Source organism: Carcharhinus amblyrhynchos, chromosome 9, assembly GCF_965287045.1.
Source record: "Carcharhinus amblyrhynchos chromosome 9, sCarAmb.v2.hapA, whole genome shotgun sequence".
In the NCBI taxonomy this organism is placed as follows: Eukaryota; Metazoa; Chordata; class Chondrichthyes; order Carcharhiniformes; family Carcharhinidae; genus Carcharhinus; species Carcharhinus amblyrhynchos.
In genome coordinates this window covers 2,330,445-2,468,278 of record NC_137332.1, presented here as the reverse complement: position 1 = coordinate 2,468,278, position 137,834 = coordinate 2,330,445, and the positions used below count along the sequence as shown (strand labels likewise).

The window sequence follows — 137,834 nt, the reverse complement described above, 5'->3', positions numbered from 1 at the left end:
GTGGGTGTCAATGGATACTATTCGGATTGGCGGATGGTGACTAGTGGAGCGCCCCAGGGATCGGTGCTGGGGCCTCAGCTATTTACCATTTATATAGATGATCTGGAGGAGGGAGCCGAGTGTAAGGTGTCGAAATTTGCTGATGACACAAAGATAAGTGGAACAGCAAATTGTGCGGAGGGTGTGGAAAGTCTGCAGAGGGATCTAGATAGGCTGGGCGAGTGGGCAAGGACCTGGCAGATGGAATACAATGTTGGCAAGTGTGAGATTATCCACTTTGGTAGGAGTAATAGGAGGAAGGACTACTACTTACTATCCCCTGGTCCGGATGGGATTCCCCTGGTCCGGATGGGATCTACCCTAGGATTCTCTGGGAGGCTAGAGAGGTGATTGCAGAGCCTCTAGCTCAGATCTTCAGGTCGTCATTGGTCTCTGGTGTAGTCCCGGAGGATTGGAGGATAGCGAATGTTGTCCCATTGTTTAAGAAGGGGAACAGAGACTTTGCCGGGAATTATAGACCGGTGAGTCTTACTTCTGTTGTGGGCAAGGTTTTAGAAAAAATTATTAGGGATAGGATTTATAGTTATTTGGAGTGTAATGAATTGATTAGAAATAGTCAGCATGGTTTTGTAGCGGGTAGGTCGTGCCTTACTAACCTTATTGAGTTTTTTGAGAAGGTGACCAAGGAGGTGGATGGGGGCAAGGCAGTTGACGTGGTATACATGGATTTTAGTAAGGCGTTCGATAAGGTTCACCATGGTAGGCTTCTGCAGAAAATGCAGATGTATGGGATTGTGGGTAATCTAGGAAGTTGGATCAGGAATTGGCTATCAGATAGGAGACAGAGGGTGGTGGTGGATGGTAAATATTCATCATGGAGTACAGTTACGAGTGGTGTGCCTCAGGGATCTGTTTTGGGGCCACTGTTGTTTGTAATTTTTATTAATGATCTGGATGAGGGTATAGTTGGGTGGATTAGTAAATTTGCTGATGACACCAAAATTGGAGGTGTGGTAGATTGTGAGGAAGGGTGTCATAGTCTGCAGGGAGACTTAGATAGGTTGCAGAGCTGGGCCGAGAGGTGGCGGATGGAATTTAATGCGGAGAAGTGTGAGGTAATTCACTTTGGTAGGAGCAACAGATGTGTCGAGTATAGGGCTAACGGGAGGACTTTGAATAGTGTGGATGAACAGAGGGATCTAGGTGTGTGTGTACATAGATCCCTGAAAGTTGGGAATCAAGTAGATAAGGTTGTTAAGAAGGCGTACGGTGTCTTGGCGTTTATTGGTAGGGGGATTGAATTTAGGAGTCGCAGTGTAATGTTGCAACTGTACACTACTCTAGTGCGGCCGCACTTGGAGTACTGTGTGCAGTTCTGGTCCCCGCATTACAAGAAGGATGTGGAGGCGTTGGAGAGGGTGCAGAGGAGGTTTACTAGGATGTTGCCTGGTATGGTGGGGAGGTCCTATGAGGAGAGACTGAGGGATTTAGGGTTGTTTTCGTTGGAAAGAAGGCGGCTAAGAGGGGATCTTATTGAAACATATAAGATGATTAGAGGTTTAGATAGGGTGGATAGTGATAGCCTTTTTCCTCGGATGGAGAAAGCTAGCACGAGGGGGCATGGCTTTAAATTAAGGGGGGGTAGCTACAGGACGGATGTCAGGGGTAGGTTCTTTACCCAGAGGGTGGTGAGGGATTGGAATGCCCTGCCTGCTGCGGTTGTAAATGCGTCTAGTTTGGGGGCGTTTAAGAGATCTCTGGATAGGTTTATGGACGAAAAGGGATTGGTATAGGCTAGTGGGTCATTGTTTTTGTAACTGGTCGGCGCAACATCGTGGGCCGAAGGGCCTGTTCTGCGCTGTAATGTTCTATGTTCTATGTTCTATGTACTTACAGGGCGGAAAGCTGCAGCATGCTACGGTGCAGAGGGACCTGGGGGTCCTTGTGCATGAGTCGCAAAAACCCAGCCTACAGGTGCAGCAGGTGGTCAGGAAGGCAAATGGGATGCTGGCCTTCTTAGCGAGGGGGATTGAATATAAAAGTAGGGAGGTCTTGCTGCAACTGTACAGGGCACTGGTGAGGCTGCAGCTGGAGTATTGTGTGCAGTTTTGGTCGCTGCACTTGCGCAAGGATATTTTGGCCTTGGAGGGAGTGCAGAGGAGGTTCACTAGGCTGATACCAGAGTTGAGGGGGGTTGAGCTATGAGGAGAGGCTGAATAGACTGGGCTTGTACTCGTTAGAGTTTAGAAGGATGAGGGGGGATCTCATTGAGACGTATAAGATGATGAAAGGGATGGATAGGGTAGAGGTGGAGAGGTTCGTCCCGCTCGGAAAGGACAGCAGGACTAGAGGGCACAGCCTCAATTTAAGGGGGGGGGCAGTTTAGAACAGAGTTGAGGAGGAACTTCTTCACTCAAAGGGTGGTGAATCTCTGGAATTCTCTGCCCGTTGAAGTGGTGGAAGCTGCCTCGCTAAATATATTTAAGACGCGGGTTGATAGGTTTTTGGTAGGCAAGGGGATTAAGGGTTATGGGGAGAAAGTGGGAAAGTGGAACTGAGCCACTTCAGATCAGCCATGATCTTATTGAATGGCGGGGCAGGCTCGAAGGGCTAGATGGCCTACTCCTGCTCCTATTTCTTATGTTCTTATAGGGGTTTAAATTTCAGTTTAGAGTCATAAGCACAAACACTAGGCTGACAGTAGCACTGGAAAGAATACAGTATAGATTTGACATAATAATTCTAGAAAGGTTACAGAAACATGGACTGTATTCCCCAGAATTTAGAAAATTAAGTGTTAGAACATAGAACATAGAACATTACAGCGCAGTACAGGCCCTTCGGCCCTCGATGTTGCGCCGACCAGTGGAACCAATCTAATGACCCTCTAACCTAAACTATTCCAATGTTATCCATATGCCTATCCACTGACCATTTGAACGCCCTTAAAGTTGGCGAGTTCACAACTGCTGCAGGCAGGGCATTCCATGACCTTACTACCCTCTGAGTAAAGAACCTACCTCTGACATCCGTCCTATAATTACCACCCCTTAATTTAAAGCTATGTCCCCTCATGTTAGCCATCACCATCCGCGGTAAGAGGCTCTCACTGTCCACCCTATCCAACCCATTGATCATCTAGTATGCCTCAATCAGGTCACCTCGTAACCTTCTTCTCTCCAATGAAAATAACCTCAAGTCCCTCAGCCTTTCCTCATAAGACCTTCCCACCATACCAGGCAACATCCTTGTAAACCTCCTCTGCACCCTTTCCAATGCCTCCACATCTTTCTTATAATGCGGCGACCAGAACTGTACGCAATACTCCAAGTACGGCCGCACCAGAGTTTTGTACATTTGTAACATGACCTCACGGCTCCGAAATTCAATCCCTCTACCAATAAAAGCTAACACACCGTACGCTTTCTTAACAACCTTATCAACCTGGGTGCCAACATTCAGGGAGCTATGCACATGTACCCCGAGGTCCCTCTGTTCGTCCACACTACTAAGAGTCCTTCCATTAGCCCTGTATTCTGTACTCCTGTTATTCTTACCAAAGTGAATCACCTCACACTTTTCCGTATTAAACTCCATCTGCCACCCCTCGGCCCAGCTCTGCAGCTTATCTATGTCCCTCTGCAAACTGTAACATCCATCCTCACTGTCTACAACTCCTCCGACCTTGGTGTCGTCAGCAAATTTAATCCATCCTTCTACACCCTCATCTAGGTCATTTATAAAAATGACAAACAGCAGTGGCCCCAAAACAGATCCCTGAGGTACACCACTTGTAACTGAACTCCAGGTTGAATATTTCCCATCAACCACCACCCTCTGTCTTCTATCAGCTAGCCAATTCCTGATCCAAACTGCTAACTCACCCTCAATCCCATGCATCTGCATTTTCTGCAATAGCCTACCATGGGGAACCTTATCAAATGCTTTGCTAAAATCCACATACACCACGTCAACTGCCTTACCCTTATCTACCTTATTTGGTTGAAGTTTCTAAGATAATAAGGGGAACAGATAGGTCAATACAGACAAACTCTATTTGATCAATGGAGCATCTAGGACAGAGTTTTGGGGGAAATTCCCCCAGCCCGCTGCGCTGCTATGGCCGAGAGAGTGCCACACTGTCAGAGGGTCAGTGCTGAGGGAGTGCTACACTGTTGGAGCGCATGTCTTTCAAAACTAAACACTGAATTTAGAAATTCCAAGATAATCTTGTTACCTTTACATAATCGTGGATGCTTAAGATTTGTCATGTGACTTTTCTTTTTATCTTGTAAACTTTTATTGTAGCTCAGAAAATGAAATAGTTGAAAGTATGCATTCCCAGAATACCTGGTTTAATGTGTCACATTATGATCTCACTATTTGCTTTATAGTTTCTGCTGGATGTGAGAGATTAATATAAGGATAGCAAGAGTTTTTATAAATATATAAAAAGGAAGAGGCTGGCTAGGGTGAACGTTGGTCCCTTAGCGGATGAGAAAGGGGACCTAGTGGTAGGGGATGGGGATATGGCTAAGGTCTTGAATAACTTTTTTGTTTCTGTCTTCACAGAGGAGGACGTGAATAATTTGCCGGGTGTTAGCGATGGAAAGGTGGTAGGACTGGAGGGTCTTAATGACATTACTGTTACTAGAGAGGTGGTGCGCGACAGACTGGAGGGGCTGATTGTGGACAAGTCCCCAGGACCGGATGGAATGCATCCGAGGGTTCTGAAAGAAATGGCGGAGGTGATAGTGGATGCCTTGGTGGTTATTTTCCAGACGTCGCTGGATTCCGGGGAAGTGCCGGAGGATTGGAAAACGGCTAATGTTACGCCGTTGTTTAAGAAGGGTGCCAGGCAAAAGGCGGGGAATTACAGGCCGGTTAGTTTAACGTCTGTGGTAGGTAAAATGTTAGAATCCGTCATTAAGGAGGAAATTGCGAGGCATCTTGAAGGGAATTGCTTGATAGGGCAGACGCAACACGGTTTCATTAAAGGGAAGTCGTGTCTGACAAATTTACTGGAGTTCTATGAGGATGTGTCTAGGGCGGTGGATAGAGGAGAGCCGGTGGATGTGGTCTTTCTGGATTTTCAGAAGGCGTTTGATAAGGTACCTCACAAGAGGTTACTGCAGAAGGTCAGAGGACATGGAGTTGGGGGTAGGGTGTTAGCGTGGATAGAGGATTGGTTGTCAAATAGGAGGCAGAGAGTGGGGGTCAATGGGTGCTATTCGGATTGGCGGTTGGTGACTAGTGGGGTGCCCCAGGGGTCGGTGCTGGGGCCTCAGCTATTTACCATTTATATAGATGATCTGGAGGAGGGAACCGAGTGTAGGGTGTCGAAATTTGCTGATGACACCAAGATTGGGGGAAAGGCAAATTGTGCGGAGGGTGTGGAGAGTCTGCAGAAGGATCTAGATAGGCTGGGCGAATGGGCCAGGAAATGGCAAATGGAATTTAATGTTGGCAAGTGTGAGGTGGTCCACTTTGGTAGGAAGAATGGTAGGAAGGACTATTACTTACGGGGCGAAAAACTGCAGCAGGCGACGGTGCAGAGGGACCTCGGGGTCCTTGTGCATGAGTCGCAAAAACCCAGCCTGCAGGTGCAGCAGGTGGTCAGGAAGGCGAATGGGATGCTGGCCTTCATAGCGAGGGGGATTGAATATAAAAGTAGGGAGGTCTTGCTGCAGCTGTATAGGGCATTGGTGAGGCCGCAGCTGGAGTACTGTGTGCAGTTTTGGGCGCCGCACCTGCGCAAGGATATTTTGGCCTTGGAGGGAGTGCAGAGGAGGTTTACTAGGCTGATACCAGAGTTGAGGGGGTTGAGCTATGAGGAGAGGCTGAATAAACTAGGCTTGTACTCGTTAGAGTTTAGAAGAATGAGGGGAGATCTCATTGAGACGTATAAGATGATGAATGGGATGGATAGGATAGAGGTGGAAAGACTCTTCCCGCTCAAAAAAGACAGTAGGACTAGGGGGCACAGCCTCAAGATAAAGGGGGGGGCGGTTCAGAACGGAGTTGAGGAGGAACTTCTTCACTCAAAGGGTGGTGAATCTCTGGAATTCTCTGCCCGTTGAAGTGGTGGAGGCTGCCTCGCTAAATATTTTTAAGAAGCGGGTTGATGGGTTTTTGATAAGAGAGGGGATTAAGGGTTATGGGGAGAGGGCGGGAAAGTGGAACTGAGCCACGACAGATCAGCCATGATCTTATTGAATGGCGGGGCAGGCTCGAAGGGCCAGATGGCCTACTCCTGCTCCTATTTCTTATGTTCTTATGTTCTTATGTTCTTATTTGTACCTAATGATTTTTTGATGAGATCAGTTCCACACTTAATGATAAAACACATTGACTATCTGGAAGTTGTGTCGGAACTCTCATTTCCAAAGTTCTTGTTGAACACTTGTCATGTCAAAATGAATCAGCAATGACTGTGTATGACTAGAGAACAATGACAATCCTGAGCATTGTTTGACAATTTGTAGAGTCAGCACTGAAAGGATTGATGGAAGTTACCCCAATACCCAGAGAAATACAGAGTAATGTTGTTTATTATCCTGTATATCCACTACTTAAAAAGTTTTTAAAGTTTATTTATTAGTGTCACTTGTAGCTTTCATTAGCACTGCAATGAGGTTACTGTGAAAATCCCCTAGTTGCCACATTCCGGCGCCTGTTTGCGTACATTGAGGGAGAATTTAGCACGGCCAATCCATCTAACCAGCACATCTTTCAGACTGTGGGAGGAAACTGGAGAACCTGGAGGAAACACACACAGACATGGGGAGAACGTGCAAACTCCACACAGACAGTGACCCAAGCCAGGAATTGAACCTGGGTCCCTGGTGCTGTGAGGCAGCAGTGCTAACCACTGTGCCGTTCCGCTGTGCCACCGTGCTAAAAAGATAGAGTGTGTCAAAGGTTTCATCAAAAAAATTAAAGGATTGAGCCGTAAACCATAAGTTCAGTCATCAGTGTCAAGTGTTCTTGCACAGCCCACCTGCTCTCACAGACTGACAGGAGAAGTTATCACTCTACCTTTTTGAAGAGAAGGTGTTCTCTAACTAATATTTCTCCCTCAATCAGTATCATCCAAAAAATGGAAAATCTAATTATTATCAATTTGTGATTGTTGGGATCTTGCTATGTAAAACTTGGTTGTCCCATTTTCTCTACATGACAATAGTAGCTACAATTAAAAAACAGGATGTTAAGCATTGTGGGACATCACAAGTGGTTAAAAAGTTGCTGTGTAAATACAAGTTCTTTCCTTTCCTCAATCATCACTTCGCTGAATAATTTAGCTGTATGCAATGTGATCCTAAGGTGCCTGTAAGGGAAAGTGTGTAACTTACTCTCCTGATTTTGTGTGGATGCTTTCTCCATATCATCCCCGCTTGCCATCACATCCTCCTCCTCAGTACTGGAATCACTGGGTTCTGGCTCCGAATTACAACCGTGTTCCTCTTTAATGGCATCTGCAATTTTCTCTTGAACAGACTTACACTCTGAAATTCTGAGTGGCAGAGGGGCTGGGAGGAGGGGAAATGTCATTCACAAATGGAGCATTACCCAATCCGAGATGACAATCAGAGTGGTGGACAGTGAAGGTGGGAGTGAAAAACACAAATGGAATCACAAAAACAATACAAAGATGGAGATTAGAAACAGCAGCAAATACTTAGTGTGTTTTTACAGCAGTTTTAACAAGAATATGGGATCTTTCACCTGTACATCATCAAACAATGTCACATCGCTCAAATTAACACAAAAACTTTCATTTATATTGCACCTTGAACATATTTAAACGTTGCAAGGCATTTTGCAAGAGTGTTATCAAACTGGAGCTACATATGGAGACATTAGGACAGGTGACCAAAAGATTGATTAATGATGTAGGTTTTAAGGAGCATCTTAAAGAACAAGCTAAAGGTGGAGAGTCTCAGGACACTGAAGTGATACATGACAACACTTTAACACCTCAGTAAATATTGGCCATGCATCATCCAGCATAACACATGCAGCAATAACGCAGATTGGCACAGATTAATACACTGCTCATTTCCTCAATCTCCCAACGTGTGTGGATAAAGGGTCAGTTACTTTTGCTGCAAGTTAGAATAATGGGTTCAAACAGCACAGGAGGAGACCATTCGGTCCATCATGCCCATGCCTGCTCTTTACTATCCTGCTGTTTCCCGAAGCCCAGCAATTATTTTTTGCTTTTCAACTATTTCCCCAATTTCCTTTTGAAAGTTATTATTGAATCTGCTTCCACTGTCCTTTCAGGCAGCACATTCCAGATCACAACAACTCACTGTGTCAAATAAATTCCCCTCATCTCCCCCTCTGGTTCTTTTCCCGATTCTCTTCAATCTGTGTTCCTTTGGTTACCCACCCTCCTGTCACTGGAAACAATTTCTCCTGATTTACTCCATCAAAACTCTTCCTGATTTTGAACACCTCGATTAAATCTCCTCTTAACCTTTTCTGCTCCAAGGAGAACAATCCCAGCTTCTCCAGTCTCTCCACATTCACTGAAGTCCCTCATCCCTGGGAACATTCTAGTAAATCTCCTCCACACTCTTTCCAAGGCCCTGACATCCTTCCTAAAGTGTGGAGCCCAGAATTGGACTCAATAATCTGTATGATGACTCATAATTGTTTAGGAATAACCTTCCCATTATCCACATCCTGACAGTGGAGTCTGGAATCAATGCAAATGATTATCCACCTACCTGACCCACACTGTCCTCATTTAATTTTCAAGTGTTCTACTGTCACTCATTGCCTGGTTAATGTTGAAAGACTATTTTTCATTCATTCACAGAATGTGGGCGTCACCAGTTAGGTCAACATTTATTGCCCATCTCTGATTTACCCTTGAGAAGTTGCTGGTGAGCTGCCTTCTTGAAGCATTAGAGTCCGTGGTGTGTAGGTACATCTACAGTGCAGTTAGGGAGGAAATTCTAATGAAGGAACGGCGATATATTTCCAAGTCAGAATGGTGAGTAACTTGGAGGGGAACTTACAGGTGTTGGTGTTCCCATGTGTCTGCTATCCTTGTATTTCTAGGTGGATTTGAGAGGTGCTGCCAAAGGAATCTTGGTGAGTTGCTTCAGTGCTCCAATTTCAGCGAGGCTCCCACAGGAATCAGTATCATCACCACAGCAGGAGACCCCTTATCTGGAGTGTTCAATTCTGGGAATCGCAGCTCAGGAAGGATACTCATCTTGGGTGAGTGCAGTGTTGATTCATGAGAATGATACCAGGGATAAAAGGATGACACTTTGAGGACAGGTTGTATTGACTAAGATCGCCATCTCCAAAATGTAGAAGATTAAGGGGTGATGTAATTAAGGTGCTTAGAACAATTAAAGGTGAGGTAGAGAGAATCTATTTCCTCTGGTAGGGAGAGATTAGAACAAGAGGCAGACCCTTCAAATGAGAGCAGGCTGTTCAGGAGGCAGGTCAGTGAATAATTCTTTACCCAAAGGGCAGTGGGAATCTGGCAGTCTCTTCCTCACAGGCCGATACATGCAGGTGCTTTCAAACAGACTGACAGATGTTTATGGGTAAGGTTTTTGAGGGATCTGGAGCAAAGGCAACTCAATGAACTTCAGGTATGCATCAGCTATGATCTAATTGAACAGTATAGCAGATGAGGGGCTGAATGGTCTCCTCTTCTGATTGTTCTTAGAAATGAGGCAGGGGAGAATGCCCTCAAGCTTGAAGGAATATTTCACATCAAAAGTATTTTTCAAACCCTTTTGTTTTTCAGTTCTGTTATTTGTATGTTGTGCCTTTATCACACGAGTACTTTATGTCACTCAGTACTGAGCATTTGCATATTAAAAAGGCTGTAACTTCATTCATATCTACCCAGAGTTTACATTTATTGCTGCATCAGAAATAACCAAAGTACAATGAACCTTGAATAAGACAATAAGTGAACAATAATAACTGTCTAAATATCTGCACAACCACACACACACATACACACAGTGCAGAACCACCTCTATCCATTCCAATTATCTGTCAATTCTACCCCAAGGTCATGTTTTGTGTGAGACTTTGCCTCATTTTGTCATTAGCTTTTTCTATTTTTTCCATTTCCCAAGTCGAATATGCTGCAGTCCCCAGTCTGTGAAAGACCAGAATCTGGAAACTCTTCATTTGTTTTGTATTTATCCATTCTCAGGATGTGGGTATCGCTGATAAAGCTGGTATCTATTGCCCACTCCCCCCACAACCCCAGCCCCTCATGTCACTCCACGTTGCCCAATGAGAAGAAGAAGAAGGGGTGAGGGGGTGGGAATCTCCAATGGAAATTTCCCGTTAATCCAACAGAGCAGATACTGGAGGTTCAACTGCATAATCACTTGATGGGTGACAGTATCCTCTTTAACACTTATTACATAAATGCAAAAAAATTAAAACACAAGGGAATCAATACACCACAAACTGGATTGATGAGAAGCAAAACATATCAAGAGGATATGATAAACAAATGGCACAATGCACCTGCTTTGGATACAGTCTCTTATAATTCAAAGTAAATGTAAAATGTAGCTGTGGTTATCTTATAGAAATGGGACAGGCCACCTGTTACAGTTACAGTGCCAGACTACAGTCTCTGCTGAAATCTTCAACCACACCCAAACATTGAGAAGCTGCTATAATCAGCCCCCCATCCAGCCTCTCCCATACTGCGGGACATGTGAGTTATCACTGCTGAACCCCAGACTGATCCTACTGGTTTCCTCCGGTTTCCTCCCACACCCCAAAGATGTGCTCTTAGGCGGATTGGTGTAACAAATTGTCCCTAAATTATTCTCCCCTTAATCAGGTTTCCAATGGGGGTACCATAAGCATAGACATGGGTCAAGGGTGGAGGAGGAAAAACACATTGTTAAGATGGCGGCGCGGGCTCGTTGGGCCGAAGGGCCTGTTTCCCGTGCTGTGTTGTTCTTTGTTTTAAAAGATTCATTCTTTTAACCCCAAGCGGGATGTTCCCTCCTCTGCTGTTTAACTCTTTGGAACCTGGCTGAGCTCTCCCAGCGCTGTCTCAGCTAAGCTGAAGGGTTTTGGATTGGGGGTAATGATTTGGACATCATACAACATCTTTCATCCAGCAAAGACATGCCAAAGCAGAGGGCTTGGGGTGAATTTGAGCAAGATAAAAGACAAATCAGTCCCTCTGCCTGAAAATGAGCTCAAACACACTCAGAAGATCCTAGAAGGAAATGCAGCAAGACAGGGTATTTAGAGATAGGTCAAAGCATAGCATTAAAATCTGGAGAGGGTAGGAGGAGGAGAGAAAGTGATTGAAGAAAGAATTAGGAGAAAGAATGGAATTCAAGCAATAGAAGCAGGAGTGGCCACCAGGCCGATCCCTGCCATTCAATAAAATCATGGCTGTTCTATACCGGCCTCAACTCCTTCTCTGTGCCATTTCTCCATAGCCCTCTATTCCTCAAACAATCAAATATTTATCCACCTCCACTTTAAATACTTCTAATGTCCCAGCCTCCATCACCCTTTGGGGCAGAGAATTCCAGAGATTCACCACCCTGTGAAAGAAGAAATTTCTACATGCCTCAGTTTTAAATGACCGGCCCTTTATCCTGTTGTGATGCTCCCTTGTTCCAGACTCTCCCACCAGTGATAACATCTCACCTTCTACCCTGTCGAACCCTCTCAGGATCTTAAATGTTTGAATAAGGTCACCCCTTCCTCTTCTAAACTCCAAGGAATACAGGGCCAGACAGCACTGTGAGAGCTCAGCAAGGTTCCAAAGAGTTAAACAGCAGAGGGAAGAACATTCCACTTGAGGTTAATGAATGAATCTTTAGAGCAGGAACAATCTGGGCCTGTATACCTTGGAGTTTAGAAGAGCGAGGGGTGACCTTATTCGAACAAGAGACAGTGAGAGAGGGGATGAGAGGAGAGAGAGGAAGAGAGAAAGGGAGGGAGAGGTGAGAGAGAGACAGAAAGATAGAGAGGGAGAGTGGGTAAGAGAGAGGGAATGAAAGAGGAGACAGAGGGTGTGAGAGGGAGAGAAGGAAAGGAGAAGGGGAGAAAGAGGAACTAGGGAGAGCAAAGAGATCAACAACAGAGGGAGGAGGGAAAAAGAAAGGAATGATGAGGGAGGGAGGGTAAGAGAGAGGGAGAAACACACTGAAGAACTAGAGAAGGTGGAAGAAGGATGGACGCAAGAGGAAGTGAGAAAGGAGAGAGCTGAAGGAGAGAGGGTGCGAAAAGTGGAAAAAAGAGACAAGGGAGGGAGGGGGCGAGATGAGGGACAGGGCGGAGATGGCGGGGGGGGGAGAGGGGGAGATAGGGGAGTGAGAGAACATAGAACACTATAGCACAAACAGGCCCTTTGGCCCACAAGTTGCACCGATCATATCTATACCTCCCAAGTCATAGAACTATCTATAACCCCCAATCCCATCACATCCCATATACTCATCCAGAAGTCTTTTAAAAGACCCCAGCGAGTTCGTCTCCACCACCACCGACGGCAGCCGATTCCACTCACTCACCACCCTCTGAGTGAAAAACTTATCCCTAACATCTCCTCTGTACTTGCTTCCCAGCACCTTAAACCTGTGCCCTCTCGTAGCAACCATTTCAGCCCTGGGAAATAGCCTCCGAGAATCCACCCTATGTATTCCTCTCAACATCTTATAAACCTTTTATCAGGTCGTCTCTCAACCTTCGTCTCTCCAGGGAGAAGAGACCTAGCTCCCTCAACCTATCTTCATAAGGCATGCATCCCAATCCAGGCAGCATCCTTGTAAATCTCCTCTGCACCCTCTCAATAGCTTCCACATCCTTCCTGTAGTGAGGCGACCAGAACTGCACACAGTACTCCAAGTGGGGTCTGACAAGGGTCTTATAAAGTTGCAGCATTACCCCCGACTCCTAAACTCAATCCCTCGATTAATGAAGGCCAGTACACCATACGCCTTCTTGACCACATCCTCCACCTGCGAGGCCAATTTAAGAGTCCTACGGACCCAGACCCCAAGATCCATCTGCTCTTCCGCACAGCGAAGACTCCTAACCCTTGATATTGTACTCCTGTATCCTATTGGTCCTGCCAAAATGGACCACTACACATTTATCCGGGTTGAAGTCCATCTGCCACTTCTCCGCCCAGTCTTGCATCCTATCTATGTCATGCTGCAACTTCTGACATCCCTCCAGACTATCCACAACACCACCAACCTTTGTATCGTCAGCGAACTTACTAACCCATCCCTCCACTTCCTCATCCAGGTCATTTATGAAAATGACAAACAGCAAGGGTCCTAGAACAGATCCCTGGGGCACTCCACTGGTGACCGACCTCCATGCAGAAAAAGACCCATCCACAACCGCAGTCTGCCTTCTGCAGGTAAGCCAGTTCTGGGTCCACAAGGCCTAAGCTCCTTGGATCCCATGCCCTCTCACCTTCTCAAGAAGTCTTGCATGGGGGACCTTATCAAACGCCTTGCTGAAATCCATACAAACTATATCCACTGCTCTTCCTTCGTCAATGTGTTCAGTCACATTCTCAAAGAACTCAACTAGGCTCGTAAGGCACGACCTGCCCTTGAAAAAGCCGTGCTGACTATTTCTGATCATTCTAAACTTCTCTAAATGCTCATAAAGCTTGTCCCTCAGCATCCTCTCCACCAACTTACCAACCACTGAGGTCAGACTCACCGGTCCGTAATTTCCCAGGCTATCCCTGTTCCCTTTTGTTGAAAATAGGAACCATATCCGCAATCCTCCGGAACCTCTCCCGTCTCCGTTGACGACGCAAAGATCATCGCCAGGGGCTCTGCAATCATTTCCCTCACCTCCCACAGTAACCTGGGGTACATCCCATCTGGTCCTGGCGACTTATCTATCTTAATAGAGTTTAAAAGTTCCAACACATCCTCTTTCTTAACATCCACATACTCAATCTTTTCAGACTGCTGCAAACCTGTAGGGCAACCTCCCAGATCACTTTCCACCGTAAATACCGAGGCAAAGTACTCATTAAGCACCTCTGCCATCAGTTCCACACAGACTTTTCCCCCTTCACCTTTTATAGGTCCTGTCCCTTCACTTCTCATCCTTTTACTCTTCACATATTTGTAGAATGCCTTGGGATTCTTCTTAATCTTACCTGCCAAGGCCTTCTCATGTCTGCTTCTGGCTCTCCTAATTTCCTTTTTAAGCTCCTTTCTACAAGCATTATATTCCTCTAGATCCTTACCATCTCCTAGCTCTCTGAACCTTTTATACACCTTTCATTTCTTCCTGACTAGGTTCACCACAATCTTCGTGCACCATGGCTCCCGCGACCTACCAAAACCTCCTTGTCTCATTGGAATGTTGTTGTGCAGAGCTCCAGTCAAACATTCCTTGAAAATCTGCCACCTTCCTTCAGTACTTTTCTCCAAGAACGCCTCCTTCCAGTTTATTCGTCCAATTGTCTGCCTGATGTCTTCATATTTCCCCTTACTCCAGGCAAACACCTTCCCAGCCTGTCTGATCCTATCTCTTTCCAATGCTATCGTGAAGGAGATAGAATTATGATCTCCATCCCACTGAGATCTGTCACCTGTCCTGGTTCATTAGCCAGCACCAAGTCAAGTACAGCCTCTCCTCTCGTAGGCTTATCCACGTGCTGTGTCAGGAAACCCTCCTGAACACACCTAACAAACTCCTCCCCATCCAAACCCCTTACCGTAGGGATATTCCAGTCGATGTTTAGGAAATTAACGTCTCCCATCACGACAATTCTGTTATTACTACATCTCTCTAGGATCTGTTTCCCTATCTGCACCTCAACTTCCCTGTCAGTATTGGACGGCCTATAGAAAACACCCAGCAAAGTTATCGACCCTCTGTTGTTCCTAACTGCCACCCACAGAGACTCCATAGACAGTCCCTCCATGGCATCCACCTTCTCTGCAGGCATGACACTGTCCCTGATCAACAGTGCCACTCTGCCACCTCTTTTGCCCCCCTCCCTGTCCTTCCTGAAGCATCTGAATCCCGGCACCTGAAGTACCCAGTCCTGTCCCTGAGACATCCAAGTCTCTGTAACGGCCACCACATCACATTCCCAAGCAGCAATCCACGCCCTAAGCTCATCTACTTTGTTCACTACACTCCTGGCGTTAAAATAGACACACCTCAGACCCTCGGTCTGGGCACTTCCCTTATCCATCACCTGTCTAACCTCCCTCTCATATTGTCTACAGTCCTTCTCTGCCTGGGAGCTAACGTCCTCACTCTCAGACTCCTCATCTCTATTCCCTCCCCCCAACCTTTCTAGTTTAAAGTCCCCCCAGTAGCCCTAGCCAACCTTCCCGCCAAGATATTGGTTCCCCTGGGATTCAAGTGCCACCCGTCTTTACTGGACAGGTCACACCTGCCCCTAAAGAGGTCCCAATGATCCAGGAACCGGAATCCCTGCCCCTCCAGTCCCTCAGCCACGCATTCACCCTCCACCTCATTCCATTCCTGCTCTCACTCTCTCGTGGCTCAGGCAGCAATCCTGAGATTACTACCTTCGCATTCCTCTTTCTCAGCTGTCTACCTAATTCCCTATAATCCCTTTTCACGACCGCTTCCCTCTTCCTGCCTTTGTCAGCGGTACCTATATCAACCACAACTTCCGGCTCCTCACCCTCCCCTTTCAGGATGTCTGGGACATCCATTGAATGTCGCCGCATTTGCACAAGGATATTTTGGCCTTGGAGGGAGTGCAGAGGAGGTTCACTAGGCTAATACCGGAGATGAGGGGGTTAGACTATGAAGAGTGACTAAATAGACTGGGCTTGTACTCGTTGGAGTTTAGGAGGATGAGGGGGGATCTTATAGAGACATATAAGATAATGAAAGGGATGGATAGGGTAGAGGTAGAGAGATTCTTCCCGCTCAGAAAGGACAGCAGGACTAGAGGGCACAGCCTCAAGATAAGGGGGGTGCAGTTTAGAACAGAGTTGAGGAGGAACTTCTTCACTCAAAGGGTGGTGAATCTCTGGAATTCTCTGCCCGTTGAAGTGGTGGAAGCTGCCTCGCTAAATATATTTAAGACGCGGGTAGATAGGTTTCTGGTAGACAAGGGAATTAAGGGTTATGGGGAGAAGCGGGAAAGTGGAACTGAGCCACTTCAGATCAGCCATGATCTTATTGAATGGCAGGGCAGGCTCGAAGGGCTAGATAGCCTGCTCCTGCTCCTACTTCTTATGTTCTTATGTTCTTATTATTATAACAATCAGTGTTAGTTCCACGTCACCATTAAGAAGGTATAGATTTTATTAATGAATTCAAATTCCACCAGCTGCTGCACTGGGATTTGAACCCATAGCCCTCAGCATTAGCCTGAGCCTCAGGATTCACCCAGACATTACCACCATGCCACCTACTCTGCATCATCACCAAATACAAATTGATATCTTCCTCTGGATTTCAAGGTAAGTGGAGGTATAGACAGGAGGCAGATAGGGATTGGCTAAGACAGTTCTCATCTCCATGTTACAAAAAGCAGCAATGAGGCAATGAAGAAGATACAAGAAAAATTCACAAGCCTGATTGTAGGACTGAAAGAAAGGAACACCAGGATGTGCTGATGGGATGAAATGGAGATGGATGGGGGGAAGGCTCAGATAGGTCAAATAGCCTATTTCTGTGTGATATTAACTGAATACTGATGCACTTTCTATGAGATTCACCACAGCTGTTTTCACAAACACTCACAAAAATGTTGATCACATTTAGCTCAAATCTCTGCAAACCCAGTGGATCTGTTTTCTGTTAAAGCACACACAGGGAAGACTAAACACTCCGTGCACCACAGTTTTAATTGACATATTGTAACTGCATCTCTTCAGAGCTGTTTTTTTCTGTTGTGGAAATGCAGCCAAGGTCAACACTGCAACTAAAAGGGAGCTGAGACAGTACATGCATGAAGGAAGGCAGCACGCGGGAGTCTGCTTTTACTCACCAACAGATCTCCCAAGCACAGAGAGCTCCGCAGCACAAAGGTTCACCTCACTACCCCTCAACGCTACGTCTTTGGAATGTATGTCGTGAATGTCCACAGTTATTAAAGGTTTTCCACCTGTTTCTACAGCTTCTTTGTTACTGTTCTCTGGATTACCATTCACCTGCGCTCTGGATTCAATCTCTTCCTCGCTTCCAGCTTTTTCTACAGAATCCCTATCAACTCTCTCTGGACATTGATCCTCTCCCACCAAAGACCGGATGATTTGCTCCTCGGCATCTTCTGCTTTCTCCAGCAAGACCCCTCCTTCTGCTACTTCTTCATCCTCCCGCCCTTCATTATTTACAGCCGTCACCTCACAGCCATCCTGTTTGGGTATTTCTGGGGCTACTCCCAGTTTTATGACAGTTGTGGGGTCTCCGTCATCTTCAACAAGGATGAACTTTTGCTCCTCTTCATCATCAGTGACATCCTGCTCCAGTCTTTCACCATCAGAGTTTTCACTGCTTCTTGGGGAGTAAGATGAACTTTGGAACGATGTTGGTGATCGTGGCAATCCCTCTGTAAAACATTGCACATCATTTAATGCTTTAAAGACAACAACTTTGATTTAAACAGTCCCTTTGACATAGTGTAACATATCAGTATGTTTCACACAAACAGACATCAGATGGAATTTGACATGAATCCGCTAAAAGGCGGATCATTGAAAAGGGTTCATTCGAGAGGGAGGTTTCAAGAAGCATCTTCAGAAACATAGCAAACAGGGGCAGGAAAAGGCCATTTGTCCCCTCGAACCTGCTCCACCATTCAATTACCTTATATCTGAACTTCTACCTCATCACCTTTTTCCTGTTGTTTTCCAATATTGCTATACTGTTTGCTATCTAGAAATCTATTGATCTTTATTTTGAACACAGTGACTGTAGAGGCAGCTGAGGACTTCACTGGTGCATTCTGGGAGAAGCTGGACCAGCAACATCTATCAAGAAGTGGAAAGCAGAAGATCTGGTGTCAAGGAGCAGTAAGCCTGAAACACTACATTAGTGTCTCCCTCCCTCCTTCCTTCAACCAAAAAGAATCCATTGTGAGAAGGTAAAAGTGAAGGTAAGAGTTTTATACATTTTTTCAAATAATTTAATTGGTGCTCAAAATGTCGGTCAGTGGGGTTAAGTATCGTATTTGAGATGTGGGCGATCCCTGATGCTTCCAGCCTCTTGGACAACTATGTCTGCAGGAAGTGCATCCAATTGCAGCTCCTTACAGACCGCATGGATAGGTTGGAGCAGCAGCTGGAAGCACTGAGGAGCATGAAGAAGGCAGAAAGTGTCACAGACAGGAGCTTTCGAGACGTGGTCACACCGAAGGTGCAGGCTGATAGATGGGTGACCGCCAGAAGGGACAGGCAGTCAGTGCAGGAATCCCCTGTGGTCATCCCTCTCTCTAACAAGTATACAGTTTTGGATACTGTTGGAGGAGATGGGCTATCAAGGGATACCAGCTGCAGCTGGCTCAGTTGTTAAGTAGGGAGGGAGAAAGGGGACTACAGCAGTAGTTATAGGTGACTTTATAGTTAGGGGTGCAGATAGGCGTTTCCGTGGATATGAAAGAGATTCCAGGATGGTACGTTGCCTCCCTGGTGCCAGGATCCAGGATGTTCCTGAATGGACAGAAAGCATTCTGAAGGGCAAGGGTGAACAGCCAGAGGTCATGGTATATATTGGTACTAATGATATAGGTAGGAAGAGTGATGAGGCAGTTTAGGGAGTTAGGTAGAAAGCTAAAAAGCCTCTAGGGTTGTAATCTCAGGATTATTCCCTGTGCCACGTGCTAATGAGGCTAGGAATAGGAAGATAGTGCAGCTCAACACATGGCTAAACAGTTGGTGTACAAGGGAGGGTTTCAGATATCTGGACCTTTGGGGTCTCTTCTGAGGCAGATGGGACCTGTACAAGAAGGACGGGTCGCATCTAAACTGGAGGGGTACAAATATTCTGGCCGAGAGGTTTGCTAGTGTCACACGGGAGGATTTAAACTAGTTTGGCAGGGGGCTGGGAACCAAAGCAAAGGTGAATTAGCTGAAGGAGAACCAGAGCGTAGGGCCAGTAAGACTCAGAGAAAAAGTAGGCAGGGTGGGGTTGCTAATCAGAGAGGGTCTGGTGGACTGAAGTGCATTTGTTTCAATGTGAGAAGTGTAACAGGTAAAGCAGATGAACTTAGAGCTTGGATTAGTACTAGAGCTACAATGTTGTTGCCATTACAGAGATTTGGTTAAGGGAAGGACAGGATAGGCAGCTTAACATTCCAGGACACAGATGTTTCAGGCAGGATAAGAATATAAGAACATAAGAACTAGGAGCAGGAGTAGGCCATCTAGCCCCTCGAGCCTGCTCCGCCATTCAATAAGATCATGGCTGATCTTTTTGTGGATTCAGCTCCACTTACCCGCCCGCTCACCATAACCCTTAATTCCTTTATTGTTCAAAAATTTATCTATCCTTGCCTTAAAAACATTCAATGAGGGAGTCTCAACAAATTTACGGGGCAGGGAATTCCATAGATTCACAACCCTTTGTGTGAAGAAGTTCCTCCTCAACTCAGTCCTAAATCTGTTCCCCCTTATTTTGAAGCTATGCCCCCTAATTCTAGTTTCACCCGCCAGTGGAAACAACTTCCCTGCTTCTATCTTATTTATTCCCTTCATAATCTTAGATGCTTCTATAAGACCTCCTATCATTCTTCTGAATTCCAATGAGTAAAGCCCCAGTCTACTCAGTCTCTCCTCATAATCCAACCCTCTCAAATTGACGAAGGAGCAGCACTCCGAAAGCTAGTGGCTTTTTCTACCAAATAAATCTGTTGGACTTTAATCTGGTGTTGTGTGACTTCTTACTGTGTTTACCCCAGTCCAACACCGGCATCTCCACATCATGACCCCTTCAGTGCCAGTATATCTTTTCTCAAATAAGGAAACCAAAACTGTGCACAGTACTCCAGGTGTAGCCTCACCAGCACCTTAGACAGCTGCAACATAACCTCACTGTTTTTAAACTCCATCCCTCTAGCAATGAAGGACAAAATTTCCCTTCATGAATCCATGCTGCGTCTGCTTGATCGAATCATTCTTTTCCAGGTGTTCTGCTATTTCTTCTTTAATGATGGACTCCAGCGTTTTCCCAACTACGGGCGTTAAGCTAACTGGCCTGTAGTTACCCACCTTTTGTCTATTTCCTTTTTTAAACAGCGGCGTAACAATAGCTGTTTTCCAATCAGCCAGCACTTCCCCAGAGTCCAGCGAATTTTGATAAATAACTACTAATGCATCTGCTATTACTTCTGCCATTTCTTTTAGTACCCCGGATGCATTCCATCCGGGCCTGGGGACTTGTCTACCTTCAGTCCCTGAACAGAGACTGATAGCCAAGTTCCGCACACACAAGGACGGCCTCAACAGGGATCTTGGGTTCATGTTACAATATCTGTAATCCCATGACTTGCCTGGACTCGCATAATCTCACTAACTGTTTTGTCTGGAGACAATACACACCTCTTTAACCTGTGCTTAACACTCTCTCCATTCACACTGTCTGTATCTTTAAGACTTGCTTAGCTGTAAAGACTCGCATTCCAATCATTATTCTGTAAATTACGTATGTGTCTTTATATGCCCTGTTTGTGATTAGAACTCCCACTCACCTGACAAAAGGGCAGCCAGCACTTCAAAAGCTAGTGGCTTTTGCTCCCAAATAAACCTGTTGGACTTTAACCTGTTGTTGTAAGACTTCTTACAGGGGAGGTCCCAGAGGAATGGAGAATAGCCAATGCTGTTCCTTTGTTTAAGAAGGGTGCAGCCAGTGAACCTTACGTCAAAGGTAGGGAAATTATTAGAGAGGATTCTTTGAGACGGGATTTATTCCCACTTGGAAACAAGTGGACGTATTAGTGAGAGGTAACATGGTTTTGTGAACAGGACGTCATGTCTCATGAAATTGATCTAGTTTTTTGAGGAAGTGATGAAGATGATTGATGAGGGTAGGGCAGTGGATGCTGTCTACATGGACTTCAGTAAGGCCTTTGACAAGGTCCCTCATGGCAGACTGGTGCAGAAGGTGAAGTCGCATGGGATCAGAGATGAGCTGGCAAAGTGGATACAAAACTGGCTCGGTCAAAGAAGACAGAGGGTAGCACTGGAAGGGTGCATTTCTGAATGGAGGGCCGTGACAAGTGACGCTCCTCAGTGAGCAGTGCTGGGACCTTTGCTGTTTGTAATATATACAAATGCTTTGGAGGAAAATGTAACTAGATTGATTAGTAAGTTTGTGGGCAACACAAAGGTTTGTGGATTTGTGGAAAGCGATGAGGACCATCAGAGGATACAGCAGGATATAGATCAGTGAGACTTGGGGGAGACTTAGGCGGAGAGATGGCAGGTGGAATTTAGACATAGAACATAGAACAGTACAGACCTTCGGCCCTCAATGTTGTGCCAAGCAATGTCCAAACCCAAGATCAAACTATCTCATTCCCTATCATTCTGGTATGCTCCATGTGCCTATCCAATAACCGCTTGAAAGTTCCTAAAGTGTCCGACTCCATTATCACAGCAGGCAGTGTATTCCACACCCCAACCACTCTCAGTGAAGAATCTACCTCAGACATCCCTCCTATATCTCCCACCATGAACCTTATAGTTATGCCCCCTAGTAACAGTTACATCCACCCGAGGAAATAGTCTCTGCACGTCCACTCTATCCCCTCATCGTCTTATAAACCTCTATTAAGTCACCTCTCATCCTCCTCCACTCTAAAGAGAAAAACCCCAGGACCCTCAACCTTTCCTCATAAGACCTACCCTCCAAACCAGGCAGCATCCTGGTGAATCTCCTCTGCACTCTCTCCAATGCTTCCACATCCTTCTTATAGTGAGGTGACTAGAACTGAACACAATATTCCAAATGTGGGCTCACCAATGTCCAGTATAGTTGCAACATAACCCCATGGCTCTTAAACTCAAACCCCCTGTTAATAAACTCTAACACACTATAAGCCTTCTTCATGTCTCTATCCACTCGAGTGGCAACGTTCAGAGATCTGTGGATATGAACCCCAAGATCTCTCTGTTCCTCCACATTCCTCAGAACCCTGTCGTTGATCCTGTAATTCGCATTCAAGTTTGCCCTACCAAAATGAATCACCTCACACTTATCAGGGTTAAACTCTATCTGCCACTTTTCGGCCCAGCTCTGCATCCTATTAATGTCTCTTTGCAGCCTGCAAGAGCCCTCCAACTCATCCACTACTCCACCAATTTTGGTGTCGTCAGCAAATTTACTAACCCACCCTTCAGCCCCCTCTTCTAAGTCATTGATAAAAATCACAAATAGCAGAGGACCCAGCACTGATCCCTGTGGTACACCGCTGGTAACTGGCCTCCAGTCTGAAAATTTTCCCTCCACCACCCCTCTCTGTCTTCTATGAGACAGCCAGTTACTTATCCAATCGGCCAAATTTTCTTCTATCTAACACCTCCTTTCTTCATGAGCCGACCATGGGGAACCTTATCAAACGCCTTACTAAAATCCATGTATACGATATCAACTGCTCTACCTTCGTCCACAGACTCAGTTACCTCCAAAAAGAATTCAATCAAATTTGTGAGGCAGGACTTACCTCTCACGAAACCATGCTGACTATCCGGTTTAATCCAGACAAATGTGAGCCAATACATTTTGGAGGGTCACATACGGATAGAAGATATACAGTAAATGGCAGAACCCTTAGGAGTATTGATAGGCAGAGGGATCTGGATGTACAGATACACAGGTCACTGAAGGTGGCAATGCAGATGGAGAAGGTAGTCAAGAAAGCATACGGCTACACAAGAGGGTACACAAAAGATTTACCAGGATGTTGCCTGGTATGGAGGGCATTGGCTATGAGAAGAGGTTGGAGAAACTTGGTTTGTTCTCACTGGAGTGACGGAGGTTGAGGGGTGACCTGATAGAAGTCTACAAGATCATGAGAGGCATGGACAGAGTGGATTGTCAGAAGCTTTTTTCCAGATGGAAGAGTCAATTACTGGGGGGCAGAGGTTTAAGGTGCAAAGTGCAAGGTTTAAAGGAGATGTACAAGGCAGATTTTTTACACAGAGAATAGTGGGTGCTTGGAACTCGTTGCTGAGGGAGGTAGTGGAAGTAGATACGATGGTGACTTTTAAGGGGCATCTTGACATGTACATGAACAGGATGGGAATAGAGGGATACGGTCTCCAGAAGGACAGGGGATTTTAGTTAAGTCGGGCAGAATGGCTGGTTTGGGCTTGGAGGGTCAAAGGCTTCCTGTGCTGTAATTTTCTTTGTTCTTTGAGTGAACGTCCACAGGCCCTGAGGTTCTGAACTCCACAGGTTCACTCTTCATTCAGTGAAAAGATTCCTCCTTACTTTAATCCTAAATGGCCATCTCCTTATTCTCAGACTGCACCCCCTGGATCTGGACCCCGCCAGGGGAACCATCCTTTTTGCAAGGACCCTATAATGCCCCATAAGAATAATGCAAGCTTCAATGCGATCATCTCTTTTTTTTAAACTCTAGAGAATACAGGCTGAGTTTTGACAATCTCTCCTCATAGAACATAGAACATTACAGCGCAGAACAGGCCCTTCGGCCCACGATGTTGCACCGACCAGTTAAAAAACAATGACCCACTAATCTAAACCAATCCCTTTCCATCCATAAACTTATCCACGGATCTCTTAAACGCCCCCAAACTAGGCGCATTTACAACTGCAGCAGGCAGGGCATTCCAATCCCTCACCACCCTCTGGGTAAAGAACTTACCCCTGACATCTGTCCTATAACTACCCCCCCTTAATTTAAAGCCATGCCCCCTCGTGCTAGCTTTCTCCATCCGAGGAAAAAGGCTATCACTATCCACCCTATCTAAACCTCTAATCATCTTATATGTTTCAATAAGATCCCCTCTTAGCCGCCTTCTTTCTAGCGAAAACAACCCCAAATCCCTCAGTCTCTCCTCATAGGACCTCCCCTCCATACCAGGCAACATCCTGGTAAACCTCCTCTGCACCCTCTCCAAAGCCTCCACATCCTTCCTGTAATGTGGGAACCAGAACTGCACACAATACTCCAAGTGCGGCCGCACCAGAGTTGTGTACAGTTGCAACATGACGCTGTGACTCCTAACAATCCTACATTCACAGCCATCAGTCTGGTGAACCTTCAGTGCACTCCCTCTACGTCAAGAATGTACTTCCTTAGGTAGCCATGTGGAGATGCTGGCATTGACTAGGGTGGGCACAGTAAAAAGTCTCACAAAACCAGGTTAAAGTCCAACCGGTTTATTTGAAATCACGAGCTTTCAGAGCACTGCTATTTCATTTATTCATCTGATGCAGGAGCAGTGCTCCAAAAGTTCGTGATTCCAAATAAACTTTTGGACTTTAACCTGGCATTGAGAGAGTTCTTACTGTGCCCTTCCTTAGGTAAGGAGATTAAAACGTACACAATATTCCAGGTAAAATCTCACTCAGTATATCTCACAGGAGATCGTCACTGACTTCAGGAAGTGTAAAGGAGAACATGGCCCTACCTACGTCAATAGGGATGAAGTAGAAAGGGTCAGGAGCTTCAAGTTTTTATGCGTCCAGATCACCAACAACCTGTCCTGGTCCCCCCATGCCGACACTATAGTTTAGAAAGCCCACCAACACCTCTACTATCTCAGAAGACTAAGAAGATTTGGCATGTCAACTACGATTCTCACCAACTTTTACAGACCACTGTAGAAAGCATTCTTTCTAGTTGTATCAGAGCTTGGTATGGCTCCTGCTCTGCCCAAGACCACAAGAAACAACAAAGGGTCGTGAATGAAGCCCAATCACTCACTCAAATCAGTCTCCCATCCATTGACTCTGTCTACACTTCCCACTGCCTCTCTACGAATGGTATACTTTGTCTGTATAGCATGCAAGAAACAATACTTTTCACTGGCTCCCAATACAGGTGACAATAATAAATTGAAGACCTGATCTCTATATAAATGCAGCAAGATGTCATTACTCCTGAGGTCAAATCCTTTGTAATAGTGACCAAGATAGCATTTGCCTTCCTAATTGCTTACTTTAGGTGAGTGATGAATAAGGACACATAGCTTTGGACATCAACCCTTCCTAACTTCTCTGTATTACTGATTTTTCGACCAGCTAACTTCATATTAGACTCATTGTCATAGAGCCCGAGTCATACTGTTCCACATTATATTCCATCTTGCATGTTCTTCCTCAATCACAAGACTGACTAAATCCCCTGGAAGCCCCTTTGCATTGTCCTCACAACTCAGGTTCCATTCTAGTTTTATGTCATCAGCAAATTGGAAATGTGACATTAGTTCCCATATCTGAATCACTGATGTAGACTGTGAGCAGCTGGGACCCAAGTACTGACCCTTGCAGTAGCCCACTAGGCAGAGCCTGCCAACCTGAGATTTTTTCTTTATCCTTTCATGGGATTTGGGTTGTGAGCATTGCTGGCTATGTCACCATACAATTCCCATCATTAATTGCCCTTCAACGCTATTAGGAAGGTCCAGGGTTTTAATCCAATAACAGTGAAAGAACTGTGAAGGACCATAACATACAGGAGCAGAGTTCAACTATTTGGCCCATTGAATCTGCTCCCCCAATCGATCATGGCTGATATTTTCTCCCCATTTAGAGGTAAACTTGTAGATGTTGGTTCTGCCCTTGTCCTTCTAGATGATAGAAGTCATGGTTTAGAAAATATTGCCAAAAAGCCTTGCTGAGTTCCTGCAGTGCATCTGGTAGATGGTATGCACAGCTGCCACTGTGCATTGGTGGTGGTCCTATCAAGTGTGCTGCTTTGTCCTGGATGGTGCACAGCTTTTTCGGTGAATATACGAGTGAAGCGTATTACATCACGCCTTGTAGGTGAGAGAGATGGTGGCACAGTGGTTAGCCACAGCTACCTCACAGCACCAGGTTTGATTCCCGGCTTGGGTCACTGTCACTATGGAGTTTGCACATTCTCCCCATGTCTGCTTGGATTTCCTTTGGGTGCTCCAGTTTCCTCCAACTGTCTGAAAGTCATGCTGATTGAGTGCATTGACCCAAAAGGGTGCCAGAGTGTGGCAACGGGAGGAAATTCACAGTAACTTCATTGCAGTGTTAATGTAAGTCTTCCTTGTAACTAATAAATAAACTTTAGTTTAGATTGTGACAAGCTTTGGAGAGTCAGGAGATGAGTTACTCACTGCAAAATTCCCAGTCTCTGATCTGCTTGCCGCTGCTAGGTTACAATCTGAGCAGTACAGGAAAACAGAAACCTTGCTTACCTTCACTTTCACTAGCTGAAGAGTTGCTGCTTTCTTCCTCGCTCGTTGATCCCTCATCCAGAAAATCCGATTTCTCGCTCTGCTTTTCATCATCTGAGCTCCATCTCTTTTCCGCTTTCGTAGGTGGCTTTATCCCATTCTGGAACCTTCCCTCACTCTGTTTTACTGCCTTCTCACTCATCTTGTCTTCCTCTTCTTCAAAATCATCATCGTACTCTGATAAACGGATTGAGATTTACAATTGTGAGTTTGCAGTGGAAGTTTGACACAAAAATCTTTCAAAGTTTACTCTGTAAAACACAGGGTCTACTGAAATCTCAGGAGTGGGCGATATTAATCTGAGATTTCAGAATTGTGTTGGTATTATTGAAAAGAGAGATGTGTTGCTGAAGTTTTCCATCTTGTGCTCATTAGGCCAAACACAAGAATTCCAAATTTCAAACAATTGTTTCAGTTTATACAATTTATTCAGGAGAAAAAGGTGCTATTAATTGACAAATTGAATTTGATTGGCCAAGGTTTTACCATGGAGAAAGCAATGGGGGATTACAGGCTCCTACAGCTCCCAGATAATTCAAAAATGGTGCAAGGCTTGAACATATTCCTCTTGTTTGCTGAGAGTGGGTCTCTGCGTATGAATGTGTGTTGCTTCCAGCAAAAGTATACAAGCCATGTTACAAACTGGACTGTTGATCTCAAATTGGTTGTTAGTGTAGCTATTAGCATAGTCAGGATTGTTTAACAAGTGCTGCCCAATCACAGAATCACATCCAACAGTAGACATGTAGGTTGGTTGAATATGGTGCATGCTGGGCTATTGCAAACAACCAAAGAAATATGTTTGGTTTGATCAGCCAATCACTGGGACATGTGGCCAAATTAAGATTACCACTTGTACTTGATGCTGTAGCTGTACAGGACCTTAGTTAGGCCTCATTTAGAATATTGTGTCCAATTCTGGTTCCCATACTACCATAAGGATATGGATGCTTTGGGGAGGGTACAAAAGAGGTTTACCAGGATAATGCCTGGTCTGGAGGGTAATAGCTATAAGGAGAGGTAATAGCTATAAACACAGTTTGTTCTCATTGGAACGACGGAGGTTGAGGGGTGACCTGTAGAGGTTTACGAGGTTATGAGTGACATGGTCAGAGTGGATAGTCAGAAGCTTTTTCCTAGAGTAGAAAAGTCAAGTACTAGAGGACATGGGTTTAAGATGTGTGGGGAAAAGTTTAGAGGAGATATGCGAGGCAAATGTTTTTACACACAGGGCAGTGAATGTCTGGAATGCGCTGCCTGGGGTGGTGATGAGAGCAGATATGATAGCGGCATATAAGGGACAACTCCATGAAAACATGAATAGGATGGGAATGGAAGGATACAGATTCTGTAAGTGCATACGGTTTTAGTTTAGACAGGCATCATGATCGGCATAGGCTTGGAGGGCCAAAGGGCCTATATCTGTGCTGTACTGTTCTTTGTTCTTTGGCTCAGTCTTTCAGTGTATCTTTACATTCTCTTCCCTCTCATGCGACTATAGAATGGTCTCCTTCTATGCTAATATATGTTAAAGCATCCAAGCTATTTAATTCAATCATTTCCTGCAATAGCATGCTCTACATTCCAACCACTTCCTGATTAAAGAAATGTCTTTTTATTTCGCTATTGGATTTATTATATTTACGTCGCCTCGTTTTGAATTCTCTAAGTGGAAACATTTCCTCCTTATCTACCCTGTCAAACCCATTCATAATTTTAATGATCTTTATCAGGTCTCTGTTACTTCTCTTCTTTTCAACTGAATAAATCTAACCTGTTTAATTTTTCTTGATGCCTTCATTCAAAATAAAGTACAGGACACCATACAAAAAGAGGCACAGACCACCAAAGCAAGGAAGTTATGTTAAACTCACTTTAATTTACTGCTGTGGCCCTCAGTTATGAGAAGAGTGAAGAATCAGGGATTCTTAAGAGTTAAGAGGCGACTTGGTTGTAACTGCCTGGATGTAGAGAGGATGTTTCCTCTTGTCAGAGGATCTCAAACTAGGGGTCACTGTTTAAAAATAAGGCTTCATTTATTTAAGAATTTCTTTCTTTCAGAGGGTCGAGAGTCTTTGGAACTTACCTCCTCAAAGGACAGTGGAAGCAGAGTTTTTCAATATTTTTAAGGCAGAGCGAGATAGATTCTTGATCAGTGAAAGGTTATCAGGGTAGATGAGAATGTGGGCTTGAGATTACAATCAAATCTTATTGAATGGCAAAGCAGACTCGAGGGGCCAAATGGCCTACTCCTGTCCTAATTTGTATATTCGTATGATCTGAAATGTGCTGCCTGAACTTAAAAAGGGAATTGGAGAAAGACTGAAAAGGGATAGGACTGTGAGAAAAGAGTACTGAAGTGGAATTAATTAGATACGGAGTTGAGGAGGAACTTCTTCACTCAAAGGGTGGTGAATCTCTGGAATTCTCTGCCCGTGGAAGTGGTGGAGGCTACCTTGCTGAGTATATTTAAGTCACGGGTAGATAGGTTTTTGGTAGGCAAGGGGATTAAGGGTTACGGGGAGAAAGCGGGTAAGTGGAACTGAGCCACTTCAGATCAGCCGTGATCTTACTGAATGGCGGGGCAGGCTCAAAGGGCTAGATGGCCTACTCCTGCTCCTATTTCTTATGTTCTTAGATACCTCTTTCAAAGAGCCAGTACAGACACGATGGATAGAATGGTCTCCTTCTATGCTAATGTAATCTTGTCATTTGATAAAATCGATGAGAATTCTGTGCATGGATTCCTGCAACCAGAATTGCAAGACGCAACTCACAGTATAACTAAAGATTAGGTGGGGTGGAGCCTTGTACCCAGCAATCCCAGACCAGGAGGTTGAATGCAGCTATGGAGATTCAAACCCAAGCCTGCAGTTCCAGCCTGGGCCTTGACACTGAGAAAGCTCTTGGGCTTTGACAGCTCAGATGCTATGAGTGGTTCTGAATGGCCCACGGCCCCAGAAATCTGCAGATCAGTTTGGGATTAGTTACTAACCCCACATTAATGGGATCAAACCTTTGCTTCAGTGGTGGCTATTTCCACTTCAGAGTCAGAAGGTACAGAATTCTGTTCCCACCTCGACAATTCCAGCGAACGCAGACCGAATGCTCCGGCTCAGAATTCTGGAACGTCCTGTGTGGAAGTGAGTCCAGACTATGTGAGTGTCTAGGCTGTCTGTGGTCCCATTACATTGTTAGTTTCACAGTAAAAAGTCTGACAACACCAGGTTTTAGTCCAACCTATTTATTTGATAATATACTCACAAGCTTTCGAGGGACACCCTCTTCGTCAGGTGAATGGACGAAGAGGGTGTCCCTCGAAAGCTTGTGAGTATATTATCAAATAAATAGGTTGGACTAAAACCTGGTGTTGTCAGACTTTTTACTGTGTTTACGCCAGTCCAACGCCGGCATACCCACATCATTGTTAGTTTCAACAGCTTTGCGCTAAGCATAGGCTGTGTTGTGCAACTGGGACAAATGTAAGATTGCCTCCCCAGGTAAGTGACAGATGGAATGTGTAAAATTCACTCCTCCTTGTCTCTGATGTTCTGGAAGGAATTTACCTGATTGGATGTGTTTACAGTAATAAAATCTAATCATAGAGTTTAGAAAACAAAGGAACCAAAGCAACAGAAGGGTTAGAAGAAATTGGGAAGAGTTTACTGTCTTCAAGTTGTTAATCTGATGTTATTTGCATGAATTGGTGATGGCCAGTGATTCAGCAGTTGTAAACATTGTGTACAGTGGCTAAGCAGAGAATCAGTACAAGAGTTGTGAGTGAAGCACTGTACATTCTCATGGTAGAATTGTAATTTGAGATATTTAAGTTCACATACTCGATTTTGAGTTGTAGTTTCTTAATAAAGACCTGAGCATGCATTGTTGCAACTGAAACCAAAAGAAAAGATGCTGGAAAATCTCAGCAGCTCTGGCAGCATCTGTAAGAAGAAAAGGTGTTATAACTGAATCTGTGTAAACTCTGATGTTTGAAGTAACAAGATAAAAAAGAACAAGACAACTGCCCAACACCTGGGATCAGGTCCGATGGGTGTGGGTGACCCTTGCCTCATCATTTGGAGTTTGTAAAACCCTCCCACCGTCTTGGGCTAATGTAAAAACGGTCCTGACTGTAGAAAGATAATTTACACGACAGGATGTCAGTGTTAATCAGTTTGATAATCCTTCCACTAACTCACTATTCATCACTGTGCAAAAACACAAAGAACCAACCCTCCTTGGAACCTCTGCCTTGAGCCTCGGTTGCTGGTGAACTTTCTCCCTCATCTTCATGCATTTTCTCTGCTATGTTAACTTTCTCCTCCTCAGCTGAAGAATCTGCTGACATCGCTCCTTCCAGACTGGGGACCTTTCTCCTGTTCATGACTGCTAATTTTTGCTTGTCTTTCGTCAACTCCAGCTTCCCTTTCTCTACTTCCTTCACCACTTCTTCCTTCATCCTTTTGGGAGGTGGTGTGGGTTTCTTATCCAAACCCATGGCGATAATACATCTGGAAAGGAGACATTGGACAGAACAGATTGAGGTCATTATCTGGTAATCAAAAAGATTTTTTTTGGAATGGGGCGTGTGGGTGATAAGCTCTGGATGTCCACTCTCCTGTTTGTGAAAATTGCTTCATGAGGTCACTCCTGAACTGGTCTGGCTCTGATTTTAAGATTATGTCTTCTTGTTCTGGGCTCCCCCAACCAGAGAATACTGTCTAATAATGGTGGAATAGCCTGGCGTGGCTGAATGTTGTACATTCTCTCTAATTGGGGGAGTCTATGTCATAGCCTTTTAATTTAATGGGGTTGGCTAGTTATACACAAAATGGCTGCTGCTGCCATATACAAAATGGCTGCCATGTGCGCTTGCTGCATAACAGTGACTATATTTCTAATTGATCCTTTGCACAGAAAGCATTTTTGATTCTATTTCTGAACGACTTAATACAAGATCTATCCCATGGCCTTCCCCTCCTATCAGTGCACCAGGGCTGGAGAAAATGATGTTGTCAAATCATTAACCCAATGGGATCTCCCGTACCTGTAGCAAGGAGATGCCCCATCCACATCCAGGAAAGCAAAGTAAGCTTGTTTGCCGCCAAGCCGGGACCCCCTGCGGTGTTTATACTCGCAGCAGGAACTCAGTCGATTAACCTGAATGCCGTTGAGGAAGAAGGTGAGGCTGAAGGGAAAACCCAAGTGTCGCCGAGACACAAACTGGAATTTCTCTGGAAAACCAGTGGAGAGAAGGACCAAGAGGAAAAACGGAAACAGCTTTTAAAACATTTACACAGCAGTCATCTAACAGAACATCTAACAGAGCTAACAAGTGACTCAGAGGAACGGGAAGGAGAAGGCCATTCAGCCCCTTTGGTCTGCTCCAGAAGACTGGTATTGGGTTCAAATTATTAACTCTGTTTCTCTCTCCACAGACACTGCCAGACATGCTGGATTTATCCAGCATCTTTTGATCTTTTTACAGATCTCCAGCATCCACAATATTTTTGTTTTGACTCCCAGGAAACCAATCCTGCTGCTGTGAGAGTCAAGGATAAGAAGGCACCATGTTAAATTCGAGCCAGGCTGTTCAGGGATGATGATGGTGTCAGGAACAACTCCTCCACTCAAATGATAGTGGAATCTGGAACTCTCCCCCCAGAAAGTTGCTGATGCTGGGAATCTACCCAAGCTTTGAGGACAGAGGTGGATTTGTTGGGTAAGGAATACAGAACGCAAGTGGATAAATGGCAATGAGGTACAAATTAACCATAATCTGATTGAATTGTGGAACAGACTCGAGGGGCTGAATGGCCTCCTCCTGTTCCTCATTAACTCAGTCTCGTGAGTAGCAAGGAGAATGGTGCTGTGTCACTGACCCGAAGTGATCATTCTATTGCAAATCAACACAAGTCTCAGAAGCAGAATTGTAAAAATAGACCCAAGTATTTGTCTAACTGGATTCTTAGAATCAGAGAATCTAACAACACAGAGGAGGCCATTTAACCCATCGTGTTATGTCAGTTCATTGGAAGAGCTATCCAATTAGTTCCACTACTCTGGTTCTTTTCCTGATTCTCTTCAATCTGTGTCCCTCTGGTTACCCATTCTCCTGTCACTGCAAACACTTTCTTCCTATTTACTCCATCAAAACTCTTCCTGATTTTGAACACCCCAATTAAATCTCCCTGTGTCCTTATCCCTATAAGTTAAGAAAATACTTATCTCTTAATCAATAAAGCAGATTATTGGGTCCTTTATCATCTTTGTGCGTGTGGGAGCTTGCTGAGTGCAAATTGCCTGTTATAATTTCTAACAACAGAAATGCTTACATTTCCAATGTACTTCATTGGCTGTGCAGTGATTTCAGACATCTTGAGATGTGACAGGTGCTATGGAAATGCAAATCTTTCTTTCTCCCCCTTCTCATCCCTAAGGAGAACAATCCCAGCTTCTCCAGTCTCTCCTGCAACTGATACTCCTCATTCCTGGTAGCAGTCTGGTAAATCTCCTCTGTTCCCTCTCCGAGGATGTGACATCCTAATCTCTGATTTTGCTCTTTTCCAACCTTCAACCGTGAGAAGAAGGAATTCAAATGGATGTAATGTGAGAATTTTTTTTCTAATTTCCTGTTGGTGCCCACCTGCTTCCAGAAGCTTCCCTTTGTACACACAGAGGTTCTCTCCACCACAGTGTTGCTGGTGAACTTTGACCTCGTCTCTGACCTCTGCCTGGTCATATGAGAGATGCAGGCGTTTTCCACGGTAGACCATCGTGACCAGAACATTGCTGTGCGTGACGGATCGATGTGACTTCCGAGTTTCCTGCAACAACAACAGCTTACATTTATATAGCCGAATGAAGATGAGTTAGAGATGGGAAAGGACTCATGGTTTTAATTTAATCATCAACCACAGCAAGCGGACTCTCCTAACTACAGCTGGATCAGAGAAAATACCAATGAAGCTGCCCGATTGTCATAAAACTCAACTGGTTCAGTAATGTCCTTTAGGATATTAAATCACTGTGCAACAGCCTGAGGTTGTGAAAGGAGCACTATGGTTTCAAATCTTCCTTGTACTTTTCTTCCACATAACCAACTTCACAGAGTCCATTTGGCCCATCTGAAAACAAATATTTTTCAGTGGGGGAGGAGGACGTCTTGATAATAATGAACCTGATCGTGTCTTTAAGATTATGAAGAGTTTCTTCTCTGCATCAGTTAAAAGTAGGGAAAATTTTGACTTGCAGTTGGGACTAAAACTGGGGACAATAACAACAAAGTAGTCACTAATAATCCAACCAGAAGTTCATGAGAAACTTCTTTACCCACGGAGAGCGGGGAGAATGTGGGACTCGCTCCCACGGGGAGTGGGGAGAGTGTGGGACTCGCTCCCACGGGGACTGGGGGAGAATGTGGGACTCGCTCCCACGGGGAGTGGGGAGAGTGTGGGACTCGCTCCCACGGGGACTGGGGGAGAATGTGGGACTCGCTCCCACGGGGAGTGGGGAGAGTGTGGGACTCGCTCCCACGGGGACTGGGGGAGAATGTGGGACTCGCTCCCATGGGGACTGGGGGAGAATGTGGGACTCGCTCCCACTGGGAGTGGGGAGAGTGTGGGACTCGCTCTTACTCGATGTGGTTGAGGTGAATAGTATCAATACATTTAAGGGGGAAGCTGGATAAACACATGAAGGAGAGAGTTATAAAAGATGTTTATATATGAAAGGAAGAGGGCTAGGAAGAGGTTTATGTGGAGCAGTTGGGCCGAATGGCTTGTTTCTATGCTCAGTATTCTGATTCCCTCCTTACCTTTGGCGGCAGCACAGCAGGGCCATTGGGGGCTGTGGTTGGTCGCAGTCTCCTGCCCCTCATGGATCTGTTCTTCTGTCGTTTCCGTGGTGGTGGTGGGACTGGAGTCACGTAGTTATTGATCACTGGCAGACGGTAGGGAGACATTCCAGTGGGAAAATCCAACGTGTGCCAGTTCCTGATGGAATCTCGGTCCAGCTACCAGAAGAAGAAACTCATTCAGCAAGGAAGCATTCTTCATTCAAACCAGTTGATCATTCCATGATTTTATTTCTCAGCACTGAATCCACTAAACTCGAAAATGGAGTAACCGGGATGAAGAAGCTAGTTACAGAATGTAGGAGTCCATCAATAAACTAGTGAAAATGTGCAGGCATAAGGCAGATACAGATTAACACAGAACAATGAATTGACAGGTCACAGAGTCTCAGAATTGTTGCCAAACTTGGGACTTGATGGTTAGGGGCTGAATAGACTGGGACTTTTTTCTCTGGAGCGTAGGAGGCTGAGGGGTGACCTTATAGAGGTCTTTAAAATAATGAGGGGCACAGATTACCTAGATAGTCAATATCTTTTCCCAAAGGGGATTCTAAAATAGAGGGCATAGATTTAAGGTGAGAGGGGAGAGATACAACAGTGTCCAGAGGGGCAATTCTTTTACACAGATGGTGGTGAGTGCCTGGAACAAGGTGCCAGAGATAGTAGTAGAAGTGGATAGAATTTTATTTTTTAAAAAGCATTTAGACAGCTTATTGGGTAAGATGGGTATAGAGGGATATGGGCCAAATGTTGGCATTTGGGATTAGTTTAATGATTAAAAACTGGGCGGCATGGACAAGTTGAGTCAAAAGGGCCTGTTTCCATGCTGTAAACCTCTATGACTATGACTCTGTGAGAACAAGTTTTTCCTCAAGTTGCCTTTGCTACTTTTGCCAATTATTTTAAATCTGTGTTCTCTTGCTTTCAATCCATTGGCTTGGGTCACTGTGTGGAGTCTGCACGTTCTCCTCGTGTCTGCATCGGTTTCCTTCAGGTGCTTTGGTTCCCTTCCACAGTTCAAAGGATGTGCTGGTTAGGTGCATTGGCCATGCTAAATTCTCCCTCAGTCAACCTGAACAGGTGCCAGTGTGTGGCAACTACAGGATGTTCACAGTAACATAAGAAATAGGAGCAGGAGTAGGCCATCTAGCTCTTCGAGCCTGCCCCGCCATTCAATAAGATCATGGCTGATCTGTCGTGGCTCAGTTCCACTTTCCCGCCCTCTCCCCATAACCCTTAATCCCCTCTCCTATCAAGAACCCATCAACCCGCTTCTTAAAAATATTTAGCGAGGCAGCCTCCACCACTTCAACGGGCAGAGAATTCCAGAGATTCACCACCTTTTGAGTGAAGAAGTTCCTCCTCAACTCCGTTCTAAACCGCCTCCCCTTTATCTTGAGGCTGTGCCCCCTAGTCCTACTGTCTTTTTTGAGCGGGAAGAGTCTCTCCACCTCTATCCTATCCATCCCATTCATCATCTTGTACGTCTCAATGAGATCTCCCCTCATTCTTTAAACTCTAACGAGTACAAGCCTAGTTTATTCAGCCTCTCCTCATAGCTCAACCCCCTCAACTCCGGTATCAGCCTAGTAAACCTCCTCTGCACTCCCTCCAAGGCCAAAATATCCTTGCGCAGGTGCAGCGCCCAAAACTGCACACAGTACTCCAGCTGCGGCCTCACCAATGCCCTATACAGCTGCAGCAAGACCTCCCTACTTTTATATTCAATCCCCCTCGCTATGAGGGGGAAGGTGACCAAAGAGGTGGATGGGGGCAAGGCAGTTGACGTGGTATACATGGATTTTAGTAAGGCGTTCGATAAGGTTCACCATGGTAGGCTTCTGCAGAAAATGCAGATGTATGGGATTGTGGGTAATCTAGGAAGTTGGATCAGGAATTGGCTATCAGATAGGAGACAGAGGGTGGTGGTGGATGGTAAATATTCATCATGGAGTACAGTTACGAGTGGTGTGCCTCAGGGATCTGTTTTGGGGCCACTGTTGTTTGTAATTTTTATTAATGATCTGGATGAGGGTATAGTTGGGTGGATTAGTAAATTTGCTGATGACACCAAAATTGGAGGTGTGGTAGATTGTGAGGAAGGGTGTCATAGTCTGCAGGGAGACTTAGATAGGTTGCAGAGCTGGGCCGAGAGGTGGCGGATGGAATTTAATGCGGAGAAGTGTGAGGTAATTCACTTTGGTAGGAGCAACAGATGTGTCGAGTATAGGGCTAACGGGAGGACTTTGAATAGTGTGGATGAACAGAGGGATCTAGGTGTGTGTGTACATAGATCCCTGAAAGTTGGGAATCAAGTAGATAAGGTTGTTAAGAAGGCGTACGGTGTCTTGGCGTTTATTGGTAGGGGGATTGAATTTAGGAGTCGCAGTGTAATGTTGCAACTGTACACTACTCTAGTGCGGCCGCACTTGGAGTACTGTGTGCAGTTCTGGTCCCCGCATTACAAGAAGGATGTGGAGGCGTTGGAGAGGGTGCAGAGGAGGTTTACTAGGATGTTGCCTGGTATGGTGGGGAGGTCCTATGAGGAGAGACTGAGGGATTTAGGGTTGTTTTCGTTGGAAAGAAGGCGGCTAAGAGGGGATCTTATTGAAACATATAAGATGATTAGAGGTTTAGATAGGGTGGATAGTGATAGCCTTTTTCCTCGGATGGAGAAAGCTAGCACGAGGGGGCATGGCTTTAAATTAAGGGGGGGTAGCTACAGGACGGATGTCAGGGGTAGGTTCTTTACCCAGCGGGTGGTGAGGGATTGGAATGCCCTGCCTGCTGCAGTTGTAAATGCGTCTAGTTTGGGGGCGTTTAAGAGATCTCTGGATAGGTTTATGGACGAAAAGGGATTGGTATAGGCTAGTGGGTCATTGTTTTTGTAGCTGGTCGGCGCAACATCGTGGGCCGAAGGGCCTGTTCTGCGCTGTAATGTTCTATGTTCTATGTTCTATGAAGGCCAGCATCTCATTCGCCTTCCTGACCACCTGCTGCACCTGCAAGCTGGGTTTTTGCGACTCATGCACAAGGACCCCGAGGTCCCTCTGCACCATCGCCTGCTGCAGTTTTTCACCACGTAAGTAATAGTCCTTCCTACCATTCTTCCTACCAAAGTGGACCACCTCACACTTGCCAACATTAAATTCCATTTGCCATTTCCTGGCCCATTCGCCCAGCCTATCTAGATCCTTCTGCAGACTCTCCACACCCTCCGCACAATTTGCCTTTCCCCCAATCTTGGTGTCATCAGCAAATTTTGACACCCTACACTCGGTTCCCTCCTCCAGGTCATCTATATAAATGGTAAATAGCTGAGGGCCCAGCACCGACTCCTGGGGCACCCCACTAGTCACCAACCGCCAATCCGAATAGCACCCATTGACCCCCACTCTCTGTCTCCTATTTGACAACCAGTCCTCTATCCACGCTAACACCCTACCCCCAACTCCATGTCCCCTGACCTTCTGCAATAACCTCTTGTGAGGTACCTTGTCAAACGCCTTCTGAAAATCCAGAAAGACCACATCCAACTTGTACGCAATACTCCAAGTGCTCCAAGTATTTGGTGACAAAGATTTTAAAAAATCCTCAGACTGCGAATATGCAGTTTACATTGAAGTTGAGAAAAGAAAAGAGTACTTACCAAGATGCCCCTCATTGGACTCCTCTGTAAATGACTGGACACAATACTTAGAGCATCTTGGCTATTACTTCCAAGCAACAAAATAGAGGAGGAAGCAAAATGCAAGGCAATTCAACAGAGTACATGTGGAACCCAATTTATAATCTGATTTGCAGTCTCACAGCCCCAAGCACGCAACTCCAAATTATTCAGTGAGCTTGTGGAATTGATGAAGTCACATTTCACCCGAAACCATCAGCCATGCTCCGTGCAGGGATTCAAGTTTAATTCAGGAGGGAGAGCCCCAGGCAAAACAATTGTGACTTACATCACTACATTGAAACATATTGGAATATTGTGATTTTTGAGCCCCCTTTAATGATACATTGCAGGATAGATTAGTCTGCAGAATGAATAATGAAGCAATTAAACAGAGGTTACTTGCAGAGGATGATCTAATTTTTAAATGAGCAATGCAGATAGCGCAGGCAATGGAAAGCACTGAAAAAAAGTGCACAAGAGTTGCAGAGCTCCCAAGTGGTGCCGTTCACCAGTTAGGGCAGGAACCTGCAGTCAGAACAGGTACCAAAACTGAAGAAGTAGCCGCAAACGGGGAAACAAGTTCAGCCACAAATAAAGCAACATTTCAAAGACACAATCAGCAAAGTTTGAAGTGACATGTTACTGATGTGGCGTAACCACTCTCCTGAATCCTGAAGGTATATGAAGCTGAATGTTATTTTTATCATGAGAGGCCACTTGACATATAGTTGCAGAGCCAAGTCAAGAAACCTATTAAATAACACACCACCAGTATATGATGTGTAAGAGTCCAGCAATAACAGTTTAAATATTTCACTCAATGTAATACAAAAGCAGGCAAAATCGCCCCTTTACTATAATGCTCTGGGAAAGTGGAAAGCCTGTTAAGATGGAAGTTGGCATGAGTCGCAAAAGCCCAGCCTGCAGTGCAGCAGGTGGTCAGGAAGGCGAATGGGATGCTGGCCTTCATAGCGAGGGGGATTGAATATAAAAGTAGGGAGGTCTTGCTGTAGCTGTATAGGGCATTGGTGAGGCCGCAGCTGGAGTACTGTGTGCAGTTTTGGTCGCCGCACTTACGCAAGGATGTTTTCGCCTTGGGGGGAGTGCAGAGGAGGTTTACCAGGCTGATACCGGAGTTGAGGGGGTTGAGCTATGAGGAGAGGCTGAATAAACTAGGCTTGTACTCGTTAGAGTTTAAAGAATGAGGGGAGATCTCATTGAGACATATAAGATGATGAATGGGATGGATAGGATAGGGGTGGAGAGACTCTTCCCGTTCAGAAAGGACAGTAGGACTAGGGGGCACAGCCTCAAGATAAAGGGGGGGCGGTTTAGAACAGAGTTGAGGATGAACTTCTTCACTCAAAGGGTGGTGAATCTCTGGAATTCTCTGCCCGTTGAAGTGGTGGAGGCTGCCTCGCTAAATATTTTTAAGACGCGGGTTGATGGGTTTTTGATAAGCGAGGGGATTAAGGGTTATGGGGAGAGGGCGGGAATGTGGAACTGAGCCACGACAGATCAGCCATGATCTTATTGAATGGCGGGGCAGGCTCGAAGGGCTAGATGGCCTACTCCTGCTCCTATTTCTTATGTTCTTATGTTCATTGCAGTGTTAATGGAAGCCTAGTTGTGACTAATAAATAAACTTAACTTAAAACTTAAAAAGTGCATTGCCTCCCTGCTACCAGGATCGAGAATATCATGGAGAAGTTGCAGCGCACCCTGAGGTGGGAGGGTGAACAGCCAGCAGTTCTGGTTCACATTGTTACAAATAGAACTGCAAGGCTCCTCAGGGGAGGGCATCATAACTCTGAAGGAGCCTTCAGATTGAGGCACCCCTTCCTCTCCTCACCCCGCACCCCTCTGCTCGACATTTTTAACTCTGTCAGTTTCCAACTGGAATCTGTCACCCTTAAAATCAAGCTGGGTGGATGCAGAAAGGCTTTTAAGTGGCAGCAAAGTGGCTACATAAGGCCTAAAGAGGAGCACGTACAAGCCTGCTGCCAAAGGCTATGCTTGCCCCATTGTGAAATTGCCTCTGGGTCGGGGATGCAAGATTCCAGAGGGAATCTCTTCCTGCAATTTTACGCTCTCTCCTACCTCAGAATCCACTTCAATATCAAATGCAGATTGAGATACTAGCCGTGTAAAGGACAAAGAGTTACATAGAACATAGAACACTACAGCACAAACAGGCCCTTCCGCCCACAAGTTGCGCCATTCGCATCCATACCTACCAGGCCACAGAACTATCTGTAACTCCCAATCCCATTAAATCCCATGTATTCATCCAGAAGTCTTTTAAAAGACCCCAGTGAGTTCGCCTCTACCACCACCGACAGCAGCCGATTCCACTCACTCACCACCCTCTGAGTGAAAAACTTACCCCAGGGTCCCTAATGCTGTGAAGCAGCAGTGCTAACTACTGTGCCACCATGCTGCCCCACCATCCTGGATTCACGTCTGTGCCTGCACACACGCTCATCTGTTCTCTTAACTATTGAATCACTGAACACTACTGCTATTTCTGGCTTCCTTGTACCCACCTGCAGAGCTGAGCCTGTGGCATCATGGACTTGCCTCTGGCTGCACTCTTGCAGATGAACTCTTATCAGTATTCAGAACTGAATACTTATTGATGTGTGGGATGCACTCAGCAACTCCTGAATTACCTGCCTATTTCTTCTTGACAGCTTGGCGATTATGCATTTCCTCTGTCCTAGCAAAATCTTAAGCTGTGGGATTCAAAAACACACTAACCACAAAGCTCTCTAAATTGTAGGTGCACTGCAGTGACATCAACTGCTGCTGAGTTCTGAAAGCTGAAACTCAAGCTGCTGCAACTGTCCCTAACCACACTATGTACGTATCTGTAACCAGGAAACCTGCAGCAGTTCATGATGGTGGCTCATCACCACCTACTCAAGGGCTATTAGGGATTGGCAATAAATGCTGTCCTAATCAGCAACTCCCCAAATCCCATTAACAAATTTAAAAACCTTTTGCAGAAATGGTTCCCAAGTTCATAGGAAGTATCCTGGATTTCCCACATATTGCAGGATGTGCACTCTAGAGATCAAGAGCAACCCTGCTATTTCTGTTTGTTTATCATGTTATTGCTTCTAATCAATCTTACTGTTGTGAATAAACTTTTATTAATACTAATACATCTTATGACTATTTATTAACCTTGCCAATAAACTTTATAAATACTGACAAACCCTGCAGTTATGTACAAGCAGTAATAAACTTCACATAAAAGAAGATGAGTCTCAAAGTTTATTCTCAAATTAAGATAAAACTAATAGGAAATACTCACCAGCTAATCACCTACCTGTTCACTATGGTGTCACACCTCGTGTTTTCTTTTTAAATGCTGGCTCTGATTGACTCCTGGTGCCAGCATTGGCTCACTCCCCATTCCTGTCTCACTTTCTCTCTCCGCTCCCACTGTACTCTCACCTTCTCCATGTTATTTATGGCCCCACTCCTGTCTCACTCTCTCTCTCCGCTCCCACTGAACTCACCTTCTCCATGGTGTTTAGGTCCCCGCTCTGACTCACTCTGCTTGTTGATTTGTGGAAGGGAGAGTGAGAAGATGCGATAAAATAAATGGTATGTGTGAGGCAATTACAAAACTTGAAGGTATTATAAACTGTGAAAAGGACAGTGTAGAACTTCAAAAGGACATAGACAAGTTGGAAAATTGGGCAGATAGGTAGCAGATGAGGTTCAATACAGGGAAAAGTGTGAGGTGATAATTTTGGTTGGAAGAAATGGAGAGACAATACAAAATAAGGGGTAAAGTTTTTAACAGGGTGGATGAGCAGAGGGACCTGGGTTTGCATGTGCACAGATCATTTAAGGTGGCAGGACAGATGGAGTTAGCAGTTTATCAAACATATTGGCCAAAATTTTACCACCACGTCTGCCCTGCCTGGAATTGGGGCGGTCACGGCTCACAGAATGGCATTCTCCATTGGTCTCAGTGGAATCTTACGAGCTTCGGGCGGGTGAGGCAGTAAGATTCCGACAATAGTATTCTAAGGTTATTAATAGGGGCAAAAAGTACAAGAGCAAGGGGATTATGCTGAACTTAGACAAGACACTGGTTAGACTTCAGCTGGAATATTGTGTAATGTTGTGGGTGCCACACTATAGGAAGGACGTGAACACATTGGAGTGAGTGTAGAAGAGGTTTACAGGAATGGTTCCAGAGATGAGAAACTTCAGTTATGAGGATGGATTGGAGAGGTTGGCACTGTTCTCCTTGGACAGAAGAAGCTAAGAGGAGACTTGATAGAGATGTTCAAAATCATAAGGAGGCTGGACAGAGTGGATAGAGAGAAACTGCTCCCACTCATGAAAGGATTGTGAACAAGAGGGCACAGAGTTAAAACGATTTGCAAAAGATGCAAATGCGATGTGAGAGAAAACTGTTTTTGTTCAGTTGACTAGACAGCTGACTAGTGATTCAGAGCTATCCCAACAGCTTGGGTACAATTCCCTTCCTAGCTGAGATTATTCACGAAAGCACCACCTTCTCAACCTTGCCCCTCGCCTGAGATCTGGTGATCTTCAGGTTAAATCACCACCAGTCAGCTCCCCCACTCAAAGGGCAGAAAAGCCTAAGATCATCTGGGACTATGACAGCTTTATCTTTTTATTCCTGATATTGTAATTTCAGAATGGCATATCTTGGTGATTATTAAAAAGTACTAAATACCCCATGATGATATTTGGAGTTGATGCCCTCGGTCACATTTAGGTGTTTCTCCTTGTGGTGGAAGTGCGGTGAAGACTGTGTTGTGATCGCTGTTGCCGACGTTGTTCCATTGCTTTGGAGGGGGATTAGTCTCACCGGACGCTGCAACTTCCCGGGGGCAGTGCTGGGCCGGGGGGATGAGGGCTGTGATCCAGACAGAAGAGCAGAGAATGATGAGTGCGATCTCACAAATATAACTGTCAGCGCAGCTCCCTCCCATCACAAACAACCTATTCATTTCAAATCTGTCCAACCATCTGTATAACCTCCCATTGCCTAAATTAACCACTGAGAGATCTCCTCCTGAACAAATATTTAAAACCCAATGCAGAATCCTGGGGAATATAGCGAAGTGAATACTGTACTCCAGTTCTACAGAGCCCTGACCATAGGACCACCATTCAATAGTCGCTGATCTGAATCTTCAGTCCATCCTGCACACATTTAGAATCATACAATCCCTACAGTGCAGAAGGAGGTCATTCAGCCCATCGAGCCTGCACCCACTCTCCAACAGACCATCCCACCCTGACCCAATTCACATAGCCCCAAGAATTTACCCCATTAATCTCCCTAACCTACGTACCTTGGGACCTTAAGGGGCAATTTAGCATGGGCAATGCATGTAACCTGCATACCTTTGTGCCACAGGAGGAAACTGGAGCGCTCGGGAGAAACCCACGCAGACATGGGGAGAACATGCAGACTCCACACAGACAGTCACCCAAGGTAGAACTGAACCCGGATCCTTGGTGCTGTGAGGCCACTGTGCCACCACTTTGTCAAGAAAATGTCTATCCATCTCAGACTTAAACTTTTCAATAGAGTTTGCATTTATTGATTTTCAGGTGAAGATTCTATACGTCTGTCAACCTTTGTGTGAAGCAGTGTTTCTCACATTCTGTCCAGAAAGGTCTAGATCTATTTAAAAGATATCTGACCTAGTATCCTAGTGCCTTGAGTAGGAAAAGGTTTTCTATCTTCCCAATTGATTAGGGGTGGCACAGTGGTTAGCACTGCTGCCTCACAGCACCAGGGACCCAGATTCGATTCTCAGCTTGGGTCACTACCTGTGTGGAGTCTGCATGTTCTCCCCACGTCTGCGTGGGCTTTCTCCTGCTGCTCCAGTTTCCTCCCACAGTCTGAAAGATGTGCTGGTTAGGTGCATTGGCCACGCTAAAATTCTCCCTTCGTGTATCTGAACAGGCACCAGAATGTGGCGATTAGGGGATTTTCACAGCAACTTCATTGCTGTGTTAATGTAAGCCAATTTGTGGCACTAATAAATAAACTCGAAAAACTTTCCTCTAAAAATATTAGAAATGGTAATCCACTCACAGATTAACCTTCTATTTCCCAGGAAATACAGGCCTGTATCTCTCCTCGCCATTTAAATTAAGGAGATGGACTGTATAAACTAGAATCATATTCCCTCAGCTTTTGAAGAGTTACAGATGATGTGGTTGAGGGGTTTAACATGATTAAAGGGAGTTGATTTAGTAGAAAGTGAGAAACTATTTCAGGCGGAGGGGGAGCCCTTAAAATCAGAGTTCTGGGGTGATGTCAGGAAACACTTCAGAGTGGAACTCTCTCTCTCTCTCTCTCTAAAGGCTGTTGATGTCAAACTGAGATTAATAGGTTTTTGTTGGGTAATGGTTTTCAGAGTTACAGAACTAAGACAGGTATGTGAAGTTAAAATACAGATCAGCCACTATCTAATTGAATGGTGGAATCACTCAAGGGGCTAAATGCTCTCCTCTTGTCTTGGAGATATAATTAGAAGCTAGACTCTCATAAATCCCTCCACTGGCTCACTGTCTGTAAAGACAAATAAGGGAAAAGGGACAAATTGTGGCAAAACGGACCAGAGAATCTCTCAGAATGTGGTCAACACTTTAAAGACAAAACTGAAAATAAAGGATCTATTAACCTCTGAGATCCAAACCTTGGCTGTTTGAATTTGAAGGTAAACAGTCAGGAAGAGTAAACAGAACAGTCGTGATCCAACATGTATTCTTTCAGACAGAGAATAATTAGGGCCAGTTTTAGCTCAATGTAAATGGGAGTCACTTCACTGCTCCATTTGCTGCTATCTCGCTTAGGGACCTGAGAGGCCACTGAGTCTGTTTAAAACCAATATGCAGGTGCCACCATCAAGCTCAATATTCTGGAAAGGGACTTATTTATTAACCAATCGCCTCTTTATCATCAGGAACCCACTTGTTCATACTTACAGATGTTGATAAATCAGAGTGTTCCACATCTGGCCTCGAGATACTCCTGTGACAATTACGAGGACAAACCGGCGGACGAGGGGAGAGGAAAGGGATGATATCTTCATCGGATCTTCGAGCCCTTTCAATCTTCAACAATAACAACAACAAATTGCATTTACACAGTGACAGTAACATAGTAAAATAAACGTCTTAAGGTGCTTTCTAGGAGCGATTAATAAACAAAATTTAACATCAAGCTCCCAAAAGTTTTATCAATGTGGTAAGTTTTAAGATGCATCTGAAAGGGGACAGAGGTACAGATGTGGAGAGGGTTAGGAAAAGCCCAGGCAGCTGAAGGTATGGCTGCCAGTGGTGGGAATTCACAGGCCAATGTGAAAGTGGTTATTGTGATCACTGTTATGCAAGTAGGACTTCAATAAGGAGCTGCAGAGAATGGCAGGAAGAGTGAAGAAATTTGTCCTGTGAATACATTTTCTGACACTGGTGTCGTTAACAGGGCTCGTGTTGAGGAATGGTTAACATGAAATCAGTTGAAAAAGCCTTGATAAGCAATGTCTCAGAAAGAGGCTAATAACAATGTAATTTAGTTAGCGAGATAGAATAAACCATAAAAGCAATAACTTGTATTTATATCGCATCCTTAACAAATCTAACATCCAAGGCGCAAACCAAAATATGGCATCAAACCACATAAGGAGCTATTAGGACAGAGGGCCAGAGACTTGGTCAAAGAGGGGGTTTTAAGGAATGTCCGCAGGAAGAACCAAGAGATGGAGAGGGGGAGGGAGGGCATTTCAGAGCTTAGAGCCCAGGCAGCTAATGGCACAGTGATCAACAGCAGAGTGATGAAAATCAAAGGTATTGCAGATATCTCAGAGGATTTTAGGGTTGGAGGAGAATGTAGAGATTGGAATGGGGGTGATCATGGAGGCATTTCAAATCAAGGACGAGGAAGTTAAAATTGAGGTTTTGCTTAACCGGGAGTTAATGTTGGGCAGTGAGCACTGGGAGTGGTGAGTGAATGGGAATTGATACGAGTTAGGGCACAGAATTTTTTGAGGGCCTCAAGTTTTCAGAGAGTGAAATGTGGGAGAGCAGTCAGGAGTGTGCTGGAATAGTTGAGTTTAGAAGAAAGAAAGCCACGGATGCGGGTTTCATCAGCAGAGGAGTTGAGGCAGGGCAGAGTGTAGTATGTTACAGAGATGGAAACAGATGGACAAAGTAATGGCTGAGAGTTTATCTTGGAATCAAAAGCACAACATCAAGGTTGTGAACAATCTGGTTCAGCCTCAGAAAGCTACCAGGGAGAGGGCTGGAATTGATGGCAGTGGGGATGTTGTTTATGATAGTGTGTGAACCTAAAACAATACTGTCAATGAGGAATAAACAAAGAGAAACTTTCCAGAAAACAATTTTTCTAAGTTACAATGAGGTTCTGGAAAAAATGGGAACCTTGATCCTTTGAACACGTTCTCTCCTGGCAAAATCTTCCAACCTCTTCTTGATTTCGAGCTGGTGGTGACGCTGGGGGCAATAAAGGAGATGAAACTTGTCAGATATTTTGGTAGAATAGTTTTCCTCATCCATCAAACATTGGAAATAAAACATGTTTTTAAATAAAAGAAAGAACTTCAACTCTAAAGCAGTTCTCACAGCTTCAGGATATCCCAAATTCTTTTACAGCCGATGAAATAGCTTTCAAATCCACTCAATGCTGCAATTTAGAAACTGCATCAACCAAATTGCACACAGATCTCACCACAGCAAGGAGATAACGAGCAGACAATCTGCTTTGTGGAATTGACTGGGGGATAAGACATCAGGGAGAACTCCCCTACTCTCTTTGAATGTAATGTGATGTGATGGGTCTTTTCACATCGATCCTGACAGGATCGATGGGTTTAACATTTCAGCTCTGAGCACAGAGAGATTATATTAGAACTGGATAAAAGACCAGTTCAAGTATTGTGAACAGTTCTGGTCACTGCATTACACAAAGCAGGAGTAAGGAGAATGAGTGAGCAAGGAGGACCCAAGGCAGATAGCGGTTTTGCTGACACTCACCTGATGAAGGAGCAGCACTCCGAAAGCTCATGCTACCAAATACACCTTTTGGACTTTAATCTGGTGCTCAGACTGTTTATTTAAATTGATTGGGTAAAATTAAAGAAAAAAAAAGATTGGCTTTGTCAAGACTATTGCTTGACTTTTGATACCAATGTTTCAGTCTGGGACTCTGGATGTACTTTGCATTTTAAACCTCCAAGCACTGAAACAAAACACCAGCTTTTAAAGGGACCACACAATTTTTTTTCTCCCCTTGAGCATTTTTACACTCTTTACACCTTTACAAATTCAACTTTGCAATACTATGCACCCCATCAGTTCCCTTAACATCTTGAAACATTAATTAATTAATTCCTCACTCATTCTTTTAAATTGCAGAAAACACAGCTGTAACTTGTGCAATTTCTCCCTGCAATTTAAATGTCTGTGTGAAATTTTCCAGTCTTACTCTCCTACTGGGGCTGGCGAGCTGTTGAAATCTATGTTCACATCAGCAAAACTGGAAGATCCTGCAATCATGAGGGGCTGGAAAATACTGGCCCTAGAATCAGTTACCCTTCTAGTAAATCTAATTTCTCTCCCAATTCAGGTATCTTTCCTGAGGTTTGGTGCCGAGAGCTGCTCACAATTTTCTAGATGTTTTTGATTTGATTTATTATTGTCATGTGTATTGGGATACAGTGAAAAGTATCATTTTTTGCGCGCTATACAAAGCATACCGTTCATAGAGAAGTAAAGGAGAAAGTGAAGAATGTAGTGTTATAATCATAGCTAGGGTGCAGCGAAAGATAACTTATCATAAGGTAGGTCCTTTCAAAAGTCTGATGGCAGCAGGGAAGTTGAGTCAGTTGGTACATGATCTCAAACTTTTGTATCTTTTTCCCAACGGAAGGTGGAAGACAGAATGTCCAGGGTGTGTGGGGTCCTTAATTATGCTGGCTGCCTTGCCGAGGCAGTGGGAATTGTAAATAGTGTCAATGGGTGGGAGGCTGGTTTATGTGATGAACTGTGCTTTGTTTACGATCCTTTGTAGTTTATTGCTATCTTGGACAGAACAGGAGCCATATCAAGTTGTGATACAACCAGAAAGAATGCTTTCTATGGCACAACTATAAAAGTTGGTGACATGCGGACATGCCAAATTTCCTTAGTCTTCTGAGAAAATAGAGGCTTTGGTGGGCTTTCTTAACTATAGCGTCCACATGGAGAGACGAGGACAGGTTGTTGGTGATCTGGACACCTAGAAACCTGAAGCTCTTGACCATTTCCACTTTGTTCCTGTTGATGTAGAAAGGGGCATGTTCTCCAATATGCTTCCCAAAGTTAATAACTATCCCCTTCGTTTTGTTGACGTTACATTGTTAGACCACACAAAGACGTGGTCTAACCAGGGCTTTGTGTGGCTGAAGCATGACTTCCACTCCCTTCTAATCTAATCCTCTCAATAGAAAGGCCAACATTCCATTCACCTTTTGTGGTTATTTTCTGAACGTGTTTATGACATTTCATTGACATTCCCCATCTTTTACTGTCACTACCTCTTCAAAAAATCTAAACAGCTTTGTCAGGCGTGACCTACCCTTCACAAATCCATGCTAGCTCTCTCGGATTAGTTGAAAATCTCCAAGTTATCCAGTTATTTGACCTTCAACTGTAAACTCCAGTAATTTCCTGAATACAAAGGTTCAGGGAACTGGTTTGTAATTCCCTGGATCCCGCTTTTGCCTTTCTTAAATGCTGGAATGACACACATTCTTAAAGAATAGTTCCTGAATAGAGAGAGAACTTTGAGAGATTACAGTTGAGCTTTTTGTAGTGTTCTTATCTACTTTCTTAAAACCCTGACATGGAAAATCTCTGGTTGTCGGGATTTATCACTCTTTAGTGCCATTATTTTCTTCATTACTTTATTGTCTTATAACTTGGTGAGCCCCTGCTCCACTTAATAATTGTTTCCTCTAGATACTGAACCTGGTTTACTTCTCCTTTACTTCTCTATGAACGGTATGCTTTGTATAGCACACAAAAAATGATACTTTTCACTGTATCCCAATACACGTGAGGTTCAGCGGACCTCTTCCTCTGCTGAAAATACCAAGGAAAGATTCAACATGACTGCCATTTCTTTATTTCCATTATAATATCACCAATGTCAGTCTTTACGGGGTCCATCTTGCTCTTTTTCCGATGATATCCCTTGCAGGTTTCTTTTCGTATTATCTGTTGCAACTCTCGCTTACTGTCCAGGGGGGGCAGATACTTCAGTTAAAATTTCACTAACTCACTAAAAATGGAAATGGTTCAGGATGAAATAACAGCAGACAATGAACCAAGGACCTGCCTTTGGGCACAGAATATTAAATAAACTTTGTATTTTGTCAGCCTTTGCTATTCTTTGTATCTTTTCCATTTACCAAGATCTATGTGATCAGTGACCAGTGGTGTGCCGCAGGGCTCAGTACTGGGACCTCTCCTCTTTGTAGTATACATAAACGACTTGGAAGAGAGCGTAAGGGGTATGATCAGCAAGTTTGCGGATGACACCAAGATGGCAGGGTTGGCGGATACTGAAGGGGAATGTCAGGTGATACAACAGGATATAGATAGGTTGGTGCATTGGGCAGATAGGTGGCAGATGGAATTTAATCCTGACAAATGCGAGGTTATGCATTTTGGAAGGAATAATGCAGAGAGGAGCTATGTGATAAAAGGTAGGCCGATTAGGAGTATAGAAATACAGAGGGACCTGGGAGTGCAGGTTCACAAGTCTATGAAGGTTGCGACACAAGTGGAGAAGGTTGTTAGGAAGGCTTATGGAATGCTAGCCTTTATAGGAAGGGGTATAGAGTATAAGAGCTGCCGTCTAATGCTTCAGTTGTACAGAACGTTGGTTAGACCGCATTTGGAGTACTGCGTCCAGTTCTGGTCACCTTACTACCAGAAGGACGTGGAGTCTGTGGAGAGGGTGCAGAGGAGGTTTACCAGGATGTTGCCTGGCATGGAGGGACTGGGTTACGAGGATAGGTTGGAGAAACTGGGACTTTTCTCTTTGGAAAGACGGAGATTGAGGGGGGACATGATAGAGGTATATAAGATACTGAAGGGAATAGATAGAGTCAATAGTGAGAGACTGCTCCCTAGACTGGGTACAAATACGAGAGGTCATGATTTAAGGGTGAGGGGGGAGAGGTATAATTTGGATGTGAGAGGAAGGTTCTTTACGCAGAGGGTCGTGGGGGTATGGAACGCACTACCGAGTAGGGTGGTGGAGGCAGGGACGTTAGATTCATTTAAGGTTCAATTAGACAGACACATGAGTGAAACGAGGATGGAGGGTTATAGTAGGGGCTATTAAATAAGGTCAGAGCCTCGGGAGACACCGGAAATGCAGACTTGTAAGTTAACGTTTTTGTCTTTTTATTCTGCAGGTGGAGGTCCACCTTGTTGTCAAACGAGGGGCATGCACATGGTGGGTCGTGCGTGGGCTGCCCTTGGAGGTTCCGGGAGTGGCCTAGTACTTCGTGTCGGTGTGTGTGCTTGATCCTGGACCGGTAGACGGGCGCCGCAACAGCTCGGTGACTAGCACTGCTAGCTGTGCAGATACATGGATTTGGGCCTGTGTCTGTGGGAGTTTGTGCATTCTCCCTGTGGTTGCGTGGGTTTCCTCCGGGCGCTCCGGTTTCCTCCCACACCCCAAAGATGTGCTCTTAGGCTGATTGGTTTACCAAATTGACACTATTCTCCCCTGAATCTGGCTAAGTAAGGGGTTCCATTCATAGACACGCAGGGTAGAATAGGTGTAGGATGATGCGGCGGCGTGGGCTCGTTGGGCCGAAGGGCCTGTTTCCCATGCTGGGTTGTTCTTTGTTCTTGTTCTTTGTTCTATTCAATTTTTTGCATTTTTGTCTGATATTTCTTTTAGTTTTTATTGTCCTTTATCGCTTTAATTGGCCATATCTATATTTTGGCAAGTAAAGCACTTGCCCCTTGGGAATATAAGTTGATTCTGCATAACATTAAATTCCTTTTCTGTTGTTTTATTAATGAACAGTTTTTTCCAGTTTACTGTGGACTGTTTCTGCCTCATCCCATTGAAGGCAGCCTTAACTAAATCGACAATCTTTAAGCTGATTCCCATCTCTCCCTTTCAAACATAACATTGAAACTCAATCATGTTCTGATTGCTATCAGATAAATGTTAATGTGGCGTTAAGCTGTTAATTAAATCTGGGTCATTACTTTGTATTAAATCTAATATAGCTTGTCCCCTTGTTGGCTCCCTTGCAGAAAATTATCCTGGTACAGCTGCCAGGGGTGTAGCGATTAAAATTAGGAATTTGCAGAGGACAGAACTGGAGGAGTGCAGATATCTTGGAGGACTGTGAGTTTGGATAAGATTTTGGAGTTAAGAAGGAGTGAGGCTATGAAGGGATTTGACCACCAACATCAGAAAGTTTAAATTTAAGCTTTGTTGGACTGGAAGCCAATATATGTCCATGAGCACAAGGAAAGCTGGGTGAGGAGGTGTATATCAAGCACTGGTTGCTCAGTACTGAGCCTCATGCCAGCAGTCTGCCACTATTGTACCTCCATATCGAGGACCTTGTGGAATATAGCCTGGGCCAAGCTCTCCCGCACATATTTCTGATGGTCTTTTCGAACTAGGTTGAGGCGATATTCTTTCTCTGAAACTATCCGTCCATTCCTTGTGACCTGGACAAGAAAGCATTATTTAAAAAACACATCAGGGAACATCAGAAGTAAATTGCAGTTGATTACTTTAACGCCATTTACGTGATCAAATTGAGTTCAGGAGTGGGAGCATTGAATCTATTACAACTTGCACAGTACTTACCACACAAAACCAGGCCACTTAGCCCATCTGCTGGTGTTTCTGCTCCACCCAGGCATCCTCCAACCCTATGAGCAGCATCTCCTTCCATTCCTTTCTCTCCCATGTCTTTATCCAGCTTCCCCTTAAATGTGTCAATAGTATTCACCTCAACCACTCCCTGTGGGAGCGAGTCCCACATTCTCCCCACTCCCAATGAGAGCAAGTCCCACATTCTCCCCACTCCCTATGGGAGCGAATCCCAGATTCTCCCCACTCCCTGTGGGAGCGAATCCCGCATTCTCCCCACTCCCTGTGGGATCAAGTCCCACATTCTCCCCACACCCAAAGCAAGCGAATCCCAAATTCTCCCCATTCCCTGCAGCAGCAAGTCACACATTCTCCCCACTCCCTGCAGGAGCGAATTCCACGTTCTTCCCACTCCCTGCAGGAGCGAGTCCCACATTCTTCCCACTCCCTGCAGGACCGAGTCCCACATTCTTCCCACTCCCCGCAGGAGCGAGTCCCACATTCTCCCCACTCCCCGCGGGAGCGAGTCCCACATTCTCCCCACTCCCTGCGGGAGCGAGTCCCACATTCTCCCCACTCCCTGCGGGAGCGAGTCCCACATTCTCCCCACTCCCTGCGGGAGCGAGTCCCACATTCTCCCCACTCCCTGCGGGAGCGAGTCCCACATTCTCCCCACTCCCTGCGGGAGCGAGTCCCACATTCTCCCCACTCCCTGCGGGAGCGAGTCCCACATTCTCCCCACTCCCTGCGGGAGCAAGTCCCACATTCTCCCCACTCCCTGTGGGAGCGAGTCCCACATTCTCCCCACTCCCTGTGGGAGCAAGTCCCACATTCTCACCAGTCTTTGGATAAAGAAGTTTCTCCTGAATTTCTTGTTGCTTGTCAAGCTCGGCAGGGCAAGGCTCGAGGAACTCAAACACCCCAAATCAGCATTAAGTGCAACATTTTCCTTTGCTCTGCTTAACCATTTTTATATTTTCCACAACAACCACATTGCATTTCTTGAATGAGAGTACCACTTGATTGTAACATTTGCCCCATGGGCACAAGCTCAATGGGAACAGGATAGAGGAACTGGGTTTAACAACATTTTGCACTCCAGTGTCTGAGTAATTGGAGACATGAGGTGAGGTGTGGTGAGTCTGGGAGGGGGTTTCCTCAGCCCAGCTCTGGGGACGGAGGACACTCACTGATAGAGACTGATCCCGATGATTGGACAATAACTCTATGACCATTGGGTCATGTGACTATCAAGATGATGGACAATGAATAACAAGGACCTGGTTCTTTTTCCACCTAATGATTTCTCTATCTCGGATAGTCAGAAGCTTTTCCCAGGATGGAAGAGTCAATTACTAGGGGGCATACGTTTAAGGTGCGAGGGGCAAGGTTTAAAAGAGATGTACAAGGCAAGTTTTTTATACAGAGAGTGGCGGGTGCCTGGAACTTGCTGCCGGGGAAGTAGTGGAAGAGGATATATTAGTGAGTTTTAATGGGCAGCTGGCCAAATACATGAAGGGCAGCACGGTGGCACAAGGGCAGCATGGTGGCATAGTGGCTAGCACTGTTGCCTCACAGCGCCAGGGACCCTGGTTCAATTCCCGGCTTAGATCACTGTCTGTGTGGAGTTGGCACGTTCTCCCCATGTCTGCGTGAGTTTTGTCTGAGTTCTCTGGTTTCCTCCCACAGTCTGAAAGAGGTGTTGGTTAGGTGCATTCACCTAAACAGGTGCTGGAACGTGGCAACAAGGGGAATTTCGCAGTAACTTAATTGCAATGTTAATGTAAGCTTTACTTGTGACTAATAAATAAACGTTAACTTTAAAAAATGAATAGGTTGGGAATAGAGGGATATGGTCCCCAGAAAGGTAGGAGGTTTTAGTTAAGTCAGGCAGCATGGTCAGTGCAAGCTTGGAGGGCCAAAGGGCCTGTTCCTGTGCTGTAATTTTCTTTGTTCTTAGATAATCTTGGGTAGTTCAGAGCAGCAAGAATCATAAAGAAATGAGGAAACATACAAGGTACCTACCAATCCTGCTCGCTGGAGATGTCTCCGGATCCTGGTATTGTTGAAATATCCTGTCAAGTGTTTGTCAGTCAGGCTGTTATAGGTGGCGAGGGGTCTGTAAGATAGAATGTCAGTCCTCTGAAATCAGCCAGTGCTCCATTTGAAATATAACTCATTTATTCAATTGCTGTGTACAACCTTTCAGAGGAAAAGTCAGACTTGAAACATTAACTGTGTTTTTCTCTCTCTACAGGTGATGCCTGACCTGCTGAGTTCCTAACATTTTCTGTGTCTGTGTCATAAAGCCATCCCCTATCCCACCACAGGAGAGAGGACAGTGATCTCAGTCTATTCCCCAAAAAGAATGACTCCAAAAGCAGTAGGTTCGACACTTAAAGCTTGTCTCTGCCGTGGTATTTAGCAAGTCATCAGCCTTTCAGCGATTCCCTGTCAAGTTACTTAGTTCAAAATAATCAAAACTGACCCTCTGACAGTGCGGCGCTCCCTCAGCACTGACCCTCTGACAGCACGGCGCTCCCTCAGTACTGACCCTCTGACAGTGCGGCACTCCCTCAGCACTGACCCTCTGACAGCGCGGCACTCCCTCAGCACTGACCCTCTGACAGCGCGGCACTCCCTCAGTACTGACCCTCTGACAGTGCGGCGCTCCCTCAGTACTAACCCTCTCACAGTGCGGCACTCCCTCAGTACTAACCCTCTCACAGTGCGGCACTCCCTCAGTACTGACCCTCTGACAGTGTGGCACTCCCTCAGCACTGACCCTCTGACAGTGCGGCGCTCCCTCAGCACTGACCCTCTGACAGTGCGGCGCTCCCTCAGCACTGACCCTCTGACAGTGCGGCGCTCCCTCAGCACTGACCCTCTGACAGTGCAGTGCTGCATTGGGAGTATCAGCCCTTGTTATGTTTATGTGTTTTTATTTTCTTGATCCCATGATCATCTGACTCAGACAAGTGTGCCAAGATGTAGAATGTTGTGATTGCAACAAAAAGGGAACAATGGAGTGTTGCACGATATCTATAGTGCTGTATAACACAAGGGGATTGGCAATAGTCTTAGCTGGTGATTTATTATCCTTGTATATTGCTCTCTCTGCAAGTTGCTACATGTCCAACATGTCCTAGATTACTGGAAGTTAAGATAAATAGACAATTGCAGCAACATTGTTAAATTGTTGGCAAGCCCTGCCCAACAACAGAGATCACTGGCATTCAAAGAGCTGTCACTCTTACAGAGAACTAATTCTGGCACAGTGGGTAGAATGGCCTCCTTCAATAATGTATGATTTTTCATAAACTACTACTGTCAAACTCTCCTTCTAACTCCCACCATGTCCCATTCACCCGATGTGATCGCTGACCTGGTTTCCAGTCCAGTAACTCACTGATTTAAAATCCTCATTCCTGTTTCTTCCAGACTCTGTATCTCCCAGTCTCTGTAATCTCCTGATCTCTGTGCCTCTCTTGCTCTGCTCTCCTGATCTTAAACATTCACTGGTTTAAGACCTGATTGGAACTTGAAGACTTAGTGCTGAGCAGTATTGGGTGATCAATACTGAGGGAGTGCTATGTCACTCTTCAACCTCCATGGTTGGAGAATAAAATCTGTGTCCACTTAATGAGTTGAAATTCTGGGATAATATATGGGCTGGCAAACCAAGTTTCACCCAAACTGACTTTGCAATCTAAAATTGCATCTTGTCAAAGATATGCATCAGCTGCCTGGGCTCTAAGCTGTACAATTCCCTCCCAAAACCTCTCCCTCATCTTCTTTGGGATGCTCCTTATAATCTCACGCTTTCACCAAACTTCACACATCTTAATAAATTCCAATGTTGCATGGTGACAAGTGTTGTTCATTAATTGCTCCTGGACATGTCACTACATTAAAGAAACTACAGAAAGAAACATATAAATGCAATAGTGCATCGCCTGCTCAGCACTGCACTGAGTCTTCAAGTTCCAATCAGTCTGACACCTACACCGTAAAGGCATTTGTTTGAATAAGTTCAGCGTTGATTTTTTGATTAGTTCATGAATTCTGAGTCTACTAGCTAGCTAATAGTTGTTGCCCATCCCCTGTTGCCTTTGAGAAAGTGGCAGTGAGCTGCCTCTTGAACTACTGCAGTCCCTGTGCTGTATGCATACCCAGGTACTGTTAGGGAGTTTCTAGGATTTTGACAGTGAATGAAAAGTAATATTATTTCTAAGTCAGGATCGCGGGTGGTTTGGAGAACTTGTAGGCGGTGATTTTCCCATGAATCTGCTGTCCTTGTCTTTCTGCATGGTGGAGGTCATGGGTTTGGGAGATGCAGTTGAAGGCGCCTTGGCAAATTGCTGCAGTGCATCTTGTAGCCATGTACACATGGCTGCTACTATCTGTCAGTGGTGAAGGGAATGGATGTTGAAGGTGGATGGGGTCCCAATCAATCGGGCTTCTTTGTCTTGGCTGGCATTGAGTATCCTAAGTGTGTTGGCACTGCACCTATCCAGGCAAGAGGACAGTATTCCATCACACTCCTGACCTGTGCCTGTACATGCTGGAGAGGCTTTGGGGGAATCAGGAGGTGACGTTACTGTTACGAGAGAGGCGGTGCTCGACAGACTGGAGGGGCTGATTGTGGACAAGTCGCCAGGACCGGATGGAATGCATCCGAGGGTTCTGAAAGAAATGGCGGAGGTGATAGTGGATGCCTTGGTGGTTATTTTCCAGACGTCGCTGGATTCCGGGGAAGTGCCAGAAGATTGGAAAGCGGCTAATGTTACGCCGTTGTTTAAGAAGGGTGCCAGGCAAAAGGCAGGGAATTATAGGCCGGTTAGTTTAACGTCTGTTGTAGGTAAAATGTTAGAATCCGTCATCAAGGAGGAAATAGCGAGGCATCTTGAGAGGAATTGCTTGATAGAGCAGACGCAGCACGGTTTCGTTAAAGGGAAGTCATGTCTGACAAATTTACTGGAGTTCTATGAGGATGTGTCTAGGGCGGTGGATAGAGGAGAGCCGGTGGATGTGGTCTTTCTGGATTTTCAGAAGGCGTTTGACAAGGTACCTCACAAGAGGTTATTGCAGAAGGTCAGGGGACATGGAGTTGGGGGTAGGGTGTTAGTGTGGATAGAGGATTGGTTGTCAAATAGGAGACAGAGAGTGGGGGTCAATGGGTGCTATTCGGATTGGCGGATGGTGACTAGTGGAGTGCCCCAGGGGTCGGTGCTGGGGCCTCAGCTATTTACCATTTATATAGATGATCTGGAGGAGGGAACCGGGTGTAGGGTGTCGAAATTTGCTGATGACACCAAGATTGGTGGAACGGCAAATTGTGCGGAGGGTGTGGAGAGTCTACAGAAGGATCTAGATAGGCTGGGCGAATGGGCCAGGAAATGGCAAATGGAATTTAATGTTGGCAAGTGCAAGGTGGTCCACTTTGGTAGGAATAATGGTAGGAAGGATTATTACTTACGTGGCGAAAAACTGCAGCAGGCGACGGTGCAGAGGGACCTTGGGGTCCTTGTGCATGAGTCGCAAAAACCCAGCTTGCAGGTGCAGCAGGTGGTCAGGAAGGTGAATGGGATGCTGGCCTTCATAGCGAGGGGGATTGAATATAAAAGTAGGGAGGTCTTGCTGTGGCTGTATAGGGCATTGGTGAGGCCGCAACTGGAGTACTGTGTGCAGTTTTGGTCGCCGCACTTACGCAAGGATATTTTGGCCTTGGAGGGAGTGCAGAGGAGGTTTACAAAGAACAAAGAACAAAGAACAACCCAGCACGGGAAACAGGCCCTTCGGCCCAACGAGCCCGCGCCGCCGCATCGCCCTACACCTATTCTACCCTGCATGTCTACGAATGGGACCCTACTCAGTCAGATTCAGGGAAGAAATAGTGTCAATTTGGTGGAAACCAATTAGCCTAAGAGCACATCTTTGGGGTGTGGGAGGAAACCGGAGCGCCCGGAGGAAACCCACGCAACCACAGGGAGAATGCGCAAACTCCCACAGACACAGGCCCAAATCCATGTATCTGCACAGCTAGCAGTGCTAGTCACTGAGCTGTTGTGGAGCCCGTCTATCGGTCCAGGATCAAGCACACACACCGACATGAAGTACTAGGCCACTCCTGGACTTCCAAGAGCAGCCCACGCACGACCTGCCGTGTGCATGCCCCTCGCTTGACACGAGGTGGACCTCCACCTGTGGAATAAAGACAAAAAATATTAATCATACAGCCTGCCCTTCCGGTGTCTCCCGAGGTTTAACCCTATTTAATAGCCCCTACCATATCCCTCCATTCTCGTTTCACTCATGTGCCTATCTAACTGCATCTTAAACGAGTCCAACGTTCCTGCCTCCACCACCCTACTCGGTAGCGCATTCCAGACCCCCACAACTCTCTGCGTAAAGAACCTTCCTCTTACCTCCAAATTATACCTCCCCCCCCTCACCCTTAAGTGATGACCTCTTGTGTTCGTACCCAGTCTAGGGAGCAGTCTCTCACTATTAACTCTATCTATTCCCTTCAGTATCTTATATACCTCTATCATGTCCCCTCTCAATCTCCGTCTTTCCAAGGAGAATAGCCCCAGTCTCTTCAATCTCTCCTCGTAACCCAGTCCCCCCATGCCAGGCAACATCCTGGTAAACCTCCTCTGCACCCTTTCCAGAGACTCCACGTCCTTCCGGTAATAAGGTGACCAGAACTGGACGCAGTACTCCAAATGCGGTCTAACCAACGTTCTGTATAACTGAAGCATTAGACGGCAGCTTTTATACTCTAAGCCCCTTCCTATAAAGGCTAACATCCCATAAGCCTTCCTAACAACGTTCTCCACTTGTGACGAACCTTCATGGATTTGTGAACCTGCACTCCCAGGTCTCTCTGTACGTCTATACTCCTAATCGGCCTACCTTTTATCACATAGCTCCTCTCTGCATTATTCCTTCCAAAATGCATCACCTCGCATTTGTCAGGATTAAATGCCATCTGCCACCTATCTGCCCACTGCACCAACCTATCTATATCCTGTTGTATCACCTGACAATCCAGTTCTGTACCCGCCAACCCTGCCATCTTGGTGTCATCAGCAAACTTGCTGATCACACCACCTACTCCCTCTTCTAAGTCATTTATGTAGACTACAAAGAGGAGAGGTCCCAGTACCGAGCCCTGCGGCACACCACTGGTCACTGGCCTCCAGCCCGACAAGGTACCCTCCACAACTACCCTCTGTCTCCTATTTCCCAACCAGTTCTCAATCCACCTAGCTACCTGGCCTCGTATCCCATGCGCCTTAACCTTTTCTACCAGCCTACCGTGAGGGACTTTGTCAAACTAGGCTTTACTAGGCTGATACCGGAGTTGAGGGGGTTGAGCTATGAGGAGAGGCTGAATAAACTAGGCTTGTACTCGTTAGAGTTTGGAAGAATGAGGAGAGATCTCATTGAGACGTATAAGATGATGAATGGGATGGATAGGATAGAGGTGGAGAGACTCTTCCCACTCAGAAAGGATAGTAGGACTAGGGGGCACAGCCTCAAGATAAAGGGGGGGCGGTTTAGAACGGAGTTGAGGAGGAACTTCTTCACTCAAAGGGTGGTGAATCTCTGGAATTCTCTGCCCGTTGAAGTGGTGGAGGCTACCTCGCTAAATATTTTTAAGACGCGGGTTGATGGGTTTTTGATAAGAGAGGGGATTAAGGGTTATGGGGAGAGGGCGGGGATGTGGAACTGAGCCACGACAGATCAGCCATGATCTTATTGAATGGCGGGGCAGGCTCGAAGGGCTAGATGGCCTACTCCTGCTCCTATTTCTTATGTTCTTACTCACTTCATGATTCCCAGTCTCTGACCTGCTCTTGTCATGACAGTTCTTAAAAATTCATGTATGGGATGTGGGTGTCATTGGCTGGGCCCAGCATTTATTGCCCAACCCTCACCTTAACCCTCCATTTCAGAGGGCATCTAAGAGTCAACTACATAGGGAGCGGCACGGTAGCACCGTGGTTAGCACTGCTGCTTCACAGGTCCTGGGTCCTGGATTCGATTCCCAGCTTGGGTCACTGTCTGTGTGGAGTTTGCACATTCTCCTTGTGTCTGCGTGGGTTTCCTCCGGGTGCTCTGGTTTCCTCCCACAGTCCAAAGATGTGCAGACTAGGTTGATTGGCCATGTTAAAATTGTCCCTTAGTGTCCTGAGGTGCTTATGTTGGAGGGATTAGCGGGTAAAATATGTAGGGATATGCGGGTAGGGCCTGGGTGGGATTGTGGTCGGTGCTGACTCGATGGGCCGAAGGGCCTCTTTCAGCACTGTAGGGTTCTATGATCTATGATACATTGTTGTAGGGTCAGGAGTCACATGTAGGTCAGACCAGATAAGGATAGCAGATGTCCCTCCCAAAAGGACATTAATGAATGATATGGGTTTTTATGACAATTGACAATGTTTTCAGGGTCATCATTAGACTTTTAAATCCAGATTTTGTTGAATTCAAATTTCAGCATCTGCCATGGTGCGATTCCAACCTGAGTCTCCAGATATTGCCTTGGGTCTCTGGATTACTAGTCCAGTAACAATACCACTATGCCACCAATTGCAGTCCAGTTCAGTTTCTGGTCAATGGTAACACCTATGTTGAAAGTGGAGGATTCAGCAATGGTAATGCCGTTGAATGTCAAGGGACGATGGTTAGATTCTGTCTTTTTGGAGATGGTCAGTGCCTGGCATTTGTGTGGTGCCAATGCCCCTTACCACTTAACAGTCCAAGCCTGAATATATATCATCCAGGTTTTGCTATACAAATACATAAACAGTTTCAAAATTTGAAAAGCCATTATGAGTACTGATCTCTGGGCAATCAGGAATAATTTCTTCTCATGAAGGAAGGCAAACATCTGGAACTCTGACTCCCAAAAAGCTATTAAATCTGGAGATTTCAGAACAGCCTCAAATAGCTTCTTCTTCTCACATTGTTCCCATTGGATTAACTCCCAGCCACTTTATCCATGGATTAAGACATAAGACCAAAAGACATAGAAGCAGAATTAGGCCACTCAGCCCATCGAGTCTGCTCTGCCATTCAATTATGGCTGATATTTTTCTCATCCACATTCTCCAGTCTTTTCCCCATAAGCCCTGACCCCCTTACTAATCAAAAATCTATCTATCTCTATCTTAAAGGCACTCTATGACCTAGCCTCAGCAACCTTCTGTGGCAAAGAGTTCCACAGATTCACTGCTCTCTGGCTGAAGAAATTCCTCCCCATCTCTGTTTTAAAGGACTATCCCTTTAGCCTGAGGTTGTGCCCTCTAATTCTAGTTTTTCCTACTTGTGGAAACATCCTCTCCACATCCACTCTATCCAGGCCTCGCAGTATCCTGTAAGTTTCAATAAGATTCACCCTCATCCTTCTAAACTCCAACGAGTACAGACCCAGAGTCCTCAACTGTTCCTCATACAACAAGTTCTTCATTCTAGGGATTTATATATGTATTTATACTTATTACTCGTATTTATATATCGCCTTTCTACATTTTAGGATGATGTGGAGATGCCGGTGTTGGCCTGGCCTGGGCGCAATAAGAAGTCTCACAGCATCAGGTTAAAGTCCAACAGGTTTATTTGGTAGCACAAGCTTTTGGAGTGCTGCTGCTTCATCAGGTGAGTGGGACATTTTTGGATGTCTGAGAGTGCTTTCTGGCCAATTAAATGTTTTTTTGAATTGCAGGTTGGTGTGATTTTTCATTTGTAAAGGGTATTATGGAATTCTGAAGTGAAGCAGTTAAGTGAGGTTGGGGTGAAGATGGGCACTGATACAATGGAATGTTGGAACCAGTTCAACGAACTTAATAGTCCCCAGTTCCAAAAAGAAGAATCACAGCAACGACTGATTTACAGCATGAGAAACTGCAACAGTGAAGAGCAAAAAGATGGTCTGAAATTTGTGTGTTTGTTTTCCACACTCTTTATGCTTCACAAGTCACTGCTTTGTGTTTTAATTAGGAACCTGACCACTTTTCCAGTTTTATTTCCAACAGCTCAGAAACAGCCCACGTTATCAGATCAGCTCACTATGGGGGAAATATAACAGCTCTGCAGAGCGCACTCACTTCTGCATCGTGGAACATATACAATCAGTCTTCCACTCGTGAATATGTATGAACATTTTTTTTAATCTTTGTGATTTTTTTTCATCCTTTTCACCATCCCAGGATGTCCTGCTGCACTTCACAATAATGTATCTTCACTGTTGTTTTGTGATCTTTCTGTGTGTAAATTGGCTTCTACATTTCCCACTTTGCAAGCAACTATACTCCAAAAAATAATTAATTGGCTGTAGGAAGCTTAAAATGGTGGAATGTGCTATATAAAAGTTGGTCTTTATCTTCAGAGCATAATCGATTAGCATGTCAGGAGTTAATGTCTTCGAAACATTGAAAGCAGAATAGGTTCCTTAACGGTTTGAGTCCATTCCCTCATTCAGACACACAGAGGGTGTGCAGGTTTACAGATCCTGAAAGGTGGCAACACAGGTGGAGAAGATGGTGAAGAAGGCATATGGCATGCTTGCCTTTATTGGACGGGGCATAGAGTATAAAATTTGGCGTATGATGTTGCAGCTATATAGAACGTTGGTTAGGCCATATTTGGAGTACTGCATCTAGTTCTGGTCGCCTCACTACCAGAAGGATGTGGAGGCTTTGGAGAGAGTGCAGAGAAGGTTTATCAGGATGTTGCCTGGTATGGAGGGTCTTAGCTATGAGGAGAGATTGGGTAAACTGGGGTTGTTCTCCCTGGAAAGATGGAGGATGAGGGGCGACCTAATAGAGGTATATAAAATTATGAAGGACATAGATAGGGTGAACAGTAGGAAACTTTTTCCCAGGTCGGAGGTGACGATCACAGGTTCAAGGTGAGGCAGGCAAGGTTTAACACAGATGTCAGGGGAGGTATTTTACACAGAGGGTGGTGGGGGCCTGGAATGCATTACCAGGCAAGGTGGTACAGGTGGACACGCTGGGATCGTTTAAGACTTATCTGGATAGCCACATGAACAGACTGGGAATGGAGGGATACAAACAAATAGTCTAGTTGGAAGCATGAGTGGTGCAGGCTTGGAGGGCCGAAGGGCCTGTTTCCTGTGCTGTATTGTTCTTTGTTCTCTGTTTGTTCAGTGAGATAGTGACTGATCTATCACCCAACTCCACGTACCCAGCTTCACCTCATATCCCTTAATGCTTTTGGATAACCAAAATCTATCCATTTCAGATTTAAAATTAATCATTAATCCAGCATTGTGTGCAGAGTGTGGAAAAGATTTCCAGTTCTCTACTACTTTATGAGTGGAAGTGTGTCTTATTGTCATTCTGACAGGTCTGGCTCTAATTTATCGAGAGAGCACAATATTCTGAAACACCAATGGAGATAACTTCTCCATTGGTCGCCTCACTATAGGAAAGACATAGAAGCTATTGAAAGGGTACAGAGGAGATTTACAAGGATGTTGCCTGGACTGGGAGGCATGCCTTATGAAGTTAGGTTGAGGGAACTGGGTCTCTTTTCCTTGGAGAGACGTAGGTTGAGAGGCGACCTGATAGAGGTTTATAAAATGTTGAGAGGAATAGATAGGGTGGATTCTCAGAGGCTATTTCCCCGGGTTGAAATGGTCGCTACGAGAGGACACAGGTTTAAGGTGCGGGGAGGAAAGTACAGAAGTGATGTTAGGGGTAAGTTTTTCACTCAGAGGGTGGTGAGTGAATGGAATCGGCTGCCGTCAGTGGTGGTGGAGGCGAACTCGCTGGGGTCTTTTAAAAGACTTCTGGATGAGTATATGGGGTTTTATGGGATTGGGGGTTATAGATAGGTGTTGATGTGATCGGCGCAACTTGTGGGCCGAAGGGCCTGTTTGTACTGTAGCGTTCTATGTTCTCAATCAGCAATTGTGATCTGAATCTGACTCGGCAGCAATAATCAAAATAGAATCAAGCCAAAAACTGACTCTGGGTCAGAGGAGCAAATTCATAGATTCACAGACATTTACATCACAGAAAGAGGCCATTCAGCCCATTGTGACCATACCAGTCAACAATGATCTGACCACACTAACCCCATTTTCCACTGCTTGGCCCATAGCCCTGAAGGTTGCAACAGTGCAATATTGAAATGATTCTTAAACATTCCCAGAGTTTTTCACTCAACTACCCTTTCAGGCAGTGAGTTCCAGATTCCTATCACCATCTGACTGAAAACACTTCTCCTCAAATCCCCTTTTAGCCTCTGACCTCTTAGCTTAAATCTATGCCCCTTGGTTATTACCTCCCCCCACCCCTCCAACTGAGATCACCCTATCTACCCCTCTCATCAACTTATACACCTCTATCAGATCCCCTTTCAATCTTTGCTGCTCCAAGATGTGGAGAATGCTGCATTCTCTCCCAGAGCAGCAATGTGAAAGTACAACAGTAACTAATCGACCTTGGTTGCTAAGATTTTCCAGCCACAATCATGTACTCTGTTCCACATCCCTTGACATGGTTAAATAACAAAGGTCATCCTCAGTTTTAGATGGCTAATTTGTGAGTGTGTCAAGGTTGTCTCAGAGTCATACCTAAAGGTTGCTACTGCTTGGTTTTTGCAAGAGTTCCTTAGATGTCAATGTTTGCAACATTTAAAGGCATCTTGATAGATACATAAATAGGTACGGAATAGAGGGATACGGACCTTATTGACATAAAAGATTTTTAGTTTAGAAAGATATCATGTGTCAAAGCAGGCTCGGTGTCCTGAAGGGCCTGTCCTTGTGCTGTACTGTTCTTTATTAGTTAGCAGTTGCAACAAAGGGTGGGAGGATATCCTGAATAGTCACCCTGCTGATAAGCAGCTCCACTACTGAGGGAGTGCCGCACTGTCAGAGGCTCAGTGCTGAGGGAGTGCCGCACTGTCAGAGGCTCAGTGCTGAGGGAGTGCCGCACTGTCAGAGGCTCAGTGCTGAGGGAGTGCCGCACTGTCAGAGGCTCAGTGCTGAGGGAGTGCCGCACTGTCAGAGGCTCAGTGCTGAGGGAGAAGCCTGCAGCCCAATCTGCTTATTGAAGAGTAAGTGTGTTCTCCCTGATGTCCTCGGATTAGTATTAACACTTGAACCAAAGCAGAGAAACAGAATTGTACATTATCACATTGTTGTTTGTGAGAACATGCTGGGTGCAAGCTGCTGGCAATGCTTGTGATATCACGGCAGTAACTGTATTCTCCTGGTGTGTAATGTTTGGGAAGTTCTGACCCATTACTCGATGCTGTGAAAATGCAAGCCTTTTCTGTCTCTAACTGTAATAATTATTATTTAAAACCATGCTGCAAATTAACCTGCTGTTTCGTTAGAATGAGGCATTGTCTCTGTTTCAGTGCGATTGCCATAACTTAAAGCACGCACAAACACAGCAGATAATACCTCAACTGTAAAATTTACATTCTCACATTAAAATCCCTCTGCAGCACATCCCTCTTATATCTGTAATCTCCCCAATCTACAAAAAAAGTTCCGAGACCAATGTGTTCCTGTAATTGTGGCCTCTTGAACATCTCCCATTCCATCATGTTGCCTACAACTGCCTGGCCCTAAACTCTGGAACTCTCTCCCTGAACCTCTCTACATCTCTCTCTTCAGATGGTCCTTAAAACAGATTGATTTTAACAGCTTTCTGTCCCCTACGTGTCACTGGGTGGCTCTGTAGGAAACCTCCCTTGATGAGCCCTCCACTGAAGCATATTGAAATGCTTTACCGTGTCACAGGCGCTTTATAAATTCCAGTAGGTATTGTTGTCTGGCACTTTATACAGGCTCGGTACACAGAGATTACAGCAGTTTACATCCTGACACAGAATGTCACCAGTGACACACATACATCTGATGAATCAGCGATAACCAATCCGCTGCCCCGGTATTTTATCTTGTTGCCAGGAGAACGGACCAATGATCTAAGAGTCTAACATTACAGTGGCAATTCACTACTTGTCTGAAAGCATTAGTAATAATTTGAAAAGCTGATGGCCAATTATTGTTTCAAAGTCATTTCCACTTCTACCATCCCTGATTTTTAATTCCATCAAGCCAGCCATAAGGAAGACGACACATTAACACAAACTCCTCATGCTGACAGGTCAACATGTTAAGCAGAAAGTGGCCATTCAGCATCCTGAGCCCCTTTACTACTCAATGAGATCATGGCTGATTTGTAGTTTAACTCCATCTAACCACCTTAATTACTTGTAATATCCTTACCCAATAAATATCTATCAACCTCAGTTTTGAAATGTTTAATTTCAGCAATGTTTTGATGGAGAGGATTCCAGATTCCCATTTCCCTCTGTAAGGAAGCCCTCCCTGACATCATCCCTGGCTCTGATTTTAATATTCTGTCCCCACTCCTTGATCTGATTCCTCCTCATTAGAGGTGTTTTTCTCTCTCCCTATCCTATCAGGCCTTTAATCTGCTTAATCATCTTGACTAAATTGCCCTGTAATCTGCTAAACTCCAGGAAAAGCCAAGTCTATCATTGTAATTTAATCCTTTAACCCCTGGTATCATTCTGGTGAATCTCCTTCCAGTGCATCCTTCCTGAGATGCAATACCCAGGAATGAACAATTCATCCAGGCTGAGACTTCTGACCAGTGCAACTGGAACAGAGCTTCCTCCGATTTGTATTTAAGCAGCGTCTGCACTTGGAGGAACGTGTGCACTCCAACACATTCTCTCTTCCACCTTCTTCCGACGGGAAAAAGATACAGAAGTCTGAGGACACGTCCCATCCGACTGAAGAACAGCTTCTTCCCTGCTGCTATCAGACTTTTGAATGGACTTCCCTTGCATTAAGTTGATCTTTCTCTACACCCTAGCTAGGAATGTAACATTACATTCTGCACTCTCTCGTTTCCTTCTGTATGAATGGTGTGCTTTATATAGCACGCCAGAAACAATATTTTTCACCAGATACTAATACATATGACAATAATAAATCAACTTAAAAATCATTCAGGTAATTTTGCGGTAGCCTCAGAAAGATTATTGGAAATCTGGAATTCTCCTCCTCAAAACACTATAGACAGTGGCAGTCAATGTCATCTTTCTAATAAAAAGGGAGGGGGGTAGCTAAAGAAAATGTTGGTTACTTAGAGAGTGAAACATTCCTACTTTTATATTCCATTCCCTTTGCAGTAAAGCCCAACATTCCATTTGCCTTCCTAATCACTGCTGTAATTGCAGACTGTTTTGATTTATGTACCAGGGCACCCGGATCCCTCTGTACTGCAGACTCTGCAATCTTTCATCATTTAAATAATATGCTGCTTTATATTCTTTCTGCCAAAGTGGAGAAGTTCACATTTTCCCACATTATATCCCATCCGACATTTTTGTATGCATTCACTTAACCTAATATCCCTTTTTCAGATTCTTATGTCCTCTTCACAACTTACTCTTTCAACTTTCTGTGTGACAACCACATTTTTAGGGACCACATATTTGTCCCCCTCATTCAAGTCACTGATGTAGTTTTTAAACAGTTGACGCTCTACCACTGATCCCTGTGGCACTCCATTAATTACAGCTTGCCACCAGAAAAAAAAACACCCATTATTCCTGCTTCCTGTTAGATAGTAAGAAGTCTCACAACACCAGGTTAAAGTCCAACCAGTTTATTTGATAGTAAACACAGAAGCTTTCGGAAATGCTGTTCCTTCGTCACGTGTGTGGAAGGTTCTGATCAGAAAAGGGCATATAAAGGCACACACAGTTTACAGAATACTAATTAGAATGCAAGTCTTTACAGCTAACCTGTTATTCGTCTTAAAGATGCAGACAATGTGAGGTTAGCTGTAAAGACTTGCATTCTAATCAGTATTCTGTAAACTGTGTGTGACTTTATATGCCCTTCTCTGATCAGAACCTTCACGCACTTGACGAAGGAACAGCATTTCTAAAAGCTTGTGGGTTTATTATCAAATTAACTGGTTGGACTTTAACCTGGTGTTGCGAGACTTCTTCCTGTGTTTACCCCAGTTCAACGCCAGTATCTCCACATCCTATTAGATATACAGTCCTTTATCCATGCTAAGACATAACCTTCTACACAGAGTTCTTATCTTGTGCAGTAACCTTTGAATTGACACTTTATTAAAAGCCTTTTGGAAATCCAAGTGCACCACATCCACAGGTTCCCCCTTATCTACGTCACTTGATACTCCCTCAAGGAGCTCCAATAAATTAAAAGAGAAAATGCTGGAAAATCTCAGCAGGTCTGGCAGCATCTGTAAGGACATTAAAGAGCTGATGTTTCAAGTCCAGATGGCCCTTTGTCAAAACTCTGGTCATCTGGACATGAAACATCAGTTTTTTCTCTCCTTACAAATGCTGGCAGATCTGCTGAGATTTTCCAGCATTTTCCCTTTTGGTTTCAGATTCCAGCATCTGCAGAAATTTGCTTTTATCCATTAAATTAAACAGGATTTTAATTTTACAAAGCTATGTTGAATCTGTCTGATCTCACCATGATTTCATAAGTATCTTACTATAACCTTCTTAATAATGGATTCTAGCAAATTTCCCAAGACAAATGTTAGGTTTACTGGTTTGTAATTTCCTACTTTCTTGAATTAAGTTGTTGCAACTCTTTGTATCTCTCTCTCTCCAACTCTGCATCTCCATCTCCCACTCTTTCTTTCAAGCTCATTCTCGATCTCTCTTTCTGTGTACATCACTCTCTCCATCCTTCCCTTTCTCTCCCTCTGGCTGTATCTCCCTCTCTTCCCTCCATCTCCCCTTCTCCCTCTTTACCTTCCACCCTGTCCTTTTGCCATCTCTCCCTCTCTTTTGCACTCCCTCCATCTCTTTCCACCTCCCTCAGTCTCTCCCAGCCTTTGTCTCTCTCTCTCTCCCTCCCTCACTATCAGACTCTGTGTCACTGTCACTTTGTGTGTCTCTCTATCTCTCGTTCTGTACCTGCCTCTGTCTCCCTCACACACTCTCTCTCTGTCACTGTCTCTCTTTCTGTCACCATCTCCCTCACATTCTCTGTCATTCTTTCTGTCTCGGTCTCTCTCTCTTACCCGGGGTGTCTCTGGCTCATTCTCCGATGCTGCTGCGCTGGGCCCGGGCTGTAGGCGGCTCTGAGTCTCCGGGACTCCGAGTCCGGGCTCAGGGCCTGAGCGACGCGTTGCTATGGCGAAGGCGGGGCCAATGGCGGTAACTAGGGGCGGGGGCCAGTGGCGGTAATTAGGGGCGTGGCCAGTGGCGGTAACTAGGGGTGGGGCCAGTGGCGGTAACGGGGAGCTGGGGGCAGTGGCTGTTACTAGGGGCGGGGCCAATGACGGTACCTAAGGGTGGGGCTGTTGCTCACATTACGCTGTCTTTTCCAGTCAATCAGTTTGACTCCGCCCCCTTGTTGGCCGGGGTTCTGGAAAGTTCTCTGAGTGTCGGTGCTGCGCGGGAAGCGGAGAGATGGAGCGGGGAGCACCGACTCTGAGGCAAGGAGATTTTCCAGAATTTTCTGTGTTTATTTCAGATTTCCAGTATCTGCAGCATCTTCCCCAATGTCTGCTGAGAGTAAAAAGGATTCAGTGATCTGGGTACATCCCCCCCCTCCCCCACACAAAAAATCCAATTAACCCCAAAATCCCCCTTCCCACATATCTGTAAACCAGCTTCCCCATCCTACCCTCACACAGCGCCTGGCATCCCAGAGCTGGCACCTCCTGGACACATGGTCAGCCAGGACACTGTGAGTATGCATAATTTCACACATATTACAGGACACGCACTCGAATGCACTCAGCTGCCCTACCATGGCTTTACTTTTCTTACATGTTCTTTAGTCTAGGTTGTAGTATTCTGGCCCCAACACTCCCTTATACCGGACACTGATTTTTCACATGGTGAACACTTAGTGGTCAATCAACTTTCCAGTTTCCCGCAACCTTGAGAGTGCATTTTGCCCCATCGCTGCCTCAGAGGAGTAGAAATAAGAACATAAGAAATAGGAGCAGGAGTAGGCCATCCAGCCCTTCGAGCCTGCCCCACCATTCAATAAGATCATGGCTGATCTGTCGTGGCTCAGTTCCACAGTCCCGCCCTCTCCCCATAACCCTTAATCCCCTCTCTTATCAAAAACCCATCAACCCGCGTCTTAAAAATATTTAACGAGGCAGCCTCCACCACTTCAACAGGCAGAGAATTCCAGAGATTCACCACCCTTTGAGTGAAGAAGTTCTTCCTCAACTCCGTTCTAAAGCGCCCCCCCTTTATCTTGAGGTTGTGCCCCCTAGTCCTGCTATCCTTTCTGAGTGGGAAGAGTCTCTCCACCTCTATCCTATCCATCCCATTCATCATCATATACGTCTCAATGAGATCTCCCCTCATTCTTCTAAACTCTAATGAGTACAAGCCTAGTTTATTCAGCCTCTCCTCATAGCTCAACTCCGGCATCAGCCTAGTAAACCTTCTCTGCACTCCCTCCAAGGCCAAAATATCCTTGCGTAAGTACGGCGCCCAAAACTGCACACAGTACTCCAGCTGCGGCCTCACTAATGCCCTATACAGCCGCAGCAAGACCTCCCTACTTTTATATTTACTCACTAGATAACTAACCTAATGAAGCAAGATCACCCACCCCCACTTTTTTTTAAGTCTGTAAATCCCTGGTCCTGGGAACTTGTCAGTCTTAGCTCTTTTAGTTTTCCCACTGTCTTGTCCCTGGACATGGTTATTGTTTGAAGTTGCTCCCTTTGTTTCACTTCTTGATTTTCAAGTGTCTTTGGGAATTTTTTTATCCTCTCTAGTGAAGACAGACACACAAAACCCATTCAATGCTTCCACCATTTCCTTGTCTTCTATTATTAATTCCCTGGACACTCTTTCTAGAAGATTAATATAATCTTTAGTTATTCTTTTCCTATTTAAATATTTGTAAAAACTCTTTCTATCTTTTTAAATCACATATAAATATAGAAACATAGGAAATAGGAGCAGGAATAGGCCATTCAGCCTCTCAAGCCTGCTCCACCATTCACTCAGATCACGGATGGTCATCCATCTGAATAGCCTGATCCTGCCTTCCCCCATATCCTTTTATTCCCTTCATCTCAAGAGCTATATCTAACTCTTTAAAACTTAGTGTTTTGGGCTCAACTGCTTCCAGTGATACTCACCAGCTTTCTCTCATACTTTACCTTCTCCCTCTTTGTTATTTTTTAAAATGATTCTTCGCTGCTCCTTAAATGTGCAACGATTACTTCCTTACTAATTGATTTAAACAATTTTCCGACAATAGATGTTAAGCTAAATAATGTATAGCTACCTGTCTTTTGCCTCCTTCCCTTTGAATAGGGATGTCATGTTGACAACTTTCCAATCCTCCGATACTTCTCCAGAATCCAATGATGCTTTGAACATTACAACCAATGCATCCACTATCTCTGTAGCTACTACTTTTAGGATCCTAGGATGCAAGCTTCAGGGCAATGGGACCTATCTGCTTTTAGCCCCATTCATTTGGTTCATACAGCTTCTGTAGTGATGCTTAATTCTTCCACTATGTTTAGTTTCACTTTAAGTGCACCTGCATTATAATTGAGATTTTATGACATAAAAACAATTACAGGCTTTAAAAAGGCTAAGCTGTTGCTTAGCAATCAGAGGTCCACACTGAAAAGCAGAAGCATTTGAGTTCAGTCTGAAATGAGGTAACCTAGAAGCAAGAAGCGTTCCACGGGAACTGCCAGTACTGAGCAGGAAAATATAGAGGGACAGAAAGTAAGTCTCAGAAGCTGAAGACCAGTCAGAAATCAGGGAATATGAGTTTCAGAAAGTTGAACAAACAAAGAGCAGAAATTAGGAAAAGGGTTACTATCAATGAAGTCAGGAGCAGAGAGAGGCTCCCAATTAAAGGTAGGGCAGCAAGGTACAAACCTGGAGATGTTGGCTAGCAATGGCCAAACAGCTGTAGTCATCTCAAGGTTGGTGATGCCTTAATGCAGCCTGTGGTGTTCTGTTGGCATGGCTGGGATAAATGAGAGATTGTGTGGAAGTTTGAATGCACATGGTGATCCAGGGCAGAGAAATATCAAAAGGAGGTTGAAATCCCAGAAGTGGATCCTTGGTGAAGGCATCCTTGAGAAATATAAAGTTGGAGAAGATCCCAGGCATGTTCTTTGAGAGTGGATTTTGGAAACCCTGGTATGAAAATTAGAATTCTGGAGAGACCAGTTGGCACAGTGTGACAAACATCTGTGGGGATTTCTCTGGAAAATCCAGAGAATTTGCATTGGGCGGCATTTGTTCAGAGTATGGTGTGTCTGACAACATTTCTCCTATTGGTTTGCATGGGTTGAGTACTTATTGAGAACATTATAGTATAAGATACATTTTGTAACATGTGCTATCCTTACAAATCTATATACATTGTGTACATGTATAAAGCTATAGCTGGGCTGAAGGTGTAGTGGATTTTTGAGCTGCAACTCCTGTACTTTATTCAAAAATAAATGGGTGAGATCCTAAATGAATATTTCTCATCTGTATTTACCATTGAGAAAAGCATAGGTGTTAGGGAACTTGGGGAAATAAATAATGATGTCTTGAGGAGTGTACGTATTACAGAGGAGGTGGTGCTGGAAATCTTAAAGCGCATCAAGGTAGATAAATCTCTAGGACCTGATGAAGTGTATCCCAGGACATTGTGGGAGAATAGGGAGGAAATTGCGGGTCCCCTAGCCAAGATATTTGAATCATCGATAGTCACAGGTGAGGTGCCTGCAGATTGGAGAGTGGCAAATGTTGTGTCTTTGTTTAAAAAGGGCTGCAGGGAAAAGCCTGGGAACTACAAGCCAGTTAGCCTCATATCTGTGGTGGGTAAATTGTTGGAAGGTATTTTGAGAGACAGGATCTACAGGCATTTAGAGATGCAAGAACTGATTAGGGACAGTCAGCATGGTTTTGTGAGTGGAAAATCATGTCTCACAAATTTAATTGAGTTTTTTGAAGGGGTAACCAAGAAGGTAGATGAGGGCAGTGCAGTTGATGTTGTCTACATGGACTTTTGCAAGGCCTTTGATAAGGTACCATGTGGTAGGTTGTTGCATAATGTTAAACCTTGCAAGATCCAGAGTGAGGTATCTAAATGGATACAAAATTGGCTTCTTGACAGAAGCCAGAGGTGGTTGTAGAAAGTTGGTTTTCAAACTGGAGGCCTGTGACCAGCAGTGTGCCTCAGGGACCAGTGCTGGGCCCACTGTTATTTGTCATTTATATTAATGATTTGGATGGGAATATAGGAGGCATGGTTAGTAAGTTTGCAGATGACACCAAGATTAGTGGCATAGTGGACAGTGAAGAAAGTTATCTCCAATTGCAACGGGATCTTGATCAATTGGGCCAGTGGGCTGACAAATGGCAGATGGAGTTTAATTTAGACAAATGCGAGGTGATGTATTTTGGTAGATTGAACCAGGGCGGGACTTACTCAGTTAATGGTAGAGCGCTGGGGAGGGTTACAGTACAAAGAGATTTAGGGGTACAGGTTCATAGCTCCTTGAAAGCGGAGTCACAGGTGGACAGAGTGGCAAAGAAAGCGTGCGGCATGCTTGGTTTCATCGGTCAGAACATTGAATACAGGAGTTGGAATATCTTGTTGAAGTTGTACAAGACATTAGTAAGACCACACTTGGAATACTGTGTGCAATGCTGGTCACCCTATTATAGGAAGGATATTAATAAACTAGAAAGAGCGCAGAAAAGATTTACTAGGATGCTACCGGGACTTGATGGATTGAGTAATAAGGCGAGGCTGAATAGACTGGGACTTTTTTCTCTGCAGCATAGGAGGCTGAGGGGTGACCTTATAGAGGTCTATAAAATAATGAGGGGCATAGACAAGATAGATAGTCAATATCTTTTCCCAAAGGTAGGGGAGTCTAAAATTAAAGGGCATAGGTTTAAGGTGAGAGGGGAGAGATACAGAAATGACCAGAGGGGCAATTTTTTCACACAGAAGGTGGTGAGTGGCTGGAACAAGCTGCCAGAGGTAGTAGTAGAGGCGGGTACAATTTTAACTTTTATAAAGCATTTAGATAGTTACATAAGTACGATGGATATAGAGGGATATGAGCCAAAGGCAAGCAATTGGGATTAGCTTAGGGGTTTCAAAAAAAAGGGTGGCGTGGACAAGTTGGGCTGAAGGGCCTGTTTTCCTGCTATAAACCTCTATGACTCTAAATACCTTTTATTCCAAACAAAGCCTGAAATCTATTGATGACGCAACATAACAACACTGACCCTCATTGGTCTTTGATCAGCAACGATACAGCACAGATTCTTCACCATCCTTTTAATCACAATTGACAATTACAATTTAGCATCAACATGAATGGCTAGCATGGGATCCTCCGCAGTATTACTGATTTGAAGAGACACTCTGCTGTCTGGACCAACATCGACCTGCAAACCCGTGCAGCGATCGCCCTCCTTCTGTCCTGAGATAACATCACAGTATGTTCCAGCAGGGAGCTCTGTCTGTAAAGTAACATCCATGTTCCTGCATTGGAAGAGAAACCAAATGATAGGTCACTTGCAGAGACTGAACATCCATGGACAGCAAAACAGAATAAACATTGGAGCATAGGATCTCAGTGAAGGAGTAAGCCATTTGGCCCTGCAAGCCTCCCCCACCATTTGATAAAATCATGGCTAATCTGGTTTATGGTTCCAACTATACTTTGCTGTCCGTCCTCCATAACCCTTGACTGTCCCATAACCCTCGACTTCTGTGTCTGTCAACAATCCGCCCAACGCATTAAATAATAGGCTACTTTTCTATTATACCTACCAAAGCAGACAAATTCACATTTTCCCTGCTGCCTCACAGAGCCAGGGACCCTGGGTTTGATTCTAGCCTTAGGTGACAGTGTGGAATTTGCATGTTCTCCCCATGTCTGCGTGGGTTTCCTCTGGGTGCTCCAGTTTCCTCCCACAGTCCGAAAGATATGCTGGTTAGGTGCATGCTAATTATAGGTGCAGGGAATTACAGGCTGGTTAGTTTAACGTCTGTTGTTGGAAAAATGCTTGAATCCGTCATCAAAGAAGAAATAGCGAGGCACCCAGAGAAGAATTGTTTGATAGAGCAAGACACAGCACGGATTCGTTAAGGGGAAGTCATGTTTGACGAATTTATTGGAATTCTATGAGGATGTAACTAGTGCGGTAGACAGAGGGGAACCGGTGGATGTAGTGTTTCTCGATTTTCAAAAGGCGTTTGATAAGGTGCCGCACAAAAGGTTGCTTCGGAAGGTTGGGGGCATGGAGTTGGAGGTAAGGTGTTAGCGTGGATAGAGGATTGGTTGTCTAATAGGAGGCAGAGAGTTGGTATCAATGGGTGCTATTCTGATTAGCGGTTGGTAACTAGTGGAGTGCCTCAGGGATCGGTGCTGGGGCCTCAGCTATTTACCATTTAGATAGATGATCTGGAGGAGGGGGCTGAGTGTAGGGTGACGAAATTTGCTGATGACACACAAAGATAAGTGGAAAAGCAAATTGTGTGGAGGGTGTGGAAAGTCTGTAGAGGGATCTAGATAGGCTGAGCGAGTGGGTGAGGACCTGGCAGATGGAGTACAACATTAGCAAGTGAAAGGTTATCCACTTTGGCAGGAATAATAGTAAGAGGGGTTACTATTTAAAGGGCGAAAAGCTGCAGCATGCTACGGTGCAGAGGGACCTGGGGGTCCTTGTGCATGAGTCGCAAAAACCCAGTCTGCAGGTGCAGCAGGTGATCAAGAAGGCGAATGGGATGCTGGCCTTTATAGCGAGGAGGTTAGAATATAAAAGCAGGGAGGTCTTGCTGCAACTGTACAGGGCATTGGTGAGGCCGCAGCTGGAGTACTGTGTGCAGTTTTGGTCGCCGCACTTGCGCACGGATATTTTGGCCTTGGAGGGAGTGCAGAGGAGGTTCACTAGGCTGATACCGGAGATGAGGGGGTTGGACTATGAAGAGAGACTAAATAGACGGTCTGTACTCGTTGGAGTTTAGAAGGATGAGGGGGGATCTTATAGAGACGTATAAGATAATGAAAGGGATGGATAGGGTAGACTCTTCTGCTCAGAAAGGACAACAGGACTAGAGGGCACAGCCTCAAGATAGCGGGGGGGGTGCAGTTTAGAACAGAGTTGAGGAGGAACTTCTTCACTCAAAGGGTGGTGAATCTCTGGAATTCTCTGCCCGTTGAAGTGGTGGAGGCTACCTCGCTAAATATATTTAAGACGCAGGTAGATAGGTTTTTGGTAGGAAAGGGAATTAAGGGTTATGGGGAGAAAGCGGGAAAGTGGAACTGAGCCACTTCAGATCAGCCATGATCTTATTGAATGGCGGGGCAGGCTCGAAGGGCTAGATGGCCTACTCCTGCTCCTACTTCTTATGTTGACGTTCTTATGCTAAATTCTCCCTCAGTGTACCCGACATGCGCCAGACTGTGGCGACTAGGGGATTTTCACATAACTTTGTTGCAGTGTTAATGTAAGCCTACTTGTGACACAAATAAAATAAACTTTTAAACATTATACTCCATCTGCCAATCTTTTGCCCACTCTCTTAGCTTTTCTATAATCCTTTGCATGGTTCATAAAGGAGGTTGAATGTCTTGTCAAGGGGAAAAAGGAAGCGTCTATAAGGATGAAAAAACAAGATTTAGTTGAGTAGCTTGAGAGTTATAAGGTAGCTAGGAATAAGTTTAAAAAAAGGGCTTAGGAGAGCTAGGAGCAGGCATGAGAAGTCCTTGCTAGGTTGGATAAAGGGAAACCCTAAGGCTTTTTACTAATATGTGAAAAATAAAAGAATGACAAGGATGAGGTTAGGGCCAGTCAAGGATAGTAGTGGGAACTTGTGAATGGAGTCAGAAGAGATAGGCGAGGCATTGAATGAATACTTCTCTTCAGTGTTCACTCGGAGAGGGGCCATGTTTTTGAGGATGAGAGTGTGACACAGGCTGATAGGACGGAGGAGGTAGATGTTCTGAGGGAAGATGTATTAACAACTTTGAAAAACCTGAGGGTCGATAAGTCCCCTGGGCTAGATGAGATACATCCAAGGATACTTTGGGAGACAAGGGATGAGATTGCGGAGCCTTTAGCTTTAATCTTTGGGTCCTCACTGTCCACGGGGATTGTGCTAGAGGACCGGAGAGTGGCAAATGTTGCTCCTCTCTTCAAGAAAGGAAATAGGAATGACCCTGGTAATTGTAGGCCAGTTAGTCTTACTTCGGTGGTCGGTAAGTTAATGGAAAGGGTCCTGAGAGATAGGACTTATGACCATTTGGAAAGATGCAGTTGATGCGGGATAGTCAGCACGGTTTTGTGAGGGGTAAGTCCTGCCTCACAAATTTGATTGAATTAGAACATAGAACACTACAGCACAAACAGGCCCTTCAGCCCACAAGTTGCGCCGATCACTTGTATACCTACTAAGCCATAGACCTATCTATAACCCCCAATCCCATTAGGTCCCTTCTTTGAGAAGGTAACTAAGTGTGTAGACGAAGGTAGAGCAGTTGATGTCGTATACGTGGATTTTAGTAAGACGTTTGATAAAGTTACTCTCCACTCACCTGATGAAGGAATAGAGCTCTGAAAGCTTGTGGCACTTACTATCAAATAAACCTGTTGGACTTAACCTGGTGTTGTGAGACGACTTACTGTCTCAGGAGACAGACGGTGGTTGTGGAGGGAAAATTTTCAGACTGGAGACCTCTATTCATGTTGATGCTAAATTGTAATTGTCAACTGATTAAAAGGATGGTGAAGAATCTGTGCTGTATCGTTGCTGATCAAGGACCAATGAGGGTCAGTGTTGTTGTGTCATCAATAGATTTCAGGCTTTGGAATAAAAAGTATTTAGAGTCATAGAGGTTTACAGCAGTGTACCACAGGGATCAGTGCTGGGTCCTCTGCTATTTGTGATTTTTAACAATGACTTGGAAGAGGGGGCTGAAGGGTGGGTTAGTAAATTTGCTGATGACACCAAGATTGGTGGAGTAGCGGATGAGGTGGCGGGCTGTTGTAGGCTGCAAAGAGTCATTGATAGGATGCAGAGCTGGGCAGAAAAGTAGCAGATGGAGTTTAACCCTGATAAGTGCGAGGTGATACATTTTGGTAGGACAAACTTGAATGCGGATTAGAGGGACAACGACAGGGTTCTGAAGAATGTGGAGGAACAGAGAGATCTTGGGGTTCATATCCACAGATCTCTGAATGTTGCCACTCAGGTGGATAGAGACGTGAGGAAGGCTTATAGTGTGTTAGTGTTTATTAACAGGGGGTTTGAGTTTAAGAGCTGTGGGGTTATGCTGCAACTATACCAGATGTTGGTGAGACCACATTTGGAATATTGTGTGTAGTTTTAGTCACCTCACTATAAGAAGGATGTGGAAGCATTGGATAGATTGCAGAGGAGATTTACCAGGAGGCTGCCTGGTTTGGAGGGTAGGTCTTATGAGGAAAGGTTGAGGGAGTTGAGGCTTTTCTCTTCAGAGTGGAGGAGGATGAGAGGTGACTTAATAGAGGTTTATAAGATGATAAGAGGGATAGATAGAGTGGACGTGCAGAGACTATTTCCTCGGGTGGATGTAGCTGTTACTCGGGGGCATAACTATAAGGTTCATGGTGGGAAATATAGGAGGGATGTCTGAGATAGGTTCCTTTTCTCAGAGTGTGGTTGGGGTGTGGAATGCACTGTCTTCTGTGATAGTGGAGTCGGATACTTTAGGAACTTTCAAGCGGTTATTGGGTAGGCACGCGGAGCACACCAGAATTATAGGGAGTGGGATAACTTGACCTTGGGTTTGGACATAGCTCGGCACAACATTGAGGGTCAATGTTCTATGTAGATGGCCTTGACCCTGGCACCAGGGAGTCAACACACCATCCCAGAGTCTCGATTGAGGCCACAGAAACGCCTGTCCATGCCGCTAGCTAGCAAGTCCCCTATTACTACTGCTCATTTGCTCTTTGCCTGATCCTGCTCTACAGCAAAACCAGGTGTGGTGCCACAGGTCTGGCTGCTGCTGGTATCTTTCCCTGACAGGCCGCCCCCTCAACAATATCCAAAACTGTACACCTGTTTGAAAGGGAATAGCCAAGACTCCTGCACTAACTGCCTGCTTCTCCAGGCGGTCACCCATCTACCTGTCTGAACCTGTGGTGTGACAACCTCCCTGTAACTAGTGTCTGTTACACTCTCTGCCTCCTGTATGCTCCATAGTGTATCCACCTGCTGCTCCAACTGAATAATGTGGTCTGTGAGGAGCTGCAACTGGACACTTTCCGTGAGACAAAGTTGTCAGACAGACTACTTGTGAACCATTCAGCCCATCAAGTCTGCTCCATCATTCAAAATGAGTGTGGCTGAACTTGGACTTTAACGATTTTTCTGCCCACTCCTCAAATGTTTAATTTCCCTGACAGCAAAAATCTGCCTATCCTCAGCCTGAAGTATATTCAACAATGGAGCATCTACAATCCTCCAAGGCAGAGAAGATTCACAACCCTTTAAGTGAAAAATTTCTCATCTTAGTCCTCAATGATTGTTCCCTTATCCTGAGACTGTGCCCCGTGTTTTAGATTCTTTGACCAGCAGAAATAATCTCTCACTATCCACCCTATCAATCTCTTCAGAATTTTATGTATTTCAAAGAGCAAAAAAAATTACAGCACAGGAACAGGCCCTTCAGCCCTCCAAGCCTGCGTTGACCATGCTCAAAAATTAAAATTCTAAATTGGGGCAAGGCCCCAATGGTATCAGGCAGAAACTGTCAAAAGTTAATTAGGGGAGTCTGTGGGAAGGCAAAAGGACGTCTGGTAAGTGGGAGGCTTTCAAAAGTGTATTAACCAGGGTTTAGGATAAGCACATTCCTCTTAGAGTGAAGGTCAAGGCTGGTAGAAGTAGGGAACCCTGGATGTTTCAGGATATATTTAAAATGTTGGTGTCCACAGGTGAGGTGCCGGATGATTGGAGGATAGCTCATGTTCCATTGTTTAAAAAAGGCTCAAAAAGTAATCTGGGAAATTATAGGCCAGTAAATTTGATGTCAGTAGTAGGTAAATTATTGGAATGTGTACTGAGAGATAGGATTTACAAATACTTGGATGGACAATGACTTATTAGGGAGAGTCAACATGGCTTTGTACATGGTCGATCATGTTTAACCAATCTATTAGAGTTTTTTGAGGAGGTTACCAGGAAAGTGGATGAAGGGAAGGCAGTGGATGTTGTCTACGTGGACTTCAGAAAGGCCTTTGACAAGGTCCCACATAGGAGGTTAGTTAGGAAGGTTCAGTCGCTAGGTATACATGGAGAGGTAGTAAATTGGATTAGACACTGGCTCAATGGAAGAAGCCAGAGAGTGGTTGTGGAGGATTGCTTCTCTGAGTGGAGGCCTGTGACTAGCGGGTTGCCACAGGGATCAGTGCTGGGTCCATTGTTGTTTGTCATCTATACCAATGATCTGGATGATAATGTGGTAAATTGGATAAGCAAATTTGCTGATGATACAAAGATTGTAGGTGTAGTGGACAGTGAGGAAGGTTTTCAAAGCTTGCAGAGGGATTTGGACCAGTGAGAAAAATGGGCTGAAAAATGGCAGATGGAATTTAACGCAGTCAAGTGTGAGGTATTGCACTTTGGAAGAACAAACCAAGGTAGAAGATACAAGATAAATGGTAGGACACCGAAGAGTGTAGGAGAACAGAGGGATCTGGGAATACAGATACATAATTTCCTAAAAGTGGCATCACAGGTAGATTGGGTCATAAAGAGTGCTTTTGGAACATTGGCCTTTATAAATCAAAGTATTGAGTTTAAGAATTGGAATGTTATGGTGAGGTTATATAAGACATTGGTGAGGCTGAATTTAGAGTATTGTGTGCAGTTTTGGTCACCTAGTTACAGGAAGGATGTAAATAAGGTTGAAAGAGTGCAGAGAAGGTTTACAAGGATGCTGCCAGGACTTGAGAAACTGAGTTACAGAGAAAGGTTGAATAGGTTAGGACTTTATTCCCTGGAGTGTAGAAAAATGAGGGGAGATTTGATAGAGGTGTATAAAATTATGATCGATATAGATAGAGTGAATGCAAGCAGGCTTTTTCCACTGAGGCTAGGGGAGAAAAAAAGCTAGAGGACATGGGTTAAGGGTGAAGGGGGAAACGTTTAAAGGGAATATTGGGGAGGCTTCTTCACACAGAGAGTGGTGGCATTGTGGAATGAGCTGCCAGATGAAGTGGACAGGTTCATGGATGAGAGGGGTGTGGAGGGATATGGTCCAGATGCAGGTCAGTGGGACTAGGCAGAAAAATGGTTCGACACAGCCCAGAAGGGCCAAAAGGCCTGTTTCTGTGCTGTAGTGTCCTATGGTTCTAAGTATATGAGGCCCTGGTCAAGAAGAAGAAGGAGGCACATGACATGGATATGCAGCTGGGATCAATTTAATCCCTTGAAGAGTATAGGGGCTGTAGGGGTAGAGTTAAGGGAGAAATCAGGAGGGCAGAAAGGGAACACAAGATTGCTTTGGCAGATAAGGCAAAGGAAAATCCAAAAAGCTCCTACAAATACATAAAGGCCAAAAGAGAAACAAGGGAGAGAGTAGGGCCTCTTAAGGATCAACAAGATCATCTGTGTGCGGATCCACAGGAGATGGGTGAGATCCTAAATGAATATTTCTCATCAGTATTTACTGTTGAGAAAGGCATGGATGTTAGGGAATTTGGGGATATAAATAGGGATGGCTTGATGAGTTTACATATTACAGAGAAAGAGATGCTGGAAGTCTTAAAGCGCATCAAGGTAGATAAATCCCTGGGACCCAATGAAGTGTGTCCCAGGACATTGTGAGAGGCTAGGGAGGAAATTGCGGGTCCTGTAGCAGGATATTTGAATCATCAATAGTCACAGGTGAGGTCTCTGAAATTTGGAGAGTGGCAAATGTTGTGCCTTTGTTTAAAAAGGGCTACAGGGAAAAGTCTGGGAACTACAGGCCAGTGAGCTTCACATTTGTGTTAGTAAGTTGTTGGAAGATATTTTGAGAGACAGGCTCTACATGCATTTAGAGATGCAAGAACTGATTAGGCACAGTCAGCATGGCTTTGTGAGTGGAAAATCATGTCTCATAAATTTGATTGAGTTTTTTGAAGGGGTAACAAAGAAGGTAGATGAGGGCAGTGCAGTTGATGTTGTCTACATGGACTTTAGCAAGGCCTTTGACAAGGTACCACATGGTAGGTTGTTGCATAAGGTTAAATCGCATGGGATCCAGAGTGAGGTAGCTAAATGGATACAAAACTGGCTTGATGACAGAAGCCAGAAGGTCGTTGTAGGGGGTTGTTTTTCAAACTGGAGATCTGTGACCAGTGGTGAGCCTCAGGGATCAGTGCTGGGTCCACTGTTATTTGTCATTTATGTTAATTATTTGGATGAGAATATAGGAGGCATGGTTAGTAAGTTTGCAGATGACACCAAGATTGGTGGCATAGTGGGCAGTGAAGGTTATATCTGATTGCAATGGGATCTTGATCAATTGGACCAGTGGGCTGACGAATGGCAGATGGAGTTTAATTTAGGTAAATGCGAGGTGATGCGTTTTGGTAGATTGAACCAGGGCAGGACTTACTCAGTTAATGGTAGGGCGTTGGGAGAGTTACAGAACAAAAAGATTTAGGGGTACAGGTTCATAGCTCCTTGGAAGTGTCGTCATAGGTGGACAGAGTGGCGAAAAAGACATTCGGCATGTTTGGATTCATTGGTCAGAACATTGAATATAGGAGTTGGGATGTCTTATTGAAGTTGTATAAAACATTGGTTAGCCATACTTGGAATAATGTGTACAGTTCTGGTCACCCAGTTACAGAAAGGATATTATTATATCCTTTCAGGACGAGAGGGCACAGCCTCAAGATAAAGGGGGGGCAGTTTAGAACAGAGTTGAGGAGGAACTTCTTCACTCAAAGGGTGGTGAATCTCTGGAATTCTCTGCCCGTTGAAGTGGTTGAGGCTTCCTCGCTAAATATATTTAAGACGCAGATAGATAGGTTTTTGGTAGGCAAGGGGATTAAGGGTTATGGGGAGAAAGCGGGAAAGTGGAACTGAGCCACTTCAGGTCAGCCATGATCTTATTGAATGGCGGGGCAGGCTCGAAGGGCTAGTTGGCCTACTCCTGCTCCTATTTCTTATGTTCTTATAGTATTATAGAAAGAGTTCAAAAAAGATCTACTTGGATGCTACCAGAACTTGATGGTTCGAGTTATAAGGAGAGGCTTGATAGACTGGGACTTTTTTCCCTGGAGTGTAGAAGGCTGAGGGGTGATCTTATAGAGGTCTATAAAATAATGAGGGGCACAGATCAGCTAAATCGTCAATATCTTTTCCCAAATATAGTAGAGTCCAAAACTAGAGGGGAGAGATACAAAAGTGTCCAGAGGGGCAATTCTTTCACACAGAGTGTGGTGAGTGTCTGGAACAAGCTGCCAGGAGGTAGTAGTAGAGGTGGGTACAATTTTGTCTTTTAAAAAGCGTTTAAACATATGCATGGGTGAGATGGGTACAGAGGGCCAAACGCAGGCAACTGGGACTAGCTTAGTGGTTAAAAAGGGGGCGGTCTGGACAATTTGGGCCAAAGAACATGTTTCCATGCTGTAAACCTCTATGACACAGCATTACTATATTGCTGCAACATACCATGTCAGAGCCAAATTACTCTTTTATGGTTACATTGCTGTCTCACTGCTGCATCACTGTGCTGCTGCATTATTGTGTATTTCTCTGATACGTATCATTATTGCAATGTTATTGATATGAGGTCCATCTTTAATTACATAGCTGCACTTCCTATACAGTAAGACTCACCAATTATCAATGTTGATTGCGATGAAGCCTCTTTTTCCACGCCCAAATGCAATCTGATTACTTCCATTGTCCCACCAATTTGTAAAAGGCTGCCCATCCACCACATTGCGAAAGATGACCATGTTCCTGCAAATGTGACATAATGACCAGAGTATTTTTATCGGCACTGCTTTGGAATGGATGCTTGCTTATTAATGTGGACTTGGGGATGGACTAACCTGATCTGACGCCATCGGTGCTCACATACCCAGCCATTCCCACACGTGGTGTCAGCATTGAGGGTCACATGTTTGGTCGACCCATCACTATTGCTCGGTGGACCCATCCAATCATTCACATCCTTTGGGAAAGCAGTGGAAAGCAAGTGAAAATGTTTTCATTATTCCTCCACTGCTCTTTTTCTGTATCTCTGCAAATTATTCCTTTTCAAGAATCACCCCAATTTGCTTTTGAAAGTTATTATTGAATCTACTTCCACTGCCCTTTCAGGTAGCACATTCCAGATCACAACAACTCACTGTGTCAAATAAATTGCTCTCATCTCCCCCTCTGGTTCTTTACCCGATTCTCTTCAATCTGTGTCCCCCCTCCTATCACTGCAAACAGTTTCCCCTTTGTTATTCTATCAAAAGTTTCCATGAAATAAAATTCAAAAAATGCTGGAAAAACTGAGCAAGTCTGGCAACATCTGCAGAGAGAGAGAAACAGAATCAAATGTTTTGAGTCTGTCTGACTCTTCTTAAAGACCTCTAATGATATAGCATTGAGATAATGAATCGGTCATCATGACTTTGAATGGCTGAGCAAGCACAGTAGGCCAAACGGACTACTTTTTCTCCTATTTCTCCCAAAGATGTGCTATTAGGCCGTTTGGCAGTAATAAATTGTCCCTAAATTAGTTTCCCTCAATGTGGATGGCCATAAAACATTAGATGAGGGTCATGGGTGGAAGGGGGGACTGGTGGTGTTAAGATGGCGGCACGGGCTTGTTGGGCTGAAGGGCCTGTTTCCCAGGCTGTTTTTGTTCTTTGTTCTTTATTCTTTATTTCTGACTGTTATTTGTCAATTATCAGCCCAAGCCTGAATATCGTTCAGGATTTGTTGCACTTGACATGAACTCCTTCAGTATCTGAGGAGTCACAGATCGTGCTGAACATTGTTCAATTATCAGTGAACATCCCCACTTACGATGGAGGGAAAGTCATTGATGAAGCAGCTGAAGATGTTGGGCATTGGACACTACCTTGAAGAACTCCTGCACTGATGACCTGAGATGACTGACCTCCAACCATCTCAACTATTTTCATTTTTGCTAGATATGACTTCAATGAACAGAGAGGTTCCCCCTGATTCCCATTGATTCCAGTTTTGCTAGGGCTCCTTGATATCACACTCAGGCTTGATATTGAGGTCAGTCATTGTCATCTCACCTCGGGCATTCAGCTTTTCTGAACCAAAGCTGTAACGAAATCTGGAGCTGAGTCACCCTGATGGAACCCAAACTGAGTGTCTTTGAACGGGTTATTGTTGAGGATGTGATCATCAAAATGATGTGATCATTTTGGAAGGAGTAACAGGAATACGGAGTACTGGGCTAATGGTAAGATACTTGGTAGTGTGGATGAGCAGAGAGATCTCAGTGTCCATGTGCATAGATCCTTGAAAGTTGGCACCCAGGTAAATAGCGTTGTTAAGAAGGCATATGGTGTGTTAGCTTTTATTGAAAGAGGGAATGAGTTTCAGAGCCATGAGGTCATGTTGCAGCTGTACAAAACTCTGGTGTGGCCGTACTTGGAGCATTGCATACAGTTCTGGTCGCCGCATTATAGAAGGACGTGAAAGCATTGGAAAGAGTGAAGAGGAGACTTACCAGGATGTTGCCTGGTATGGTGGGATGGTCTTATAAGGAAAGGCTGAGGGACTTGAGGCTGTTTTCGTTAGAGGGAAGAAAGTTAAGAGGTAACTTAATAGGGGCATATAAGATTATCAGAGGATTGGATAGGGTGGACAGTGAGAGCTTTTTCCTCGGATGGAGATGGCTAGCACAAGGGGACATAGCTTTAAATTGAGGGGTGATAGATATTGGACAGATGTCAGAGGTAGCTTCTTTACTCAGAGAGCAGTAAGGGCATGGAATGCCCTCCCTGCAACAGTAATGGACTCGCCAACATTAAGGGCAATTAAATGGTCATTGGATAAACATATGGATGATATTGGAATAGTGTAGGTTAGATGGGCTTTAGATTGATTTCACAGGTCGGTGCAAGATCAAGCCTGTACTGCGCTGTAATGTTCTATGTTCACTGATGATTGAGAGTAGACTGATGGGGCGGTAATTGGCTGGGTTGGAATTGTCCTGCTTTTTGTGTACAGGACATACCTGGGCAATTTTCCACATTGTTGGGTAGATGCCAGTGTTGTAGCTGTGCTGGAACAGCTTGTCTAGGGGCGTGGCAAGTTCTGGAGCAGATCTCTTCAGTACCATTGCTAGAATATTGTTAGAACCTATAGCTTTTGCACTATCCAGTGCTTTCAAATGTTTTTTGACATCTCATGAAATGAATTGGCTGAAGACTGACATCTGTGATTTTGGGGACCTCCAGAGAAGGCTAAGATGGATCATTCACTTGACACATCTGGCTGAAGGCACTCCCTCAGTACTGACCCTCTGACAGTGTGGCACTCCCTCAGTACGGACCCTCTGACAGTGCGGCACTCCCTCAGTATTGACCCTCTGACAGTGCAGCAGTCTCTCAGTACTGACCCTCTGACAGTGCGGCACTCCCTCAGTATTGACCCTCTGACAGTGCGGCACTCTCTCAGTATTGACCCTCTGACAGTGCGGCACTCTCTCAGTATTGACCCTCTGACAGTGCGGCACTCCCTCAGTATTGACCCTCTGACAGTGCAGCAGTCTCTCAGTACTGATCCTCTGACAGTGCGACACTCCCTCAGTACTGATCCTCTGACAGTGCGACACTCCCTCAGTACTGATCCTCTGACAGTGCGACACTCCCTCAGTACTGACCCCCTGACAGTGCAGCACTCCCTCAGTACTTTGATTTGATTTGATTTATTATTGTCACATGTATTAACACACAGTGAAAAGTATTGTTTCTTGCATACTATACATGTTCATTCAGAAGGAAACGAGACAGTGCAGAATATAATGTTACAGTCATAGCTAGGGCGTAGAGAAAGATCAACTTAATGCAAGGTAAGTCCATTCAAAAGTCTGACAGCAGCACAGAAGAACCTGTTCTTGAGTCTGTTGGTACATGATCTCAGACTTTTGTATGTTTTGACCTTCTGACAGTGCAGCACGCTCTCAGTACTGACCCTGTGACAGTGCAGCACCCCCTCAATACTGACCCATTGACAATGCAGCATGCTGTCAGTACTGACCCTCTGACAGTACAACACTCCCTCAGCACTAACCCTCTGACGGTGCGGCACTCCCTCAGCACTAACTCTCTGACGGTGCGGCACTCCCTCAGCACTAACTCTCTGACGGTGCGGCACTCCCTCAGCACTAACTCTCTGACGGTGCGGCACTCCCTCAGCACTAACTCTCTGACGGTGCGGCACTCCCTCAGCACTAACTCTCTGACGGTGCGGCACTCCCTCAGCACTAACTCTCTGACGGTGCGGCACTCCCTCAGCACTAACTCTCTGACGGTGCGGCACTCCCTCAGCACTAACTCTGTGACGGTGCGGCACTCCCTCAGCACTAACTCTGTGACGGTGCGGCACTCCCTCAGCACTAACTCTGTGACGGTGCGGCACTCCCTCAGCACTAACTCTGTGACGGTGCGGCACTCCCTCAGCACTAACTCTCTGACGGTGCGGCACTCCCTCAGCACTAACTCTCTGACGGTGCGGCACTCCCTCAGCACTAACTCTCTGACGGTGCGGCACTCCCTCAGCACTAACTCTCTGACGGTGCGGCACTCCCTCAGTATTGATCCGCTAACAATAGGCACTTCCTGAACACTGATACTTCAGCAGTGCAGTGGTTGGAGTTATTGTCCAATCACAGGGATTAATTTCTATCAGTGAGTCTCCTCTCTCCCTGGAACTGGGCTGAGAAACCCTCAGTGGCCGACAGCTTGGGGAACCAAAGGTCCCAAATCGCCTGTTGCTCCAAAGATTTCCCCCTTCAAACTCAGGCCACGATCTCTGGATTGACTTTTCTGGGAGAGAGTTGCTCCTGACCAACATTATCCTATCTCTTTAGATCCTAAAAACAGTCATCACATTACCTCTCAACCCTCCCTTCTCAAGTGAGAAGTGGGATGGGAGGAGGCGCATGCGGAGCACTAACTCCAGCACTAACCAGCCAGGCTGAGCAGCCTGTTTCTATGATGTAAAACTGAATGTAATATTATGTTGCAGATACTTTGAACCAGAGATATTTATTGACTTAGGGCTGCTCCACTTTCACTCATTCTTGTTTGTGCGGAGTAAGCTTATCAGAAAGTTAGACTTACTTTTCCATTAACGAAATAGCGATCCCACCGGAAGCTGGACATCACACGTGTCTGGCCATAAGGGTGTGCAAGCATGAATGCGACAGCCACTTTATACAGCCTGCAAAGTTGCAACAAGACCACAACTGAGAGATTAAAATTATTCAGAAAAGCTGTCCAGCCTGGGGCTATTATCTCTGGAATATAGAAAATAGGAGATGGAATCAAGTGGGCCCTATCAACATTCTCTGCCATTCAATACAATCCTGGCTGATCTTCAACTGCACCTTCCCATGCTTCCTATCTTATCCCTGAATTCTCTTTGATCCCAAAAACCTATCAAATTCTGTCTGGAATCCTGAAAAACAACCATCTTTCAACCTTCATTTTTTCCATCGTGTTCACAGAGCCTCTCCTTTTAAAAGAAAAACCTGCTTTTGTATTTTCCTTACCAAAGTGAATAACTTCACACTTGCCCACATTATAATCCACCTGCCATGGCTCTACCTAATTACTCACAGCTACCCAACCTGTAAAGGTCTCATTTATTCCTTGTCACTGTTTTCTGTCTATTAACCAATGCTACTGTGTTAGCCCAATCCCAGGAGTCTAATTTTTTGAAATAACTTCTTGTATGGCACCTTATCGAATGCTTCTTGAAAATCCAAATGTACTGCATGCACGTGTTCCTTTTTACTTAACTGCTTGAGATACTTAGATTTCTCAAACATAATTTCCCTTTCATGAATCCGTGTTGGTTCTGCTTGAGCGTAGGATGATTTTCTTAATGGCCTGTTAACAGATCACTAATAATAGATTCTAGCATTTCACTTGCCACTGATGGCCGCTGATGTCAGGTTAACACCTGTATTTCTTTGTTCCTGTCTTTCTGAAACCAGCAATCTCTTTGTTCCATTCCAAATCAAGGAAATATTTTACAGTCCAAAGAATTCTTGAAACTCAAAACTCATGTATCCACCACCTCTCTATCTCTGCAACTATTCCCTTTCACGAACGAAGAAATATAGGCTATCATATCAAGGGGATATGTTACTACTTAATCCCATTAATTGCTTCAGTTCATCAATATTAATTAGTCACTTGTCACACAGACCTTGAATTCCACTGAAAAGAAAGACATGTTGCTGAAGTTTTTCATCTTGCACTCATCAGGACAAATACAAGAATATCAAATTTCAAACAATCATAACAATTTATACCACAGTAGAGTGTTGACTGGTTAGCAGGTCAACAGGAACTTTTGAGGTAGGAGCAGAAGTAGTCAATTCAGCCCCTCAAGTCAGCTCCACCATTCAGAACGATCACGGCTGATCAGCTTATGTTTTGAATTCTACATTTCCATCTACCCCAAATAACCTTTAATTCCCTTGCTTAATATGAATCTATCTACCTTTGCCTTAAAAATATACAGTAACCCCACATTCTGAGACAGAGTGCCAAAGTTGCACAACCCTCAGAGAAATAATTTCTCCTCTTCTCTGTTCAAATTATAAAACAGTGCCCCCTAGTTTTGGACTCATCCACAAGAGGAAACACCTTTTCCGCATCCACCTTGTCAAGACCGTTCAGGATTGCAATAAAGTCACCCCTCACGCTTCCAAATTCCAGTGGAAACAAGCTCTGTCTATCAAACTTTTCGATAGTAGTCATGATGTGGGTATGCCAGCGTTGGACTGGCGTAAACACAGTAAAAAGTCTGACAACACCAGGTTTTAGTCCAACCGATTTATTTGATAATATACTCACTAGCTTTCGGGGTTACCCCCTCCGTCAGGTGAATGGAGAGTTCTGGCCTCAGACAGAGCATATAAAGCACAGACAGTTTAGAGATTACTGATTAAAATGCGAATCCTTACACCTAACCTGCTGTTCAAGACCTGAAGTGGCTGATAATGTGAGTGGAAGGAGCACTGATCACAGTTTAAAGAGATGTGTATTGTCTCCAGACAGTACAGTAAGTGAGGTTTTGCAAACCCAGGCAAGTCACGGGGGTTACAGATAGTGCGACATGAACCCAAGATCCCTGTTGAAACCACCCTCATGTGTGCGGAACTTGGCTATCAGTCTCTGCTCAGCGACTCTGCGCTGTCGTGTGTCGTGAAGGCCGCCTTGGAGAATGCTTACCCGAAGGTCAGAGGCTGAATGCCCGTGACCACTGAAGTGTTCGCCAACAGGAAGGGAACAGTCTTGCCTGGTGACTGTCGAGCGATGTTCATTCATCCGTTGTCGACGCTACGACAACGGATGAATGAACATCGCTCGACAGTCACCAGGCAAGACTGTTCCCTTCCTGTTGGCGAACACTTCAGTGGTCACGGGCATTCAGCCTCTGACCTTCGGGTAAGCATTCTCCAAGGCGGCCTTCACGACACACGACAGCGCAGAGTCGCTGAGCAGAGACTGATAGCCAAGTTCCGCACACATGAGGACGGTCTCAACAGGGATCTTGGGTTCATGTCGCACTATCTGTAACCCCCGTGACTTGCCTGGGTTTGCAAAACCTCACTTACTGTACTGTCTGGAGACAATACACATCTCTTTAAACTGTGATCAGTGCTCCTTCCACTCACATTATCAGCCACTTCAGGTCTTGAACAGCAGGTTAGGTGTAAGGATTCGCATTTTAATCAGTAATCTCTAAACTGTCTGTGCTTTATATGCTCTGTCTGAGGCCAGAACTCTCCATTCACCTGACGAAGGGGGTAACCCCGAAAGCTAGTGAGTATATTATCAAATAAATAGGTTGGACTAAAACCTGGTGTTGTCAGACTTTTTACTGTATCAAACTTTTCATCACAGGACAATCTGATAATTCCGGCTTTCAATCTAGTCAACCTCCTCTGAACCATCTCCAATGTTTTTATATCCTTCCTCAAATAGGGAGACCTAAACTGCTCACAGTATTCAAGATGTGGTTTCACCAGTGTCCTGTATAATTGAAGCACATCATCCTTTATGTTCAATTCCTGTCCCAATAAAGGATAGCATTCCGTGAGCATTCTTATTTACTTGGTGTACCTGCATATTTATTTTTTGTGACTCATGCACGAGAACATTTACATCTCTTTGCATTGCAGAATTCTGCAGTGATTCTCCTTTTAAGTAAAACTCTGCTTTTTTTTTCCTGTCAAAGTGAGCAACTTCACTATTCCCACATTATACTCCATCTGCCAGATTTTTGCCCAGTCATTCAGCTTATCTAGAGCCACCTGCAACTTCCTTACATCCTGTTCACAATATACTGCTCTATCTTTGTGTCATCTGCAAATTTAGCTACTATGTCTTCGCTTCTTAAATCTAACTCAGTGATATAAATTCTAAGAAGTTGAAGCCCCAGCACAGACCCTGAGATAGTCCAATCACCACATCCTGACAATCAGCAAATGACCCATTTATTCATACTCTCAATCATCAGTTGGCCAGCCAATCTCCTATCTAGACTAATTGGTTATTCATTAGATCAAGTGTTTTCATGTTCTGTAATAAACTTGTATGTGGCACCTTAAGAAATGCCTTCTGGAAATACAATTACAGTATGTCCACACGTTCTCCATTATCTACATCACGTATTATTCCATCAAACAACATCAATAAATTGGTTTAACATAACATAAGGAATAGGAGCAGGAGTAGGCCATCCAGCCCTTCGAGCCTGCCCCGCCATTCAATAAGATCATGGCTGATCTGTCGTGTCTCAGTTCCACATTCCCGCCCTCTCCCCATAACCTTTAATCCCCTCGCTTATCAAAAACCCATCAACCCGCGTCTTAAAAATATTTAGCGAGGCAGCCTCCACCACTTCAACGGGCAGAGAATGCCAGAGATTCACCACCCTTTGAGTGAAGAAGTTCTCCTCAACTCCGTTCTAAACTGCCCCCCCTTTATCTTGAGGCTGTGCCCCCTAGTCCTACTGTCCTTTCTGAGCGGGAAGAGTCTCTCCACCTCTACCCTATCCATCCCATTCATCATCTTATACGTCTCAATGAGATCTCCCCTCGTTCTTCTAAACTCTAACGAGTACAAGCCTAGTTTATTCAGCCTCTCCTCATAGCTCAACCCCCTCAACTCCGGTATCAGCCTAGTAAACCTCCTCTGCACTCCCTCCAAGGCCAAAATATCCTTGCGTAAATATGGCGACCAAAACTGCACACAATACTCCAGCTGCGGCCTCACCAATGCCCTATACAGCCGCAGCAAGACCTCCCTACTTTTATATTCAATTCCCCTCTCTATGAAGGCCAGCATCCCATTAGCCTTCCTGACCAAATGCTGCACCTGCAGGCTGGGTTTTTGTGACTCATGCACAAGGGCCCCGAGGTCCCTCTGCACCGTCGCCTGCTGCAGTTTTTCGCCACGTAAGTAATAGTCCTTCCTACCATTACTCCTACCAAAGTGGACCACCTCGCACTTGCCAACATTAAATTCCATTTGCCAGTTCCTGGCCCATTCGCCCAGCCTATCTAGATCCTTCTGTAGACTCTCCACACCCTCCGCGCAATATGCCGTTCCACCAATCTTGGTGTCATCAGCAAATTTGGACACCATACACTCGGTTCCCTCCTCCAGATCATCTATGTAAATGGTAAATAGCTGAGGCCCCAGCACCGACCCCTGGGGCACTCCACTAGTCACCAACCGCCAATCCAAATAGTACCCATTAACCCCCACTCTCTGTCTCCTATTTGACAACCAATCCTCTATCCACACTAACACCCTACCCCCAACTCCATGCCCCCTTACCTTCTGCAATAACCTCTTGTGAGGTACCTTGTCAAACGCCTTCTGAAAATCAAGAAAGACCACATCCATCGGCTCTCCTCTATCCACCGCCCCAGACACATCCTCATAGAACTCCAGTAAATTTGTCAGACACGACTTCCCCTTAACGAAACCGTGCTGCGTCTGCTCTATCAAGCAATTCCCCTCATCTCAACTACCTTGAATTTCTCTAAGTATCTAGATGTTACTGTAACTATCTCAGCTATAATTTAGATTGTAAGTAATATGGGCTTAAATCTAACAGTGTCCTGCCCCCTGACCCTTGTGGGAGAAGAGCATTGGCATGTGACCCATACCTGGAGTCCCAGAAGGTGAGTATGGATGCGCCACCAGGTCCATGCCCTCTCTGATTATCATGATTATCTACAAAGACCAATGCTCGGTCAGTGGGCATGAAGGCCCATCCTTCTCCCCAGTTCCTGCACACAAAAGTTCACAAGAGTTAGCACACAAGTAGAGATAGAAATTGCTCCTTGAATTGACAGGAAAAATGACAGTGCATTTATAATGACATTTTCATAGCCTCAGGCCTCACCAAAGAGTCCAGGAGCATAGGTCTTTAATACTGTTGCCAAGTAATGACCGGGAGATGTCAAAACTCTACAGGAGGGCCAGCACATATTAAACAAAATAACAACAGAAACAGTAGGAAAAACAAAGCAGGTTCTGTAAAGAGTGACGACAAATCCAAGATTAAAATTGAGTCAAAAGGTTGAGTTTAGGTCTCACTGCAAAGGCCTGAACATAAAGTTCAGGCTGACACACTCAGGGTAGTACTGAGGGTCAGTACTGAGCATGCGCTGCAATCAAAGGGTCAGTACTGAGGGAGTGCCGCACTGTCAGAGGGTCAGTGCTGAGGGAGCGCCGCACTGTCAGAGGGTCAGTGCTGAGGGAGCGCCGCACTGTCAGAGGGTCAGTGCTGAGGGAGTGCCGCACTGTCAGAGGGTCAGTGCTGAGGGAGTGCCGCACTGTCAGAGGGTCAGTGCTGAGGGAGTGCCGCACTGTCAGAGGGTCAGTGCTGAGGGAGTGCAGCACTGTCAGAGGGTCAGTGCTGAGGGAGTGCCGCACTGTCAGAGGGTCAGTGCTGAGGGAGCGCCGCACTGTCAGAGGGTCAGTGCTGAGGGAGCGCCGCACTGTCAGAGGGTCAGTGCTGAGGGAGCGCCGCACTGTCAGAGGGTCAGTGCTGAGGGAGCGCCGCACTGTCAGAGGGTCAGTGCTGAGGGAGCGCCGCACTGTCAGAGGCTCAGTGCTGAGGGAGCGCCGCACTGTCAGAGGCTCAGTGCTGAGGGAGCGCCGCACTGTCAGAGGCTCAGTGCTGAGGGAGCGCCGCACTGTCAGAGGCTCAGTGCTGAGGGAGCGCCGCACTGTCAGAGGGTCAGTGCTGAGGGAGTGCCGCACTGTCAGAGGGTCAGTGCTGAGGGAGTGCAGCACTGTCAGAGGGTCAGTGCTGAGGGAGTGCCGCACTGTCAGAGGGTCAGTGCTGAGGGAGTGCCGCACTGTCAGAGGGTCAGTGCTGAGGGAGTGCCGCACTGTCAGAGGGTCAGTGCTGAGGGAGTGCCGCACTGTCAGAGGGTCAGTGCTGAGGGAGTGCCGCACTGTCAGAGGGTCAGTGCTGAGGGAGTGCCGCACTGTCAGAGGGTCAGTGCTGAGGGAGTGCCGCACTGTCAGAGGGTCAGTGCTGAGGGAGTGCCGCACTGTCAGAGGGTCAGTGCTGAGGGAGTGCCGCACTGTCAGAGGGTCAGTGCTGAGGGAGTGCCGCACTGTCAGAGGGTCAGTGCTGAGGGAGTGCCGCACTGTCAGAGGGTCAGTGCTGAGGGAGTGCCGCACTGTCAGAGGGTCAGTGCTGAGGGAGTGCCGCACTGTCAGAGGGTCAGTGCTGAGGGAGTGCCGCACTGTCAGAGGGTCAGTGCTGAGGGAGTGCCGCACTGTCAGAGGGTCAGTGCTGAGGGAGTGCCGCACTGTCAGAGGGTCAGTGCTGAGGGAGTGCCGCACTGTCAGAGGGTCAGTGCTGAGGGAGTGCCGCACTGTCAGAGGGTCAGTGCTGAGGGAGTGCCGCACTGTCAGAGATGCCCAATGTGTCTTCCTCCACCTCCCACTGAGATGGAGGTGAATATCCTATGTGAGCACTTCAAAGATGTGCAGGGGAAATTTTCCCAGTATCCTCAAGGTAATATTTGTCCACCTGTCAAAATCAAAGAAACAGATTATGCGATTGTTCTCACTTTGCTGTTTGTGTGATTTTGCTTGCACAAATTGGCTGCAGTGTTTCCTGCATTATGACAGAGATGTTCTTCAAACAATCAAACTTTATTGGCTGTAAAATGCCATGGGATGTCTTGAAGTTGTGGAAAGTGCATCTTGCAAGATAAGCCTTCTTATTTCAGTTCTCTCCATGAACCAACCTTACAGGGTTTTGACAAAACAGCAGTAACAAATAAAGGCTAGATTCAGTTCCTACCTTAAATAGGCCATCTTCTCACCATTCCACCTGCGCACCACCGTACCCAGCTTGGCACTGTATTTGAATTCAGTCACTCGTCCCAGACCAAAATACTGGGAGGATTTGATGGCCTCACCCCCCAGATCAATCACCTGGAATTTGAGAAATGAAAAGCATAAATCCTGAGTGATGTGGAGATTCAGGGAGAGCGGGAGTGGGAACAAGTTGACTTACTTCCTGATAGATGAAAGCCTTGGAGCCACTGCTGAACCAGCGCATGTTGAGGTTGTTCAGCTGCTTGAAGATAGCTTCCATATCTCCAGGCCACATGTGTTTGGATGCATCTACTCGGAATCCGGCCACGCCCAAGTCAATAAGTTTGTTCAGGTATTCTGCAATCTTGCCCCTCACATAATCCTTCTGCAGTGCGAGGTCCAGAAGGCTCACGAGCCGACAGTCCCTGACCTGTCAGAAAATACGCTCAGTTCAATTCTCAAAACCAACAACCATCCCACAAAGACAATTTATCATAGAATCCTTCCAGTGCAGAAAAGGTCATTTGGCCCATCGAGTCTTGAGGCTTATGAGAAAAGGCTGAGGGACTTGAGACTGTTTTCATTGGAGAGAAGAAGGTTGAGAGGTGACTTAATAGAGGCACATAAGATGATCAGAGGATTAGATAGGGTGGACAGTGAGAGCCTTTTTCCTCAGATGGAGATGTCTAGCATGAGGGGACATAGCTTTAAATTGGGGGGGTGATAGATATAGGACAGGTGTCAGAGGTAGGTTCTTTACTCAGAGAGTAGTAAGGGCGTGGAATGCCCTGCCTGCAGCAGTAGTGGATGCGCCAACATTAAGAGCATTTAAACAGTCATTGGATAAAGATATGGATGATATAGGAATATTGTAGGTTAGATGGGCTTTAGGTTGGTTTCACAGGTCGGCGCAACATCGAGGGCCGAAGGGCCTGTACTGCACTGTAATGATCTATGTTCTATGAGTCTGTACTGACTATCTTAACAGAGTTTCTTCCTTTCTTTTGAGACCGAGTCACAGAGGGACAGATACTGGCTCAGGTGACCGAAAGTTTCAATGAAGCAGTTTCATGGAGAATGGAGAGGTTCACGAAGGGAATCCCAGAGCTTAGGGCCCAGCCATCTGATGATATGGCCGCTACTGGTGGAGCGATAGAAATTGGAGGGTAGAATGGGAGCAGCACAGAGATCTTGGAGGGTGGTGGGACTGTAGACAATTACAGAGACAGGGAGGGCCAGGTCATGGAATGATTGAAAACAAGGTATCTGAAGTCAATGCTCAGCGAGCTTAAATGGCAATGTGTGAGTGGGACTTGATATGACTCTATGGAAGCAGAGTTCATGGAATCATAGAAGCCCTACAGTACAGAAAGAGGCCATTTGGCCCATTGTATCTGCATCAAACACAATCCCACCCAGGCCCTATCCCCATATTCCTACATATTTACCTACTAATCCCTCTAACCTACACATCTCAGGACGCTAAGGGGCAATTTTTAGCATGGCCAATCAACCTAACCCACACATTTTTGGACCGTGGGAGGAAACCGGAACACCTGGAGGAAACCCACACATACACAAGGAGAATGTGCAAACTCCACACAGATAGTGACCCAAGCCGGGAATTGAACTCAGGTCCCTGGAGCTGTGAAGCAGTGGTGCTAATCACTGTACTACCATGCTGCCCTACCATTCTGGATGAGCTAAAGTTTACAGAAGGTGGAAGGGAAACATTGGATTCATTGATTTTAGAAGATGTGGAGGATGATGGTGTGACTGCCTGAACATGTCTGATATATTCCAGTGAATGTTCTGCACAATTCTTTCTTATTTATTATTCTGCTAAACCCTTTCCTTCTTTCATGTCCTCTATCCTGTGTCTTTTTTAAAATTCATTCATGGAACATAGGCATCACCACCTGGCCAGCATTTATTGCCCACCCTAGTTGCTCTTGTTCAGAGTCAACCACATTGCTGTGGCTGTGGAACACATGCAGGCTAGTTTGGGTAGGGATGCAAATTTCCTTCCCTAAAGAACATTAGTGAACCAGATGGGTTTTTCTGACAATCAACAATTGTTTCAAGGTCATCTTTAGACTTCTAATTCCAAATTTTTTTTATTGAATTCAGATTCCACCATCTGGAGTGTTGGGATTCAAACCTGGGTCCCCAGAATATTAGCTGAATTTCTGGAATAGATGTTATCGCTAGGCCATCACCCCTCTCTTGCTCGCCCAACCTCTCCAATTTATCATTGGCTTGAAGGTTTCCAACCATCTGCAATTCTATAAACTCCTTAGTGGGAAGTGTAGGCGGAGTCAATGGATGGGAGGCTGGTTTGGGTGATGAACTGGGTTACTTTCTTTGCAGTTTCTTGCGGTCTTGGTCGGATTGGTGAGAGTTGTAGCTCTCACCAAATTCCTTAACCTCCTGAAAAAGTAAAGGTGTTGGTGGGATTTCTTAATGATAGCATTGGCAGGGTGGGACCAGGACAGTGAGTTGGTGATCTGTTTTGTTAGTGTTTCGAGTGCTGATACAAAACTTGCCATTGGGATGAATTGGTTTTGCCCACATGCTCAGTTGAAGGGCTGCAGTGGGGTGAAGGATACAAGGGAAGTGTGACTGGACCGTGGAAAGCAGTTTGAACGTGGATGAGCCGCAAAGAAACACAAATTGAGGGGTGGGGTTGTAAACATAAAAATACTCCTTACTTGGTGGATATCATTATAGTTTTCGATATTTCCACTCGAAGTCCTGCATTTGCCATCATTGAAATCCCAAGAAGAGTAGGGAACAGCAGGAAAACTTTCGGATCCAGCGTCAAAATACGATCCACAGGATGAATGTGTCCCAGACCCACCCGATGCTCCACACATGTGATTAATGACAACATCTGCATAGATACGCACCTGAAAGGGTTAAAAGAAGCAAAAGAAAGATTTTACGTTCCTATAGGACCTTTCATACGCTCAGGATGTCCCAAAAAGCTTTAGAACCCATGAGAATGCAGCACCCTGTCAGTACTGACCTCCTGACAGTGCAGCACTCCTTCAGTACTGACCCCCTGACTGCAGCACTCCCTCAGTACTGACCCTCTGACAGTGCGGCACTCCCTCAGTACTGACCCTCTGACAGTGCGGCACTCCCTCAGTACTGACCCTCTGACAGTGCGGCACTCCCTCAGTACTGACCCTCTGACAGTGCGGCACTCCCTCAGTACTGACCCTCTGACAGTGCGGCACTCCCTCAGTACTGACCCTCTGACAGTGCGGCACTCCCTCAGTACTGACCACCTGACAGTGCGGCACTCCCTCAGTACTGACCACCTGACAGTGCGGCACTCCCTCAGTACTGACCACCTGACAGTGCGGCACTCCCTCAGTACTGACCACCTGACAGTGCGGCACTCCCTCAGTACTGACCACCTGACAGTGCGGCACTCCCTCAGTACTGACCACCTGACAGTGCGGCACTCCCTCAGTACTGACCACCTGACAGTGCGGCACTCCCTCAGTACTGACCACCTGACAGTGCGGCACTCCCTCAGTACTGACCACCTGACAGTGCGGCACTCCCTCAGTACTGACCACCTGACAGTGCGGCACTCCCTCAGTACTGACCACCTGACAGTGCGGCACTCCCTCAGTACTGACCACCTGACAGTGCGGCACTCCCTCAGTACTGACCACCTGACAGTGCGGCACTCCCTCAGTACTGACCACCTGACAGTGCGGCACTCCCTCAGTACTGACCACCTGACAGTGCGGCACTCCCTCAGTACTGACCACCTGACAGTGCGGCACTCCCTCAGTACTGACCACCTGACAGTGCGGCACTCCCTCAGTACTGACCACCTGACAGTGCGGCACTCCCTCAGTACTGACCACCTGACAGTGCGGCACTCCCTCAGTACTGACCACCTGACAGTGCGGCACTCCCTCAGTACTGACCACCTGACAGTGCGGCACTCCCTCAGTACTGACCACCTGACAGTGCGGCACTCCCTCAGTACTGACCACCTGACAGTGCGGCACTCCCTCAGTACTGACCACCTGACAGTGCGGCACTCCCTCAGTACTGACCACCTGACAGTGCGGCACTCCCTCAGTACTGACCACCTGACAGTGCGGCACTCCCTCAGTACTGACCACCTGACAGTGCGGCACTCCCTCAGTACTGACCACCTGACAGTGCGGCACTCCCTCAGTACTGACCACCTGACAGTGCGGCACTCCCTCAGTACTGACCACCTGACAGTGCGGCACTCCCTCAGTACTGACCACCTGACAGTGCGGCACTCCCTCAGTACTGACCACCTGACAGTGCGGCACTCCCTCAGTACTGACCACCTGACAGTGCGGCACTCCCTCAGTACTGACCCTCCCAACTCTCTCCCCCACAATTTGCAACTCCCTATATGCATTTAAGTTATAGGTCAACCGTGATCTCGTTGTATGATGCAGGTAAAAATGGCCTCTGCCTGTTTGTGTGCTCCCACATAAACAAATTTGACATATATTTTAATCAGGAAAGTAAGGAGCTCACATTATGTACAAGAATTTATATGGGGTGAGGAGAAGAGGACTCCAGGAGTAAAACTGCTAAAAATAGCCAGGGAGGGAAGTGAGACCATGGAAAAAAATGTAGACAAAGCATCTGGTTAATTTTTTGAGACACAGAATTGAAAAACAGAAGTTATACTGAACTTGTTTTGGACCTTGGTTAGACCACATTATGTACAGCTCATTTACCATCATAAAAAAGGAAGACTGAATAGAAGAATTTCAAATGATGAAAGGGATTGGTCGAGCATGATTTTTCCACTGATGGAACTCAGATCCGATCTAGCGGATCGTAAATATAAGACAGTCACCCATAAATCCAACTGGGAATTCAGGAGCGATTTCTTTCCCCAGGGAGTGGGGAGAATGTGGAACTCGCTCCGCGAGTAATGATAAGAGGAAGATAGATTATTACTTGAATGGGTGTAAATTGAGAGAGACCTTGGAGTCCTTGTGCACCAGTCACTGAAAGTAAGCCTGCATGTACAGCAGGCAGTAAAGAAGGCAAATGTTGTGTTGGCCTTCATAGCGAGAGGATTTGACAATAGGGATGTTTTGCTGCAATTGTATAAGGCATTGGCCAGGATACACTTGGACTACTGTGCGCATTTTGGTGTCCTTATCTGAGGAAGGATGTCCTTAATGTAGAGGGAGGGCAGAGAAGGTTTACCAGGCTGATTCCTGGATGTCATATGAGGAGAGACTAAGTCGGTTAGGATTATGTTCACTGGAGTTTAGAAGAGTGAGAGGCAATCTCATAGATCTCATAACAGGGTTAGACAGGGTAGATTCAGAAAGAATGTTATCAATGGTAGGGAAGTCCAGAACTAGGAGTCACAGTTTGAGGATAAGGCTTAAACCTTTTAGAACAGAGATGCAGAGAAATTTCTTCACCCAGAGGGTTGCGAATGTGTGGAATTCACTCCCCACAGATAGTAGTTGAAGCCAAAACGTTGTGTGATTTCAAGAGGAAATTAGAAATAGCTCTTGGAACTAAAGGGATCGAGGGATATGGGGGGAGGGGACTAGGATATTGAATTCAAAGATCAACCATGATCAAAATGAATGGTGAAGCAGGCTAGAAGAGCCGAATGGCCTACTCCTGCTCCTAGTTTTTGTGAAGCAGAGGCATATCAGAGTTCTTAATGGGCCAGTAATACTACTGATTTCATTCTGATACAGATAATATTTCTGTTAACCCTATACAAGGGCAATGAGAATCAATCCCCTTCTCAAAAAGTAGCTGGAGTACAATAATGGATTAGTGTGATTGGAAAGAGAAGGGTTCATTGAACAACTTACACCGACATTGTTGCATCTCGTCACCATGTCTCTGAATTCCACTTCGTTGCCTGATCGAGAACAAAGATTGTAACTGATTGGCTGGTACCTCTCCCACCAAGGCCTCCAAGGGTCATTGAGGACAATATGTTCATTGGGTGGAGAGATCTGTCACAGAAACACATCAAGAGCCAGTTGTGATGGAACCAATCATTATTGTAGCTTTAATTATCATCATCACACTATACTTTCTGATCGAACAGCAATACATTGCTGCTGATTCATATTCCACCATGGCCTAATCCAGATCTCTGTAACCACCTCCAACCCAACAATCCTCCAGATCCCTATAATAACTTCCAACCCTGCACCCCTCCCTCTCTCTGTAACCTCCTCCAGCCCTTACACCTCTCCCTATCCCTAACCACCTCCAATCCAACAATCCTCCAGATCCCTGTAATAACCTCCAATCCTACACCCCTCCCTATCTCTGCAACCACTCATTTCTCTGCATTCTCTATTTTCTGTCAACGAATTCTCAATCCGTTACCCGACAATTCCACGTGTTTTCATTTTATTTACTAATCTCTTGTCTGGGGCCGTATCAAAAGCCTTCTGAAAATCCAAATCCACATCCACTGGTTCTCCTTTATTAATGCTACAAGTAACAATCTCAAAGAACTCCAACAGGTTTGTCAAACATCATTTCCCTTTCAAAAAGCATTGTTGACTCTGCCCAATAATATTTTTAAGTGTCCAGTTATCACATATGCTAACATATTTCCTGCTGCTCAAGTCAATCTAACATGACTGTGGTTCCCTATTTTCTCTTTCCCTCCTTGTTTAAGGTTACATTTGCTACTTTTCAGTCTGCAGGAACCTTTCCAGAATCTATCGAATTTTGGAAGATGTCCACCAATGCATCTGCTATCCCTCTCATCACCTCCGTCCACACTCTGGGATGAAGCTCATCTGCTACAGGTGATTTATCAACCTTCAATCTAATTAATCTTGCTAGCACAACCTCTTTAATAATACTGACTTATTTCAGTTCTTTAGTTTCAGCAGTCCCTCAGTTCCCCAGAAATATGGGGATTTTCTGTATATTCTTCCTTAAAGATGCTTTTATAATTCAAGTCAGAAACTCCAAAGTGTTTTGTGAAGTTTGCCAGGATTGTAAATTTTACAATTTGAATTTAGCTAGTGTAAGCATGGAATGTTTCACTTAAGGTATGATTCAAATGACCCACCAGGGAGTTTTTTGTGCTGTCCACAAACTTACTAATCAATCCAATTACATTTTCCTCCAAATCATTTATATATGTTACAAACAGCAAAGGTCCCAGTACTGATCCCTGAGAAACACCACTTGTCACAGCCCTCCATTCAGAAATGCACCCTTCCACTGCTACCCTCTGTCTTCTTCGACCAAGCCAGTTTTGTACTCACCTTGCCAGCGCACCTCTGATCCCATGCGACTTCACCTTCTGCACCAGTCTGCCATGAGGAACCTTGCCAAAGGCCTTACTGAAGTCCATGAGGACAATATCCACTGCCCTACCCTCATCAATCATCTTCGTCACTTCCTCGAAAAACTGTTTTATTTCCATATCATTCTGTTGTAACTCTGCCAACTTTTCCGAACTAAAAATATCCAGCTCATCCTCTATCTGTTCTTGTTCTTTTCCAATCATCTGATCAAAAATAGTTTCTGATAACTATATGGTAACTGATAATAGCTTCTGATAACTTCAACTTTCTTATCTTCACTCTTTGATTTCTCCTTGTGTCTTAACCTGTGACTTTGTGACCATTTTACTACACAATCAGAAAAAAATCCCAGGATATGCATGCTTCAACAACTCAACTGTTTGATTTTCTACTGGCTTTTCAACCACAGGAGGCACCACCCCCACCTGTGATCCAGTTATATCATTACCCAAGATGAACTGTATTCCAGGACAAGACAACTTCTCCTTTACTCCTACTACCACTTCACCCTCTTCACTGGACTCTCCAACCTCACCTTATATAATGGAACACTCCTCTTCTCACCCCACATTTCACATACTACTACCTTTTCTGGCAATACTCCTCCCAAACTTTGGTCTTTGGACTTCCTAACTCACAGACCGCAATCAGTAAAGATAGGCAACAACATCTCCTCCACAATGATCCTCATCACCAGTGCTCAGATCCCTCATATACTCCTTATCCACCTTTGACTGTGTGGCCAGATTCCTCTCCAACTCGATTTTCAAGTTTGCTAACGACACCACCATAGTGGTGAAGTACAGGAAAGAGAGAATCTGACGAATTGGTGTGACGACAATAATCTCTCCCTCAGTAAAACGAAGGAGATAGTCATTGACTTCAGGAAGCATGTTTGAAAACATGCCCCTGTATACATCAATGGGGATGAAATGCAAATGGGCGAGAGCTTCAGATTTCTAGGTGTCCAGATACCAACAACCTGTCCTGGTCCCTCCACACCAACACTATAGTTAAGAAAGCCCACCAACACCTCTGCTTTCTCAGGAGACTAAGGAAACTTGGTATGTCCACTACAACTTTCACCATCTTTTACAGATGCACCACAGAAAGCATTCTTTGTGGATGTATCACAGCTTGATATGCAACAAGAGAGAATATAATCCTCACCCCTTGATATTCAATGATACTCAATGGCATTATCATCACTGAATCATCCACTGCCTCGCCGCCTCGGCAAAGCAGCCAGCATAATTAAGAACCCCACGCATTCTGGACATTCTCTCTTCTACCTTCTTCAATCGGGAAAAAGATACAAAAGTCTGAGGACGTGTAGAAAGTGACTCAAGAACAGCTTCTTCCCTGCTGCCGTCAGACTCTTGAATCAATCTGTCTTGCATTAAGTTGATCTTTCTCTAGAGGTTCCCCTCCAAGTCACTTACCACCCCGATTTGGAAATATGTCACTGTTCTTTCACTGTCGCTGGGTCAAAATCCAGGATCCCTGTCCCTAACAGCATTCTAGATACATCTACAACTTAGGGACTGCAGCTATTCAAGAAGGCAGCTCAGCACCATCTTCCAAAGGGCGATAAATGCTGGTCTAGCCACCGACACCCACATCCCATGAATGAATGAAAAAACAATTAAATACTTATCTCCCTGCCAAAGACTGGATATAAAAATTTGAACTTAAACTGTAATTTTTAGATAAATGCTAAACTATATTTTGAGAAAGAGATTAACCCATAAGATTCCCTCACTCACCAAACTCCTAGTTGCTCAGTCTGTGAAGTTTTATTCCTTTCTGAGTAACCACTGACCAAGTTCTCGACATTGCTGCATTGCTCCTGACCCATCTGGATGCTGGGCTGTAAAGGGAATCTACTTTATTCTTATAAAACAACTCTGGCTTGTGCCTCAGTCGTGCGTGAGTACATTTAGTTGAGACCACACTTTTAAGTGTTCCCCCAGCTTGTAAGCTTAACCCAAGTTTGATTCCTGGCTTGGGTCACTGTCTGTGTGGAGTCTGCATATTCTCTCCGTGTCTGCATGGGTTTCCTCCAAGTGCTCCAGTTTCTTCCCACAGTCTGAAAGATGCGCTAGATAGGTGCATTGACCTGAACAGGCATGCAGGAATGTGGTGACTAGAGGAATTTCACAGGAACTTCATTGCAATGTTAATGTAAGCCTTACTTGTGACTAATACATAAACTTTAAAAACTTTTCAATCTTTGTGCCTTTGCGTATTTATGGTACAGTAAGTGCTTGGGCCAATAGTTCACCCTCTTTCCTCAATATCATAAGAACATAAGAAATAGGAGCAGGAGTAGGCCATCTAGCCCTTTGAGCCTGCCCCGCCATTCAATAAGATCATGGCTGATCTGTCGTGGCTCAGTTCCACTTTCCCGCCCTCTCCCCATAACCCTTAATCCCCTCTCTTATCAAGAACCCATCAACCCGCTTCTTAAAAATATTTAGCGAGGCAGCCTCCACCACTTCAATGGGCAGAGAATTCCAGAGATTCACCACCCTTTGAGTGAAGAAGTTCCTCCTCAACTCCGTTCTAAACCGCCTCCCCTTTATCTTGAGGCTGTGCCCCCTAGTCCTACTGTCTTTTTTGAGCGGGAAGAGTCTCTCCACCTCTATCCTATCCATCCTGTTCATCATCTTATATGTCTCAATGAGATCTCCCCTCATTCTTCTAAACTCTAACGAGTACAAGCCTAGTTTATTCAGCCTCTCCTCATAGCTCAACCCCCTCAACTCCGGTATCAGCCTAGTAAACCTCCTCTGCACTCCCTCCAAGGCCAAAATATCGATGTCTTCATTCTGAGACCATACATATCTAGACCATCTCTTTGTTGTAATGTGAGGCAGAATTAAGAATTCCATTTCTCTCACATTTTCTCTACCAGTGTGCAAGAGGAAGACGAACAAATAACCTCTAAAATACTTAGATGGCCTGAATTAGCAGACAAAGTGAAGAGAGCAATGTCGAGCCTGGTACCAACAAGCACTAGGGAAGAGATACGGAGGAAGCGAAGGGAAATAAGAAAGGGAGAAAGTTCTTGGGATATTAGGAACCCTGCCCTGTGAACATCCACAAATTGTCTAATGATAAATCTAAAACCAGACAATGTTGTAATATAAATAATGTTTTGCCTATGTGATGTAGAATGTACAAATATTGCATGGTTCTTCAGCTGGGGAGAGTCGGGCTCAGAGACCCTTCTCTGAGGTTATGCTGTCCTGATGCATTGGCTAATAAACAATCATTCTGTACTGGGTCTCCTGAGATTATTTTGTGCAATAATCTATTCCACAACAAATGAAACTGTTAAATGCAATGCTGGAATAATATTTTTAATCATTTTGAAACATTTCACACCTGCTAATCCTTTTAAAAACTCTCTTTGCCCACCATTTTTTCCTTTTAATTTCTGTTTCATTTGCTGATTCCTCTTCAATCTGTCTCCCTCTGGTTACCTACCCTCCTGTTATTGGAAACACTACCTCCTTATTTACTCCATCAAACCTCTTCCTGATTTTGAACACTTCTATTAAATCTCCTCTTTACCTTCTCTGTTCTAAAGACAACAATCCCAGGTTCTCCAGTCTCTCCATGCAACAAAATTCCTCGTCTCTGACACCATCCTGATCAATTTCCCCTTTGATCTTTTCAGTTCTGTGGGTAATGGGAAGGATTGAAACAACAATAGTTAGCAATGGTTACCTGAACACCCCCAAAGCCATTGGGGGCCAAGTAACGCTCACACTCAGCCGCGATATCTGTCCAGCGCCACTCAAATAAATGGACAATGGATGTCCGGCCAGGCACCATGTGTGGATTGTACTGTGCCAAACACCCTCCAAGAAATGCCAGTAGAATGAGGACCTTCATCTTTGCTGCAGAATTGCTTGGGTGAGATCAGAATCTAATTATTTATATTTCCATAATATTTGAACAAAAGCTAATTATCAACGTCAGAATTTTCCACGTAACATAAAAACCATATAACAAAATGACATTGATAAAGGACGAGTGCAGCTGCACAATGACAGAGTGTCCCACTCCACTTTACCTTGAATCTCAGCCCAATTGCTGAGCATTAATGATTAATCAACAGAGTAGAATTTTAGATCTCTGGAGTAAGGGGAAATATGAAGTCATCAGGCAGATAATTGGACGAATAAACTGGAAGGAAGCGTTCTTGGGGAAAAGTACAGAAGGAAGGTGGCGGATATTCAAGGAATGTTTGACTGGAGCTCTGCACGATAACGTTCCGATGAGACAAGGAGGTTTTGGTAGGGCGCAGGAACCGTGGTGCACGAAGGTTGTGGTGAACCTAGTCAGGAAAAAAGGAAAGGTGTATAAAAGGTTCAGAGAGCTAGGAGATGTTAAGGATCTAGAGGAATATAAGGCTCGTAGAAAGGAGCTTAAAAAGGAAATTAGGAGAGCCAGAAGGGGTCATGAGAAGGCCTTGGCAGGTAAGATTAAGGAGAATCCCAAGGCCTTCTACAAATATGTGAAAAGTAAAAGGATGAGAAGAGAGGGGATAGGACCTATAAAAGGTGAAGGGGGAAAAGTCTGTGTGGAACCGGAAGAAATGGCAGAGGTGCTTAATGTGTACTTTGCCTCGGTATTCACGGTGGAAAGTAGGTTGTACTACAGGTTTGCGGCAGTCTGAAAAGATTGAGTATGTGGATGTTAAGGAAGAGGACGTGTTAGAACTTTTAAACTCTATCAAGATAGACAAGTCGCTGGGACCGGATGGGATGTACCCCAGGTTATTGTGGGAGGTGAGGGAAGTGATTGCAGAGCCCCTGGCGATGATCCTTGCATCGTTGATGGAGATGGGAGAGGTGCCGGAGGATTGGAGGATTGCGGATGTGGTTCCTATTTTCAAGAAAGGGAACAGGGATAGCCCGGGAAATTACCAACTGGTGAGTCTGACCTCAGTGGTTGGTAAGTTGATGGAGAGGCTTCTGAGGGACAAGATTTATGAGCATTTGGAGAAGTTTAGAACAATCAGAAATAGTCAACGTGGTTTTGTCAAGGTCGTGCCTTACGAGCCTAGTTGAGTTCTTTGAGAATGTGACTGAGCACACTGACGAAGGAAGAGCGGTAGATGTGGTTTACATGGACTTCAGCAAGGCGTTTGATAAGGTCCCCCATGCAAGACTTCTTGAGAACGTGAGGGCATGGGATCCAGGGGGCTTTGGCCTTGTGGATCCAGAACTGGCTTGCCTGCAGAAGGCAGAGGGTGGTTGTGGATGGGTCTTTTTCTGCATGGAGGTCGGTCACCAGTGGAGTGCCCCAGGGGTCTGTTCTATGAGCTTTGCTGTTTGTCATTTTCATAAATGACCTGGATGAGGAAGTGGAGGGATGGGTTAGTAAGTTCACAGACGATACGAAGGTTGGTGGTGTTGTGGATGGTCTGGAGGGATGTCAGAAGTTGCAGCATTGACATAGATAGGATGCAAGACTGGGTGGAGAAGTGGCAGATGGACTTCAATGCAGATAAATGTGTAGTGGTCCATTTTGGCAGGACCAATGGGATGAAGGAATACAATATCAAGGGTAGGAGTCTTAGCTGTGTTGAAGAGCAGAGGGATCTTGGGGTCCAGGTCCATAGCTCTCTTAAATCGGCCTCGCAGGTGGAGGATGTGGTCAAGAAGGCGTATGGTGTACTGGTCTTCATTAATCGAGGGATTGAGTTTAGGAGTCGGGAGGTAATGCTGCAACTTTATAAGACCCTTGTCAGGCCTCATTTGGAGTACTGTGTGCAGTTCTGGTTGCCTCACTATAGGAAGGACGTGGAAGCTATTGAAAGGGTGCAGAGGAGATTTACAAGGATGTTGCCTGGATTGGGAGGCATGCCTTATGAAGATAGGTTGAGGGAGCTGGGACTGTTCTCCCTGGAGAGACGAAGGTTGAGAGGCGACCTGATAGAGGTTTATAAGATGTTGAAAGGAATAGATAGGGTGGATTGTCAGAGGCTATTTCCCAGGGCTGAAATGGTCGCTACGAGAGGACACAGATTTACATAAGAACATAAGAAATAGGAGCAGGAGTAGGCCAACTAGCCCTTCGAGCCTGCCCCACCATTCAATAAGATCATGGCTGATCTGTCTTGGCTCAGTTCCACATTCCCGCCCTCTCCCCATAACCCTTAATCCCCTCTCTTATCAAAAACCCATCAACCCGCGTCTTAAAAATATTTAGCGAGGTAGCCTCCACCACTTCAACGGGCAGAGAATTCCAGAGATTCACCACCCTTTGAGTGAAGAAGTTCCTCCTCAACTCCGTTCTAAACCGCCTCCCCTTTATCTTGAGGCTGTGCCCCCTAGTCCTACTATCCTTTCTGAGCAGGAAGAGTCTCTCCACCTCTATCCTATCCATCCCATTCATCATCTTATACGTCTCAATGAGATCTCCCCTCATTCTTCTAAACTCTAACGAGTACAAGCCTAACTTATTCAGCCTCTCCTCATAGCTCAACCCCCTCAACTCCGGCATCAGCCTAGTAAACCTCCTCTGCACTCCCTCCAAGGCCAAAATATCCTTGCGTAAGTACGGCGTCCAAAACTGCACACAGTACTCCAGCTGCGGCCTCACCAATGCCCTATACAGCCGCAGCAAGACCTCCCTACTTTTATATTCAATCCCCCTCGCGATGAAGGCGCAGGGAAGCAAGTACAGAGGAGATGTTAGGGGTAAGTTCTTCACTCAGGGTGGTGAGTGAATGGAATTGGCTGCCGTCAGTGGTGGTGGAGGCGAACTCGCTGGGGTCTTTTAAAAGACTTCTGGATGAGTATATGGGATCTAATGGGATTGGGGGTTATAGATAGGTCTATGGCTTAGTAGGTATAGAAGTGATTGGCGCAACTAGTGGGCTGAAGGGCCTGTTTGTGCTGTGGTGTTCTCTGTTCTATGTTCTATCAACAAACAAGATTTGTTTAAGCTGCACTTTGGTCTGCAAAGAATTAGAGTAAATGGCACGAAATCAGGCCTTTGGCCCAGCTGGTTTGTTGCATAAGACCAAAAGAGTCTGCTCCCCCAACCAATGAGAGTATGACTGATCTGATATAATCATTCACAACTCCACTTAATGGCTTATCCCCCAATGCTTGATTCCATTACTGATTAAAATCTGTATCTCAGTATTACAGTAGTATTCTTATAAGCTTTTTTCCCCTATTTAATTGTTTTACTCATGTCTTGAGAGTTCTGAACATGTGGTTTTTGGGGGGCTTTTCAGTCTGCAAGTGGTTAACGCTACTGCGTCATAGTGCAAAGGACCCATGTTTGATTTTGACCTCAGGTGACTGTATGGAACAAAGAACAATACAGCACAGGAACAGGGCCTTTGGTCCTCCAAGCCTGCACCAATCATGTGTTCCTAACTAGACCATCCGTTTGTATCCCTCCATTCCCAGTCTGTTCATGTGGCTATCTAGATAAGTCTTAAACGATCCCAGCGTGTCCACCTGTACCACCTTGCTTGGTAGTGCATTCCAGCTGCCACCACCCTCTGTGTAAAATACATCCCCCACATATCTGTGTTGAACCTTTTCCCCCCTTACCTTGAACTTGTGATCTCTTGTGTTTGTCATTTCTAACCTGGGAAAAAGCTTCCAACTGTTCACCCTATTTATGCCCTTTATAATTTCATATAAACTTCTATAAGGTTGCCCCCTCAACCTTCGTCTTTCCAGGGAGAACAACCCTAGTTTACTCAATCTCTCCTCATAGCTAATACCCTCCATACCAGGCCACATCCTAGTAAACCTTTTCTCCACTCTCTCTAAAGCCTCCATGTCCTTCTGGTAGTGTGGCAACCAGAACTGGATGCAGTATTCCAAAATTCCAACGTTCTATATAACTGCAACATCATATGCCAACTTTTATACTCCATGCCTTATCCAATAAAGGCAAGCATTCCATATGCCTTCTTCACCACCTTTTGCACCTGTGCTGCCACCTTTAAGGAGCTGTGGACTTGCACACCGAGATCCCTTTGTGTGTCTATACTCCTGATTATTCTGCCATTTATTGTATAGCTCCCCACCACCACCCCCCCCCCCCCACCCCGCCCTGGCATTAGATCTACGAAAATGCATCACTTTACATTTATCAGGATTAAATTCCATCTGCCATTTCTCCACCCAATTTTCCAGCCTATCTATATCCTGCTGTATTCTCTGACCATGTTCATGACTATCTGCAACTGCAGCAATCTTTGTGTCTTCCACAAACTTACTGATCAGACCAGCTACATCTTCTTCCAAATCATTTATATATATTTATATATATATATCACAAACAGCAGAGGTCCCAGTTCAGAGCCCTGTGGAACACCACTGGTCACAAAACTCTAATCAGAAAAAGACCCCTCCACTGCTACCCTCTGTCTTCTATGGCCAAGCCAGTTCTGTACCCATCTAGCTAGTTCACCTTTGATCCTGTGAAATTTAACCTTTTGCACCAGCCTGCCATGAGGGACCTTGTCAAATGCTTTACTAAAATCCATGTAGACGACATCCACGGCCCTTCCCTCGTCAATCATTTTTGTCACCTCCTCAAAAAACTCAACCAAATTTGTGAGGCATGACCTCCCTCGTACAAAACCATGTTGTCTATCGCTAATGGGACTATTCAGTTCTAAGTGTGTATAGATCCTATCTCTAAGAATCTTCTCCAAAAATTTCCCTACCATGGACGTCAAGCTCACTGGCCTATAAGTTACACGGATTATCCTCACTACCTTTCTTAAATAACGGGAGCACATTTGCTATCCTCCAATCCTCTGGGACCTCACCTGTGTCCAAAGAAGAAACAAAAATTTCTGTTAGAGACCCAGTAATTTCATCTCTTGTCTCTCTCAGTAATCTAGGACAAATGCCATCTTGCCCTGTGGATTTGTCTACCTTAATGCTTCTTAAAACACCTAACACTTCCTCTCTTGTAATTGCAATTTGTTCTAACCAGTCCACACATCCCTCTGAGACACTTCCAATCAACATGTCCCTCCTTTGTGAACACTGATGCAAAGTATTTATTTCGGATCTCACCTACTTCCTTGGGTTCTAAGCATAATTCCCCTCCTTTGTTCTTGAGAGGTCCAATTCTTTCTCTGATAACCCTCTTGTTCCGAATGTATGTATAAAATGCCTTGGGATTCTCCATAGTCCTATCTGCCAAGGACGTTTTGTGACCTCTTTTTGCCCTTCTAACTCCTTGTTTGAATCCCCACCCACCCAGATTGCTCTTCCTCTTAGGTAGCCTTGTCCTGGCCTCATGCTCATCATGTGGATATGCCGCCGTTGGACTGGGGTGTAAACAGTAAAAAGTCTGACAACACCAGGTTTAAGTCCAACCGATTTATTAGATAGTACACTCACTAGCTTTCGGGTTACCCCTTCGTCAGGCCAGAACTCTCCATTCACCTGACGAAGGGGCTAACCCGAAAGCTAGTGAGCTAGAAAGCAAGTGTGAGGTTATCCACTTTGGCAGGAATAATAGTAGGAAGGACTACTACTTACAGGGCGAAAAGCTGCAGCATGCTACGGTGCAGAAGGACCTGGGGGTCCTTGTGCATGAGTCGCAAAAACCCAGCCTACAGATGCAGCAGGTGGTCAGGAAGGCAAATGGGATGCTGGCCTTCATAGCGAGGGGGATTGAATATAAAAGTAGGGAGGTCTTGCTGCAACTGTACAGGGCATTGATGAGGCCGCAGCTGGAGTACTGTGTGCAGTTTTGGTCGCCGCACTTGTGCAAGGATATTTTGGCCTTGGAGGGAGTGCAGAGGAGGTTCACTAGGCTGATACCGGAGTTGAGGGGGTTGAGCTATGAAGAGAGGCTGAATAGACTGGGCTTGTACTCGTTAGAGTTTAGAAGGATGAGGGGGGGATCTTATTGAGACGTATAAGATGATGAAAGGGATGGATAGGGTAGAGGTGGAGAGGTTCTTCCTGCTTAGAAAGGACAGCAGGACTAGAGGGCACAGCCTCAATATAGGGAGGGGGGGGGTGCAGTTTAGAACAGAGTTGAGGAGGAACTTCTTCACTCAAAGGGTGGTGAATCTCTGGAATTCTCTGCCCATTGAAGTGGTGGAGGCTACCTCGCTAAATATATTTAAGACGCGGGTTGATGGGTTTTTGGTAGGCAAGGGGATTAAGGGTTATGGGGAGAAAGCGGGAAAGTGGAACTGAGCCACTTCAGATCAGCCATGATCTTATTGAATGGCGGGGCAGGCTCGAGGGGCTAGATGGCCTACTCCTGCTCCTATTTCTTATGTTCTTAGTGAGTGTACTATCTAATAAATCGGTTGGACTTAAACCTGGTGTTGTCAGACTTTTTCCCATGCTCATCACCACTCTCTATGCTTGCTGACCTATTGTTCTGATCCCCACCCCCTGCTACATCAGTTTAAACCCACCTGAACCACACTAGCAAACCTACCAACCAGGATATTGGTGCCCCTCCAGTTCAGGTGTAACCCATCCTTCTTGTATAGGTCCCCTCCTCCCTGGAAGACTTTCCAGTGATCCACGAATCTGAAACCCTCCCTCCTGCACCAGTCCTTTAGCCGCATGTTCAGCTGGTTAGGAAGAAGAAGGAGGCTTATGTTCGGATGAGGCTTGAGGGCTCGGGTAGTGCATTAGAAAGCTTTAGATTGGCTAGGAGGGAGTTGAAGAGGGAGTTAAGAAGGGCTAGAAGAGGGCATGAGATGACTTTGGCTGATAGGATTAAGGAGAATCCTAAGGCGTTCTATAGGTATGTCAAGAACAGAAGGTTGGTTAGGGCAAGATTAGGGCCAGTTACAGACAGTAGGGGGAAGTTGTGTGTGGAACCGGAAGAGATTGGAGAGGCATTGAACCATTATTTCTCTTCGGTGTTCACGCAGGACGATATGAATGTAGCTGAGGAGGTCACTGGGGTGAAGGGGTGTAAAATAGAAAGTATTGTAGTTGATACAGAGGATGTGTTGGATATTCTAGATGGGTTGAAAATAGATAAGTCCCCTGGTCCAGACGGGATTTACCCTAGGATTCTATGGGAGGCAAGAGAGGTGATTGCAGAGCCACTGGCTCTGATCTTCAGGTCGTCGTTGGTCTCTGGTATAGTACCGGAAGATTGGAGGACAGCGAATGTTGTCCCATTGTTTAAGAAGGGGAGCAGAGACTTCCCTGGGAATTACAGACCAGTGAGTCTTACTTCTGTAGTGGGCAAGGTTTTAGAAAGAATTATTAGGGATAGGATTTATAGTTATTTGGAGAGTAATGAATTGATTAGAGATAGTCAGCATGGTTTTGTAGCGGGAAGGTCATGCCTTACTAACCTTATTGAGTTCTTTGAGAAGGTGACCAAAGAGGTGGATAGGGGTAAGGCAGTAGATGTGGTATATATGGATTTTAGTAAGGCGTTTGATAAGGTTCACCATGGTATGCTTCTGCAGAAAATGCAGATGTATGGGATTGGTGGTAATTTAGGTACTTGGATCAGGAATTGGTTAGCAGATAGGAGACAGAGGGTGGTGGTTGATGGTAATTATTCATCATGGAGTTCGGTTACGAGTGGTGTGCCTCAGGGATCTGTTTTGGGGCCACTGCTGTTTGTAATCTTTATTAATGATCTGGATGAGGGTATAGTTGGGTGGATTAGTAAGTTTGCTGATGACACCAAAGTCGGAGGTGTGGTAGATTGTGAGGAAGGGTGTCGAAGTTTGCAGGGTGACTTGGACAGGTTGCAGAGCTGGGCCGCGAGGTGGCGGATGGAGTTTAATGCGGAGAAGTGTGAGGTAATCCATTTCGGTAGGAATAACAGATGTGTTGAGTATAGGGCTAACGGGAGGACTTTGAATAGAGTGGAGGAGCAGAGGGATCTAGGTGTATGTGTACATAGATCCCTGAAAGTTGGGAATCAAGTAGATAAGGTAGTTAAGAAGGCGTACGGTGTCTTGGCGTTTATTGGTAGGGGGATTGAATTTAGGAGTCGCAGCGTCATGTTGCAACTGTACACAACTCTGGTGCGGCCGCACTTAGAGTACTGTGTGCAGTTCTGGTCCCCACATTACAGGAAGGATGTGGAGGCTTTGGAGAGGGTGCAGAGGAGGTTTACCAGGATGTTGCCTGGTATGCAGGGGAGGTCCTATGAGGAGAGACTGAGGGATTTGGGGTTGTTTTCACTGGAAAGAAGGTGGCTAAGAGGGGATCTTATAGAAACATATAAGATGATTAGAGGTTTAGATAGGGTGGATGGTGATAGCCTGTTTCCTCGGATGGAGAAATCTAGCACGAGGGGGAATGGCTTTAAATTAAGGGGGGGTAGTTATAGGACGGATGTCAGGGGCAGGTTCTTTACCCAGAGGGTGGTGAGGGACTGGAATGCCCTGCCTGCTGCAGTTGTAAATGCGCCTAGTTTGGGGGCGTTTAAGAGATTGGTGGATAGGTTTATGGACGAAAAGGGATTGGTTTAGATTAGTGGGTCAATGTTTTTTTTTTAAAAATAAGACTGGTCGGCGCAACATTGTGGGCCGAAGGGCCTGTTCCGCGCTGTAATGTTCTATGTTCCTAGCCTCACTAGCATTTGGCACGGGGAGTAATCCAGAGATTGTTAGTCTAGAGGTCCTGCTTTTTAGCCTTCTACCTAACTCCTTAAATTTGCAAATTTGAGTTTGCATGTTCTTCTCGTGTTTCCTCCCACAGTCCAAAGCTGTGCAAGTGAATTGGCCATGGATAAATTTCTCTTCGTGGCCCAGGATGTGCAGGTTCTGTGGATTAGTTACGGGAAATGCACGGAATTACAGGACGGATGGGGGTTGGGTGTAGGACAGGGTAAGATGCTCTTTCAGCGATTCAATGCAGAGTCGATGGATGAATGGCCTCCTTCTACACTAGGCATTCTGTGGTTCGTTCTAACAGTGACCTGTAAGCAAGACCTTTTTACTAGTTTTCATAGTTATTAGTTATTGTTAAACTTTGTTATTTATTTATATAAAGTTCATTAACATCACATTCAACTACCTTACTTGTAGTCTCAAATTATCACATCTTTTTGGCACTATGGAGAGAATGGCAACAAAAGCATTTTTCGATGTTCAGTGTGACAACACAAGGTTGCAGACAGTGAGTAGTTAGTTTACATTGTGAATTCATTTGACAAAATTTCAAGTTACCATGGCTATGTTTGGGGTGGTTGAGAGAAGCAAGGTCTGGGCTGAATATGTGAAGAGGTTGCAGTATTTCTTTTCTGTTCTCCAGAACAGAGACTGAGACGAAGCACTAGAAGTTGTCTCACATGAGTGATGACCTGATGACTCACCTGATGAAGGAGCAGCGCTCTGAAAGCTCGTGCTGCCAAACAAACCTGTTGGACTTTAACCTGGTGTTGTGAGACTACTCACTGTGCCCTCCCCAGTCCACACTGGCATCTCCACATCACGAGATGAAGCAGCATTTGATTCGCCTGAGTGTGCAGGGAGTGATGATGTATATATTGATGAGGAATCTGGCCACACTATGGAAGCCAGGGGAGATTTCATTAAAGAGTGTGGAATAATGTGTGCACGTTGAGTTGGGGAAGTCAGGTAAAATGTTGAAATCACCAAGGACAATATGCTGCTTAGCTCTGAGATTAAACAAATAGATATTGATAAATGAGGAGAGTGGACAAAAATGTTGCAGATGGAGTTTAGCATGGATAAGTGTGAGGTCATGCATTCTGTTTGGAAAAATGGGAAGGCAACTTATTATCTGAATGGGGAGAGACTGGAGTGATCTGGTGCAGAGGGATCGGGGTGTTCTCAATCATGAGTCAGAGAAAATTAGTATGCAGGTACAGCAGATAGTAAAGAAAGTAAGAATATAAGAACTTAAGAAATAGGAGCAGGAGTAGGCCATCTAGCCCTTCGAGCCTGCCCCACCATTCAATAAGATCATGGCTGATCTGAAGTGGCTCAGTTCCACTTTCCCGCTTTCCCCCATAACCCTTAATTCCCTTGCCTACCAAAAACCTATCTACCTGTGTTTTAAATAAATTGAATGGAAACTTAAAGAAAGTGAATGGAATGTTGGCATTTATAGCTAAAGGAATAGAATATAAAGATAAGGAAGTATTATTGCAACTATACAGGGCATTGGTGAGGCCGCACCTGGAGTATTGTGCACAGTTTTAGTCCCCTTATTTCAGGAATGATGTAGTGACATTGGAGGCAGTTCAGAGGAGGTTCACTGGATTGATTGCAGAGATAAGGGATTTGTCATATGAAGAGAGATTGAACAGTTTAGGCCTATACTTTCTGGAATTTAGAAGAATGGAGATCAAATTGAGGTTTACAAGATGACAAAAGGAATGGATAAAGTAGATGCGGAACAGATACTTCCTCTTGTGCAGCATACTAGGACAAGAGGTCATAGTTTTAGGAAAAGGGGCAGCAAATTTAATACAGAGCTGAGGAGAAACTATTTTTCCCAAAGGGTTGTGAATCTGCGGAATTCGCTATCCCAAAGTGCGGTGGATGCTGGGACAGTGAGTAAATTTGAGGAGCTAGACAGATTTTTAACTGGTAATGGAGGTTGAAGGGTTATGAGGAGAAGGCAGGAAAATGGGGATGAGGAGCATATCAGCCATGATCGAATAACGGAACGGACTCGATGGGTTAAACAGCCTAATTATGCTCCTATATCTTATGAACGCCTGCAGGTGACTTTGATGAAGACGTCATCCTGTCACTTCCCAGGGTAATAAGTGGAAGATTTCAGGGGAATGGCAGCAGAGATAAGGACTATCTAAATGAAAAACAGAGTGGACAGGCCGAAGTTAGGCCAGGAGATTGGGAGGCATAGTTTGCATGGTACTGGGACACAAGTAACTCTGGAAATCCAACTCACTATCAAAAGTATCAGATAAGACACATGCAAAACAAAAACAAAATCAAATTGAATAACTCTGTGATAGCAACTTTTAGTTTATTGAACACATTTATTTGAGAGAAAGCAGTGAGAAATCAGTGATTGATTATTGTCATTGACATTTCAAAAGGACAAAACGTAATACAATGCCCCATAAAAAGTGAGGATTTCCATCGTGCCCACTATCTTCACTGTTCTGAGATTTCTCCAAGTTAACCATAATCAGACACTCCATCAGAATAGAAACTGCAACATGGAAGACACAACATAGATCACACATGTTGTTCACCTTCACTGTGGCTCTAATTAAATCCTTAAGTTTGAATATTTCTGAACAGGTGGATGCCAGCAACAAGTCAAAAACTCTCCTCACAGATGCTGCCAAACCTGCTGAGTTTTTCCAGTATCCTGTTTTTGATTCCAATATTGAGACATTCTTGGGATAAGGGAGTTTTTTATTCAGCTTGTACAAGAATTAGTAAAGAGAAGATTCTGTAAGTGTGTGAGTGGGTGGATGCGGATGGGCAGAGATAGGGACCTGACAAAATGACTTTAACATTCGGAAACGGTACAATACAGCAGATATAGAGATGTTTGTCACTTGTGGGGAAGGCCAGAGCATAGGGACATAAATACAAGATAGTAATTAATAAAGCTAACAGAGAATTTAGGATAGGCTGATGGGTGAAGTGAATAGGGTTGGGTGGAAGCTCATGTGGAGCAGAAACATCAGCAAGGGAGAGCTCCCTGCCATCCCTCTTGTTGTTACAGCAAATTGAGATTTTAAAGTCCGGAGCTGATATTTGCTGGCAAGTGGATTCTCTGAGGCCAAGCGGATAGACCGGTGCACAATTATCGTCATCCTTCACTCTGGGGAAATAGGAAATGATCGCCGCTCCCCTGTCTGATCAGTGTGGTCTGCTGGTGTCTCATCAGCAGAAAGAGATTGGAGTGGAATTCCCCTTCCTAACCATCCTTAACCCATTAAGTAGCTGGGGCTTACCCTGTAATTTCACATCTCCCAGGAGAGGATACAGTGAGTGGGGAGTGTCTGAAGTGTGAGGTATTAGGACTGGACGGACCAGGATCTATTCCTGACTGACATATTTACAAACTTATACTCCTCTTAATAGTAAGAAAAAATTCAAAGACAATTAGATTTGTCATTGTGGTTTTGATCCAAAAGACATTTAAACATCCTTAAAAATGATTGCCTATTTCTCCTTGCATTATTACTAGGTTAAATGTTTGCCATTCTGGTCAGCATCATTTCAGCAGTTCCTGAGACAGAAGTTGCACATCTTGCTCCAAGCAGGAAGGTGGCGGCTGTTTTAAGAACATAAGAACATAACATAAGAAATAGGAGCAGGAGTAGGCCATCTAGCCCTTCAAGCCTGCCCCGCCATTCAATAAGATCATGGCTGATCTGAAGTGGATCAGTTCCACTTTCCCGCTTTCTCCCCATAACCCTTAATTCCCCTGTCTATCAAAAACCTATCTACCCGTGTCTTAAATATATTTAGCGAGGTAGCCTCCACCACTTCAACGGGCAGAGAATTCCAGAGATTCACCACCCTTTGAGTGAAGAAGTTCCTCCTCAACTCTGATCTAAACTGCAGCCCCCCCCCCCCCTTATCTTGAGGCTGTGTCCTCTAGTCCTGCTATCCTTTCTAAGCAGGAAGAATCTCTCTACCTCTACCCGATCCATCCCCTTCATTATCTTCTACGTCTCTATAAAATCCCCCCTCAACCTTCTAAACTCCAACGAGTACAGACCCAATCTATTTAGTCTCTCTAAACTAGTCTCTCTTTAGACTAGATTTAGTCTCTCTTGTTTTTAGTGCTTGTGCAACACAACAAATTGTTTACAAGTCATAGCAGTGGAAGAATTTTTAAAATGTTATCATTATTCAACTGAAGATCAGAACTAAGAGTTATCCCCATTTTTTCTCTGAACAATAGCCCCAGTTGCCGCGACACACACTGTTTCCCCACCCGTTCTGAGTGGCTAATAGCAGGAACACAAATGCTGCCATTTGCATTGCATTACTCCGTTTTATGTATAAAGGATACATTATAAAGGATACACTGAAATATCATTCCCCCAAAATGATGAGCTGGGCTTTTACCGTGCACAGTGTGAACTGTAACCAAGAGAAAAACACATAAACTAGCCTTAGGAGTTTGCTCTATGATCACACCAGTCAGTGTGAAATTCTATGTTAGTGAGCACAGCAAGAGACCCACCATAGTGCCCTCTGATCCTCATTTCCCTCGGCCTCTCTTGTTGTCTGCTGAATCTTGCTTTGGCCGTGCAGAGCGTGCAAATTGCTGTCAAGTCGCTAAGGACCAACATTAGATACAACTGAAGACACATCAATGACAACAACAACCTGCATTTAAGAACATAAGAAAAAGGAGACAGCCATTTGGCCCATTGAATGGCTGAGCAGACTCAATATAATCATGGTTAATCCTCAACCCTAACTGCACTGTCCTGTCTGCCCCCTTATCCCACAAGAAACCAAAAATATGTTTATCCCAACCTTTAAAATATTCAACGATGGAGCTTTTGCAACTCTCTAGGGTAGAGAATTCCAAAAATTCACAATCCTTTGAGTGAAGAAATTTCTCATCTCGTGCATTAAATAATAGTCCCCTTATCCTGAGACTGTGTTCTAGATTCCCCAGTCCTTATGGCTTGCTTTACTTGCATGCTACCTTCCTGTGTTCCTTGAATGAACACACCTACATTCCTCTAAACATCAACATTTATCAGTTTTATTCCATTACCTTTTGCTTCTTAAAACCTTACATCTCTAACTTCTCCCGGTTCTGATGAAAGGTCACTGTCCTGAAACGTTAACTCTATTTCATTCTTCACTGATGTAGCCAGACCTGCTGAGAATTTTTGGTTTTCATTTGCGATTTCCAGCATCTGCAGAATTCTGATTATGCAGAAGAAAACTATTTGCTATCCTTGTCAGTTTGATTACACTATCAAATCTACAGTGGTAAAATATTAACTAAGGAATTAAAAATATTTACTCAAATTAAAACTCTCAAACCATTAAAGCTCCCTGCAATATGCAGAGAGACTAGGGAAGCTGGGATTGTTCTCCTTAGAGAAGAGAAGGTTAAGAGGAGATTTAATTGAGGTGTTCAAAATCAGGAAGCGTTTTGATGGAGTAAATAAGGAGAAAGTGTTTCCAGTGACAGGAGGGTGGGTAATCAGATGGGAACAAGTAAAAACAGCATTCAGTAGAATGCATTCTGCCACCATTCCACATTAACTCAATGTTATTACACTGATGCAGCTTTTCCTTGCCAAGTGGCTCTATAATGACAAAGCTGGAAAAATAAATATTTCTATTAAGAACGTCTATCTCACTGAGGAGGCTTTTGGCCAATCCACATCCAACAACCTGCTCGGAAAACCCCGCTCCCATTTTGACAGTGACAAATTGCATCAGAGTAGCTGAGACAATCCACATTCCAAATAAAACTCACAACATTCTTTAAAAAAAGTCAATTTGTCCCATCCCGTTACAATATTGGATTTAAAATTTAAAAATCTGGATCCAAATTGATATCTTTGCCAAAACCTAATAAGTTCTTCCTTGGGCAATACCCTATCTCTGTACAAAATCTTACTGAAATTCAACTATCTCTCCAATTTCCTTTTGAAAGTTATTATTGAATCTGCTTCCACTGGCCTTTCAGGCAGCACATTCCAGATCACAACAACTCACTGCGTCAAATAAATTCCCCTCATCTCCCCCTCTGGTTCTTTTCCTGATTCTCTTCAAACTCTGTCCCTCTGGTTACCCATCCTCCTGACACTGGAAATGGTTGTTACTTTCACTTCACACAAATGGTGCTGGAAAATTGTGCTGGCCAGCGCAAACAGAATGGGCTGAAGGGCCTCTTTCTGTTCTGTAAAACTCTGACTTCACAAGGATATCATTGTAATCTTGAGTAATAAATTTCAATTTCCTAATGGTCATTCTAGTTCCTGTCGTTCTTTGAAAGGATACAACCACCATTGGTTTTTCTTTGAGCTCAAACCCATTCACTTCTTTCAATGCTTTGGCTGCTGCCTTCTCATTGGGAAGCCCAACGAAAGCTTGTCCCTTCATTCGTCCTTCTTTCATCAATCGGATATCAAACCTGTGAAGACAAAACCAAGGCTTTTAAAATAATCCACCACTCAAGTTCAAACACCAGAGAGAAAGCTGTTTTTTGATCAGACACACAAAGTCAGATCAGACAGTCTTCTCAAATCAGCTGAACCATATATTAGCTTGCTTATATATTATACTAGCTGTCAGTTCAGCAACATCTTGATCTTAAAATTCTCATTTACACATTCAAATCCTCCTCCCGCCCTTCACTCCCCCCCCCCTTCTCTGTACCATTCCTCAGCTTCCACACCCTCCCTATCTATGTAAACTCCTCCAGCTCTCCAAGGTATTTGGCCATCTAAGAATCCCCGATTTTAATTGCCCCGTAGTCAAAAGAGAACACAGATGAACTCGAGACATTAACTCGGTTTCTCTCTCCACAGAAACTGCAAGGTGTGCTGAGATTTTCTAGCACTTTGTTTTGATTTCAGATCTTCAGTATCCGCAGTATTTTGCTTTTATTTAATTGCTCTATTGGCACTTTCTCCTCCTCCCCCCCAACCGTCTCTTTCCTTCTTGAAGAAGCTTTCAGTTATCTGTCCTAACATTCTCTTATGTGGACCTGTGTTCTTCCTGCTCAATTATTTTACCCGATTATACTTCTGTGAAGCACCTTGGGGCACTTCTTTCCTTAAAAGGTGCTAAATAAAGCTGTAAACAGGAGAATAAATTCAGTGTGGCTCAGAGATTCTATTACATGATACTGCTGCAATCAATAAAGACTTGCATTTTCACAGCACCTTCCAACCTCACTGAACAACCCAAATACTTTAACCAATGAAATATTTCTGGTGTAGTCATTGTCATTGTCCTAATTTAGAAAACATGGCAGCTAATTTGCACAAAGCAAGATCCCACAAACAGTAATATGAAAATGATCAGATAACTTGTTTTTATGAAATGCCCTGCTCACCTACAAATTAAGTGCCCTGGCTACTTTTACATTATGTAGAAATGCCGGTGTGTGTCTTTATATGTCCTTCTTTGATCAGAATCTTCCACACACCTGACGAAGGAACACCATTTCCAAAAACTTGTGGGATTACTATCAAATAAACTGGTTGGACTTAAACCTGGTGTTGTGAGACTTTTTACTGTACTTTTACATTCACATTTAATGTTTAGTTCAAGGCTACAGCAGCTACTCCCCTCAGTATGACACAGAGTGGAAACCTCCTCCCCTCAGTACAGCACAGGGAGTGAAAATCTCCTCTCTGCAGTACAGCACCAGGTGTGAAAACCTCCTCCCCTCAGAATGGCACTTTGGGGTGGAAAATAAACCTATGACTTTTAATATTTCACTAGATATTGAAATATGAAGACCGCATCAGTGAAACAGAACTCCGATCTCTTACATGTTCCTTTCAGCTTGTGATGAGAAATCAACGTATCTGCCAAAGATGAACTTCAAGTCCTGGAATGACATTAACATGTGAAAACACCAAATGCACCAACTTCGCCACGATCATACTGAAGTTAGACTGAAAAGAGAAAGCAGCTAGTAATGAGAGGGAGATTACCTTCTCTTCAACTTGCTTCGACAGATTCTTTACATACAGTCGACAGGTGGGTTCACCTGGAGCATAATTTTTAAACATCGACATGCTCTCCATTTCTGCTCCAAATCAAACACAAACTGCATGACAACAACATCACAGGAACAGGAAGGCATCATTCAGCCTCTCGAGGCTGTGACCCTCAATCCCACACTCACTGTCTCCAAATCCCTGGCTCTCAGACACGAGCTGGGACATTTCGCTGTCTCTAATACGTACCCTGGCGCATCATCTCACGCTGTCGTTTACCATGGAATCCTGACACTTATTGCACCTCAACACTAGTGGCTCCAGCCTCAATCCCCTCACACACACACTGAGACATTTCTCCACCTTGACATAAAATAATCCTCACACCAACAGCCTAACAAACACTCTCTCACACTCACTACCCCTCACACTAGGACATTGGCACTGTCTCTGTCCCTCACACTTACCCTCTTTGGTGATTCGACCCTTTGCCAACTGTTTCCTGGAAATGAACTCAGAGGGAATCACTTCCTCTTCTTCCTCCTCACTTTCACTTTTAGAACAGACAGGCATAGGCTGGATTTTTCCAAATCCTGAGTTTTGAGACTCAGAACTCTCCTGTGGCTCTGCAAACGTGATATCAGGTAAAAAGTGTTCACCAACCATATACAAATCACAGTCAATGGCCTCATATCAAAGCCTCCAATTCACTTACAGTATCTTCCATCTAGAATGCGACTGGGCTTATAACTAACTGCTTAACAACTTGCATTGCCTTAAAACTAGTAAAACATTCCAAGATGCTTCACATTTTTGTAAATCAGACACTGAGCAACACAAGGAGGTATTGGGGTAATTGACCAAAAGCTTGGTTAACTAGGGGAATTTCACAGTAACTTCATTGCAGTGTTAATGTAAGCCTTACTTTTGACTAATAAATAAATAACCTTTATAACCTTTAACAAAATGGTCTTTAAGATGCACTTCAAAAGAGTAGAGATCTAGGGAGATTTAGGGAAACAATTCCAGAAGCTGGGAACCCAAGGCAGCTGAAGGTCCAGTCACTAGTGGTGAGTCTAGATTGAGAATGAGCAAGAGAACAGAATTGGAAGGAGGCCGGGGTCTGAAAAGGGTCGTAGGGCTGGAGGAGATTGCAGAGTTAGTGACTGGGTGAGACTGTGGAAGATAAAAAAGTGAAGACAAAAGTTTTAAAATTGAGATATTGCCAGACTGGGATGGATAGGATAGAGGTGGAGAGACTCTTCCCACTCAGAAAGGACAGTAGGACTAGGGGGCACAGCCTCAAGATAAAGGGGGGGTGGTTTAGAACGGAGTTGAGGAAGAACTTCACTCAAAGGGTGGTGAATCTCTGGAATTCTCTGCCCGTTGAAGTGGTGGAGGCTACCTCGCTAAATATTTTTAAGACGCGGGTTGATGGGTTTTTGATAAGAGAGGGGATTAAGGGTTATGGGGAGAGGGCGGGAATGTGGAACTGAGCCACGACAGATCAGCCATGATCATACTGAATGGCGGGACAGGCTCGAGGGGCCAGATGGCCTACTCCTGCTCCTATTTCTTATGTTCTTAATGTATCTCCCATTATAATTCTCACTATCTTAAAGGAGAAATTGTATTAAATCAACAGTGTGAGCTGGATATCAGTTAGATATTAATTGTATTCAGGCGGTGTATTATTTGGAGATTCATCTCTGCTCATATATATATATATATATATATAGATAGGTGCGTGTATATATGAAAGAGGAGCTCCTGTTGCTGTATGACATGCAATGTGTCTTTGAAAGTTAAAATTTATTAGGATTTATATAGTATCCTTCACTGCCTAACTCTCTCTAGTTGTACGACACAACACTCCACAAATCTTTTGATGAGAATTGATGTTCCAGTCAGTCGTTTTATTGAAGGGATGATTAGACGTGACAAAGTTAAGAATGAGAGATTCACCAATAGATGTCTAAGGCTGAGATAGCCAATGCTTTGGAGATTGAAGCTGGTCTTCTTTGATAGGAGAATCTTTCTTCACATTTATATCAGGCAATATGCCAGTTACACATCAGTAATTAATTAATTTCTTGCAAAAAGCTCTGAGAAAAAGATAACTGTTTTTAATAACTGGGGAAGGGTTTAAACAGCCGATTCAGGAATTCAGACCAAATCCACAAAAAACCTACCTGGTCGCTGCTCCCCTCCTCCCTCCAACAAGCTGTTAACGTCGACAGAGATATGAAATTCAATTTTCTTTGGACCGTGAGATTGTGGCTGGTCAAAAACTTCAGACGGTGGCACTGCGGGATGTGAGCTGAAATAGCACAGGAAGATACAAACTAATGGTAATTGAGAGTGTTTGTACCCAGAACACCATGAGGTTGTTTATACCCAGTCTCATTCTCCATTTCGAAGAATGAGTGATTTTGAGCAGGCTTGGCTCTACATTAACTGTAAGTAGAGTCATACAGCACAGCACAAGGCCAGTTGGCCCACTGTGTGAAATTGCTGAGAGGATGTTCCTCCCCACGGGAGAATCTAGAACTAGGGGGCACACTTTTAAAACAAAGAGTTGCTGATTTAAGATGGAGGCGAAGCAGTTTCTTCTCTCCGACGGCTGTTAGTCTTTGGAATTAAAGAACAAAGAACAACCCAGCACAGGAAACAGGCCCTTCGGCCCAACAAGCCCGCGCCGCCGCATCACCCTACACCTATTCTACCCTGCGTGTCTACGAATAGAACCCCTGACTTAGCCAGATTCAGGGGAGAATAGTGTCAATTTGGTAAAACCAATCAGCCTAAGAGCACATCTTTGGGGTGTGGGAGGAAACCGGAGCGCCCGGAGGAAACCCACGCATCCGCAGGGAGAATGCACAAACTCCCACAGACACAGGCCCAAATCCATGTGTCTGCACAGCCAGCAGTGCTAGTCACCGAGCTGTTGCGGCGCCCTTCTACCGGTCCAGGATCAAGCACACACACCAACACGAAGTACTAGGCCACTCCTGGAACCTCCAAGAGTAGCCCACGCACGACCCACCGTGTGCATGCCCCTCGTTTGACAACGAGGTGGACCTCCACCTGCGGAATAAAAGACAAAAACGTTAATCACAAGCCTGCCTTTCCGGTCTCTCCCGAGGTTCTAACCCTTATTTAATACCCCTACCATAGCCCTCCATCCTCGTTTCACTCATGTGCCTATCTAACTGAACCTTAAACGAGTCCAACGTTCCCGCCTCCACCACCCTACTCGGTAGCGCGTCCCATACCCCCACAACTCTCTGCGTAAAGAACCTTCCTCTCATATCCAAATTATATCTCTCCCCCCTCACCCTTAAATCATGTCCTCTTGTATTTGTTACCAATCTAGGGAGCAGTCTCTCACTATTGACCCTGTCTATTCCCTTCAGTATCTTATATACCTCTATCATGTCCCCCCTCAATCTCCGTCTTTCCAAGGAGAACAGTCCCAGTTTCTCCAACCTTTCCTCGTACCCCAGCCCCTCCATGCCAGGCAACATCCTGGTAAACCTCCTCTCCACCCTTTCCAGAGACTCCACGTCCTTCCGGTAGTAAGGTGACCAGAACTGGACGCAGTACTCCAAACGCGGTCTAACCAACGTTCTATACAACTGAATTCTCTTTCATAGGGAGCAGCAGAGACTGGATCAATGAATTTATACAAAGCTGAGTCAAAGGTTCCGCTGGGCAACCAGGAAAATTGAGTTGAGGCCACAGTCAGACGAGCCATGATCTTACTGAATGGTGGAGCAGACTTGAGAGGCTGAATGGCCTTCTCCTGCTCTTTTTTTATGATGTGATGGTCCTTCCCAGTTACAATGGTGTCAGCTCCATTTACCAGGCATAGGCACTGGGGGCATTGCAGTCAAGAAATGAAAAGTTTGCTTAGGTTCCATTACGCTGCACACAGTTCATTAGGGGATGCAGTGGCATAGTGGTATTGTTATCAGAGTAACAGGTAAACCAGACCCAGAGCAAGATCTCGAGACCCAGAATCAAACCCCACCACAGCAGATGATGAAAGTTCAACCAACGCATTGAGGACAAAGGCAGGAAAATTCTCTGAATTTTTAAAGATTTTGTTAGGCCACAGCTAGGGCACTGCATCCCGTTCTGGTCACCACACTTCAGGAAGGATGTGAAGGCCCTTGAAAGGATGCAGAGGAGATTTACCAGAATGGTTCTGAGATGAGGGGATCTTAGCAACAAGGTAAGGGTCAGAAAAGCTGGGGCTGTTCTCCTTGGAGCGCAGGAGATTGAGGAGAGATTTGATGGAGGTGTACAAGATTATGTCGACCTTATCTAAGTCTATCAAAGATCAGCTGTTCCCATTTGTTGATGATACAAGGATTAGGGATTTAGATTTAAGGTTTTGGACAAGATGCAGAGGAACGTGAGGGTTACGCAGTAAATGGCGGTGACCTGGAACTGGCTGCCGAAGAGACTGGTGGAAACTGAAAAAAATCAACGATTTCAAAAGGGAATTAGATGGGCAATTGAAGGAAATACACTTGTAGACTTACAGGGTAGAGTGAGGGAGTGGGACTGATTAGATTCTTCTACAGAGAGCTGAAATATATTCAGTGGATCAAATTGCTTTCTTTAATGCAGTCAATGAATCCATGACATGACATCTCCCACCTTTTGAGTGAAGGATATTTTTCCCCGGGGTAAGGGTCAGGTTACATGTTGCAACAATCACCTTCCTTCTCAAGTATACACCAACACGCTTTGATTCGCGAAAGAAACCCGATGGAGGAGTATACAGAACAGAATTCCTATTCAGCAGATTCATATTCGGAGGGATGGTGGCATTAGTGTAATGTCCCTGGACTCAATCTAGAGGCCCAGGCTAATCCTCATGACCTTTCCTATAGGATATTAGTGAACCAGATGGATTTTTACAATAACCAATAATAGTTTCACAATCACCATTACAGCAAGACTCTTCTAGATTGTCCCATGAGGAGGAACATCCTCTCAGCAATTTCACACAATGGGCCAAAGGGCTTCATGCTATGCTGTATGCCTCTTAACTGCTTCTCTGAGATGACCGAGCAAGACACTTGTTCAAGGGCAATTAGGGACAGGCAATAAATGCTGAACTTGCCAGCGACGCCTACATTCCATGAAAGAAAATGGAATAGAAAAGCAAAACTGGTGGGGCTATACCACAAACATAATGCATTGTTTTAGTTTCAATATCTTTCAAACTCTCCTTGATGTGGAGATGCTGGCATTAGACTGGGGTAGGCACAGTAAAAAGTCTTACAATACCAGGTTAAAGTCCAACAGGTTTATTTGGAATCACGAGCTTCTGGAGCACTGCTCCTTCCTCAGGTGAGACTGTTGTGAGACTGTTTCAAGCTCTCCATTACCTTGTGAAGGCAATGCTCCTTTAAAACAGCTTAGTTTGTATAGCACAGGTACAAACTCTTGTATCTGCTCCTCAATCCTTTGAGAACCATCTGTTTACAAAATAGTCTTAATTGTTTCCTTCAAAGATCCTTCCTTTAAACAAGGTTTCCTGACATGAGTAATTACGAATTCTTTGAAAAGTTATTTTATTATCAGTTTGTCTTTCTAAACAACCCATCTACAATCTAATTAATGACCCCCTTCTGCCTGTGATAATTACACGAGCCATTAAAGTTATACCTTAATTATTCATACTCAATTCCCAAGTCATTTATTTTCCTCCAGGGGCATTAGGCTATTTTCCTTCTTGTTCTAGAAAGTTGTTTTTTGTTTTCTCACTAATTCATGAGCTTAAACAATGGAGATACTGGAGCCGGGCTCCATGAGGACAGTACAGGCAGTCTTGACTGCAATCAATGGGCTAGTCCAACATTAAACTGAGATCTTTAAACCTCATTACAAACAGAGCCATTTTTTGAACAGGGAAGTGATTCTGTAATCAGCTGCTCCCAGTCAGCATCTTTAACATTATTTGACGTGTTTGATGGAGTCACTGTGGATGGCATTTTTTCACAATTCCAGTCACTGTCCGGAATCAGTGGAGATGATGACAGCAGTGGTGACTGTACATCCTGTTAACTGCTGCTTGTTGGCTCAGTCTGTGTGCTGGATGATTACTGAGTTTCACAAAATAAAAAGAAGAATTGGAAAAGCCAGTTCATCTTCTACCATCTTAATACTCGCAAAAACCAGGATAATGGAGCTGTTAACTAAACGCAGTGAATCAGGAATGGGAAGCAAGTAGGAAAATAAATCAACTTAGCATTTTGCTTCTGCGCTAAAGTTGATTCGCTGGTTAAAAGGAAAAAGGAGGCTTACGTCAGGATGAGGCTTGACGGCTCAGGTAGTGCACTGGAAAGCTACAGATTAGCCAGAAGGGAGTTAAAGAGGGAGTTAAGAAGAGCTAAAAGAGGACACAAGAATACTTTGGCTGATAGGATTAAGGAGAATCCTAAGGCTTTCTTTAGATATGTTAAGAAAAGAAGATTGGATAGGGCAAGATTAGGGCCAGTCAGAGACAGCAGTGGGAAGTTATGAGTGCAACCGAAAGAGATTGGAGAGGCATTGAACAAATATTTCTCTTCGGTATTCACGCAGGGAGACGTAAATGTAGTTGTGGAGAACACTGGGTTACAGGGTTGTAAACTGGATAGTATTGCAGTAGATAAGGAGGATGTGCTAGATATTCTTGAGGGTTTGAAAATAGATAAGTCCCCTGGGCCGGACGGGATTTACCCTAGGATTCTCTGGGAGGCAAGAGAGGCGATTGCAGAGCCTCTGGCTCTGATCTTCAGGTCGTCGTTGGTCACAGTTATAGTGCCAGAAGACTGGAGGATAGCGAATGTTGTCCCATTGTTTAAGAGGGGGAAGAGAGACTTCCCCGGGAATTATAGACCGTGAGTCTTACTTCTGTTGTGGGCAAAGTATTAGAAAAAATTATTAGGGATAGGATTTATAGTTATTTAGAGAGTAATGAATTGATTGGAGATAGTCAGCACGGTTTTGTGAAGGGTAGGTCGTGCCTTACTAACCTTATTGAGTTTTTTGAGAAAGTGACCAAAGAGGTGGATGGGGGTAAGGCAGTTGACGTGGTATATATGGACTTTAGTAAGGCGTTTGATAAGGTTCACCATGGAAGGCTTCTGCAGAAAATGCAGATGTATGGGATTGAGGGTGATTTAGTTAATTGGATCAGGAATTGGCTAGCTGATAGAAGACAGAGGGTGGTGGTTGATGGGAAGTATTCGTCATGGAGTTCGGTTACAAGTGGTGTGCCTCAGGGATCTGTTTTGGGGCCACTGCTGTTTGTAATTTTTATAAATGATCTGGATGAGGGTATAGAAGGATGGATTAGTAAATTTGCTGATGACACCAAAGTCGGAGGAGTGGTAGATAGTGAAGAGGGGTATCATAGTTTACAGAGAGACTTGGACAAGTTGCAGAGCTGGGCCGAGAGGTGGCGGATGGAGTTTAATGCGGAAAAGTGTGAGGTAATTCACTTTGGCAGGAATAACAGATGTGTAGAGTATAGGGCTAACGGTAGGACTCTGAATAGTGTTGACGAACAGAGGGATCTAGGTGTATATGTGCATAGATCCCTGAAAGTTGGAAATCAAGTCGATAAGGTTGTTAGGAAGGCATACGGTGTCTTGGCGTTTATTGGTAGGGGGATTGAATTTAGGAGCTGCAACGTCATGTTGCAACTGTACACAACTCTGGTGCGGCCGCACTTGGAGTATTGTGTACAGTTCTGGTCCCCACATTATAGGATGTGGAGGCATTGGAGAGGGTGCAGAGGAGGTTTACCAGAATGTTGCCTGGTATGGAGGGAAGGTCCTATGAGGAGAGACTGAGGGATTTGGAGTTGTTTTCGTTGGAAAGAAGGCGGCTAAGAGGAGACCTTATTGAAACATACAAGATGATTAGAGGTTTAGATAGGGTGGACAGTGATAGCCTTTTTCCTCGGATGGAGAAAGCTAGCACGAGGGGACATAGCTTTAAATTAAGGGGTGGTAGTTATAGGACGGATGTCAGAGGTAGGTTCTTTACCCAGAGGGTGGTGGGGGAATGGAATGCCCTGCCTGCTGCAGTTGTAGATGCGCCTAGTTTGGGGGCGTTTAAGAGGTCCGTGGATAGGTTTATGGATGGAAAGGGATTGGGTTAGGTTAGAGGGTCATTGCTTTTCTCTTAATTGGTCGGCGCAACATCGTGGGCCGAAGGGCCTGTTCTGCGCTGTAATGTTCTATGTGCTTCACAATGCACAACATCCAATTTGTTCAATGGAAAAATTAAATGAAAATTACAGGTTAAAATGTGTTTCAAAATGAGTAATTTTAAGAATGTATCTGTTACCAAACACTACCATTTTATAATTTGCAAGATTATATTTACCCACTGCCTTCTAAATACAATTTAGTTTAATAAGGGAGAGGGCGGAAATGAGCTTTCAGTGGATTCTGTGCTGTAGGATGTCTTCGTTATAGCTTCTGACAAGCTTACGCTAACAGAGTGAGATGGAGAGTGGGTGGGAGAGGAATCAAGTGGAGAATAAACACCAGCAGGGTTAGTTGGGCCGAATGGCCTGTTTCTGTGCTGCATGCCATGCATATTCTATTAATTAATCTACAACAGATAAGAGGCAAAAAAAATTTTTGAAAAACAATTTTTCTAGTTTTTGTCAAAGGACTGAATTGCAAACTCTCCAGGATTATATTTCTATCTACATTCCTGGGATGTGGCATCTGCTGAAGAAACCAGAATTTAACTGTCCCCTCATTGTTCCCAAAATGGTGTTGATTCATTCACCCCAGCGGCTTACAAGGACATCACTACACTCAGAACAGGTAAGGGGTGCAGTGGTAAGCGTGATCACAGTATACATGGACACTGCTGGGGTGTGTTGATAAAAGGTGTCCTGGTGTGTGCACTGGGCAACTGTGAATAAACAGTCCACCGTTAGCTAATAGAACCCAGTTCAGCTGAGAAACTCTGCTGGGCTTAGGAGCTGAGGAGCCTAAATCTTCTCAAGCCTGTGACAGATTCCATACCGACGTGAAATTACATTTGTTAACAACATAGCAGAGAAATCAAACATTACATTTTGTATTCATTACACAAGTATGGAGGTGTGGATTTTTCTTTTGAGACAGTGAGTTGTTGTGATCTGGAATGTGCTGCCTGAAAGGGCGGTGGAAGCAGATTCAAGAATAACTTTCAAAAGGAAATTGGGAAATACTGGATAAAAACTAATTTCAGGACTGGGGGCTAAAGAGCAGGGGAGTGGGACGAATTGGGTAGCTCCTTTAAAGAACCAATACAGGCATGATGGTCAGAATGGTCTCATTCTGTACTGTGTCATCTTACCTTTGGGTAGGTGCTTTTGGCACATTAATCAGGTCCTTTAATCTGGGTCGTTTCCGGACTGAAACCCGTTTTCTCTTCTGTGTCTGTTTTGGTGGAAGTGAGGTCAATTCCATTAATCGCACAACTCTGCAGAAAGGAAGGAAAGGTTTTGGGTTTTAAATTAGATTTCCAGCAATGATGGATTCGTTACTGAGAATGGAGATGTAAATTGTATAGACATTATGACAATGAGGAAGTGGAAGATTTTAATCACATTTTTTCACATCATTTAATTTTTAAATGAAATATCAATTGTGGTTTATTTTAAAATGTTGATCTTGGACTAAGAAATCATTTCCAGTGCCAGAAAGTCGATAACTGAGGCACAGCCTCAGGGTAAAGGGACGACCTTGAGAACCAAGACGAAGAGGAATTTCTTAAGCCAGATGGGTGAATCTGTGGAATTCATTGCCACAGAAAGGTCTGGAGGCCAAGTCATTGATTGAAGACAGAAATAAATGGGTTCTTAATTGGTAGGGGGATCAAAGGTTACAGGGAAAAGGTTGGAGAATGGGGTCGAGAAACTTATCAGCTATGATTGAATGCCTGGATGAGTTGTTGGGAGCTTTGTGAGCTCCATTTGACATCTTGGCTTTGTCTCTGCAGCTGAATTCATTTGACGTGCTCAGTGCTTTCTCGAATGAACATTCTCTGTTTTGTCCGACCACAATCCAGGGTCTCCCATCAGTCGGAAACACTTTAGGAATGTCTTCAGGGACGCTTTGACATCACCAGAAAAGCATTTCTGCTGTCCCATTAGGAGTCTCATCCTTGTTCATAGAACATAGAACACTACAGCACAAACAGGCCCTTCGGCCCACAAGTTGCACCAATCACATGAATACCTACCAATCCATAGACCTATCTATAACCCCCAATCCCATATACTCATCCAGAAGTCTTTTAAAAGACCCCAGCGAGTTTGCCTCCACCACCACTGACGGCAGCCGATTCCATTCACTCACCACCCTCTGAGTGAAAAACTTACCCCTAACATCACTTCTGTACTTTCCTCCCCGCACCTTAAATCTGTGTCCTCTCGTAGCGACCATTTCAACCCAGGGAAATAGCCTCTGAGAATCCACCCTATCTATTCCTCTCAACATTTTATAAACCTCTATCAGGTCGCCTCTCAACCTTCGTCTCTCCAGGGAGAAGAGTTCCAGCTCCCTCAATCTATCTTCATAAGGCATGCCTCCCAATCCAGGCAACATCCTTGTAAATCTCCTCTGTACCCTTTCAATAGCTTCTACGTCCTTCCTACAGTGAGGCGACCAGAACTGCGCACAGTACTCCAAGTGAGGCCTGACAAGGGTCTTATAAAGCTGCAGCATTACCTCCCGACTCCTAAACTCAATCCCTCGATTAATGAAGGCCAGTACACCATACGCCTTCTTGACCACATCCTCCACCTGCGAGGCCGATTTAAGAGTCCTGTGGACCCGGACCCCAAGATCCTTCTGCTCTTGAACACTGCTAAGACTCCTGCCCTTGTGGAGCAGTTGAGTCGGGAGTCTGGTGTCAGGCACATGAACAACGTGGGGGAGTGCTGCATTGTCTGAGGTGCTGTCTTTCAACGAGACATTAAAATGAGGCCCATCGGCACTCAGATGGATGAAGATCCCACAGACTTTTCTACATTACAACAATATTTCAAAAACACTGGCTCTAAAGCACTTTGGGATATCCTGAGGTCAAAAAGGCATGATGTTAATGAACTAACTATTTATTAATTGTTTGAGGCAACTGTGGCTTTACAAACAACATGTTCAACAAAGAGTCCTTGAACCAGCAAAGCGAGAGTTGCTGAGTTAATGGTGCTGAGAAAAACAACAGATGCCAGATACACAATCAGATTGTTCCAGCACTGAAAGGGGACCCTGAGCTGCGTCAATACTTCCCACCTTGTCAGGACAGTCCCACTCCTGTTTCAAATCTGACCACAGGGAGGCTAGTGTCTATTTTGCCTCTTCCAAATAGCTATCCAGTTTTTTTTTTATTCATTCAAGGGACATGGGTGTCGCTGGCTGGCCAGCATTTATTGTCCGTCCCCAGTTGCCCTTGAACTCAGTGTCTCGCTCAGCTTTTTCAGAAGACAATTGAGAGTCAACCACATTGCTGTGGCTCTGGAGTCACACATAGGCCAGACCAAGTAAGAATGGCAGATTTCCTTTCCTGAAAGACATTAGTAAACCAGGTGGGTTTTTCCAACAATCGACAATGGTTTCATGGTCATTGATAGATTCTTTATTCCAGATGATTTTTAGTGAATTCAGATTCCACCACCTGCAGTGGTGGGATTCGAACTTGGGTCCCCAGAACATAAGCTGAATTTCTGGATTACAATTCAAGTGATAATACCACTAGGCCATTGCCTGCTCTCACTCAGATAGCCCGTTCATAAAGGCCAGAACACTCAAAAGTTTTTATACATTTACAAATTTGAATTGCAGAGACAGATATCATGCAGCTCCACAACATGGGGAGCAGTCTCAGCTGCCCCTATATTTGAAAACAAAGCAAGTCCCCACACCTAAAAACTATTAATACCCACTCTCTCTATTCTTTTCCCCATAGCCCTGGTTATTTTCTCTTCAGTATTTATCCAAATCTCTGTAAAAATTATTAAATCTGCATTCACCACCCAGATCACAGGTCCATAGGACTCTTAAATCAGCCTTGCAGGTGGAGGATGTGGTCAAGAAGGTGTTTGGTGTACTGGCCTTCATTAATTGAGGGAGTGAGTTTAGGAGTCGGGAGTCCAACCCCGATATCCCCTATCTCTGTAACCCCCTCCAAACCCTCCCTATTTCAGTAACCACTTCCAAACCCTCCCTAACTCTGTAACCCTCTCCAAACCCTTCCCATCTCTGTAACCTCATCCAGCCCCTATTCCCGCTCCTTATCTCTATAATCTGAGCATGGTGGACAGTGAGGAAGGTTATCTCTAATTGCAGCGGGATCTTGTTCAATTGGGTCAGTGGGCTGACGAATAGCACTTGGAGTTTAATTTAAACAAATGCAAGTTAATGCATTTTGGTAATTGAATCAGGGCAGGACTTACTCAGTTAATGGTAGGGCATTGGGGAAGTTACACAATGAAGAGATCTAGGGGTACATGTTCATAGATCCTATGAACATGTGAAAGTGGAGTCACAGGTGGACAGAGTGGTCAAGAAGGCATTCAGCATGCTTAGTTTCATCGGTCAGAACATTGAATACAGGAGTTGGGACGTCTTGTTGAAGTTGTACAAGACATTGGTAAGGCCATATTTGGAATACTGTGTGCAGTTCTGGTCACCCTATTATAGAAAGGATATTATTAAACTAGAAAGAGTGCAGAAAAGATTTACTAGGATGCTACCAGGTAAGTTCTTTACTCAGAGGATAGTAAGGACGTGGAATGCCCTGCCTGCAGCAGTATTGGACTCCCCAACATTAAGGGCATTCAAATGGTCATTGAATAGACATATGGATAATATTGGAATAGTTTAGGTTAGAGGGTCATTAGATTGGTTCCACTGGTCGGCGCAACATCGAGGGCCGAAGGGCTTTACTGTGCTGTAACGTTCTATGTTTCAATTTTCCACATTGCTGGGTAGATACCAGTGTTGTAACTGTACTGGAATAGTTTGGTTAGGGGAGTGGCAAGTTCTGGAGCACATCTTCAGGACTATTATTGGAATATTGTCAGGCCCCACTGCCTTTGCCATATCCAATGCCTTTAGCTGTTTCTTGACATCTCCCTCTGGGACTTGACACTGCTCCTGTAAAGTTTGATATCGCTCCTGTAAAGACCTTGGGATGCAGAGAGTGGAACAAAGGGGTGTAACCTTAAAATCCAGGGTGATGCCAGGAAGTATTTGGTCACACACAGCATCATGGAAACCTGGAACTCGCTCCCTTAAAACACAGCAATTGGAAATCTCAAAACTGGGAACAATGTTGTGATTTGCAGAACCCATGGATGGAATTTGGACACAAAGCAACCATGATCTGATCAATCTGTTACTGTTGTTATTTTTCTCACCTTTCTTTATCTTCTTCACTCCCACTTTCATATTCGGATTCCTCCTCACTGGAAACGTCCATCTCTTCCTCTGGCAGAGGTGGTTCCTCAGGGGGCAGTGGAGGCATTGGAGGAGGAGCAGGAACGTACTCCTCATACTAGCAGAAAAAGTGAAAAAAATCCTCAATTACCCAAGAAGCGGAAGATAGCTGGAACTATTATAACAACTTTGTGACGTTAAATACAGCTTCGAAGCCTGACAGGGACAGGAGGAGGCCATTCAGCCTATCCCATCATTCAATCAGCTCGTGGCACATCTGGATCCAAACTTTATTTCACAATCTTGATTCCTTCATGAGCAAAAATCCACTTATTTGGATTTAAGACGAGATCATAGAACCCTCCAGTGCAGAAAGAGGCCCTTTGGCCCATCGAGTCTGCACCGAACAGAATCCCACCCAGGCCCTACCCCTATATCTCTACATATTTTACCCACTAATCCCTCTAACCTACACATCTCAGGACACTAAGGGGCAATTTTTTAGCATTGCCAACCAGCCTAACCAGCACGTCTTTGGACTGTGGGACGAAACCGGAGCACCCGGAGGAAACCCACGCAGACACCAGGAGAATGTGCAAACTCCACACAGACAGTGACCCAAGCCGGGAATCGAACCCAGGTCCCTGGAGCTGTGAAGCAGCAGTGCTAACCATTGTGCTACCGTGCCGCCCGATGCTGATGCTGAGTTAGCATCTATTGCCATTTGTGGGAGAGTTCTATCCTTGCATTTCACTTGCATCTAACACCACAGCAGTCAATGTGAAGCAAAGTCACTGTTGTAACACAGGAAAGACAACAGTTAACTTAGACACAGCAAGATCCCAGAAACAGCGATCTGACAAAGGACTAGATAATCTGTTTTA

The 137,834-nt window shown here is 44.9% G+C and overlaps 3 protein-coding genes across 5 annotated transcripts in view; all 3 read right to left on the bottom strand.

Moving 5' to 3' along the window:
- Positions 1 to 16,206: 16,206 nt before the first annotated feature.
- Positions 16,207 to 69,036, bottom strand: erich3 (glutamate-rich 3). Its single transcript, XM_080195073.1, has 12 exons — positions 68,966 to 69,036; positions 53,886 to 53,979; positions 51,587 to 51,712; positions 46,385 to 46,456; positions 44,930 to 45,058; positions 42,657 to 42,839; positions 34,222 to 34,419; positions 33,052 to 33,232; positions 31,453 to 31,639; positions 30,639 to 30,916; positions 26,367 to 26,582; positions 16,207 to 17,560 (listed from the first exon to the last, which is right to left on the bottom strand). Exons 1-12 carry the CDS (start codon positions 68,983 to 68,985, stop codon positions 16,992 to 16,994), a joined length of 2,253 nt encoding a protein of 750 aa, XP_080051199.1. The 5' UTR covers positions 68,986 to 69,036; the 3' UTR covers positions 16,207 to 16,991.
- A 5,191-nt stretch (positions 69,037 to 74,227) lies between these two features.
- On the bottom strand, positions 74,228 to 106,872 carry LOC145348280 (pancreatic alpha-amylase-like). 3 transcript variants are annotated; one of them, XM_080196478.1, is made up of 10 exons: positions 106,601 to 106,872; positions 101,396 to 101,542; positions 98,243 to 98,440; positions 95,731 to 95,961; positions 95,515 to 95,648; positions 93,353 to 93,475; positions 88,278 to 88,377; positions 84,006 to 84,127; positions 83,788 to 83,913; positions 74,228 to 74,445 (listed from the first exon to the last, which is right to left on the bottom strand). In XM_080196478.1, the coding sequence occupies exons 1-10, from the start codon at positions 106,766 to 106,768 to the stop codon at positions 74,256 to 74,258; spliced, it is 1,539 nt and encodes a 512-aa protein (XP_080052604.1). In that variant the 5' UTR covers positions 106,769 to 106,872; the 3' UTR covers positions 74,228 to 74,255. The 3 variants fall into 3 exon arrangements, with proteins under 3 accessions (XP_080052604.1, XP_080052605.1, XP_080052606.1); XM_080196479.1 differs by lacking the exon at positions 106,601 to 106,872 and adding an exon at positions 106,445 to 106,547; XM_080196480.1 differs by lacking the exon at positions 106,601 to 106,872 and adding an exon at positions 104,632 to 104,714.
- Positions 106,873 to 117,833: 10,961 nt separating this feature from the next.
- Positions 117,834 to 137,834, bottom strand: part of rnpc3 (RNA-binding region (RNP1, RRM) containing 3) — a 39,245-nt gene continuing 19,244 nt past the window's right edge. The window contains exons 5-13 of the mRNA XM_080196447.1: positions 136,932 to 137,068; positions 132,863 to 132,988; positions 125,686 to 125,813; positions 123,961 to 124,119; positions 123,488 to 123,582; positions 123,323 to 123,381; positions 121,821 to 121,953; positions 120,031 to 120,114; positions 117,834 to 119,927 (exon numbers count right to left, since the gene is read on the bottom strand). Coding sequence (XP_080052573.1) covers positions 120,049 to 120,114; positions 121,821 to 121,953; positions 123,323 to 123,381; positions 123,488 to 123,582; positions 123,961 to 124,119; positions 125,686 to 125,813; positions 132,863 to 132,988; positions 136,932 to 137,068 — 903 coding nt within the window. The 3' untranslated portion in view covers positions 117,834 to 119,927; positions 120,031 to 120,048. The remainder of the gene's footprint in view (positions 119,928 to 120,030; positions 120,115 to 121,820; positions 121,954 to 123,322; positions 123,382 to 123,487; positions 123,583 to 123,960; positions 124,120 to 125,685; positions 125,814 to 132,862; positions 132,989 to 136,931; positions 137,069 to 137,834) is intronic.

Excerpts from the sequence above, each read along its gene's own strand:
- erich3 (XM_080195073.1), bottom strand. The coding sequence starts at position 68,985 with ATGAGCCAGAGACACCCCGG. Across the intron at positions 42,840-44,929 it reads ACTCTGATTTATCAACATCT|CCCTCATCCCCCCGGCCCAG; the intron begins GTAAGTATGAAC and ends TCTGGATCACAG. Across the intron at positions 30,917-31,452 it reads GGGGCATCTCCTTGCTACAG|ATGTATTATCGCCATGGGTT; the intron begins GTACGGGAGATC and ends TCTCCTTTCCAG.
- LOC145348280 (XM_080196478.1), bottom strand. The coding sequence starts at position 106,768 with ATGAAGGTCCTCATTCTACTGGCATTTCTTGGAGGGTGTTTGGCACAG. Across the intron at positions 95,649-95,730 it reads AGGCTTTCATCTATCAGGAA|GTGATTGATCTGGGGGGTGA; the intron begins GTAAGTCAACTT and ends CTCAAATTCCAG. Across the intron at positions 83,914-84,005 it reads CACCGATGGCGTCAGATCAG|GAACATGGTCATCTTTCGCA; the intron begins GTTAGTCCATCC and ends TCACATTTGCAG.